This window comes from Passer montanus, unplaced genomic scaffold, assembly GCF_014805655.1.
Source record: "Passer montanus isolate IOZ18808 unplaced genomic scaffold, ASM1480565v1 scaffold69, whole genome shotgun sequence".
In the NCBI taxonomy this organism is placed as follows: Eukaryota; Metazoa; Chordata; class Aves; order Passeriformes; family Passeridae; genus Passer; species Passer montanus.
This window is the reverse complement of record NW_024372036.1, coordinates 6,483,772-6,627,950: the sequence shown is the minus strand read 5'-3', so window position 1 is coordinate 6,627,950 and position 144,179 is coordinate 6,483,772. Positions and strand designations below refer to the sequence as shown.

Sequence of the window (144,179 nt, the reverse complement as noted above, 5' to 3'; positions counted from 1 at the left end):
TGCTAAAAATGCCAGGAGGGAGGGGGTTGTATATGAATAAACTGCTGTAAACAGTTTTACAACAGGAGGCTTTAGTAACTATTCATCAGTGAGTAATCTAACCTGGAAGAAATTAATCCCAGTTCAAGCCTGAATTATGGGCACACAAATTATCAGACACTTGTGTCTTCACTGAGTTCCCCAAAGAGGTGGATGGGTGCTTCCAAACTTCTCTTGAGTGTAACTTAAACCAGATAGGGGTTTGTGAGACAGTCTCAGTCAAGTGTCCTAATTTTCAGGGAAAATCCCAAAGTAAAAAAGCTTTATCAAGACAAATGAAGGAAGGGAAACTTATAAATCCAGGAATTGTGTGGCTGAAGCAGTGTAATTCTATAATAACAGGCAATTTAGGTATGATTTAGCAGCATATAGGCTTCATGCTGAATCTTGGCACAAGGATGAACTCTCTTCTAGCAATCTAGCTGAAGGATAATTTTAAAGCAAAAGCCTCATCCTTGGCACCATAATTTATTGTATCATGTTATCTTGATACAATAAATCACATCCAGTGGACACATCCATTAAATATGACATCATTCCTCAGTGTTTCCTCTGTTGATATTACTGAAAATGAACATAAAACCAAGGCTGTGTCTTTCAGGTGTCTGGTTGTGGGCAGTCACCTGCTGACAGAGCTGGGTCACCCCCACACCTCCACACTGAGGATTGTGAGGGAGAAAAATCAGCAAAAGAATTATCACAGCACTCCTTTGTATTTCACAGGGCAAACTGCAGCATTATGAAGACCTGTAGTGTTGCCCTGTGTTGCAGGGTTTGGGCACTGAGGTGTTCCCACCTGGAGCCTGTTCCTGGGTGTGAAGGGGGATGCTGGAATACTTCTGTGGATGTGGAGTTACACTGATACCATGGGCATGAGCTAGCAGGCTGGGAGGCACTTCCTTTATTTCTGGTTGTAGAATGGGGGTGCAAACGTGTGTGAGGAGTAACACAGCTGCAGCAGGTCCTGTTAGGAAGAACGAAGTGAGCTAAGGAGCTCTGGAAGTCCTTTCCCAAACTGTGATCAGGAGCTGCTCATTAGAAATGGGATTTGACAGCCCAGCGCTGAAAGAGAGTGAAAAGCAGGAAAGTGGTTTTGAGCAGGGATGCGGCAGGAAAGGAGACACGAGGGCAGGTGCATAGGGAGGGAAGGTCCGGGATGGATGAGCAGGATTGCAGCTCCTTCCCCCGGGAGCGGCGCGGCCGGCGCTGCCAGCGGGTGGCACCGCGGGGCTGCTGAAACCCCGACCCGGGTGATTCGGGCACAGGAGAGACTGCCGTCCCTCTTCTCACAGCTTTCGAGGTGTTTTCTTGAGCGGGAAATCGCTGCTGGAGTCCCTCTCTCCAGGCAGAGGAGAGTAACCCTGGGCTGTCAGCAGCACGTGTAAACGAAGTGGATCTGCAGCCCTGGGAAGAGAAGTCTCTCAGACAGATGATGGTTGTGTTCCAGAGCCGCATTAACAGATGATAAAGCTGGTACCCTGCCCAAAGGATGCCTGGGCTCCCTCTCCCTCAGTCCTATGCAAAGGCAGCTTGATTTTATCTCTGTCTTTATGCATGGGAGGCTATGCTGTTGCATCTCTGACTGCTTGCTGAGATGAAATTTCTGTCTGTACTTAGGACATGCTGCTGGTGGTGTCTCTTCCTTCCAATAACACAGCAGTGTGCAGCCATTCTGGTACGTTTTGTGGTGGTGCTGCTTGGCTTCAAGCCATGACTGGTGTGGCAAGCAGCATCTGGAGCAGACATGGATTTTTTTTAATACAGCACATGGGTCTCTCATGATGACTTCAAAGGGCAGAGTGGGGAAGTACTGGAGCATGGAATTGCGTTGAGAGTTAGTGTAAAGCAAGGACCTAGAAGGATCTGCCAGTCATTGGAGTCTCATTGACATGTTTTTCCCTGGCTCATGTCTATCCCCTTTTCTGCTCTTTCAGCTTGGAATCCCTTATTTTGTAAACAAAACAGAAAAAGCAGAAGTTGCAGGCTATGTCATTCCCTGGAGTGAAGGCAAGCACACAGAGTGACAGCCTCAGGCTGCATGTGAAGAGTCTTTTCAGAGAAGACAGTTTGACAAGTCCCTTGTTTGCTTCTTCCTCTTTGGTGTAGGATCAAGAGAAGGTTGGTAAACAGTGATTGCACAGCATTCAAAATAAAGACTTCAGGCTACAAAATAGAAAAGGTTAATCAAGGTCTCTGCTTGGCTTTCCCCCTGCTGCACGAGAAAGAGGAGCTGGATCTCTCACTCTTCTTCACATCATTCTCTCTTTGGGCGTTTTTACTTGCACAATTTTTCATTGTCCCTTGTGTGAAACCCCTAGGCTGATTGCCAACACCTGCCATTAAATTTGTGCAGCAATACACAGACCATTATTGTGCAGAGCAAGAGAGGAGCTAAATTAATTACTAAGCAATGAGGTAAAAAATTACTGCGAGGAAAGCAAGAACCCTGAGACATGAATACTTTTACAATATTGTCATGCTGAAAAAGGATCGGTGTTGACTGAACTTTTGAGCACAAAGAAGGATGAAAAATACTTTGTGTAATCAAGTAGCTTAAAACAAATTTTCAAACAGAATGAGATAGCATTGAATTCTTTCCATACTTCAGTTTTACATTCCTACATAATTAATACACAGCTGACAACATGGTTTTTTTTCTTGTACAGGATGCATTTTCCAAATAATTACAAAGTATAAAACATATACATATTACAGTTTTTGTAATAGGAAAAATGTTTCATTGATTTAGGAGGTGAAACAATCAGAATTAAATCAGGGGTGATGAGTGGGTGGTTTTGGTACCATTTCTACTCAAATTTGTCCCTTGCAGCAAGAAGCAAAGTTTGATGTGCTTGTCACTTTCAGGGGTAACAGAAAACTCACAGGCATCAGGGAGCAGCAGAACTCACCGGCTGTGGAAGGGCCCAGCACCTCTGCCCTTTCTTTTGAGTTCAGGCATTGAAATCAGCCACTGCATTTAATAATTGCTAGACTGAAGGCAGCTGAAATATACTCTGTTTCATGGTCTGTGTTCAGGCTGTCAGAAGGACCTCAGACTTTGCAACTCTTGTGACTGATCCAAGATCAGCCCCTTCTGGGTTTGTAGCCTGCCAGAAACCTCCTGAACCAATAAATCCATCTTTCAGGGGCTATGGTGCCTGAGGAGCTTCCAGGCAAGGTAAAGCTGCTGAAGCTCAGAGCATCCTGGAAACCTGCACTGGCTCACCCCAGAGAAGGCACAAGTAACTCACCCTGAGCTAGGCAGAAGAAAAAGGCAGTGAGAACACTGCCATTCCTGGTCAGGGAGAGAAGGCTTGTCTTCCACAAGAATGGACATCCACTAATCAGAACTGCCTCCCTCCTTTCCTTCCCTAGCCACCCCAGCTGTTTAACTTCCAGAGGCTACCTCCATAAACAAAAATATCGGCACCAGACCCTCTGATGACATCCAGCATCCCTGGAAGTGTTACCCCAGCCCTGAAAGCATCCAAGGTCAGGTTGGTTGGAGCCCTGAGCAGCATGAGTTAGTGGATGGCCTCCCTGCCCATGGCAGGGGTTTGGAAATAGATGATCTTCCAAGTTAATTCTAACCCAACCATCTTATAATTCTATAATTATGTGATTCATTTGGGATGGCCATCAAAGTGGATTCTGCAAGACTCAAAACCACGAAAAAAAGCCTATCCAGTGACATTTGTCCTCAGTTTTGGCCAAAAGAGAAAGGAATTTTGGAAGGAATTTAGCGAGGTTTGAATGTACCAGACAAAGAGGAATGTTAGATTACACTTTGAAGTTTCCATGGACACTGAATTACTGGGAGAGAAATAGTAATAGTAATTATTTATCAACAAAGATCAGCATGAACTGCCTCTCAATCCTGAGGTGATTAAAAAGAGAGAGGTCTGGGCAGAGGTAACTCTTCTGTGCTTTCCATGTTACACTTCAGCATTAAAAGTTATATAAAGTGGCAATACATTTCTTAGCAGAAGACCTGACCGGTTGTATAATTTATTCTATCCTTTGTACCACAATGAAAAAGTCTATTTCAATAGTTTATATGTGTTTGAGTTATGAAATGTAGAGATGATAGAAATGTATTTGAAAGAGAACTGGGGTTATGATTAAATGGTTAACTTATTTCCCAAATGAATGAGAAAGGAAACAGGGTGCTGCAACCTTTTGCTCTCACTTCCTCATGAGAGAAGACGTAGAGGCTGTCCCAGAGAGAGCGGGGCTGCTGTGCACACACATCTCAGGCAGCCATGGGGAACTGGGTGGAGAATGAAGGACTGTCCATCTTCGTCGTTGTAAGTACAACTTTTGTTGTGATTCGTGTCCAGTGAAAAGTTCTGCAGAAAGCTGTGCTGAGCAGTTCTCACTGTGCCAGTGAAAGATGCACCTGATTATGCTGAAACTGGGGCAGCAAATGCAGGGAAATACTTCAAGGGAATAATTTTTAAGGAGCTCTCTGGTATTTCAGTTGCTGTAGGTTTCATTGTTAGCTGAGAAATGATTGTGTATTAACTTTGCTTTGTTAGAAATACTTTAGTTAAGCAAAACAACTTTAAAGGTCACTTAATTACGTGCACTTCAACAGAGAAAGCAATTAAAACAATCACCCTTTCTTGCACTTTTTGGAACAGAAGTGGGTCTAACTGAAAGCACGGTGTCTTGATGGTATAAAATATTTATTAATGTCAGATTCAAGGGAGAAGAGAGCAGAGATTCATGAATCCTTTATTAAGACAACTACCATTTGAATTGAATTTGTTTACAGTTTGCATAGAGGGGCTATGAAAGTAGGTTAAATTAATTCTTATCAAGATTTAAAAGTATGGAAAATCCCAGTTGCATTTACAAGAGCTAAAGAGTAAGCAGAGAAGTCCTCCTTGGAGAAAACTAAGTTTGTATTCTAGTGGGTTTTTTTTACTGTTTTTTGTGACACAAGGGCTAGAGGTATACCTCTATACATATATTATACACATATACATATATGTATTAAAAACATATACAAAACCAAAATGTAAGAGCAGTTCAGATATTGTGGGTACCTTTTGTTAGTAGATGCAAATATTGAGAGGAAGAAAAAGAAAGCATAGAATTTGTATATTTTTGGTGACTGAAATGTGAGCATCTTTATTCCAAGAAGTATTTCTACTGCAATGAGCAGTCAGTATTTGCATATTACCTTGTAATTTAGGAACATAATCCCATAGTTGTGGTACTTCAGTGCTTTGAAAGGGAGTGACTGTGTGTGCTGTCACCTTCAGTGACTTGAGGAAGTTGAAATTGCCAAGAGATGAATTCTGGCTTTTATTTTTGCCTTTTTTTTTCCCCCACCAGAACTGAAATATTAAAATTATTAAGTAAGAGGCCTTTATTTTGCTCAAATAAGGAATTTGGTTTTTGAACCTCAAAGCTATAACAAGGTGAGGATGTTAGGGAAGGAAACTAACAGACATATTTATAAAGAAAGCAGCTGAAAGGACAGAGCACTGGAAACCCTACCCAAGTGTTCTGCTTTAGCTTCTACATCTTTACTGCACACTGAGCAGGCACAGGGTTGTCCAGTGCTTGACAGAAACAGGACAGATGCAATTCCTACTGATCTGTACCTCAACAAAACAGAAACATGCTGCAAGAATGTGCCACTGTCACTTTCAATAAGTGTCCTAAGCATTTAATCCTGAGATGAGCTTGGTGTTTTAATGAGGACTTGGGGATTTCCTATATACTGCCTTACTCTGATGGAAGTCCCTTCATTTCCCAGTATTTATTTACATTTTCAGGATCTGAAATAAACCCAAGTTTTTTACAGTGTTATTTGAGCCAAAGAACTAGCAAAATATATGGGTTAGGAGGGGTGAGGAGCTGTAATATCACCTTTTCTGAGCTTTCTTCCAGTTCTCAGACTTTCTTGTTTTCATGCACCGCTTAGTAAAACCACCTAGACTGAGTGCAGTGATACAGATCTGTTTCAATATGGGATGTGAAATCAGCCAACCAGCTCCAGGAGGGCAAATATCCAGATTCGTTATGACCTTTTTTGCCAGATGGACTTGTAGCTGCCTAAGAGCTGTCTTTCCCTAAAAACCTGCTCCTCAGGATGTGTAAGTGTGAGAAAATTCTGCAGTACAGCTACAAAGAAGCCTGGTTTGGGGTAGCCAACATGCTACCAAAGGGCCTGTTTTGAATATTCCCTGCTGACTGACTTCAGACCCTCTTCTTGAATTCAGCCCTATGTGTAATTTAGCCCATCTAAATTTAGATCTCAAGCTTCTTTGTCACATCTTCCAAGTCTTCCTCTCACATACTTGGAAGAGTCCGATGGTATTTAGAGATTTAACTGGAGTCAGAATTAAACAATTGTAATATGACAGTCCTGATACAACCAACCCCAAACTCCTTGACCTATGAAAACATTTCAGCTGCACATTGCTGTGTTTTGTTCTACTGCCATTCCTGTACCCTATGGTTACAAATCAGAGCCTGTTTAGGCCAGAAAGATTTCTATCATCCTTGCTGAAAACTTTATACCCTGCAGAACATCCCTCTGCACAAACAGGAGCACAGGGAAGTAACTGATTGTTATCTGAACTGTGTAAATTCAGATGGATTATTTCTAACAACAAACTGTAAGCTTCCTGTTTAATTCTCTTTCAGCTTGTGTGGCTGGGCTTAAATGTCTTCCTCTTTTGGTGGTACTATCTTGTGTATGATGTCCCACCAAAATTCTTCTACACCAGAGTGCTCCTTGGCGTAAGTACAAGACATTATTCTTTTGGCACAGATAGAGCACACAGCAGTTTTTGATAGTTTTAGCTGAATCAAAACTAGATCTAGTGGCTGGAGCAGCAGGCTCATGTAGAAGTCACATGCAAGCAGATAACTGAATGCAGGCAGATGTTCAGTGCTTCTGAACAGAAAGCTGGTACACAAAATAGAGAAATCCCATTCTAAAGATGTTTTCAGTTAACATTATGCTCCTGGTAATTAAATTAAGCATTAATTGTGGCTACTTTATTAAGCAAAAGATGAATAAAATATTGCCGTTGAACTGTTGTGCAGTCATTTCTCCTTGCAATTATTTTTCAGAGCATGAATAGTTTATAAAGATATTGGCTCTGAAAAGCAATCATCATTCATATACTCATCAAGAATGTGAGTGGTAATCAGGTAGTGAAGTGATCCTGGATCCTGGGCTATTCCATGTAATCCAACTGCTTAATGCAGCATTGAGTCCTACTACAAACTTTCTTCCAAAGCTACCACAGGTCATGACCAATTGACAGGGAAAATTAATTTGTTCACATATTTTAAAACCCTCATCACAGACATAAAAAATCAGCCTAAGCTTCAGATTACAGAGCACAGCATTTTGCTGAAAGTTTGCTAAGCCATGGTTTAATTCTACAAAGCCTGAAATCCCATCCTGCACACAGCTTCTGGTCTGTGGATCAAATCCTGTGCTTTGCAATCATGATGCAGTTGCCTTTGAAGTCACAGAGACTTGTGCTTGGATAAGCAGAGCTCAGTGTAAACCCAAACAGCTCTGATCTAAAACCTAAAAGGGTCTCAATCCATGCAAGGAGAGCGAATATTATTTTTCTTCCCTTCATTGCATTTTGATTAATATGGTCATTTTTCCTTCATTTCAAACAGTTCAAAAATATTAAATAATTAAGGGTGTAAAGACCAACATTAAGGAAACAGATTCCTAAAAGCTGAGGTAACAAATTTCCCTAGACTCTTTTACTGACAGAGAACTTATACCACTTCTCTTATAAGCTGTCCATAACCCCCACCAACTGAAACCACAGACTCTTTACAGCCTTGGGACACAAAACTCTACTAATGGCTTAGATTTGCACCTGTCTTTGCCTGTTGAATGCCAAATGTGACAGGCAGCTTTTTATACAACCATTTTAATTCAAAACTGAAAACAGGAGGTGTCTGTTTGTCTGCAGGAGTGTGTTCTGCCTGCACATGTGTTTCTGCCTTGACCAGAGCATGATTCCTTTGAATATTCACGGTGTAAATGTGAACTCTAGATCTCACACCCTTTACCAGTTGTGATATAATACATGAATGAAATCTGTGCCTGTCCATGCCCTGGATAATGTCTTATAATGCAATTAATAACAGCATCTCTCTAATTACAGCGTGCTCTGGCTCTTGCAAGGGCCCCTGCAGCCTGCCTGAATTTCAATTGCATGCTGATTCTGCTGCCAGTATGTCGAAACCTGCTCTCCTTCCTCAGAGGATCAAGTGCGGTAAGATGAGGAAAGAATTTCAAAATTCATGAAAGATATTATCTTTCATACCTAAACAGACTTGCAAATATACCAAGAAACCGTGTCCAAGTTCCCCAAATATACTGTATTTTGAGGATGTCCTTTTATGAGAAGCAGATAAGCTTGGGGTTTGGCTATGAGCAAGACTGAGGTCTAATGCCCATGGGGTACCTAGAGCTCTGTTGAGAGTTTAGTTTTGAATTAGTTTCCTTTGAGTCCTCCCCTTTCAGCTGCCTCCTGGGCACGGTTCTGCCCTGGATGCAAAGTCCTTCTTTTGGCTGGCAGAAGCTGTTGGTGCTCACACATATCCACTGTTTGTCACTGATGCTACACCCACTTAGAGAGGGAAATACCAGCCCCTGTCTGTCTTTGCATGCTCAGTGCTTAAGGTAAATGTAGTCTTTTACATTTACCTTTTAGACTTTCAGAATGGGACTTTTTTCAGCTGGCTCATAAATTACATTCTATCCTGTTTGAATTGCATTTCCATCTCACATGAAATAGTTCACACAACTTTTGACTTTTTTGAGTTCCCAAATACAAATGTTATACACAGCACTGAGGAGCTGACACTAAGAAAAGGACAGCTTATCCTAAGTGACAGCTGGAGAGGCTTCCCATGATAGTACTGGCACTATCACACTGCCAAAATCTTGATTTCTGGCTATTACAGCAGAAATAATGCAGACAATGCAGGCCATGGTCCAGTGAAAAAGCAATATTCTCCTCAAGTTCATTTATTGTCCTTCCAAATTTATAATGATTCTTCCTTTCTTTCTGGACACTTTTAACATAAACATGATCAACAAAACCAGTTCCCAGAAGTTGTTTTTCATCTCTAAACCGGTATAAATTTCTTAATGCAAATGAGACAGCCTGCAGGGGCTGAAAAGGCAGAGCAGAAGAGGAAGTGATAAAAGAGATGCAGTGTTTCAACAGTCCTTCTTAAGGGAAGAAAGTGGGATATGAAGCAATGAGAAAATAACCAGAGACAAAATAGGCTATACTTCCATCTAGTACATGCATCCTCACAATGAGTGTGGCTGAATAAATGAGATGTGCCTGCCACATTAAACTCTTTAATTACATTTATGAGCAAGGCCAGTGCTCTAGCCTTTCTAAGGAATAATATTAGGAATAGAAAATTGGAAATACATGTTAGGCATCCAGTCTTTTCCTATACTCCTTCAGATCCTGAGATGCTACAAAATAGACAGCCATACCCTCCATTCATGTAAAAGGAGAAATGATAGTAAATGAAGCTGTAGGGTTAAAGTTTTTATTCCCCAGGCAGATCAGCAAGTATCAGCCAAAATCCAGAGCTGACTCTTCTGGCTGCAGAAGTCAATAATGAACATAAATGTAGAAAGGATTAATGTTGCTGTGGATGAATGCAACTGGAAAATAAGGATGAGCCCATGATCATATAAGGCATTTTTGAGTTTGGATGAAAGCAAGCCGGGCAGAGGTCTTCTGAGCTCTAAGCAGTGAAAAAGCTGGGGATACAGATGGAGACTACTGGAAGGCCAAAACCTGATTCTGGGTGTTGAGAATTGTTTTCCAGCTGGGACTTTGTGCTGCTTGTCCTGAACTGCTCCTCTCCTAGAATGCATAACCCAGCTTTTCTAACCAAGGTCTTGGGACCTTTTCTAACCAAGATCTGTCCCTCTTTGTGCGGGACAGATTCAAAGTACAGAGTCAGTCCTGCCTTAGGCACTGTGGCAGAGGCACTCAGGCTACACCCAGTTAAAAGTGAGTCCCAGGCAGGGAGATACAGTCATGCATAACCCAACTTTTCTAACCAAGGTCTTGGGATCTTTCTAACCAAGATCTGTCCCTCTTTGTAGGGGTCAGATTCAAAGCACAGAGTCAGTCCTGCCTTGGGCACTGTGGCAGAGGCACTCAGGCTACACCCAGTTAAAAGTGAGTCCCAGGCAGGGAGATACAGTTCCATTCCTGCTGGCAGCTCACTCTCCTGCTGACAGCTGGGAATGAGGAAGCAAAGGGCTCTGAGGGTGAGCAAGGAGGGCAGGGAGGGGCATAGAATAGGACTCTTAGACAGCTGGTGTTTGTTTAGCTCCAGTTGCTTTTTTGCAGTAAAGCTACAGCTCAGGAAAGATGTAATTTTAGATCTTAAGCAAAAACACACACAACCCACTGAGCCACTGGCAGTGCTGTGGTGGCCTTAGCACAGGGGGACAGCTGCTTATGATTGTTGTGCTGTTGTCTCTAATTAGCTATGCTCTGCAGGTAATTACTGTGAGGGTCTATAAGAAAAATCATTTAAATGTCAAATAACTTATTGGAAGAATAGTGACCTTCCCAACAGCAATGTCATTGGGGTCAAGAAGAAGAAAGAATTGTTCAAACACAGCGTTCAAAGGGAGTGTACAGAAAAGTCTTGCCTTCTCCATCCTACAGCTGCTTATGCTTGTTGTGCTGTTGTCTCTAATTAGCTATGCTCTGCAGGTAATTACTGTGAGGGTCTATAAGAAAAATCATTTAAATGTCAAATAACTTATTGGAAAAGAACTGACCTTCCCAACAGCAATGTCATTGGGGTCAAGAAGAAGAAAGAATTGTTCAAACACAGCGTTCAAAGGGAGTGTACAGAAAAGTCTTGCCCTCTCCATCCTGCCACCCAGAAATCACATGTTGAGAAGTTATTTGTAATAAATTTACAACTTTTTAATAGCAAAGATAGCTGTGTTGTGTTTTGCATGCCCATTGCTGTATTAACTGTTGTTAATGAGCCACATGACTGAGGGCAGCTGGAGCCCTCTGTCATTGCTTGGCTTTCACTTCTTGGATCAAGTGGTTTTTGCAGGGGAGTCAAGCACTGCCTCACTATGCTACAGTTTATTCTACAATTTTTTTTAATTGTTTCTCAATATAGGTGATACAAAAAGGCCACATTTCTCCTGATTGTTATTATTGTCTGAAGTGATTCTGGCAGCCCCAGTGTTTGTCTCTTGTGAGGAAATACTTGTGGTAGTTTGCATAGTGTTTTGTTCCCTTATCCGGTCAGCAAACACAATGCAAACATACAGCACATGACAGTCATGCCTTCTACTGTGTGGAGACAGCAAATGTCAGCTTTACAGAGACTTAAGGTTTTAGGAGAACTCCCAGTGACTGCAGCAGAGTTCATGTGGGGTCTGTTAGGAATCCATCATCATTAGTAATGAAAATGTTACTTTGTTTTTCTTGAGAATTAATTTCTTTGGTTTGTATCTGCAGACATTTTTGCTGGGGTTTTTTGGGTAACTCCAAAATCAAGTTGTAAGTGAATGCCTGGGAAGTAAACTCAATATTTTGGGGAAGGAATGCCTTCATATCCCTGCCATAGGTGATATAATTTGGGGTGGGAGCTCCCTGAGAGAGTTACACCCAAACTTTTCAGCTTGTTTCTAGATTGTGAACCACAATAGGATCCTGGTGCTACCAAAGCATTCACTCTGCCATGGCAGACTGTAATCCTTCATTTTGTTTATAATGTAAATTTAAAACAGATAAGATGTATACCATTGTTACACTGGATGTTATTTTTTTTTCGCCTTATCAAATACTTCGTTTCAGGGGAATGTGTTAAAACATAATCTGGAATTCCTGTTTTCTGAAAGATGGAGGAAATATTTTTGTCATAAGATGTATTCCATTGTTACACTGGATGTTATTTTTTTTATCCTTATCAAATACTTTGTTTCAGGGGGATGTGTTAAAACATAATCTGGAATTCCTGTTTTCTGAAAGATGGGGGAAATATTTTTGTCTATATTCTGGAATTCTAATTTTTTCCTAGCAATGTCACCAATGTGCTCAGGGCTTCTGGTTTTGTCTCTGCCTTTAAAAAGTGTGCACAGACAACACAAATAGTCTTCAAACACCTTTTTCTTTCTACCCAAAGTGCTGCTCTACCCGTATCAGGCGACAGCTGGACAGAAACCTCACCTTTCACAAAATGGTGGCCTGGATGATCGCCCTTCACACTGGTTGGTGCTCTAATGTTTCTTTGTTCATCGCTTTCTTGTGTCTTTTATGTGGAATCCAGGTGGCATTCACACATATGGGCAGAGACCTGATTTCATTAAAGGAGTCAGTGTGTGCCAAGGCTTAAATCAGTTTCCAGATATGTGCCAAATGTCAGAGAGCAAAAGATAAGAAAGAATACCTTTATTTTGAACTGTCAGTACTATTTATGATACTTTAATAAAGGGTGTTTAGCAATGTCCTGAGAACTGGATACGCTGGATTTAATTCTTGTTTAGACTTACTTCTTATTTGTCATGTCTGAAATACATAATAAAAATTATTTTTTAAATAGTATATAAAAAGCTTGTACCTGTTTTGAAGATAAATAAATACCTGCTTATAGGAGGTGGTTCAAATTTTGAAAAGCATTGTACAGTTTTACCCTACAAAAACATAAAAAGGAATTCATGTGAACATCTCAGCCGGTTTAGGTTTTTGGATGCATTCAACGCAGCAAGAATATTACTAATGATTATCAGCAAAACTGCAGAACAAAGCAGCACTAACAAATGTGACCCCAAATAAATCCAGATTCAGTTCTTGACTCTTTTACAGAAGTCGTGGATGAAGATGATCCTGACAAATAGCTTAAGCCATTCCATGTTTCAGTATCCCATATGTTGGGGTACTACTACTTGAATTGCTGAAAACCTTTGTTAAACAAAAATATACTGAAATTTTCCCTTTGCTTCTTTCCCTTCCTCACCCAAAAGCTGTAAAATACAGGTGGTAAAATTTTAACAGAAAAATGCATCAGTGATCTGCAATTGTGGTGAAGATGGCAAGAGCAGCAGAGCTCTTAAGCAGCAGTTGACAAATGTGACAAAGTTTTAGATGTTACCTCAATACGCCAAGTACTTGTGGTCAATAGTGATTATTCCTTTCCTGTCACTCCTAGCAATTCACACCATTGCACACTTATTCAACGTGGAGTGGAGTGTGCAAGCCCGTGTTGAAGAGAAAGGCACCCTGGCAGCTGTGCTTTCTGGCCTTGGAGACAAACCAAAGGAAAGCTATGTCAACTTCTTCAGACAAACCATTGCTGTAAGTGACATCAGACTCCCAAGGGTCATCATTACATTTGTGTAGGTGATCATATAAAACCATTTGAGCAGAGTGCCTGTTTCTGGTGTCCACAGACTGGCTTTGGGCCATCTTGAAGAAAAACCTTGTAGAATTCATTTTTCTATATTTGCCAGTAATATCATTGCTAAGCCCTGGTAGTACTTTAAACTTTTCCATCTGAGGATTTCAAAGTAATTCTAAAATATTATGTAAAAACATACCCTGTAAAGCAGTGTTCTGACTTAGACATGGTTTTCAGAAAGGTACACAAAAGTAAAGGCAAAAGTTTTTAAGTTGGGTGGTTTAAGCTCTGGTCAGTGGGGAAAAAGAAAAGAAAGTACTTCCCTACTTCTCAGAAGAGCACTGAGCATCCAAACTCTACATGAGTTATGAGTCCCACAGCTGTGCAACACCAGAGGAAAGGAGAGTTTTCATTTAGCTCTTGAAATATTGATGTAGGATTCCAGCTCTGAAGACCAGAGCTGTGCAAATGTACTCACCTTCCCCAAAGCAGTCCTGCTGAGCCATTGCAGAGTAAGAAACAATGTTTGGTGTGTTAATTCATGGGAAAAGCATTCTCTCTACTTCCAATTACCTTAGTAAAGGTAAATGTGCAGTGCAACAAAAATGAGCTGGGATTTTGGTATCAGATGACTTAAGGACTGATAAAAAAGTTAAGGGTTTGGTGAGAGATGGTTCAACTGGCTCTGCTTTGGTGCAGCACTTTCCTTAGATCAAGGTGTGCAATTGTTTCACAGAATCCCATTGGGGGCCTCTATGTGGCTTTCACGTACTTGGCTGGCATCACTGGGGTTGTCATCACACTGGCCCTCATCCTCATCATCACCTCATCCACCAAAACCATCCGGAGGTCATATTTTGAAGTATTTTGGTACACCCACCATCTCTTTGTCATCTTCTTTATTGGCCTTGTCATCCACGGTGCTGGGTGAGTATTTGCACTTATCACAAAATATCTGATAACTACTGAATTGCTATTTAAAGCCCCCTTCAAACATGACTATGGGGACTTCTGTCACTGAGCAGCAGTTGTTTTTGATGGCAGTGATGGGCCAGTAGAGGCTCTGAGAGTCAAGAAGCTCTCAGTGGTGCTTGCAACAAGCTGTCCTCACACAGGTTTCATGTGACTTTGGCATACTTAAGCTCTCTATCACTCAGCTTCTTCTGATATCTTAATTGCAAAGCTCTTTTCCAAGGTTTCTGTTTCTAATTGTTAATTTACCTTTCTCTTCTACAAGGAATTGCATCACACACATGCATGTAAGGAGATCTCAGTATAAAAATTACATAGAGTGTAGAATTTCAGTGGATAATGACAACGATAGTAATATTTATGTTTCAGGCTTGGATGAGCATGTAATATCAGCAGCATTGAAGAAAAGATTTTTAGCTGTTTCAACTTAGAAATAGGCATTTTTAAAGTTTTCTAACTTTCAAATGCCAAACATCTTTTTCTGCTCTTACTTCATTCCATATTTTCTTCTGAAAGAACTTGAAAGCCTAATGAAACAGCTTTAGCACTACACAAACACAATTTTAGCACTTAGGAAAATGAACTTTAGATCCATTTTATAAAACAAAATAACTGGTGAATAAAGAAAAAAGACTCATGTATCTAAGCTACACTCAAATAGTTCATAATTACACTACATTTCCCATTTTAAAGGAAGTCCTACATGCAATAGAAAGTGTGCTTTAAAAATGCCCAGCAAAAATGACTATTCAAAACCACTTCCTTACAGTCCATTAGTGCCATTAAAAAGACAGAAATCAAAGTAAAACAGGAAGAACAAAAATAGAAGGCAGATGGGAATCACCTCCAGCATATTTGTTCATTCCAACTTTCACAACAAGGAAACGGTTTGAGCAAAACTTCGGGAAGGAAAAAAACAAGTGCTTCATGTTTTCTGCAGCAAACATTGTATAGTTACTGACACAATGTCCAAACTTGCTAGTAACTATCACACAATGCCATCAGAAAGCAAGCATCGCCCTTTCCAGAGGTCAATGCAGAGTACATATTTTATAAAAGTTAAATTTTTATTTACTTCATTGTTCACTGTACTCCCACCATCTTAATTGTACTAGAATGAAAAGGCAAGGGTTTGGGCAGCAGTGGTTGTCAGTGAAGTTCAGTTATCCTTTCGAAGCAGATATAAATAGGAATATTCTCATCTGTAGAGGAAAAGATGCTTTCCAGCTGTGAACTCAGTGACCTCACTTATTTGGCCTTCAAGGTAATAATGACATTTTGAGTTCAGAAAAAATACAGTGAGAAATATGAGATGGGCTTGTTGCACTCATGGAAGGCATCTCAAGTGTGCAAAGATGGATGTCATGGAATGAGTATGAACTGACAATCTCAAAGCAACATGTTAGGAAGAAGCATGAATGCCATTTTATCTCAGGGGACAGAAGGCTGTCACACATATTCTCATTAATCTGTACAAATGCACATCTTTGCATATACAGAAAGCTGAGTCAAAGGTCATTGATAGCATCAAAGGGGCAGGTGCAAGAAAGATGGAGACTATTTACAGTGACAGATGAGGGGGAATGGCTTGAAACTGAGAGTAGGTTTAGATCAGATATTAGAAAGAAATTCTTTACTGTGAGGGTGCTGAGGCACTGGCGCAGGTTGTCCAGAGAAGCTGTGGCTGCCCCATCCCTGGAATTGTTCAAGGCCAGGCTGGACTGGACTCTGAGCAACCTGGTCCAGTGAAAGTTGTCCCTGCCCATGGCAGGGGAATTGGAGCTGGATGATCTTTAAGGTCCCTTCCAACCCAAGCCATTGTGTGATTTAATTCTCCGACTCTACAATAATTCTTGTCTGTTACAAGCTGTTACAGCACTTTTGAAGCACTGATGTTTCTGTGCATGAGCTCAGTGTCACAGACAAATGTCCCAAATTTCCCAACACAGTAAATGTAAAGGGGAGAGGGTACAGAGGTGCAGTTCACTCTTTTGGAGTTAAAGGAAAACATTTAGCCAAAAAAGAAGTAATTACAAGGCTATACTGCTGCAAGCTGAATTACAGCACTAGAAAGAACATCTACATTGTCTGATAAGGGGAAATAAGGTGGTTTTTTTTCTCTTGTACGGGGTACTGACATTGTTAAACCTTGAAAGAGCATAGAACAATGCAAAAACTTCCAGGCCCCCTTTCCCTTAAGCAATGGGGTGGGCAGTGGGGGAAATGGGTTCCTCCTGTTCCTGTAACTCATCCCAGAGGTGGCTCAGCTGAACCCCTTGTCATTAGTGGGGAAGTGAAGTGTAACTGCTGATGTTCTTGCAAATTGCAACTCGTGATGCTGCTGGGACACTGTCACTGCTTCCCTTTATTTTTCAGACAGGATGTTAATCAAACATTTAATGAAGAAGAGGTTTATTAGTAATATTTATGAGCAATATCTCTCAACCCTGTGCAGAGGTTTTGTAACAATCCTCTGAAAAATCTGTCACACAAAGTTAGGCATGCATATGGCTTAGGTACCATGGGTTTTTTTGAAATATCAGAAATGTTGTCTAGTTCACAGACATAGAACTAGAAAAGCAGAAAGAGAAGTCCTAGGGAGAAGATATCAAAGAATCACACTGGCATAAAACTGACCAGCCTGATCAGAAGCAGACTGTTTCTAGGGAACATTCAACAGATCTTAATCTGAATTTTTTTACTAAGATCCTGAGGTTGGCAGAACTCCAGACAGAGGCAGGAAATAGTGAGAAAGAGTAGGTTTTTGCGCCTTGAAACTGAAATTACCTCTCTGCACCACTTCTGCTACTGGAAATACAGCTGTACTGGGTTAGTATATATACTTTATACTAAAAAAACAACAAGCAAATAAACAAAAAACCAACCAAGCAAGAATATTGAGGCCAGATAATTGGCTGATGCAAGCTGCTATAGCTGCAATAGCTGCTTGTCTCAAAGGCATCTATATTCATTCATTGCACCTGAACAGCTGCTCCACAGCATTAGAGGGAGAGGAAGGGCCAAAGGAAGAATGTGTGTTGGAAAGGGATCTCCAAATTTCTAAAATAAACAGCAGAAATAATCTTTGTAGTGGTCAGTAGCAAATTGATTACCTATCCATTCCAGCTTTTGGGTTTTGGGTTGTGTTTTTTTGTTGGTTTTTTTGTGTGTGTTTTTGTTGTTGTTGTTTGGTTGTGGTTTGTTTTTTTTTTTTTGGTAAGGTGTTTTTTTGTTGTTGTTGTTGGGTTTTTGTTTTTTGGGGCTTTTTTGTTGTTTTGTTTTGTTTTTTGTTTTTTATTGAGGAAAAAATGTAGGATAACTCAGAAAAGAATGTAGCTCTCTAATTGTGATCACATCCTGGAAGTGGTAATGGGCATAACTGTCAGTTCCTCACCTAATCTTGAAATAAGGATTTTATCCCACAAACTTCCCCCCCCTCCATTTTTATTTCTTTAATGGTAACTTTATGGTTAGATTAGAGCAGTAAATCTGTACCAAAGCTGTTGCAGTGCAGAAATTGACAACTCCACATAAATATAGTAGTACATAAATAGAACAATAAGGAACAGATACTTTCATTTTCATTTCATTGCCTTCACCATCTTTACTTTTTTCCCAGTCGTATTGTGCGGGGACAGACAGCTGAAAGCCTGGCTGAACACAACCCAGAGATTTGCTACAAGAACTTCACTCACTGGGGCAAGACTGAGGCTTGTCCAATCCCTCAGTTTTCAGGGAATCCTCCTATGGTAAGAACAGCTCCCTTCTGTGTAAATCCAATTGGAAATGCTTACAGTTTTCTTTTTTTCTTAAATTGCATAGAAGACCAACCATATAACCCTCAGCACTCTTCAGTGGCAACTTTCTTTGCATGAAGCAAGAGATTTGGGCACGGTGGATTGTAAACAGAAATGGACTCCAGACAAACTACACACTTCCAGTATGCTGTAAAATAAGCACAGTTGACAGACAAAAGAGAAATTGGTATCTGAGAACTTTTTATCCAAAAAGTAAACTGCAAAGTAATGGCTGCTGGCGATATCTAGAAAGTGCTATAATACTTACAATAAATAGTTTTAACATTATTAATGGACTAATGATTGTTAGCAGGAAAATAACACCCCCGGAAATGTGATTTTGAAACTTCAGCTTTTATTGACTAACCAGGCTGTTTTTTCTTTCACATTTCAGAATGATCTGTTAACAGACACCACATCTTTTCCTGTAGTAATACAGACCTGAGTCAAAAATACCTTAATACCACATTTCACTTTGTTACATTCTTTTTTAAACAGAGACAAAATTACTTGCAGGAAAATACCTTGCTGTAACTCTAGTAGAAACTAAAAAGCCAGCTGCAACAGTCAACAGAGAAAGAAATTCCCCCTCTGACCAGAATTTTGAAGCTGTCATATATCTTAAGGATTCCCTAATCTGGTTAATAAAGAACACAGATTACTTGAACTTCACCTCTGCTTATAGAATTTCCAGGATTTGATTTGATCTAAGTTGCCATCTCATCTAGTGGACGGTGTCCCTGTCCACAGCAGGGGTGGGGATGGAGCTAGATGATCTCTAAGATCTCTTCCAACCCAAACCTTTCTATGATTCTGTGATTTTCGTCATCTGACTTGTTTTCTTCTGCTCACAGACATGGAAGTGGGTGGTAGGTCCCATGTTTCTGTACCTGTGTGAGCGGCTGGTGCGGTTTTGGAGGTCTCAGCAGAAGGTTGTTATCACAAAGGTAAGTGCTGATGCTGCACTTAACACCAGGCAAAGCATCACCCTCTTCTCCAAATGGTGCAGAAAAGGCAGAGGCTCCTACATACCCAAGTTATCAGTGGGAGGAATGTTCTGACCGCTGTCATGATGCCAACATCCAACATTCAAATGTAACCTCTAAAAGTGAGCAAGAGGAGGAAGTTAGCTAAGGCACAGGAATGAATCTTAGGAAATAAATGAAGTTTCTTTGTATTGGATGAAAAAAATTCACAGTACAGAAATTCCATAGACTTGAGACTAATTTGAGGCAGAACAAATGACCCCTGAAAACAAGTTAAGAGCATGTTTATTTATGTATCCATTTCTTTGTATTGGGTGAAAGAAAAATCACAGTATAGAAATTCCACAGACTTGAGGCTAATTTAAGACACAGAACAAATGACCCCTGAAAACAAGTTAAGAGCATGTTTATTTATGTATCCAAATCTAATGTTGAACTTCCATTCCCATGGTTTGTTGCAGAGATATTAACACTGATCCTGAAATTCTGATAGCTGAATTAGCACAGAACTAAGCTCAAACTTATGAAAACTATCCTGGCCTTTCCCAGTGTAATCTCCTCACATGGCACAGTGCTGCATCCTGAGGACACACCCTGTTCAAATCATAGCAGGGTTTGGGGATGACATTAGGTGTTTTTACCATGCTCTATAATGATGCTGACACGTTGGAAGGCTCTTAAATATTTTGATAATTTTACCAAAATATCCTGTGGGCCATTTGTACACTATATTTCTATAGTGTCTCTTTTGTGTCCTGGTGGCAGAAAATTTCCTTCACAATCCTGAACACCACAGTTAATACCTAAATTAACACACAGAGAGACTTGATTTGCCCTCTTGCAAATCTCTTTTGAAAAATGAAAATAACTTTGGCAGACAACTTTTGGATTAAAAATTAGAGTGACAGAATTACTGGTTTTAGTTCTAGAAAATTGTTTCTAAAGAATAGCCAAGGTCCTACCCAACTAAAACAAGAAAATATCCATTTCCTGAGGTACTACCTATCCAATATCTGTAGGACAGCCCTGTGTTTTTTCCCCTATATATACAGTCAGACCCATTAACTCTGTGCCCTGTGCTACTGGGAAAGGACCATCTGGAATTAACAATGTGCACACACAGAACTGGTGATGTGTTACAAGATGTGCCAGCCTGGCCTGTGCCCTTTGGAGTGACTGCAAGTGTGGTGTGAGAAAATACTTCAACCAAAACATCAGCATCCTCTGCAGGCTTTCATCTGCTGTCAGGTGCTGTTGCTCACTCTCAGCTCTGCTGGGAAGAAAGTTTCACCTGCTTTCCTTACTCTCACAGCAGAGAATAATGCCAGTGATGGTGGATGTAAATATGTCAGTAAGATACATCAGTGAAGACAGACATTTTATTTTCCTTATTTTTCCCATTGCCCTTCTCACTGTAGGTGGTCATTCATCCCTTCAAGACAATTGAGCTCCAGATGATGAAAAAAGGCTTCAAGATGGAGGTTGGACAATACATTTTTGTCAAATGTCCAGCAGTATCTAAACTGGAATGGCATCCATTTACACTGACTTCTGCTCCAGAAGAGGATTACTTCAGCATTCACGTCCGTATTGTGGGAGACTGGACAGAGGGCTTGTTCAATGCCTGTGGCTGTGATAAACAAGAATTCCAGGAGGCATGGAAGTTGCCCAAGTATGTACAAAGAATCTCCGTGGTAAAGTCAAAAAACACCTATGGCAGTTTAAATATTGCTCAAGCAATTTGATGGCACCAGTGATACAAACATTAAATGGTGACACAGATCTGGGTCTTTGGTGCCTCTTTACAGGTTTTTCTATCAACTCCACGTCTCCTTTTGCTGACTAATATTCAGTCCAAATATGCATTGTAGCAGACAAATATGTTTTAACTGTCATTTTAAATGGTGTTAAGAAATATTCACTGCTGATTTAATAAGCATACTTTCAACTCCAGGATAGCTGTGGATGGCCCCTTTGGAACAGCGAGTGAGGATGTGTTCAGTTATGAAACTGTGATGCTGGTTGGAGCTGGAATAGGGGTCACCCCCTTTGCATCTGTCCTCAAGTCTGTCTGGTACAAATACTGCCATGATGCCACCAACCTAAAGCTCAAGAAGGTATTGTGTCCTCTTTCCCAGACCCCTGTAACTGGTCAAGGGCCAAGTGCCCAAATCAAAGCAGGCACAGCAAAGGTGATCTGGCTCCAGGCATGCATGAGTCCTAAAAGAAGGAAGAGTCCTGTTGCCTCTCAAGATAGCAGGAGGAAAACAGGAGGATCTAAAATATAATGAAAGGACAAATAGCCAACAAGCCAAATCACACATGCTAGTCCTGACTGTGGCCCTGGGGATTTCCAGTTGCTGTGGAAATGGTGTTCATCTACTTGAGAAACACAAAGTTCAAGGCACTAATACAGGCTGGGCAAATATTACATTCCTTCCCCCAGCACAAAGAGAAAGGCTTTTCATAAGTAGAAGAGCAATGGAAGCATCCTCCTCTCCCCTCCTGCCCCTGGAAATTCCCTGTGTTTCTAGAGGGGTCACACTTTGCAGTTATGGTCATATTCAGAGAACAGAACTGGTTTTTTTGCCTACTTTACCTTGCCTGCCAGCACACAGAAAGAGAGTTCGCCGCTAAATCATTTATTTATGTCCTAACAAACTGTTTTACAAGGAGGTAAGTAGGGAAACATTGCAAACTAAAAATGTGGAAGAAAAACAAGAAGATATTTCCTTGTTCTTGCAGTCAGTCATTCAGCTTTATAACCCTCTCAGCATCAAAATTCCTGAATAGCTTTAATACCATCCTAACCATCTACTGAAGTGTTCAGAGCATTTTTTACCAGAACTCTATAATCCTAATTCTGTCAGCAGACATAAACCTGGAAAACATAAGGGCCTGTATCCCCTGACAGCTCATTCTTGTCTCTTCCAGATTTATTTTTACTGGCTTTGCAGGGACACTCATGCCTTTGAATGGTTTGCTGACCTCTTGCAATCTCTGGAGGCTCAAATGCAGGAGAGGAACAATGCAGAGTTTCTGAGCTATAACATCTACCTTACAGGCTGGGATGAAACTCAGGTAACCACACACTGGGGGATATCACTGCCATAAAACTGAGGTTAATGCTAGAAAATTTGTTCTCATAACTATGCAAGTGGTCTTTTATTTTGGGCATCCATCTGGCTTCCAGAGGTTTTGAATGCAGGCAGGTGTTATCCATCAGAATTTACATGGCATCAGCTGTTCATGTGCACTGATTTCCTTTCTGGTTTCCTCTGGCTGTGCTCTGTGGCAAGCAGGCTTTGTTCACAGGAGGAACCTCAGCTGACCATGTATGAGTCTCTAAAACAGCTGAAGCTGCCTAAAGAATGTAATTAAGAGCTTTAGGAAGCAGGGAAGCCTATGCACAATGCTTGAACCACAGCAGCATATTTGTTTCAGGACTCATGAGCTCTGTGGTCCTGTGCTGGTAGGTTGCTGTGGGAATGCAAAGGAGCAGAGGCTTGAGAATGTGGGATTGAGTCAGGAAAGGCTCTCACTCTGTTACTTTTAGTGATGTTTTATATTACATTCATCTCACCATTGCAAAATGCCCCATGTGCCCAAAGCTCAGCTAGATAGACAGGGAGGGGGAGCAGCAAGGAATTTATCACATATGCAAGCAACATCAAGAAAAGAAAAAGGAAAGAAGAAAAGTCCCACATTTTTTCCCTTGGAGATAAAGTTACCTGGAGCTTTTTTTGTCTCATGTAGAAGGGCTACAGAACTCTGTAAGGCCTGAACTTATGCCTTTAACCATATCTTCTCTTCCTTGCTTTTCTTGACTTAGCTGGTCTAGATGGAAGTTACACAAGCAAGATCATGTGGATCAAACATTCCAGAGAACAAACTGGCAGGATTTCATTATGGTCAAGGGAGTCATGCTATTTTATTTGAAGGGAAAGGATTTTGTAATTAACTCTATGTTAGAGTTCTTAGACTAAATCTGTTAATTGAAAAAACCCTGCAATTAATTTCTGTGTTCAGTGTTTCCTAGCTTTAACTCTTGAGATCACCCAGTCTGGTGAGAAGGAAGGGGTAGACACTGATAGCCAGGATTTTATCAGTTTTAGCTTTCCTTGCAAAACACCATAAATTCCATCATCTCGTTAGGGAAATAATTCAGTCAGTATTGACATTATTATTTTTTAACCAGAACACAATGCTGCTGTATTTATCTGTCCCTTGTCTTTCATTTCCCACAGGCCACTCACTTTGTAGTGCATCATGAAGAAGAGAAAGATGTGATTACAGGACTGAAACAGAAAACCTTGTATGGAAGACCTAACTGGGAAAATGAGTTCAAAACTATTGCAGGGAAGCATCCTGGGTAAACCTTTTCAAATTTATAGTGTCTGTGGACTTCCTCTATTTAATGGCCATACACACCATACAGCACAATCTTGTTCCTTTGGCTGATAAAGTTTGAGGAGTATTTTTTTCCCCCCTACCTATCTCCAGGTATTTTCTTTTTTCAGCCGTGGACATGATCTATGATCTTGAACAAATTATTTTGACCTACAATTTTTTAAAAAATCATTCCTTTTCCACAAGATATTTCTTGGACTGTCTAATTACTAGCAGAAGATTTAGGAAAAAATGAACCTATTCTTCTAGCTGAAATAAATAGGAATATTAGGTGATGTCTAAAGACCTCCAAAACCACTTTCTACCTCTAGAAACCAAACCTGAATATGGATAATCTTTAGCTAGCCACCCAAAATTTGCAGGGAAAAACCAGAAAACTCCTCTCAAGAATTTGTGCCATAAGCTCTTTGAATCTCTATTTCTTTGATTCAGTGAGGTCAATAAACCTGTCTTCACTGACTAAGGCTGAGCTGAGATTTAGCCCAGCATTTGTTTTACAAGCAGACAGGATAGACATCCAGTTCTACTTTAATTCCTGTAACTGGGAAAAAACCTTGCATCTATAGAACATAAAAATGATTTACATGGAGAATACCCAGCTGCTCCATACCTAGTTCCTGACCATATTTTCATTTTCTTAACAGCTCCCGAATAGGTGTTTTTCTCTGTGGCCCTGAGGGCTTGGCTGACACACTCAACAAGCAGAGCATCAGCAACTCAGAAGCTGATCCACGAGGAGTACACTTCATTTTTAACAAAGAAAATTTCTAACTCTGAAGCAAGTGGGAGTCATTAAAAGCAAGGTCTAAAGACTGAATCTGTTTTTCTGTGTGGAGTCTGGGAAGGACAGCCCAGCTTCTGAATTTGAGCTACACTAATGCAGGTCCCTTTGCTTCTTGGGAATGATTTTGGCTCTGTGGTAGAATAAAGAGTCAAGTTTTACCTTAGGGAAGTTTTCATTGCCCTCCATGTGCTGTCTCTTTAGTAGAAATCTGTTTTCTTTGTCAGTGTGAGGGGATTTCCCCTCAATTAACTGCCTTTATCCTCTTATTATTTGCCATGACTGCTGAAGAGTGGAAGCTGTCATTTGCTTTTGAGAGCCAATTCATACCCATAAAGCTTAGTGCTATTAAACAATAAAGCATTCTAGCATAATGCTTGCTCTTAGTAGGCAGCTTGTCCTGGCTGCAGCAGTCCCTGGAACAAGGGGAGCTGGAAAAGGGTGGCTGGCAAAGTTATTCCTTGCAAGAGGAAAACTCCTTTGTACACCAACACCTTCCAGGCCTCCAACATAAGCCTTAAACATCCTCTGCGAGAGAGAACACGTGCAGCTGAAAAGAGGCTGCTTCTCCTCAGGAAAGTGAAGAACTGAAAAGGAAACACCTGGGCTTCTGAGAAGCAGCCCAGCTGCAGAGGGGAGACAAGGACAGATTCAAGTCCCACACCTGGTGTGTGAGTCACTGCTGCTTTGGACACCCTCACTTTCACATCTTCAGGCTCATGTGCATACAAGAAGTTCTGTGTTTCCAAGACTGCCATTTCTGGTGTTCAGGGCTGAGAAAAGCTGTTGCTGAATGGTTGAATGGGTGCTTTCTGAAGCACTCTTAGATGCAAACAGTGCCTTTGGCCCCATTGCTCAGCTGTTCCTCTTTGAGGTGAAACAGGCTTTGAGAAAGCAATGGTCACTTCACTCTCAGTTATGGAATGGCTGTGGGTGAAGTTTCTGATGTGTACAAGACTCCAATACACAGCACAGTGCCTCTGTGTGCACATTACAGGTAGCAGGTTCTTAAAAACAAACAAAAAAAGGGAACCAAAACTTGTAATACTGGCAAGAGAGGAAAAAAAGGTACTAAAGCCAGCAGCATAGGAAAAAAATATGAAAAAGCAAGTGCAAAAACCCTTGAAAAAGCCACAGTTTAGTATACCATGTCTTCCATTCATCCCAGTTGTCTGCTTTGTGACTTTTAAACTCCACAGCCAAGCCCTGCAGTAGCTCCTGCACAGCCCAAGACCTTTCTGGCAGGTTCTTGCAGCCACAGAAGAAAGCTGTGGTCTCCTTCTGCAATTTCAGTCAGCTTTGTGCAGCCATCTGGTTGCATATAGCATATTTTACACCTCAGCTTGCTAGACAGGGTGTGTGTTCTCCCTTTACAGCATTTTAAAATGCTATTCAGGCTCTGAATGCTACTTAAGGAAGACAGCCTACCAGTTCCTATTTATTAATATCAGTTAACAACAAATGTTGGCAAAGATCAACTCTTGGTGGGGAATTTTCGAGTTCTTTCCCTTAGAAGAGCTATATTCAAATCCACATAATTCTGTCTGAAGCACATCTATTAAATCATAACAGAGCACAAGTATATCCAAAGAAACTTCTTCTGTGGAGTAAATATTGCTACTAAAATATAATAAGGGTCTCATCCTGTGCAAAGAGCACTGAAATATTTGCCCTTGATTTTAATGGAAATGTGATCAGGCTTTTATAATCTTATATAGTGGGCAAAGAGGAATTGCAAGGGGTCACATGGAGACAGCATATTTATCATAAGAAGAGTCTTGGAGAGGTGCATTTTAATTCACCATTAATTTTCTATACATTGACAGGTTTGTTCTTAAAATATCAGGAATCTTTCCTTATTCAGTCAGTTGCAGTGACATTCCCTGACCAGCTGCACACTTGTACCAGGGCTTGTCACCTTGAACTCAGAAATAGTAATACTGTGTTTATTAATAAATCATTGTCTTCCTAAAACATATGAAAGAATAAGTCAGAGTTGCTCAGTTTTTTTCAAAAGTTAGTTGTATTAAATCCTGCTAAAATAGCAAGCCATGCACAATCAGTTATGGCCTGAATATGAATATTTTCTTAAATCTAGGATACAAGACTGAAATGGATAGCAATGAAATACAAACATAAGAAACAAAATAGTTTGAGTCCTAAGGGCAGTGGGCTACAGGAGGGCTTCAAGGACATTCACTTCTGTGTCCAAATGTCACTGCTTGCAATCTGACCATTGCTATTGGCTGGGCCTCTGGCTGAAAAATTCCTCCTTCTGTGTATTATGAAGTGTACTGAAGTCTGATCTCTGCTTCAGTACCAAAAATTTACCTGTTTAAATGACAAATGTTCTGTTGAGGGCAAGAAAAGCCAGCTGTTGGATTATTAAAATAACTGTTTCAACTAATGGAAGCAATTAGGAGTTAAATTCAAAGGTCACTTATGGCCTCAGCCCAGAATGTTTCCTTCCCTTCTTATGCAATATTTTGTCTACCTTTCCCTAGGTAGTCATCTGAAATAAGCAGTTGGTTAATTCCTCAATATCCTCACACTCCAATCCACTGTAGTTACCCTTACATTTAAAGGCTGTGACCCTCTGGAGTGCTGGCAGCTCTTGCTCCCACTGCCCTCAGCTTTTCTTTGGAAACTGGAAGGGGGCTTTGGAGAGGACCTGGAACTGGGCCATGCTCAGATATGTATTCAAGCAAGAACTTGATATGAGTGAGTCTCATCTCTCATTCCCCCAGTTGCTTCTCTGCTCCCTACTTGCCAAATGTAAATATGGGCAAATGAAATCCAAGTTTTCCTAAGTTTCAGGCTACAAAATAAAGTGCTACTGTGCCTGATCACCATAATGGTAGGAAACCAATCCATCTGCAAAATAGGTCTTCCTCTTCAAAGTCTTGTAAGACTTTCCCTGCTGGGTAGGGATTTTCTGCCTTTCAGTTCTCAGATGGTGGGTTAAACCAAATTAGAAATGGAAAAAAAAACCAAACCAAAAGCCGGTGAAAAAACTGCCTGTGAAATACAAGGTATTTTTGAACAAACAAAAAAATGTTCAAGTCTTGTTATGGCACTTTTTCTAAGGATACTGCTCTATTTTGGAGTGCTCCTAGCAAGCTGATGTTAACTGCTTATATTATTTTAATGTTTCAATGAGTTTCTTGTAGAATGCAGAGCCAAGTGTCTGAACACATAATTATGTATGCTCAAAGGAATTTAGGAGCACACATTAAGATGCTACAGTTGTAAACATTGGCAGGATCATGATCCCCATGCCTGACTGTGTAAAACAGCATCAGTTGCACAAGCACAAGCCAGAGCAGTTGCTTGTCATGAACCAGACATTCAGTTTTGCATTTGGTACAGACCTTAACAACCTACTGGTCTCATTTACATTCACCACACACAAACCAGCCCAGACTAACAGCAAAATTAATCACAGTGGAGTGGAAAATTGTTGAAAGACTCGCTGAAAGATGACAAATGCTTTCCAGTCCCGTTCTGCACCCCTGCAGGGCCCCATTCCCCTCTTTCCTCTGGTATTCTTCTGCCTGGCAAACTGGTGACTTTCTGCCCAGAGATCTACCACTGATTTCTCTCTGTCCATTTCTTCTACCAATTGCTGCTGCCCCAGCTTCACTTCTCATTCCTTCCTTCTACCAATCTCTGAAAATCTCCTCTCGCAACCACTGATTTCTCTCTGTCCTTTTCTACCAATTGCTGCTGCCCCAGCTTCTCATTCCTTCCTTCTCCCAATCTCTGAAAATCTCCTCTCAATCTCCATCTCCCATGATGGTTTTGCCAGTGTTTTAAGGGCTTGTGCCCAATGCAAGCTCAAGGAGAGACACAAGGGCTTCGCCCCAAGCTCCAACCACTGCAGTGCTCATCTCACAAACATGGTTCTGCTGCAACCTCCCCTCTCACTACAAACAGACCAGGGCAGTAGCCACCTCTGGACTGACAAATCAGACTGTTTAGGACCTCTCCATTAGTATTTTCTCCTTCTGCTTAATGATTTTAATGTTGAATTCTAAAATGAAAGAAATTTATGGGCTGCTCTGTTCTAGATTTTTCGGCATGTATGAGTCAATTTTTGTATATTTATCTTGTAAAAAAGGCTTGCATTTGACCTATATTTAATTTTCATTGTTCAGAAATGAGGGACATGGCCAAAAAAACCACCTCACTACCCCCTAAAATGCTGAGCTACCTTGCAAATATTTATCATAGCTAGAGGAAGGGATAGAGGAAGGGAAGACCAGTGAAGGGAGAATCAGACCATCTGTCTCCCTTGGAAGAAATGTTTTCTTATTCTGGAAGCAATCTATAAAGCAAGGTGTCCTGCAAGTAACTCTTTGGTTGATTTTGTTTTATACTTGTAGATCAACTGGGTTTAGGGTCAGAAAATATGCAAATACCATTCAGCCTAAGTTTTGAGCCTTCAGAACAAACAAATGGCAGAGACGTGTTTGGCCAATTCATCTTTGAAGCGTAGATACTTCCTGTGTTGGTTTTGTCTTTTTATACTGCTGAGCAAAAATCTGGAATCTGCACCGTGACTCTCTAAGATTCTCTCTGAGTGATGGAGAACACTCATAAAATTCAGGTGGAATTTTCCTGGATGCAGAAATGGCATAGGAAAGAGCTGGAACAAGGCAATTGCTGTAATCTCCTTGCAGTTAACAGGCCAAAATGCAGCTGTCAGTACCAGTGTAAATAGCAGGGCATTTTGGCACAGAAATTGCCCAATTTCATATCACAAACTCTTTTCCTCTATAGAACAAAGGGCCTTCTACCCTGCAATGCCATGGACATAAGTGAATATCCCTGCAGGACAACCCAAGGCTGTACTAGTTCCCATGGACAGTTAATGAAGGCAATTGCTGCTGAGGTTTTATCACCCTTTCTGCTTTTTTCTCATACTTCCCTTTCATCTGAGGCAACTACTGCCAGCTCAAGCCTCTTTTCAGGTGGTGAATTCACTCAAGCGCTCTGAAATCTTACCCTTGCTCAGACAGCAGAAAGGAAATAATCAGCAAAGACTGCAAACCAACTGTGAGAAACAGTTTCTAAAGTAAATTCCCCTGAGGAGACAGAAAAAGAACTGTGTAGGTTGTGAGCAGCCATCTTCTGACTCAAAATTATGAAAGCTCTCTCAACAGCTGTTAGCAATTCATGCAGTACTCTCACTGTAATAGGGCTGCAAATGGTTAAGTTAATAAGTGGATCACTGTCCATCACTCATGTTCATCTCACATGAATAAATTAAGGACTTGATAGCAAAAAAACCTATGGCTACGAGCCAAAAGAAATTATGGCAAAATCAGCTTGTACAGGGCAGCAACATGAGCTGCAGTGAAATTCTGCTTACAGAGGACTAACTGATGCTCACCGTCCCAGTATTAGCTTGTATTCACTTTACAGGCAACCTCTGAGGGTTATAGTCTCTGCTACAGTTGTTGATTCACCTGGAAAGGAGCCATTTCCCTGCCCTTTCACATCCTCTGAGACAGGCAGCTGAGTCTGTGCTGCAAACTTAGCCAGGGAATCTTGCATCAAGTTAGTAATTGTTGTTGGCAATTTAATGAATGTCCCCTTGCCTGTATTTGCATGAATCTGTTGGATGATCAGCTGGTACCACTGTAAAGCCATCACATTGAATGAACTCACTATCTGGGGACTGCAGGTTTGTTGTGTAGCCTCACACCACTGCCTGGGGCATTCCAGCAGCTTTTCCCCAAGCAAACACTCTGAATCCCCCAAGCTCTCCTCCTGGGTAACCACAGTGCTGTGAGTGTTGGCATGAGCATTGCAGTACAAAGCCAATGTATCAGTGTATTTACAGCATTTCCCACTGTTCCTTGTTTATAGCCTGAGACAATATCCTATTAAAGCCCTTTATGCTGCTGCCCTCTGTAAGTGCTTTATGCTCTGAAAGCTCCCGTGAGGGTGGGGTGGTTAAGTGTGAGTGAGCAGGGTACAGGTAGCAGTGACAGATTAGAGAGATCCTTGTAGAAATATCTGGGGAAAGATCTTGAAGTGAGATGATCACAGAATGGTTTGGGTTGGAAGGGGACCTCAAAGATCGTCTCATTCCCACCCTCCTGTCATGGTCAGGGAGAACTTTCACTGGACCAGGCTGCTCAGAGTCCAGTCCAGCCTTGCCTTGAACACTTCCAGGGACTGGTCAGCCACAGCTTCTCTGACAACTTGTCCCAGTATCTTACCATACCCACTGTAAAGAGTTTCTCCTTTATATCTAATCCAAACCTGCTGTCTGTTGGTTTGAACCCATTCCCCTTGTCCTGTCACTCCAGGCTCTTGTTAAGAGTCTTGCTCTATCTTTCTGGTCAGTTCCCTACAGGTACTGGAAGGCCACAATTAGGTCACCCCAAAGCCTTCTCCTCTCCAGGCTGAACAATCCCAGTTCTCTCAGCCTCTCCTCACAGCAGAGGTTCTCTATCCCCCTGGATCATCTCGGTGGCCTCCTCTGGGCTCTCTCCAAGGTTGATGTGTGTGTCCTGGTGGCCAAGAAGGCCAAAGGCATCCTGGCCTGGATCAGGAATGGTGTGGCCAGCAGGAGCAGGTGGGGTTGGTCTCTTTCTCCAGGCAGCAGCTGACAGAACCAGAGGACACAGTCGTGAGCTGCACCAAGGGAAATATAGGTTGGATATCAGGAAAAAGTTTTTTACTGAAAGAGTAATGAAATACTGGAATTGTCTGCCCAGGAGGTGGTGGGGTCACCATCCCTGGGTGTGTTTAAATAAAGACTGGATGTGACACTCAGTGCCATGGTTTAGTTGAGGTGTTGGGGCTGGGTTGTATTCTATCTTGAAGGTCTCTTCCGACCTCGTGATTCTGTGAATTCTGTGTTGTCCTTCCTGTGCTGGAACGCCCTGTGCTGGACTCAGCACTGCAGGTGGGGTCTCAGCACTGCAGAGCAGAGGGGCTGAATCCCCTCCTTCACCTACTGCCCCCGGTGCTGTTGATGCAGCCCAGGAAATGGCTGACATGATGACAGACACTGTATGAGTCTGAGCTTCTGAGACTGGGTGGAAAAATCAGCATCCCCCAAGTGTTCACACTGCATGAAAAATCTGCATTTCTCAGATGAGTCAGAGGGTGATAAATACAGGCAACTGACTACTAGGAAAATTTACCAGACACTCTTGCATTTATGTAAGCACCAGAAACCAGCGCCAAACCCAAGAAAATTATGAAAGCCCTCATGTCACTTTCAAGTCATTTGCAAAGCCTAAGCTGTAACCCATTAGGATGCCACTTCCCCTTCAGAAGTAACAGATGTTCCCTCCTTATTTAGGCAATGCCACAGCTCTTTAATTTCTTTCAAGCTACTGGCTCTTCCCTTACCAAAGGATGAAAACACTGTTCATTGCCAGATAATGGGGACAGCTTTTGCATTTTGTAATTGCATAAACAGTGGTATCAGCAGAAAAAAAATACTGGCAAGGCAAGCTGGCAAAGAGCTGCCTTACATGCCAAGTAGGTATTTACTCCTGTTGAGGAAAGTGTCTGTGGGAAAGGCTGCCCAGGACTTTGCATACCTTGTAAATGTCACACGTGCTGCAAGGGAACCTCTCACCTCGTTGTCTTGTTCTCCACCCAACTCAAGAATGCTCACATTTTTTAAAAGTAAATAGAAACAATTTCTTGCTAATGCAATTACCAAACTTTCTTCTCTTCCATCCATACCTGAAAAATTATTTTATAATGCTGTTGACTCACCCATTTTCATCTTAAATTTTCTTCTGTCTGACTTCTACCTTGGTGTGACTCAGTGCTGTGAGTAAAGTTTCTAAGCAGGAAAGTCCCTACCCCTCAGTTGTTTTGCTCACAGCAGCCAGCACCAACCTGCTCAGCAATGACTTTCCTCAGAGACTTCATCTCTGTCTTCATCCTGAGACAACTGCTGGGCACAAATTTCATTCTAGGACCGCTGGGTTTGGAGTGCCTGATATTCTTTGTGTTCCTAGGACTTCTTGTGTCCATCTTGTCCATTTCAGTTTTCACTCCACATTCAAACTGAATGTAGTTGGGATTTTCTTTAATGTTTGAATAACTTCCAGCATAGCTGGGCATTGCTCCAAACTTAGTGCTTCTGGAGGATACAGTAATAATATATTGTGAGAATAATACTACCACTGCTGCTGCTACTACTGCTCTGGAGAACCAGAAACACACATTCCAGTGCCTACGGTCTGAGCAATGCTCAAGACTGATTTCCAAGTTAGGCTTATTTGTTCAATCTGTTTTCCTAAAGAAGTGAGACAGAAGCTGAGGGAACAAATGGGTTACTGAAAAAGGGAGGGATAGAGACTAGGTTTTGTAAATTCAGGTGCATGTCAGGGTTGGCTTTATGAGTTGGAGTGTGGAAAAGAAGAAGTAAATTGGAAGCTCAATTCTTTCTTCAGTTTCTGTTTCAGCTGTTGGTGTTTTTCTTGCCACTTCACTCTGCCTCTCTGCTTTGGTTTTCTCAGTTTCAAGTTTGCTTATAAAAGAGAAAGTATTTAGAAGATAGTCCAGCCCCTTGACCAGCTGCAGTGGGTGACTGAAGGAGGCTGGCAATATGTAACACCAACTTTATATTTAATTCACTGACATCTCTTCAGTATCAATAGATACCATTATTCTTGTGATCTAACACGTGAATGTCAGTCCTGCATCTCTTCTCAAGGGAAGGCATTTTAAATAGTTACAATGCTGATATTAAAAGTATGTAACATCTGTAGTTAAGCATGAGTACAAAAACTTCCTTTGACTGGGCCCAACAGGTAATGCCAAACCAGCCCAAGTCAGAAGATGGGTGTGTGACTGTCACAGCCAGCTCACAGCTGTGCCCTGACTCTGGAATTCCCAATGGGGAAAGAAGAGGAGCATCTGTGGGGTATCTGCCAGCCAGCAAAGACAGGCAGCTGGCAGCCTGGTGCTTCCTGGAGGCTGTGACAGTTTCACAGAAAATAAGGGTTTCAGGAGGAATGGCACAACCATAACTGCCCCTGGCTGTTGTGTAACACATTTCTGTTATGTGCCATAACTACGACTTCTAAGCCTGCAGGCAGGGCATTTCCTCCTTGGCTGGCCCCACACCAGCCACCCCAGCCCAGTGCTCTCCTGCTGCAGCTGTCCCTGGAACCAGCAGCAGCAGAGCTGCCTGTTCAGAGAGGTCTGGGCTTGCTTCATGTGGAGCAACCCTTGGAGAACAAGCAGAAAAGCATGCATTTTCCAGTTGCTATTCAAAAGAAGCCTAAACTTCACACAGACACACATACACCCCAAAGGCAGCTGTGTAAGTTGCTTATGATACCAAAGCAATGCTACAAAGAGATGAGCTTGGAAGATCTCAGCTCTGATCCCTAAGCCTCAGCTAATCCAGATATAAACTTTAAATTAAGTCTTCTCAATTCCTTCCTTTCTAAAGCCAGCTTTTGCAAAGTTTTTCCTTACAAAAAAATCATTTCAACTACTACTCAGAGGACCTGCAATGAGTGCCATGAAATAGGGAACTATAATTTGCTCACATCACCAGACCACCCAGCTATTATTGCACCTACTGCTTAAGATTAATTTCCTGAAACATTTAACTCAGACATGAACATTTTACAGCTATTACAGCATTCATCTGTGAGGTTCTTACATAGCCATGAATATATTTCAGCCTAGCAAATGACCTCACTTGAAACCCTGCAGTAGATTCGTGTGAGATTTGGCCAGACAACTTTCAACAGCTGCTGTAGAAGCTCACACAGGGAAAAAAAGAAAGCCCCCATAGTTATTGACAGAGGTTGGATAAAGTCATGAGTCCTTGGAGCAGAGTGCTGTGAGCACCAGCAAAGGCAGCCACAAACTTGCTGTTACCTCACCCTCTCCCTTCTGCTGGCTAATATCTAAAAGCTGAATTGCATTATCTCTGTTTGGATATTTGTTTGTATGAGCACTGTTGGAGTCCTTGTCTTGACACCAAGACATTAGTAAAGTGGAAATAAGCAACAAGAGATTAAATTTTAAATTAAAAAAAAAATTTAGTCAGTCAGTCTCTGTCTGACTCAAAATTGTTAGAAATATGGATAAATAAAAATGGATTAACATATTTAGAAATATATATATGTGTGTGTGTATGAAAGTTCCATAGAACAGTCATACTACTTTGTCAAATAAGGACTTAATTTTATTCATCCCCTTCCCCCAACCTCTAATTTTACCCAGCTGGTTGTGAATAATCACTGAATAAGGTATGCCTCAACAATTGCAGTAAACTCTACAAAATCATAGAACAGGGAACGTTTGATTTCTTCCTAAGGTGATTACATGTGTGGATATTTTGCAGTTTGGATGATAATGTTTCATACTCTAGGAGGTGCTGTTCAGAAATAGTTTTAATTACATCCCATATAGGTTTATGAGGAGGAGAACCTGCTGACTGGAAAGCAGTTTGAAGGTGTTGCAGCTGAGCCAGTTCAGTCCATCTCAGCGCCTTTCCCTCTGCATGGGACATTTTGATGGCTTTAATTCTGAACTCTGTCACCTCTGTGCTGTGAAGCCTCACAAACATAGATTACAAACTCTGTTAGTAACTTACATATTGGTAAAACTGTAAAACTGTACCTATAGTAAAACTGTAACATTTCAAAATGTTAGTGTCACTACAAAACTTGCCTTTCCATCTCTTTTGCTTCAAGTACCTGTGCTCTGTGACCCCAGTAGCTCCTTTGCATGAGGGTAAATGCAAACAAACCATAATGACCAGGGAGGTGTTTCTGTGACTCTTATTCCCCTTTTCAATTCATTTTAGATCAGACATTGGATGGTGGTTTCAGGGGTGTTTGCAGCTGTCATTCTAGCACAACCCTCTTTCTTTTTAGAAAACTTTTATGTAACAAATACAGCTGCTGCCACATATGCTTCCTGTGTCTGAAAACAGATGCTTGGTAGAACATGGGAGCTAAAACTTATCTCCAGTTACTCAATGGTGATTTAGATTCAATGAAATAGAAAAATCACCCTCTGGAGGCATGTGGTGTTTGGCTGCAGCTTTCTTCGAGGAGGGGGGAAGAGAGAAACCATTCAATACACGACCAATGCCCGCAGACCCCTTACCTGGCAGGGACCCAGCAGGGAGAGCAGCTCACAGGCAGCACAACATAAATGTGACTGCATGGCTTTGGAGCTGTGGTACAGCTGGGTTTATTGCTGCATTTACAGGGTATCACCTCTGAGCTGATACTCCCTGAGAGACAAACTGGTGCTGGCTTTGAGCTAGGAAGGTCCTGCAGCACACAGACAGAACTTCCTGACTCAGGATATTCTGATGGGGGTGTAGACTGGCTTTGTGCTTTTATCAACACCATGACTGTGCTAAAAAAATCCCTCTCCAAATTAAATGGGAATAAAATGACCTGGTCAGACTGCACAGGAGGCAGCAAGGCACATCCCAATAATCAGGTAAGAATTGCTCATTACAGGAACTGCTCTCTGTATTACAGCAAACCCTGTGTGTCTCTGTATGGCAGCCACTGCACTGATGCATGCAGGCTATCAGGAGCTAACAGCTTCTTTCATGGTGTATTTGAAATATCAGTGTGCTGACATTCACATCCAGCTCCACATGGCTTAGCTGCAAGCTGGGATTTCAGTGGATTCTGTGAGTGCTTTGGATTGCAGGAATCTGAGCTGAACACACCAGACTTTATACTGGTGGCACAGATCGAGTGTAATGGGATCACAGCCATCAGAAAGGTAACGAGTGACTGGCAGACACCCAGCTGGCAATAAGGAAAGTAACAAATCTGCTCCCTTACTTCCATGTTCACACTCCTCTGTTTACATGAACTAGACCTGTGTGGGAAGAACAGCAGGTATCTTTCATCATGAAATCATACATGGGGACACACAGTGCCCTATACATGGGCTGTACCTTAATACAAACCCTTCTGTCCTGTTAATAAAATCACCATTGTTAATCATAACTCAAACCCCTGATTGCCACAACAAAGAAAATATGTCTTGCTAGAAAATACCAGTGAAATGCTGTGGGCTTTCAGAGTCTGCAATTCATAGATCTATCCTTGAAATGAACTACTTGGAAAAGCAGATAATAATGTTCAGCATTTGTTAGGAAAGTTAAAAGTAGCTGTGTACCTAAAGAGGATGGGGAAAAGAAAGATGGAAAACAAGCTAAGTTTACTGGGACATGATGCAGAATGAAAATACTTTGCCCAGTTTCATAATAATCTTTCTGTAGTAAAAAAGCTTTAACTTGTACCATCAAGATTTGCAATAGGGGAAAGGTGTGAGAAATAGAGGTGTAAGAAATTAGGCCAAGCCTGGAATAGGATTTCTACCAGATCTTGTCTCTGAAATGATCTTCAATGTATTTCCCAAGCTCCCACAAGTGAAGGGAAGTAAGAGGAATTTTTTTCCCAGTTACTTTTTATAGTCATCAAGAACACAAAACAAAAATACAACTAAGGCAAAACTTTATTTTTTTTTGGTAGAAAGAAAAATTAAACAGTCATATAATTAAGCAGTATTTCCTAGGGTTCTTCTGCAGGAGGACCTTCACCAAGCCTCATTAAACTGATAGTCTTACTCAGTGCACCTGGTTTTCAAGTAAAGCAAAAATACCAAAAGATGTTACAAGTAGCTATGTGGAATATTTCTTCTGCTCATTGCACCTCAATACTCATGACAGGGGCACAACAGCCACCACTGTTTTTACTTACCCACTTCTTTAACCATACTGATCATACCACACCTTTCTCCCGTTGCTGCCTCACATTTTTTTACATTGCACAATCCCAAATATGAGTGAAACTAATGTATTTTTGTTAGTTCCATAATTTGCCTCTTGGATGCTGGAACCAAATTCAGAAATTTCTATCCTAACCTAAATAATGCTTAATTATTAATCTACATTTGAAGGTCAGTACAACATACACACACATTTTCACACAACACTTGCCTTTGGCAAATGCACCATTACAGCATTAATTTTGCTTGCACTTCGGTAAAAGCAGAATTTTATTTGTCTGCAAAGCAAGATACTTTGAACATTATTGTAAACTACACATACACAGGGCTCCTTCTGTAGTGTCACACCAGCTACACATATACACAATTTAAGCAGTAAAATAATCTTTAGCTTGCTCTTTGCACAGGACTCTTGCTTCATACCCTAATAGTCAGTTATCTGAAAAACAACCCAAAATCAAACAAAACTGCATAATAGTGCTTTAATATTCATTTAATTTCTTAAAATTCAAAACAGCCCTACTGTTAGGCTGTTACCAGTCTCTTTCAAAGACATACAGTATAAACAAAAAATTCTATCCTTAAGCAGCATCTGAGAAAACAACTTAATGCAGCTACCACTTAGTGGCAGCAATCGTTTAGGCATTTTTGGTATTGATACATCTCTTTATCATATAATGTGTGCATTAATCAACAAAAATGTAGGCCCCAATCCAGCAAATACTTGCAGGTGTGCAAACGCTTTTCTTCCATGTGGAATATTTCAAGTTAAGACTCATCAGATGAGCAAAGTTAAGAACTTGCATAAATCTTTAAAGGAGGGGAATTCTTAGTGCTGAAAACATAACTGTTTTATTTCACAGGACTAAGATCCAATTATAGACTTAGAGAACATAGGAGAACTCTTATAAAGAACAGATATGTTACTTTAATGAATACTTTCAAAGCTAACAAGAGCCTCTAGAAATGTGTGTGCCTTCCCACTGATCACTTCAATCCTCTCTGGAGTATGGGTGCAGCCATATTGCCCTGGCTCCTGGCTGCTGCATGAGGAATCAATAAAGTGCTTGTCACTACAATTCTGTAATCATGGAATAAAATCAATTTTAAGTACCTTCAGAATGTTTTCAGATTTATAAATGATGAATTAAGGGCTGGTGTCAGATCCCCAGCATGTTTTCCTGAATTACTAATAAATGTTATGCTCTTCATTTGATGACAAATTAGAATTCTGCTAGGACTGGGTATATTTCACCCCTCTCCCAGCAAAGTCCTCCTCTGCCTCCAGGGGGGAAGCTTACCTGGATTTAGTGTCCATGTAAACGCTCATGTTTGACCAAAAAGTGATGCTCATGCAATTTCACAAGCACCTGCATTCCAAGGGAGAGTTTGCTTTGTTTAACCAAGCATGGAGAACCAGTATTGTTTACAGTAAATCCACTCTGAATTGTGTTCATAATTTGTTCCCAAAGGCACCATAGTCCTGAGAAGTCTTGCTTGCCCTTTGACATTTCCTTTGATGTGTTTTGTTCCTCTGGAATAAAATATCTTTGATATTATTTGACATAAATTATACTGATCTTTGTGGCAACTTCTCATTAACATACTTCTAAATATTTAAATTACTAAATTTTTCTCTTTAGATATATATATATATATATATATATTAAATTTCTTTGCTAGCTTTCAGATAACTAATCTATGAGAACTGGCTTAGACTGTATGTTCTCTGTAGAGAACTTCTGTATGCTGCCCATACAGAAACAAATAATAGTTTGAAATATTTAGCCATGGGTTAGGACGATTTATTTTTTAAAGGCTTCGGTGTTGCTTCTATTTCTCTTCCAGTCAGCTACAGGATAATAGCAACAGCAAACACATTGACAATGCAGTTCATGGTTCTGTTTTCCCATCTCACTGTGCAGGTTCCTGGAAGAGATTATTACAAAATTAAAATAGATTTCCATTGTCTTTACTACAGTCACTTCAATAAAGTATAAATGATGCCAGATTAGTACGAATATTTAAGCTGTAATTTAAGGGAAATAGTAGCATGTCAGCTTGACTATAAAAAACCTAAAATGCTCAAAACATTTTTATTAACTAATATATTGTTTGCTACCTAATGTGAGACTTGTAAGCTTAAGAAAATTAATAGGAAAACACTATTCCAGTATCTTTCTTTAAAAGCTGGACTTGCAAAAATCCTTGAAATTCCTATACTGAAACTGGCATGACAATTAGACAAGAAATCAGAAAAGGAACTGGATCAAATATATTCCAGTGTATTTACTTTCTGCTGTTCTTCGTCTTCTGTTGTATCAATGCCTTATAAGCAAAAGAAATATGAAGATTAAACTGTGTTTACTTAACTTTATATTATGATTTCTTTTTCAGATTGGTTGACTTTTTGAGGCCCTCTCTGTTTTTTAAACTCAAACCTTAGCACAGTTCTCTAAAAGACCTTTCTGAATCTGACAGACAACAAATTATTTTAATATTGTTTCCCTATGATATTTTTAACCTGTGAAAAAATCTATTTAGAACTATTTTTGAAACAATACAATGCATCCAAAGCCTGGCTGACAGTTACACAGAAACACATTTGGTAAGTATAACTATTTCTATTTTTTAGTAAGTTCTTTTCTCCTTTAAAGTAGCTGTCCCCTCACAGCAGGCAGATATGTTTAGGGCTACCCATGCGTATTTACTGTGAACCATGTTTTCTGCCTCTTCAGCAGAGAAAATTAAATGTTTTGACTCTTGTTTCAGAATGAAAGGCTTTTCTATTCCTGCTCCTCAAAATTTACAAAGCAACTGCTCTTAATGCCAGCACTGACTGATAACATTTTTGCTGGGATTGTAAACAAGCATCTCATTGTCAAAATTACTGCTTCCACAGCCATTCCCAAAAATGTTCAACCCAACTAATACAACTGAGCAAGAAGTAACATCTCTCTTGTTACAAATTTTCTGTTTGGATGGGGATACTTACCATCAGTTGTGGTATCCCAGAAGCATGAGCTTGCTGTGTGAAGACCAGCTCCACTCCTCTGCATCACTGCACAGGTGACTGCAAGATACAGCCATAAAACCAGGGAATTAAAGCAGAAGAGGTGAATCATTCAGCATTTACAAACTCGAGCCTGTATTACATTTCCAAAGGGCTGGCACGTGGCATTCAGCTAAGACAAAACCTTTTTTGACAACCCCTTTGGTGCCAGTATTTTCCTCAAGAACTTGTTATTCATTTTATTATTATTTTTATTTATATGAAGACAACAGCTTCAACAAAGCATTGGCTAAGAGGATTGTGGTTTTTGTCCTTTAAACTAGTGAGATAGGCTTGTGCCCCGCAGAATGGGAGTGCAGGTGCTGTTCTCACAGGTAAAGTAGAAGTCACACTTGATGATCCATTTGGCCCCAGTATTTTCCTCAAGAACTTGTTATTAATTTCGTTATTATTTTTACTCATATGAAGACAACAGCTTCAACAAAGCACTGGCTAAGAGGATTGTGGTTTTTGTCAAACTACTGAGATGGGCTTGTGCCCTCAGAATGGGAGTGCAGGTGCTGTTCTCACAGGTAAAGTAGAAGTCACACTTGATGAGAGTCGAGTTGTTTCCCAAAAATACTTGTGGATCCCTCTCTGAAACCACACTCCAGTAATGAGCAGCTTTTCTAGACTGACCTGCAATGTTCAAAAAACTACTGACAACTTGGGGCCAAGACTTTCAAAACAGACCAGAGTGCAAACACTTGCTATTACATCAACACTCCACAAAAGGACCAAAATGGGTTAAACTTCTTAATTTACCTTTTTCCTTCCACATGTATACACATAAATATAATGGGACATGACCTTACATACACGACTAAAAGTCTTCCAGATGCTTCTATTTAGAGGAGGCTTACTCTGATTGTAAATTTTATTAAAGATAGCAATTTTTTCCTGAACTGATACTAAAAGGTTGATATAATTGTCTTGGGGCTGGGAAAGACCATGTAACATGTAATCTGTGTTAAGTGTTGCCAGCATGCTCAGCCAGGTAAAACTGCCACAGCTTTACCACGGGTATTTCTAAAAATCTCTGTAACAGAAGAGTTCAGGTGCCTGCTCTGTTTGTTTATAGCATTTCCCTGAACCTTCCAGCAATTATTTATTGTGACTGCCCGTGCTACAAGTACAGCTGCTTGTACTTACCAATGTACTTATAGGTTTTCCCAAGTTTCACCAGATGGGTCAGTGACTGTTCCACTATAGCAGCAGTCCATTGGTTGACTTTGTTGTGATTATAATCTGCCTTGCCTAACACATTTTCTATGCACTAGAACAGAGGGGGAAAATAGTTACAGTAAACACACTTCAAAATGTAGAATATAAAATGTTTTTCATAATCTGAGGGACATTTTTCTGAGAGTTAGGTTACTTTGAATCACTCAAGCTCATTAGGTATCAGCTGCTGAATGGGAAATAAAATGACCCTTCTTGGAAATTTATTTTTAGTACATACTTACCACATATTACAGGTATAAAAATGACTAAACATTTCTTGCAGGAAAGCCTTAGCCATATGCTTTGGGTACCAAGTGAATGAATTTATTTGCCAGTGAAGATCCTAACACATCCCACTGTTCCTAGTGACTGCCAGCTCCAGTTTGGCTTTCAGAAGCTGCTGCAATGGGGATGGCACTACTCAAATCAATAATAGCAGCTTGGGCTGGCCAACCTTTCAGAGCATATAGCCAAAATTCCAAAACCTTCAGAGACAGAGTGACAACAGTGAAATGCACATCTCCACTTAAAAGATGAGGAAGATACTCAAGGGTCATATCCTGCTGCACAAGAAACAGTTGAACTCCTGGAAAATTGATTGTTCTCCCACAGCTACAGATTGGCCAACACTTGCTTAAACTTAAAATGATTGAACAGAAATCCTTCTGTCAAACTGTAACTCTTAAACTGAATTCTCTGCTCCTGAGAAATTCAGAATTATGTGCTGATGGATACTTCTTAAAGCTGAGGAATTCACTTAAGAAACCTGGAACACACCTGGAAAAGGTAAGGGAAATAAAACTGTGTTCTTCTGTCATTCAGTAAGAGGTGTCCCTTGCACTAATCCCCCACTAACAGGCTGTGTAAGAGACCTGTGTCCCAGATTTTGAAAAGCCCAGTTAATTCTGACCACACTGCACAAAGCTGGCCAGAGGAGTCAGTGGAAACAGTCACAAAGCACAACAAAAGACAGAAGAGGGACAAGACCCCTCAGGGATTCTGGTCCTTCCAGAGATGTACCCAGTGCTGGAGCTCCTTGGCCCTGGTTAAGCTTCCAGTCAGAGGTGGAAACACTTGGCTTTACTCCCAGTGTCTGGAGACTGTGCCACACCATATTTGGCTTTACAAGGCAGGGACAGTTACATAAAGGGCTGAACTGTTGTTTATCTAACATCCAAGAGCCTGCTGTTGTGTACTGGAGCAGCTTCAAAAAGTGCAGGTGGGAAAGGACCTGCAGAGTCCCTCTAGAAACCCCTGTCTCAAAACACTATTTCCCTACAAACCCTGAAAGTATCTGTGAGCCACAGGCTTCTTATTAATAATTTTATAGTTACTAGGTATTTAATTTAGACTATCAGACTATTCACTTTCATCCTATTCTTTCTCTGCAAAAATGTATTTTAAAAGCTAGAACAAGGAGCTCATAGAGTGCAACCTCCCACACATGCCAAGACTAACTTCCAAGACTGATAACGTCATTCAAGGCCTTGTCCAGTCAAGTTTTAAAAATCTCTAAGGATGGAAACTCCACAAGCTGTCCCTGCAATCTCTCCAGTGATTACCTTCTCTCTAGCTGGATAAAGGGAAAAAACCAATTGGAGTGAATTTCCCCTGCAGCTTGTGACCCTCACCCTGACTCTTTCCACTGTAATGCAAATCTGGCTCCCCTCTCATCTACCTTCTCTTTAGGTAGTTGAAGACAGCAACTGGGTGAAGCTTAAAGCAGCTCCAAGTTAAACTCTGTCTTTATATAAATACTAATTCTATACAATTTTATATTTATCTGAGGCAGTCAATGAAAATAACTGCTTTCACTACTGTGCAAGGTATTGTAAAGAATTTCTTCAAAACACAGCTGTTAGCAAAAACCTACCTCCTTAACTATGTTGTGGGCCTCATCAGCATTGAAGATCATCTGCAACAGAAATTAATCATTATTATTATTTGTGTCTGAAAAGTAGACAAATTATAGTTTTACTCTGCAGCACACATAATGATTAGGCCTTGTGTCTGGTTATTTGCATTGTAGTCTATTAGTATAATTTTTAAATATTTTTTTCCTTAGCTCTATACATTTGTAATTTAGCATTGCTTTTCTATGACGTTTGAGTGGGGCCAAAAAACTCAGACCTCATGAACTTTGAAACAGATTCACTTGACGTTTTCTGTAAATATTAAATTCCACCATGTCTATGCTTGTGACAGGAACATTCTCCAGGAAAAATTAAATGACAAATGTTTTCCTCTGGGTCTTAATCTGTGTTTTTACAGGAGTCACAAACTTGCTTACCCACAGGTTACATCTTGCTTCCCAAGGGCAACACACAGTTTTGCAAACCTAATATGTGAAAAGACTGGTTTGCACAGTCCTTACCTTACCCAAACACCTTTCTCAAGCGCAGAAAAAGCTTGCAGGTTTTAATTCCTCCTATTTCCCACTCCTTCCTGCTCATGGGCACTTGGCTTGGCTCACAAAGGAATCGTGGCACGTTCCCTTGTGCCACCCGCCTCTGCACACCCATGAGCTCCGAACACTCGGGCAGGGGCAGAAACCTCAAGGCCATTAATGTTTAAGTAGCTGGAAGTTTTGGTTGATTTTTAAATGAAAACTGGTGGCCAGAGCCCTGAAGCAGCGTCAGGGGAGGGATCGGCTCCTCCGCCCGAACAGGCAGGACGAGCCCGCGGCGCTGCCCGGGCCCGGCACTTCCTGGGATTTTCCCCTGGAAATGGGTTTTTTCCCTGGAAAAATGGCCGCGGTCTGCCAGCCCCAGCGGCTCCTTCCCGGAGGGAACATCCACCCCGCGGCCCCGGCAGCGCCGCTCGGCCCCGGCCCCTCAGGCACGGCGGGGTCGGGCGGGCGGAGGGCCCCGGGCCCAGCGCCGGGCGAGGCGGCGGCCCTACCTCATCGTTGTGGGGGTGAAAGTCCTCCATGGCCCCGGCGCGGGCGGCAGCCGCTCCGGCGCGGGCGGCGGCGGCGAGTCCTGCGCGGCTCCGCCTCCACCGGGCGGGCAGGGCCGGGCCGGGCGGGGCTCCGGGAGCGTCCCTGCCGAGCCAGGAAGGGAAGGAGCGGAAAGGTCCCCAGCACAGCAAGGACAGGGACGTGTTGGAGCCAGTCCAGAGGCGGCCGCCAAGTTGATCAGAGGGATGAAGGAAAGGATGAGAGAGTTGGGATTGCTCGGGCTGGCGAAGTCTTGGGGTGACCCAACTGCGGCATTCCTGAAGGTAGCCCAAAGGAAAGATGGGGCAAGACTATTTACAGAGCATGTAGTGACAGGACAAGGAGGAATGATTTCAAACTGAGAGTGTAGGTTTAGATTAGATATTAGGAAATAATTCTTCCCCGTTGGGCTGGCGAGGCCCTGGCCCAGGCTGCCCAGAGAAGCTGTGGCTGCCCTTCCCTGGCAGTGCTCAGGGCCGGGCTGGATGGGGCTCTGAAAAACCTGGGCTGGGGAAAGGTGTCCCTGCCATGGCAGGGGGCGGGAACAAGTTGGTGTTTAATGTCCCTTCCACCCCAAACCATTTTATGATTCCGTGCCTCGTTGACGAGTGCTCCTCTGCAGACACAAGGGACAGCGGGCAGCCGCTCCTGCGGCATTGTCTCGGCATTGAGGGACAGCCCGGCACAGGCACCGCCACTGCCCACGGTGTGAGCACAGCCCCTCCGAAGAGCGGAGAGTCTTCTTCTGTTCTGCTGCTGCTGTTGGGAAGTCCTTTCCTGGACAAAGAAAGCTCCCCCAGGAGCGGCTTCTCCAGGGGACCCCTCTGCCTTCCTGTGTTTCCCTTTTCCCTCATCTTGGAATGAAATTGTGACAATTATCTGGTACAAAGTTACTACTAGTTACCAATAAGTTGCCACCAAAGTTATAAAACAGGCCAATTTAAGTTCTGGTTCCTTAAATTTTACTTCATTATAGAGAATTGATGCTGAGTTTTATTTCACTCAATACACACACACACATATACTATATATATATATATATACACAAATACATCATATCTTTGCTGTCTCTGAAGTTGCCTGGGAAACAGGAAAGGCATTTCATACAAAACTGCAGAATTTTCAAAGGGTGGGGTTTTTGTTGTTGTTTCAGTGTGGGTTTTATAAATTATTACTATTATTTTTATTGGGGGGGATCTGGGAATCTTGTGTAGGTTTCTCTCCTGTGATTTCTCCTGCATTTTCTCCTGATTCCTCCTGTGCTTCCAAACCAGATTTAGCATGACAGAGAAGACCAAGACTTCTAGTTCCAGCATCAGTGAAATATGTTTGAACGTATAGACACCTACTTTACAAAAGGATTTCTTGTTCAGTCTTAATTGTACATTCATTCATTGGTAAGTTTGTGTTTGAAAAACATGAAAGTACAGAAGGAAGTAAAATAAAGTGTTTTATATTGCCCTGCTCCCAACACAGACTTCATGTTTAGTATTTGCTAATGGCCATGGAGGGAGAAAATTGAAGGTGACAACTAAACCTCTTCAAAAGCAGATCTTTATGAGCAACTGCAGAGGGATGTGGTCATAGGAAAACATGAAAGAAAATCTCCTGCAGTATAAAGGTTTCCTTTTTTATTTTTTGTGACCTCTGTGGTACTTTTGTGAGCTAAGCTAGGGATGAAATTGCATGCTGGTTTTTAGTGAAATAAGAGCTAGTGGAAGCATTTATTGCATATGCATTGGCATCCTGTAGATAAAGCTAACAGTTCTTAAATAACTTATCTTTGCATCCTGTGGATTTTTTTATCCTTTTTGTATCCTTCAGAGATCTCACATCTGTACCTTTAGATGCAGTATAGTATCAAACAAAAACAGTTCCTAGGCTGTTTTTCTGTTCTGCTTAGAAATATTCAAATAATTTTTTTAAATATTAGCAATAATTATGTCACTGAATCACATTAAAAAAAGGTTTCCTGAATGACTGATGAACGTGTGTGTGTGTGTATGTGAGTGTTTGTAGGTTCTAATGCAAAAAAAAAAAAATACTTATCTTTGCTCTCCAGCTACCCTTTGTAGATAGGAGGATAGCAGGAGGTCCAAGGAAATGCTGAGTCCATCAGGCTCTGCTTAACATCCAGAGAGCCACTAGAAAAATAACAAAATGACAAAACAATATTAACCCAGGAAGGGTTTACAAATAAACACCCAGCATCACTCATGGGCATCCAACACAAATGTATCAAGAGTATATGTCAAATAATCTGACTTTATCCTTCGGTAGGACAGCTGGTTTAATGGATGAAGAGGAAATGCAGAATAGGTGTGTTATTTTATTTGTAAATTTGTCTTTTTATGCACTCCCATATAAGAATGAGTAATCTGGGGAAGAACTAACCAATCATTCCTAATAAAGGTTTATAAAAGTGGGAGGAATAAGTGAAAGAAGATGGGTGGGTTTTTGCTCTAAGGGCTAATTAGGATTAGTCACAATAACTTGAATAATGGAATAAAAAGAGTGCTTATAAAATCTTGTTATTGACAGCGTGTTGAAAGGAGTTGCAAGCATGCTGAATGACAGGATCAAAACGAACAATACTGAATAGGTTGGAGAAAACAACAACAAGAGGTTTCATAAAAACTGGGACATCAAATGCACAACTACAAAATGGGGCCTAATTGTCTAGGCAGCAGTGCTGCAGAGAAAAATATGTAATTAAAACAAATAGGAACCCAAGTAGGATGTTATAAACAACTAAATAAATTGAAGGGTGCCATGAAGGGCACAGAAAGCAGTCATTTGTTCTGCTTGGTGTTTATCAGGCATTGACTGTAACTCTCAGCCCAGTGTGATGGTGGGACAGGCAGAAGAATAATTCTTCCTGAAGGCAGCACCAAAAGGAAGCTTAGAGAATGTGATTTGTGGAGAAACTGCATTTATTTTATCACCCTTGCCCAGACTTCTTTATAGATGTCTCTGACTGCATAGTGATTTACTGGAAAAGGTGATTAAGGAGCCAATGTGTGATGAAAGGTAGGACCAGAAATAATGCCTTTAATTAGAACTCAGGGAGATTTATGTTAAATATTAGGGAGGGAAAAATCAAAGTATAATAATAATAAAGCACTGAAGAAAACCTGTTTTGAAATCACCTTCTCTGGATCGATAACATATTGTTAACATCTGCCAAGCATCCAGGTGGCCTTTAGGGAGGAGGAAGTATTAAATAATGCTTAACCTAATTTTAGACACAGATTTATTCAACTTTCACAACTATTGAAGGGTTATTTTCCTTTCTTTCCTAATAAATTCATTAAGAAACTAGTAATTAAATTAATTTTAATCTAAATTCAATAACCTCAATCACCATCTTTTTTCCCTTTTTTTTTTTTTTTATCCTGAGTATTATTAATGCTTAATAATTTCACAAGAGAAATACAAAATTTTAACAAAGAGCCAGCACTCTTCAGGAGAAGTTACCTGATAACATTGCTTAATTCTTTATTACACTACTGCAAATTGCAAACTGGAAAATGCAAATGGGCTGGCAGTATAATCAGTGCTGAGAACTGTGAGAGGAAATGTGAAAAGTGCTGAAAGTGGTGGCTCAGAAATACAGCTCTAAATGTGAAAGAACTGCAGGCTTTCGTCTTTCAAATGCAGATTGGGAACTTTTAACAAGAAAGAGAACAAACAGTGAGGTTGAAATTACTTGTTGATTAAAAAGCAACTATTTGAAGAGGATTTGGTGCTCTGGAGAGGTGGCAGTCTGTGCGGGCTGTGCAGATCCTACGCTGCCTGAGCACAGCCAGGAACAAATGTGAATACTAAAGCAGCTAAAACCGTCTGCCTCCTGTCTCCATTTATCCTTTACATTGTAGCAAACATTTCAACCTCCACGTTGAACGGTGGAATACAAAAGCAGTAAATTCTGTTTAATTTTTCTGATTTATTTCCTGAGCTACACGTGGCTGGATGCTGGAGGAAGAAAATCACAGTGTGCTGCTCTTGTTCTTCCTACACACTCACTGCTCAGTACCACAGGGATTGGAAGGGGGGATCAGTTGGACTCTTGGGATGATTTTTATGGCACCTCTTCTGCTGGCCAGGTCAGGGATGCTTGACCCCAGCAGAAGTTTTACTTATTTGTTTTTCTGAGTTTTGGGCTTGTTTGTTTTTCAGAGACTTGTTTTAATGTTAGTGCAGTGACTTGCTAGAAGTTCTTTGAAGAGCTGATAGGCCACCAAACAATTGTTTAAAAAAATCTTGGTTCTAACACAGCAGGTCAGAAGCATTACAGCTACACAACATGAGAACTCAAGCAGAAACCAGTGAGCTGGAGGGGGAAAAGAGCACAGCCTCCTTCACTTCCTAAGCTTTGAAACTTGCTTTAGTGGGAAGTGGATGGAGCAGTGTCTTGTCTTTCTGTCCAGGAAACTGTACAAACATACTGGGATGTACAATATGTACAAACATTGGAATAAAAACTGTTCAACATTTAAAATTTCTATTTCATGGGAAATGTTGACATTTCACACCTTAGAGTTTCAGCAGAAATTTGAATGTAATGCCATTTGTGGGAGCTGCTTGTCTGCTCACTGAAGGCAAGAGGTTTGTTGCGGCTTTCATGACAGAACAAAACAAGCCACATGATCAGAACAGCTTGCACTCATTCACACTGCATGCACACACTGGAGCTAGAGCCACCTGGCAGCAACAAGCAAATACAGCAATGAAAAAGTGTTTCATGAAGGTGGGACAAGACACTAACAAGATGTAGAAAGAAATTGTCAAAAGAACTGATTGCTGCTGTTCATGGCAGTGATTGACCAGCACAATGAACTATCTCAGGAGAAGCTGTTGCTTGTCCTTAAGGATGTTTTCAAGATTTTTATGTTCATATAAACTTCCAGCATCTTCAAAACTAAAGCTAAGGAGAAAAAAAAAGGGGGGAAAGGATATGAAGAAGAGCTGTCCTGGGAACCAAGGCTTCATTATTTACCTCAGCACCAAACAGAAGAAAAGTTAGTGATGCATCTAGTTATATATTTGCAGTTTTAAAATATAAATATTAGTCTTAAAGAAAGAGGTAGAGGGTTGTAGGCTTGTTGCTGATACCAGTGGTTGTCCTTGAGAACAGTTTCTCCGTTCTTTTAGGAAATAGGCAAACTCTTGCCTACAGAAACAACAGGTTCATGGATTAACACAGGGATGTGATTTCCCACTTTGTTCCCTTCTGTGCTGGCACAGAGGTCCCAAACACTGGCACAAACCTCCTGTGCTGAGTTTACATGAGAACGTGCTGACAGTGGATAGGGGGCTGCTCTGTGAGAAGACACCAGGAGCTGCCTCCACATCAGGCACAGCTGGTTCCAGCTTCCTTGAAAATGGATCCAGCTCTGCTCAAGCCTGGGTCCACCAGCCAAGCTGCTGCCCCAGCCCAGCACACCTGCAGGTCACAGCTCCCTCTGCACATCCCAGCTGAAAGCAGCATTTTCTCCAAGCTGCTGGCTCTTGCATCACTTTATTCAGTGATACTCAGCAATTAGAGACACAAAAAGGCAGCAGGATGGCCTTTGATTATCAACTTTCTTAGAGCAGGAGAGGAAGATGCATTGTTTATCATTTGCTTCACTTCAGTGATTTTCCTCATTATGGGATAAATACAGAGCAGGAACAGCAGGAACAGCTCAGGAGCAGAATGCTGGAGGAAAAGCCTAGCATATATGACAGGACTAGGCATTCCCCATCCTATTGCTTGGGTTTTTTTCTCGAAGTCACATCTTTGTTCCAGTAAGATACAGAAATGAGAATATATCTAACCAAAGCAAGGCACACTGCATTTAGGACATATTATTAGTTTTTACATCTGTGATAAAATATTACAGTGTATTAACATTTTTTGACCAATTTTAGCTGTAACTTGGGATTCAGAAACTCAAGATGATTATATGTGTGGCTGGAAAAGATTTTATTTCCCAAGTAGAATAAATGAGTGCTATGAAATACATTTTACTATTCCAAAGCCATTAGCAAAGGAATGTTCAAAGCAATTTAGTGGGAATTTCTAGTGATCAAAAATTAAAAATAGATGCCATAAAGCAAATAAATTCCATGAGTTTATACAATTTTATTTTTTTTAAACCAGAAATCGGCTGATTTCAACTGAGAATGGCTCTAGATCTCTTTGTTAAAAATGTATTGAATTACTTCCTCCTACAAATCAAAATTCACCACAGATGGTTCAGGAAAATGTGTGATCTCTATATTGAAATCTCGATTTATTTCATTTACTTAAATACAAGGGTAACCTCCCAAGTCAGAGAACCAGAAATAAGTCTTACTGAGGATATTCATATGACTACGAAGGCTCAGAAATTTGAATGACTTCTGAGACAACTGTTTTGTTTGTCAAGATTTCTCTAAATAGTCATGCGTGGTAAAGAAAATTACCTTCAGTGACCTGATTGTGCAAACATCAAAACTTACTAAGACTGCCTATTCACATATTTGTAACTCTTCATTTGCTTGTGGTAAATAATATTAGATAATATGTTAAAATACATGGAATATGGTGGTGTTTTAAATGTTATTCAAGGAGTCATCATAATGCTGTTGTAAAATAAAAATTTTTGGGAGATTGTGCCCAAATACTCTCACAAAATGTGTGTTTGAAGACGACAGATTTCATGATGTGTAAACATTTAAGTGAAAATAAGAAGTGTTTGAAAAAGGTTTTATTTAAAAACATCCAGCCTGTGAATTTTGTTATAGTGTGCTCTGCATATAAGCATCTTAATCTCACTCTTAGTCTCAATCTTTTCAAATTTAGAAATGCTTCAGTATCAGCATGGAAAGCTGGCACACTGCTTTCTGGAATGCAAGACCTTAATTGCATGAAAGTTAAATAAAACATGTGGCTCTTTACCATGACCAATGCACTTATCTTTTACACCATTATTTACTTTACTGAGGTGAAAATAACCATTAGAGGATAGGGGTGCACTCCTGACATTTTCTTGTTATACATTATACAAAATGCCATACCATTAGATGTTGAATTAAGAACTGGCAAGAATGTTACATGGATAAACTCACATTTTGGTGATGTTATTTTTCTCTTGTGGTTTGGGAAAAACCCCAAGCACATGCTGTTTTTAAAGTGGAGTAATCGCCACAAGAAGCTGAGCTGATGTGAAGGGGGCTTAGTGCCAGCAGACAGGGTCCAGCCCCTATTCCCTGCCTTGTGCTGCTTGGGAGGGGAGGAGGTAGACAAATTAGGGAGTGAATTTAAGCCTTGGCAAAAGGGATCAATTGGAGGAAGATACTTTTAAGATCTGGTTTTATTTATCATTACCGTACTCTGATTTGTTTGGAAATAAATTAATTTCCCCAACTGGAGGCTGTTTTGCCTGTGACAGTAACTGGTGAAGGATCTATCCCTGTCCTCATCTCAACCCATGAGCGTTTTGTTGTATTTTCTCTCCCTGTCCAGCTGAGGAGGGGAGTGACAGAGACTTTCATGGGTAACTAGCATCTCCTACAAGTGTTCAAGGCAATATTTGGGCTGTGTTTACAAGTCACTTAAGCCACATTGAAGAAGCACTTGATTCAAGATGATAGAATCACAGAATTATGGAATGGTTTCGGTTGGGAAGGGATCTTGAAGACCATCCAGCTCCAACCCCCTGTCAGGGACAGAGAGACCTTCAACTAGATCAGGTTTCTCAGAGCCCCTTTTAGTTTACAGCATTTCTCTTAGCAATAATCACCTCATAAGAGTACTACTGTGAAAAGTACATTTAACAAAACATCATGCAAATGAAATAAAAGCAAATTAGAGCCTTTTTCTATGTCATTGAGCTTTCTAAATGGTGAAGAATTAATTTATAAAATAAATGGAAGTACTTTTGCTGTGCAGATGTAAGTTTGTCACCCTAGTTATTTTTCCAAATCCTGTTTTAAATGCAGAATGCAGCTTCTCTGTTCCTAAGCAGCCTTTCTTGTCAAGGACAAGTTGAACCAATTTGTTTGAGCTAAAATGTCCTTTCAGTTTCTGACTAGAATGAGAAACATTGATGAATAAAGCCTGCCTTAAATGTTTATTGCTGCTGTTAACAAGTACCTTTGCTTGCAGCAGGATAATTCCATAGAAAGACAAATTTGGGGATCAAAGAGTTGGTACACCATCAATTCAATAAAACCCTGCAGTTTTAAAGACTCGTTTTCTGGTTGGCTTATTGCAGTGAGTCAGGATGATGCAAAGACATTGATGAAATATCTTGGCTTTAGAGTAGTTCCATGGCAGCAAATAGAGGAAAATGGAGTTTTGCCTGAATCCCCAGAAATGTTTGGAATCCATATATTATTGACAGGCTCCAAGGGTCTGTGTCTGCATTTTCAGCAAACTGTAGGGTTTTAGGGAGGTTTTCTTAGAAGAAATGCCATAACTTTTCACAGATCCAGCAAAAATGTTGAGGTTACCTGTTAAAACATAATTAGGGAGCTAGGAGAAGACTGTTTCTCTTCATTATCTATTGTGTGGAATTTTAGGGGTGTTCTGGGGTTTATTTCTCTGCATCTTTTAAAAAGTTGTATATCTTGTCAACTGACAATTAGTTAGAAGACAACTAACTTTTAAGTGTCTTGAACTATATTCTTTATGAACTTTACAAATTTTATATATAGGAAACCAACTGGTTTCATTAAATATTTCTAAAGTTTGTAGAGGCCATTCAAATTATTTGCAATAAAATATTTAAAAAAAAACCCAATTATTTTACTGATTAATTTGCTAATTAGTAAAATTGTAGCTAGCAATTTTGAAGTAAAATGGTAATTCTAAAACAGTACTTTGATACATTTAGGATGAAATTATATGTTTGGGTCCCAGTCTATGCTTTGCAGGTGCATCATAAATGTTCAAGTTCTTTCAGTGGTTTTTTTCAGTGTTGCCTGGAGAAATATTTTTCAACATGGAACAAGGTACTTGGATATTAACTGAACCTTCTTTTTGCAGCACTTCATTCTACAGCTCAGCTCTGACTCACTTTACACAGCTCTTTCTTGTGCAAAAAATGGCATAGCTGACACAAAAGTAATTGTCTAAATAAATCGTACACACAGTAATGGGGTTTGTAGGAGCTTTCCCTCAGCTTGCATGAGTCCATTCTAGGCAGTAATTCAAACACTGGCTTCGTACAGCACAGTGAGGCACTAATTAGTGCCTTCTCTTATCCTTTTTCTTTTACATGTACTAAAGAAAAGCAGGAGAAAGTAAATAGATTCCTCATTTTATGATGTGAGAAAGGGAAGTACAAATCTGTTGCTGCATTTGATATTTCTCTGAGTCTGCTTTTAACTTCTTTAAAAGGAACAGGAGATGCTGTGATTACTCTGAAAAGCTTTTTGTAAATACCTGTTTTTCTAAATCCTTTCAGTGGCTGAAACAGGAATGGCCTTGTCTCAGAAGAGCTAATGTCACCAGTTCTCCCTTTTTCATTTCTAAGTCTATGACATGTAATTTTTCTGTTGGTGTAGCAACTAACATTAAGAAAAACCTTGGCAAAGATTTGCCCTCTTGTACAAGAGGCTTCATTCTTCTTGTATAACATTTCCTGCATCTTGGTTTCAACAATGTCATTTAGTATGGAGATGAAGAGAGGGCTGAGGTGACAGCGAATACCTGGAATGAAGCTTGGAAAATGCCACTTTTCTCTCAGAGGGAAGCTTGGCTTTGTCATAAGAAAACCTCTTTATGTCATATAAGTAAAAACAGTGGGTCAAGTCAGCTCAGGGACAAGAGCCTCTGACTTGCAGCCCGGTGCCTTTGTTACAAAGACAAAATCCAAGCCCTAAGAAAAGCAGGTGGGTCTGGATCACAATTCCACTCGGTTGTGCTGATCATATGAAGATTCATGATGTGCAATGAAAAGAAGATTGTTGGGGCTAAGTCAAATTCCAACAAACCCTGCATGTCACACACTCACCAAGAAGGAACTGTGAAGGAACAGTCTCAAATGAAATTAAATGTATTTTTTAAGCAAAATTAACTCAGCAGGCATAATAACATTGATTAAATTAATTGGCTTTTGTCAAGAAGGAACTCTGAGTGAACTGATGAATGGTTTGAAGAAGCATGGTGCTATTTCTCCTGAAACAGTCACTGTATTTCTTTTTGAAATATTATCTTGCCTTTATATTAATTAGTGACTCAAACCAGGCATTTCTTCCAAACATAAAATTGAGGGTTTTCCCCTTTTAGCTGGAAGTGCAAAGAAGCACATCAGTATCACAGGCTACATTAAAATTTTAACAGAGAGCCTTTTTTACAGAAATGCCAAAAAGCCCTTAATTTAAAATGCAGAACATACAAGACCTCAAACCACAGAACAGAAAAAAAATACAGAAAGAGGACACTTTCATTGAAATATCTTCCTTAATTTTTGACTGCTAGAAGGTACTTCTGAGGTCTCTATTTTTCATGAATACCTCCAGGAAGTGATAGCACAAAACCTTGAGCACAGAGTTGGCAAATTGCACACTCCTCTCTCTATGATGACTGCAATTACACTTTTGGAAAATAGCCCAGGGAGTGCTCAACTGGACAATGAGAACTTGCATATCTCAGCTTCCTCCACAAAGACTTTTTTTTTTTTAAATTTTGTTTCCAGATTCTGCTCCTAGCACATGTATTATCCAGGAGAAAAATAAATAGCTGTTCCAGAGTAGCTCTCATTGTTAACAGCTATGGGTGTTCATAAAAAATCTCTATTTTATGTAGTGATCTCTTACTCAAAACCTTTAAGTTTAGAAAATTGCATCAATAGCCTATTTTTCTGATAATTATTGGTATGTTAGATTAAGGTGAAGAGAAATAAAGCTTGCAGAGCACTCAATGCTACCTGACATGGAAGCAAACTAGGTTTTGTTCATATATGTTATTGAACTGAACTCTATGTAATTTGCGCAAGTTCTTCCCATTTGGAGGAATTTGTGGCTGTGTGAACCAGGCTATCAATAAATTGTGAAGTTCCTTGATTTCTGGTGCATGGAATTAGTAGTTCTGTATCCAGAGAAAAAAAACTGACTGCAAAGCTTCTGTCCCAGAGGACAAGGGAGTTGTCACAGTACTCTGGAAAAGGGCCATGAGAACTGCAATTCATCCTTAATGAAGCTGCAGTCTGGCACCATAGCTGGCTAATTCTTTACAGCAGTGCAAGTGTTATTTATGGAGATGGAGTCACCAAAGAAATAGCAACAAGAACACTTTTTCTTTGTTCTAAATAGGCCACAGATTTCTGTAATCCTGGTTTACCCATCCCTTGGTTCATGTGGGCTGTTATGGATCACAAAGGGTGATTAATAAATATGAGCTGGTATGGGCAGTGCTACCTGAATTGTATGGGGCCTCCTGTTTCTATGAGTGGCTGCCTTCTGTCCCAAGAGAAACACAAAAGGTCTGTGATGCTCCTCAGAAATTCTCCTTGTACTTGGATATCTGGTTGGTGATGCTGTACCTGACCTCTGGATGTGCAAACAGCTGTCAGCCCTTCCTTTCCCCTGCCCCCCCCAAACAACATTTATAAGATGAAACTGTAAAAAAATCCCACATAAATCTGGAGTTGTTGTTTTAATACTTTTGATTAAATCGTGCATTACAGAATATATTCACTTGGGTACATTTTAGATAATGATTCACACTGTTATAGAGAGCAATGTGTTATTCTAGTAATTGCAGGCAGAGGATGTACCTGAGCATTTAATTTAGAGCAAGTCCCTTCAATAGCATTGCCTGAACAAGCGAAAAAACCAATGTTGTGAGTATAACATGTAGCAAACTCAAATTATCTTCCGAAGGTGGTGCATTTATATACTACCTAATTAAATATTGTACCTCCCAATAATAATTTTTCTGCAACACATGCATTATTTGGAATAACCCAGCAATTTTAAAAAAAACAGTTTGAGAGTAATGAGTAACATTACATTGCTGTTGTACATAAACTGCAAATTTAATGCTAAATGTTTTATGTGAAAGCAGAGCAGGAGATTCTGGTTGTATGAATCAGAATTTTTTGAAAGTGATACAGTTTCACAGCTATGAAAAAGAAAGGCTCAACTATTTTCATGTGGCTTACCTCTGTTTATTCCACCAGTTTCAGAACAGTATTTTAACATGTAAGGAAGTGCATGGAAGCGCTAAATTAGTTTTCTTATCTTTCTTAGGTGCCTGCTATATGAGCTCTTCAGGTACCTGAGGGTGAATGAATCATTCAATTCATCTGGATGAATCGAGATGCAGTTTTCACTGTGTTGCTTTTGAATTTTGGAATATTTTGTAATACATGTAGCTGTTTGATAAATCCAGCCCACTTGAACTGTTGGAAGAGATGCTCATAAAGCTTAATAAGTGTTGCCTATGGATGTAAGGAGGACAGCTATTCCTTTTATTATACTCTTAAATACAGCTTTACCTTTTGGACACTTCTCTCACATGGTGCAGATACACCTGTTGTTTAATAAAGGTTGAAAACCCATAAAACCGTAAAGAAATACCGGGTTGTTGTTTTTTTTTTCAATTTCCAAACCCTTTCTGAGAAATCACAGAATCTCCCCCTGAGCTGCCAGTTCCGCACTACTAAACCCCCGCTGAAAACGAGGAGATGATGCCAACGGGATCTGCACCCTTCCCAACCCTGTCGGAAAGACGGGGTGCGGTGACCTGGGTCTGCACTGTCCCCCTGCAAGGGACGGCGGCGGCACCCCGGGGCGGGGGGCCAAGGGGGAGCGAGCAGGGAGAGGAGAAGGAGGGGACGTGGAGCGGGAGGAGAGGGAAGAAGGAGGAGAAGGGAGGAGAGGTGCGCTGCGGAGGCGCTCCCGCCCGGCTGCTCCGCCCCGCTCCCGGCAGCTCGGGACGGCAGCCCCGGCTCCCGCATCCCAGCCCGGCTCCCGCATCCCGGATCCCGCCCGCATCCCGGCCCTGCTCCCAGCCGGCGAGAGGCGCTGCGGGAGCGCGGCCGCGGGGCCGGATCGGCAGCGGGAGAGGTGCGGGGGGACGCGGCGGGCACGGCTGGGCTGGGGCCAGCCCCGGAGCCCCGGAGGAGCGGGGACAGGGCGGCTGCGGGGGGCTCTCCGCGCTCGGTGCGGGCTGTGCGCTCCGTGCCCGGCCAGGAGCCGAGTCCGTGCGGGGGAATTCACCTCCCAGCCCCGCCGGGCTGGCAGCAGCAGCCCTCGGCGGCGGCAGCGATGGTGCTGCTTGTACGTGACTTTCCTCTCCTGCCGAGGCTCCTGGTGAGTCCTTCATTCTTATTAGCAACTGGTTTGAGGGCGATGTTTTTGTTTAGTTCTCTTTTCCCCATTTTCTCTACTCCGAGAGCAGAACCCGAGGCGGGAGCCTGCGGCTCGGTGCCCGTGGGGATTCTCCAGCCCGGAGCGGGGCTGCGCTGGCCCGGCTCCTCCGGCGGAGACCGGGTGCTTTGGTGTTAGTAACCTGATAGGGGATGCCTGCATACTTCCTGCATATTTGGTTGCGGTTTTATTTTTTAACAATGCTTTCTACCACGGATCTTCTCCGTCAGTGATGCCGTCTGGGGTTGCTGTGCCGTGGGAGGGATGATAAAGAACGGGATGATAAAGAATGTTCTCTTCGCCGCTGAGCAGGTGAGAGGCTCTGTGGCGCCCAGGTGAAGATCGGCTCTTGCCGTGTGCTGCCTGTATTCTTCTTCCTTTAGAAAGTATAGTTACTTACTCTTAAATACAGTAATGTGTAACTTCAATTATATTTTATGGCTATAGAAAGAAAATAATAAATGACGGAGACTGAGAACCAATTACACAGTAGTTTTGGATACTTGATAGCTACTGAATGCAGCTATCCACCACTTATTTCAGTATTCCAAGTGGGGAGTCATAGCATAGGAACAGTAAGGGATTCTGCCCAAGACTTTCCAAAAATCACCACCCCAGAGGTGGTGATTTTTGGAAAGTCTTGGCAGGAAACATTTAATGTGAGAGCCAGGAAATAGCCCTTTCAATGAATTTGAGACAATAGAGGAGCAGGTGGGACAATTACTCCTGAAGTGCCCAAGTGTTACTGTTTTGCTGTGTGCACTTCAGCTGGAAGATTTGCCCAAAGTGCAGCCCATTAAGCCTTTTAAAGGCCCTTGCAGTAGAAATGCTTGGAGCATATGTTGTTTTTGGTGGACCGAAAAGGAAGAAGAGGTGATTGAATTCTTGCCTAAAAATGTTGAGGTGAGGAATGAATGACCTCTTTACTCAATAAAAAAAGGATTTAAGGACAGCCAGTGGTGGAAATTTGAACATCTTGGGCCTAGACAGGGAGTGATTGAGGTGAGGAATGGATGGCCTCTTTACTCAAGAAAAAAGGATTTAAGAACAGCCAGTGGTGGAAATTTGAACATCTTGGGCCTAGACAGGGAGTGAAGTTTTTTAAAATAAAAGCATACATTAGGCTAATAAGTTCTTAGAGGTTTTCATCACTAAAAAAAAAAAAACTAAACCAAGGATGTTTTTTTCTAAAGACAAGTTTATTTATAGCAGGACATAGTATGGAGAAATATTATGGCCTATATGTAGGGAAGGCCAGAACAAGTTACTGTAATGAACCCTTATTGTCTTGTTTAGGTATATAATCAGGAAAACTCCATCATTTCTGAGAGCACACTCTCCATGCATTCTCTTTCCTTTGCTTCTCAACTTCCTTGATGTAAAAGGGCTCAATAATAATGAGAGCAGCCCTGAGGATAACTTGTATGTTGGTGGATGAGAAGCTCAGCATGACCTGGCCACGTACCCTTGTATCCCACAAAGCCAGAGGTGTCCTGGGCTCCATCAACAGCGCCGAGGGCAGCAGGTCCAGGGGATTTTGCCCCTCTGCTCTGAGACCCCACCTGCAGTGCTGCATCCAACCCTTCCAGCATGGGAAGGACATGGACCTGCTGGAGTGAGGGCAGAGGAGACCACAAAGACAATCAGGGGCTGGAGCACCTCTGATATGAGGATAAGCTGTGACGGTTGGGATTGTTCAGCCTGGAGAAGGCTCTGGGGGGACCTTGTAGCATCTTTCAGTACCTAAAGAGGGCTGCAAGAAAGCTGGAGGGGGCTTTTGACAAGGACATATAATGATAGGACAAGGGGTAATGTCCTTAAGCTGAAAGAGGGTTGATTTAGATTGAATATTAGGAAGAAATTCTTCACCATAATCTTGGTGATGTACTGGAGCAGATTTCCAGAGAAACTGTGAATGACCCATTCCTGGAAGTGTTGAAGGCCATGTTGGGTGGGGCTTTGACCTGATCCAGTGGAAACTGTCTGCCCGTGGCAGGTGGGATGGAACTGGATGAACTTTTAGGTCCCTTTAAACCCAAGCCATTCTGTGTTTCTGTGACGTCAATGGTTAGACTTTCACTATGTGTTTTTCTGTGTATCTTTAATATAAATTATTCCCCAAGTGCAATTAGATCCATGGGTCTCGTTGTTTCTGTTTTCCATCTAAGCAATTATGGAAGACGAGAATTGCTATTCATAGGTCTGAATAAGCTTTGAATAATAAGCTTTGAGGAATGTGGTTTGTAAGGCTCAGGTGTGGGTACAAATCCCAGACACTATCAAAGTGTTTAAACATTGGAAGTTATTTAACAAGTTAACATTTCTGAGCAGCCTTCAGCACTATGTTTATCCTTAAGAAATACTTAGTAGCATGTTTGGCTTTTTTATTGTTTATGGTAGTTGAAATCTTAAGTTCTTTAGGGATGAAGAAATGCTTATTTAACTAAAATTCTATGTGAATTTTGGATTGTAGCTGTATTTTTTACAGTGGAAAGACAGTAGGCATGAAGGATCTTACTAAACAATTTTCAGTGTGATGGTGTAGTCACCCAGTCATTTGCCTGTCTGCAAAACATGTTTGTATTACATAATGTTTTAAGTCTCCTTATCAAGAGGGATAAATTTCATATCTCGTGATTAACTTCCATCTCTTAGTGAGACATTTGTGGGGTGGAGGGAGGAAGGGAATCTGTTTGCTAGAACGATGGCTGAAGACATCTGCAGGGCAGGATTGTGCTGTGAGTGAGCTCTGCTTCCCAGTGTTTTATTGCCCTTTGCCTTGCCTGCATTTACTCTGCCTTCTAATCAAACTTTGTTCATAGCAGGGATGAGCACACTCGTGGGGCTCTTCACCCAGAGCCTGGAAACGTAGGAAAGCAGAATAGGCAAGCACAGTATGAAGAATAGATCTTGAAGACCAGCATGGATTTGGTTCTAAGGGTGGTAGGTAGGGGGTAATTTTTGGTAGACACAAGAAGCTCTTATGTGTGTATTTCTTTGAATTTCACAGGAACTTTTCTCAACTCTTGATATTGAGGGAATGCATAAATATATATACACAATATATAACAATGAAGCTTTCTGCATTCTTTCTGTTCCAAATACCCTGGGACTGCTTTTAAAGAAAAAAAAAATCTCCTTTAAGCTTGTCTGTTATTCTGTTCTAGGTGTGACTGAGTGACCCTTTTTTTTGGGCTTTCCACATGCTGGAGCACAGCTTCAGGACAGAATCAATTGCTTGAGAACTGAATTTGTCTGGCTTTTTTTTTAATCTTTCTCTTCCTGCACTGAAATTTCTATATTCAATTACTCTAATCTGGACCTTTTTATTTCCTTCATAACTTTTCCCTGGGTATGCCTTTTGTATTGCTTAGAAACAGAAATGGAATCAGAAATGAAACAAAATTCCATTGTGGTTTGAACTATATTCCACAAACGAGTATTAACAGGAAGCTCCTTAAATAAGCATTTTATTTATTTTGAAGGGAGTTGCTCTGCACCTTCACTTAAATGTGCCTCTGGAATACTTGCATTATCTGGGGCATCCCTCATTGTTGACATATCACTTTTTTTGTGTGTGTGTGTGTGAGAGAGATTATTTTACACCACAGCCTGTGCTTTTTAAGAGTGGTTGCTTTCTGTATGGGGCTGACTTTTGAACTGCATGCAGCTGGACATAATTGTGTCTCTGACCTGGGGCTCCAGTGGTTTTTGGATCACTCTGCCACCTTTCCTCTGCCACCCTTCACCTGTACAAGCTGTGCCTGGCAAGCTCTGTAAGTAGCAGTGCATCCACAGGTGGGAGACAAACATGTTCACAGGATGAGGGTCTCCAAGATTTTATATAATTTATATAAAATATATCCCAAGGTGGAGACAATGTAGGAGTTGGGTACAGCACCAATGTGTTTCCAGGGCTTGAACAGGAGTGGAGCTTGGAGGAGATGTTTGGTTTTGGGGTTTTTCAATGTGTATGATAAAATAGTTGCAAGTGTTACCTGTTTGATGTGGAAGCAAATGTCCATGACCACGGGAACATTGTTTCCAAGGGTTCTGCTGTTGAATATCTGGGAAAAAAGCGATGTTTGAAAGCAAACCATTTGTCACTTGGAGATGATATTTTTCATTTGCGGTTACTGCATGACATAGCTGATAGCTTTTTGAGCAGTTTTATGTGCTTTGAATCTGAACTTGCCCCCCTACTTCTGCAACCATTGCAGAGCTTGAGAGAAACCCAGTCTCAGGAACAGTTCTACTTATTATTGGTTCTAAAACCTCATTCATTTTCCTGAATCTTTGCACAAAATCCCTGGGGCTGGTGAGTCAGAGAAGAGAAAAATGGAGGAAATGAGGATCCAAATTCCCATTCTCACAATATTAAGAAAATAAGTAGGGTAATAATGCCAAGATTAACAGGTGCTTATACACACATGCAAATTTGGAAGGCCCCAGTTAAATAAATATTCAATTAAATAAAGATATGCTCTAGGAATTAGCATCCATTAGCTGTAGGCATTAGTGCAGCAATGGCACAACTGCATCATGGAGTGTGTTAACATCAACAGCCAAGAACATGAGATTTTTGTGGGGAACGGAGAGTCTTATTCCTGTCTAAAGTAATCCAGAAGACTGAAATATGAGGAAAGTGAGTGTTCTTGAAGCCTGTAGGTTTGAAACATATTTGAGTTTTGACCTGAATATTAATATTAAAAAAAAAAAAAAAAGCAACACAGCTGCCTGTATGGAAATGTTGCATTGCAGAAGCCACTTTTCCTAACAGTTTTCTAAACTAGCTGTTTTTTTCTGTAACATTTTTCACAGTTGCCAACTCTAAACCAGCTTCCTCAACTCTAGTCATGCTCTGGAGTATAAGTGCAAGTATATTTGTCTCTCAAGGAGCATTTCTATTCCTTTATTCTACAGATGCATTTTAAACCTCTTAAATATTTTAAAATTCAGATGCTACAGTAGTGAAAATGTCTATTAGCTGTTGGCATCTTTACCCAGGTTAGAGCACTCTATTGTTGCTACCAATGTGAAGTTTTAGATGGGAAAAAAACAATGAGTTTGTAATGGAAATGTAGTTCTTAACTCTGTCTAGCTTTGAAACCCCCACTGTCAGAACAATATGGATGAGTAGGAAGCAGCTAGGAGGAGAACAGCAATTAATGTACTGAAGGATAACGATTTATTAGGTAAGACTGAAAATGAATAAGGGAGAAGGTTGTACCTCCTTGGTATTTAGTCTCTGCTGGGGAATTATGGCAGCAAAGAAAGGTGGAGAAGTTTGAGAAACCTGTGCAAACACAAGCGTCACCTGGCTGGTGAGGGGTAAGTGAGAAGTGCCCTGGAGGAGGGCTGGGAATTCTGTGTGCCATGCTGTGTTTGGAAACCCTGTGCTGCCTCTAGGCAGTGCTTGTTTGGCTTTGGCTTTCCTAGATGAAGACGCAGAACTTGAATGGAGTTTTTTCATGGAAATTTAACCATGCATTCTCTCCTTATCCAGGCTGTCAGCATTGGGCACTAGAAATAATATTCCTTTGGATTTCCTCTTTTTCCTGAATGTATTTCAGCAGGGGTTTGTTTGGTTAAGATTGTGAAAATATAATGAAGTTATTCAAATGGTGTCATCTATGATAAAATACTAGTCCCTCTTGATGAAGTTTTTTTCTTACAAACCTTTCTTGAGACAACCTCCAGTTTTGCAGGAATTTGCTGTTTGCCATGAAATCACTTTAAACCATGACCTTGCCAGTGACATTTCACTTTTATTGTGGAAGACAGCAGAAACACATCAACATGATTTGTGGTCGGCTAGTTTTTGCACATTCTCAATTAAGAGTCTAAATAATTAATGTTAGAGTCCTTCAATTCAAATTCCAATTTGAATTGAAATATGAACTCCTGATTAATTTTGTGAAAACATTTTCATATTAGTTTGTCACACCATGTTTCCAAATATGAAAATACTGTGTTTGGGAGTACAAGCAGTTAAGAATTCAGTGTCAGGCTTGGTGAAGACTTGGACCATTGATACCTGTAAAAGTGTTCTCTCTGAACAATGCTGTGTGTTTTCTGTCCCATTCCTGTGCCTGCTGAAGGTTCTGGATCATGAAGGTTCTGGATTTCAGTCATTGAGCCTCTGCACTCATTCACATCCTGGTTCCTGATGGGATTGATCTGAGCCAGTTCTGTTACTAAAACCAGAATAATTTCATTAAATTAATTTTAAACATACTGTAGATTGATTCAGAGGCTCACTGTGTCTGTAGTAGGCCACCTTAAAAGGCATAGCAATATCACAAATAATGCTTTTTTTCTTCTGCTCTTTCTCTGTTTAATTGAAAACGTAATGTTTAAACAGCAATAAAAAACTTTATAAAAAATTAAAATAAAAAGTTTTTATTTTATTAAAAATAAAAACTTTAGATCTGTACAATATCATATTTGATTGGATACCAAAAGCAGCCATCAGACAGCATGTCATGGATGATTGCAGGTTTGTTTGGGGTGTGTCAGTGTGTATCACTGGCACATGAACAGCTGATCTCCACTATGAAAAGCCCATGAGTTCAGTAAAATGTGGGCACTCTAACTGCACAAGGGAGTCATGGTGGAATAGTTTATTGCACATGCTGTGTGTAGCACATGTGTTTTTGATTGCCCAAGGCTCAAAAAGCTAAAAGCATTCCAAGTCTTTTTTGATACCCTTGCCTTCTGATTTGATACAATTCTATTGATTCTCCTTGGCAGCAGACCACACCTCATGTATAAACTTGCATTTTTTGCAAACTGACTTTATTTTTAGCGTTCTAAAAAAAAGCCCCTCTGGAAATTCTGGCTTTTATTAATGGGGAGGGAATGAGACCAGGTTGAAGGTTTTCACTGTGACATTCAAGGAACAGAGGAATGACATGAGGGAAAGAATAATATATCATCATGTGGCAGCCTCACACAGCCAGGAATGCAAGATTTTTGTTTCAGGTTGTTTTTTGTTGTTGTTGCTGTTGTTTAATCAGTAATTCTAATAAAAAATAACCAGTAACAAGAATAAGCAGGAGGCCAGTGACAATTAACAACCTGTGTTTGTGGTTTAGAAAGTGTCTTTGCTCCCAGTGGGTTTCTGTGGAGTTTTGAAGAACCTTGTATAACTGATCAGTTTGTTGTTCATTTTAAAAGCATAGACAGAAACTTGTTGTTTTGAAAGAGTACCTAAAATAGCAGTAGAAAATATCTCTAATATTGAAATGTATTCCCTGTGGTTTGATGTATTTTGTTTACCAGTGCCTATGGATAGTGCAAAAAGAAAATAGGCCAAATGCACAGCAATCTAAAAATGAGATTCTTTCCATTGGTCAGTCACAAGCCAAGCAAATGTTTTTCGATTAGCCAAATGTAATTACTTTTTGTGCTATAAAATGTCTACATCCTTAAATTAAGAGACTGTGACTATATTATTTGACTATTAATACATAACCACTTTTCTGTTGCTATTTAAGATATTCCATTGCATTGGTCCACCCAGCTTATTACTTCTGCATTTCCAGATAATACCTGATGGAATCTGAGGATGTTGATTTGATAAATACACAGTATGGTGCAGAATAATTTTGGCTTTCCATCTGTGGGTTTTGTGCACTGCAGTATATAATCCTCAGCACCAGAGGCTGACTTCTCCCATTGTGTTTTGGAGCCCTGGCATAAAATGAAACATAAATAGAAAGCCAGTATAGTCATGATGGTGCCGTAATGAAGTGCTGTGTGGTACTTGAGATGTTTTGGATTACTTAGAAATAAATACAAATTCTACAAATTGTGCTTTTTGGATGAAAACATGCCCAGTGATCCTACCAGAGGAAGAGTAAGCTTTAATGTGCTCAGGGCCTCTGCTGGTTTTGCTGCAGTGCCATGGCTACCTGAGACCTTTTGGTTTTCCTCCAACAGCTGTAACACAACATTGCATTAAAACTGTTTGGTTTGAGGGAATCTAAAAATGCAGCTGAAGCAAACTGAACAATATAATGACAATTCAATTTCTTCAGCAGAGCTGTATCAGTTTATATTACAGGCTGGATTCTGTATTTAAAGCAGCTCAAACTGGGCTCTTTGTTCTCATGGACAGTTCTGTCTGGCACAATGGATGGGGAAAGTCCTTTTAGTGTCCTTCCAGACATGAATTTAAGTGGTTCATTCCCTCACACATGGACACTCAGCTATATGTGGGAACCCCTGCAGATCTGGAAATCTGCTGGAGGCTGGTAATTCTCAATCTTTCATGAAAACCCAAAACTAAGATGTGCATGCTCATGGGGACAGATTTTAATGTAAATCTTGACAATCAATCTAGGCTTTCCAAGGTTTGTGGCAGTTCTGCATTGGAAAAACATCTAAACTGAATTGGCTTGAGTAAGTTTTAGTCTAGAGTGAGTGTGAACAGAATGATTGTTGCAGTGACAATGGCTGAAACACAAAGGAAATAATAGCTTTGAGCTCCAGCAAAACCAGAGAGTTTTTCACAGGTCTAATTATTTCACCCTCAGAGTCCCTTTTTCAGCCCCTGGTACAATTGCTCTTCAATCTTTTATTCCTGTGGAGCACTAAAGACAGAATGACTACTTTGCCAAAATACTGCTACACCTACCCCACATTAAATAACTTTAATTATTTATGTGTCTAGAGACCTCAAGTAGGGTGAGAGAAGCTGTGACAAAATGGAAAAAAAAAGAAAAAAAAAAAAAACAAAAAGGGAGAGAAGTCATCCAAGTGGAAAACAGCAAAATAGTGTTTAAGGCTCACAACCATTAGCTGTGATATATTTCAGTGATGTTTCATGACCTGTGCTAGTGCAGTTTTTCTTGCTCTCTGAGACCAAAACATAAGAGCATTTACAGTATGCCAGAAAGTACAAACAGAATGGAGCAAATACTAAGGAATACTTTATTTTTCCTTCCCACAACTGTCCATAAATCAAAACTTAAATGAAACTGGTGCCCGTGTGCTTCCTTAGTCAAATTTGTGTCGGGACTGTTGCAATTCATAGACCTGATAGTCTAAAAATCAAAGCCAGCTTTCTAAATTCTTTAAAACATCCCAAACTGAGTTGCTTCTATTCTGATGCCCCAGGGTATTAGTCTTAGCTTTCAATGTCCTGTTCTCCCAATCTACAGTTTGATTAACTTTTGCACCATTTATAGTATTGGTTTAGAAGACAAAGTCATCAAAGGGATTGTTCTGGTGTGTAGTGTTTCTTTTTCTAACTAAGCAAATAGTCTCAGTTGTCCCAGAAGTTTGAATTTCTTTAGGGATGACAAACGGATGGTTGCAGAGGGATATAGATGGTTCTAGAAGGACAAAGATGATTATAGAAGCCTTGAAAAAACCTCCCTTCTGTTAAGAGTGAGAACAGGTGGAATTGACTCTTTTGGATGCACTGCAAGTGGCATAACCAACAATTCTTATAGATCAGGTTGCCCAATACCTCTTGCACATAGTATATTTTTCATTTTGTATTTATTTTGTGCTCATGGATGATTTTTGTTTATTTTTTGGGTCTTTTTTTCCTTCACATTCTTCCAAAACTTCCTGAATTTGACTATTGGGAAGTTTGTCTTGTACTTGTACTTTTTACTTGGTAGCTTTTGCAAGACTTATTGAACTTGTATGAGCTATGCCTTCCTCCACAAGCTTAAAATATGGTTTTAACCAGACAAATTTTAACAGCATCTGCAAAAAAATGTTCCCTGACAGAAAATGTTTCTTATCCTTTGAAGTCTGAAGTCCCTGTCTTGTGTATGAATTTGTGAAAATGGAAATGGTGTAGTCCTGTGACAAAGCAAAGCAATGTGGTGGGTTTATTTCCATGCTCTTTTCAGAATGTTCATCTAGAATATATCCCTAAGCATCAGGGTGAATATTGCAAAAAACCTAATTTTTGATAGGTAACATGACAGAGTTACTAGGAAATTGATCTTTTATAATGGAAAAAAAGCCTGGTTTTCCTTGGCATAACCTCTTGGACCAGGAGATGGAGTTCTCCCTGTGCTGGCTGCAAGCAGAAGCAGAGGGAAGTTGAGAGATTTGCTGTGGTATACATGTATTTCTTCTTTGTACCAGCCTGCTGTTCCTCTTGGAGGATTATCCCTTTCCATATTTTTGCATGGGTTTAGGAGTTCTCTTGAGCAGAGGTGAACTGATAATTTGCATGACAAAATATCACAGAACAAAAGCATTCAAGACACTTCCCAAGAATTTGGGGGTTTTATAGTAACATACATGAAAATTACTTGTATAAATGGAACTTTTATTTTAGAAATCCCTGTAATACATTGTTACTGAGACACAATCCACTGAAGAGTTGGAGAGAGCCAAGTAATTCTGAATTTGCCTTTAAATGAATTGTAGTGAGCTTTGTCTGCTACTACAGCAGAAGTGAATACATGAAAAGCTGATGAAAATTTCAGAGCTCAATACAAGAAAGATGTCAGAGTAGGTAAATTGGTGAATGTATTTTGAGACTAGTTTCATGGGATATTATATATATGAGCATGTATAAAGTGAAATATCATGTATTCCCCAGAATTCTGCTGAATCTGACAGTCTAAATCCTCCTTAGCCAATTCTGTGGCAGCAGGAAAGTGAGAAGTCTGAGTAATCTGTGTCAAAGTGGTCAGCTAATCTTCCTTCTGCAGGCTGGAGGGAATGTTCCAGGATCTAAAAGCATTCATACACTTCATATTCAATCATCTTCCCTTTGTCTCCTCAGCAGGTCATGAGTAATCTTCAGTTTGTAACAGCAATAAGGCCTGCACTTAGTATATCTAGGGGCAATGAATTCATTTATTAAATCAGTTTTAGTCCACACCTAGAGACCTGGAAATCTAATCGTGCCCCTCCTTTTGCCTTTGTGGGTAGCACATCCCTGTTCCCAAACATTTGGACTGTGTATAAGTAATTAAGCTTTTTATTTTGTTTTTATTTATTTAAACAGAATATTTTTGAGTGTCCTGGCTTACTCACTGCACAAACAATTGATGAGAACACCCCACATGTGAGATCATCTCAGTGATTAGACAGAGACAACCTCTCCTTTATCTGCCAAGAATCCCAGGGAGATTCTAGTCTGGAAAATCAGATTTTGCTTACGTGTGGGCAAGGTATCCTTGGCCCACACCATCTCCAAACCTCTTGTTTCTCTTGTATCCCTCTCTGTGTGATGGGAACACCTCTGCCCTGAGCTGTGGGATGGGTGCTTCTCATGCACTTTGTGTTATTTGGAAGGGTGGGATCTGCACAGGGAAACTGCACCTAGGAATTGAGCTCCCTGGTGGGCTGTGAACCAGGGGAAATGTTCAGGTGTGATGCTGCAAAGCAGATTTTATCTTCCTCTTATCTCATCTGACAGATGTGTAATGAGCTGACCAGATGTGTTTGTTGACGACTGGGGAAAAGCTTTTGGGTTGCTGTGAGGCAAACTGAACCATAAAGGAGCTTAAGGTGGGAGTGGACTGAATCTTCTGGAAGATATTTGAGAGCTCTGCATCTCTCTGATGGTAAAATTGCTCTTGAGAAAGGAAGAATGGAATGTAGAGAAATTAAGTAATTTCTATAGTGTGTCTGTTTATTAGTTTGCCAGATCTATTGATAACATTACCAGAACACACCAAAGTTGATAATGTCTTGGTTGGAAAATCCAATGATCCAAAGGGTAATCCTTTCTGTAGAAGAGCACAGTTCAACCTGCAACCCCTTTCCCTCCCTGTGCACCAAAACAAAGTGCTCAAGCTGTAATTTAATTCAAGGAAAGCTTAGAATTTTGTTGTTGCTGTTAATGGAGTGGTGTTCCCTGCCTGAGCACCACAGGTTTCCCTGTGGTAGGAGACCTTCCTGAGCATGTTGTGTGCAAACAGCCCAGCATCCTGTGGTCTCTCTGTGAGTGCTGCAGTTCGTGCTGTGTTTGACCTATGGGCTGGCACAGCTGCACTGCAGAGCTGTGCCATCAAACTGGCTGCTAAACAATGCTGAGCTCAACCAGAATGTTCTTCCATCTGCCATCCTGAATTGTTTGGTAATGTACTTGGCTTCTCTTTTTAGGAGGCTATGCAGTAATGCTGCAGGTAGTTTATTTTATAAGAGATGAAAGAGTGGAGGCAGAGGCTGAGAATCTGAATATGTTCGTTAAAACATGGCTTGGATTTTCTAGGACACACTAAGAAAAGTAACTGCCCTTTCTAAAGGTGATCTGTTATTTCAGAAATGTCTTGCAGTTTTCTCAGGAACAGACTAAAGTACTGAAGATAATGCTGTCTTCAGATATTATTTTCAACAAGTATTTAACACTGAATTACCTCTACAGAGAGATTTCAGGCTGATAAAGGGATCAGGTTAGCCTCTCTTGTTTTGGGTTTGGTCTGTAGGTTTTTGGAGTAAATTTGAAGCAGCTGAGAAACTTCAATGATCTCTTTCCAAGTACAATCCCCTCACACTGGAGGAGGATATTTTATTCTTTCAATGTGCTTTTACTAGCCTGAGGTGTGTACTTTACAAGGCTGTGCTTCTCATTCAATAAATCATGTGTGCCAAAGACAGAGCTACATTAGTTATGTTTAGCTTATTGTATTTTCAGTTTGTAATGTAGGCCTTTCCTGCATTTTACTGCTTGCTCTTGTTCATTATGCAGCCCTAATAACATTCTTTCTGACTTCAACATTTTTGCTTCATTTTTGTATCTTTTAAAAATCTTATGAGAAAAAGCTTATAGAAATATATATCCCATGGTGTCCTCTAAGAAGATGCTGTCTCACAGCTGGAAAGGACATTTAGCTTCCATGACAGACTTTCTCAGTGTCTCTTACTAATCTGTGTGGGAATTATTATGCTTAGAATAGTGCTGATGCTTGTGAACAAATGTTGTAGAGAAGAGTTTCAGATTTCTAGTCGATTTTAGACACTCTGATGAATAGGGATATGGAAATATAATCTTATTATTTGTAACTGGTTTTCCAGTTTATCTGTTTTCCTGTTCACATTCACTTTTTGTTAAACAGTCATTGCTCTACAGTTCTGCACTGGTGTGCATATGTTAAAAAATACGTAAAAGATAAATATGGGGGAGTTCCCCTTTAAAAAAATATGTTTGTGGCTTTTTGGAGGGGGAAGTATTTGCAAGGGAACAAGTGACGGATCTCTGTTCCCTATAACAAGGTGAAGAATTTTGTACTTCAGGGCAAGACACGCAAACTACCATGTATCCATGAGTTTCTTGAAAATAATGTGGGATTATGGATACATTATATACTTGAAAAATCAGGCTGTCTGTAAATGGAGTGTCCAGATATTTTGATTACCAAAGTGTTTCCCTTCCTATCCTGCTATCAACTTACAGGATTTTGGTTTTCTAAATAAAAATTAATTTATCAAAATTGTTACATAAAGATCGGTGTTTGTACACATGAATACAAGTAAGATACAAAAGCTGAAGTCTTCTATTAATTCTATATTCAGGAATGAAAAAAATGCACCACTAATGAGACATGGGCTTTATGCTGAATGGTGGAACTTGGAAGAAATTTTGGGCAGCTGCCTTGCCATTATCTTTCGTGATTGTTGAATGGAACAGAAATCCTGCAGAAAACAAGATTTGTGGTTGTGTGTTTTAATCTTTTCATACTGCCAAGTGAGCTGAATAAAAATTGACACATTTTTAAGATGTTGAACAGTTGAAAGCCTGAGGTAGTACCAAAAGCTGTGCCTAAGACCTTGTGACTTACAGGTTTGGTTTTGTTTCCTGAAGAATTCCAGGAATATCATTCACTATAGAGCAACAATTTCTTAGGGGCATTGTGCATACACACACACACACACAAGCTCAATTGCTAAAAGTTGGAATATTACTGATTTTCACGAGTGGTAAAGGTAAGAGTTGCTATAGACTATTCACTTAGAATGATCAGAAAGTGTTTTTGTTAAGATGCCTTTTTTGTTTGTAGTTATTTACTCTGGTTTCTGGAAGCATTCCTTTAGGGGCTTTAAGTTAAAGAGGAAAAGTGTGTTTGAACTTGCTGGTTTGCAGTAATCATAGAGGAAAAACTAAAGATGTAGAGAGAGTCAAAACCATGGACCTTTTTAAAACTGGGGAGGCTTATTCTTCAGTCATAAAATAACAGAAAAAGAAAGGTTTGAGGGGACCCAAATGGTTGTCTGTCCCCAAAATGCTGCTTGTAGGAACACAGGGCAGTATCCACTGGGGAGTGGTGCTCCAAAACCAACAGACTGGAAAGATCACTTGATCTATTATGGAATAAATCACCAAAAACACAATCAGTCTTTTTCTCTCCCATAGTCATGTCTATTTATCATGTAAGGAGGCTTTTTTGGTTAGATTATCTTGGAATACAAAGTAATCTGCCCCTGACAAGGTGCATTTTGGAATCCTTTTGAGAGGAATCCCTGCCAGGCTGAGAGCATGGGCTGTGTGCAACAGCAAGCTGGTACACTGACTGGGAAAATAACAAAACCTACCCCAAATCTCTGCTCTGAATGAGTCAGTGATTGAATAGATAAATCTTATTAACCTTTCAATAGTCCCGTGTGTCCTTATCACTCCTATGCACTCCTTGAGGGCATCTATTAAACTATAGCTGCTGCACATGGTATGTAAGGAGAATGCTCAGCTCTGGAACATGGGTATCTAGCACTGGATCACTGGAAAAAATGTAGCCCTATTCACACTGAAAATTATTAACCAGGATTCCATAAATATATCCTTAGCACTTAAAACCTGTTCTGGTAGATGAGGAAGTTGGCTTTACAGTGAAGTTGTGGTGGGATGAGTGCTGTAGGGTAGCAAGAGGCAGCACCAATGGCAAGAGACAGCACTATCAGCAGCTCCTGACTGTGTCCCAGCCATCCTGGAGGTGTTTATTCCAGGTGAGGACATGGGGCCACCATCCCTTCTGGGCTGGCAGACTTTGGTTGCCTTCTCTGTGCACACTGACCATCAGAGAACTTGTTCTGTTCTGCAAGATTTTTCATAGATTTTCTGTTGGGAGTGTGCATCCGCTGTGTTTGCTGTCTCAAATCTTGACCACTGGGTAGTTTAACCCTCACATAATGACGAATTTGGTATCATTTCAAGTGTCATAAGCTCTCTTTATTGCAAGTGTAATTAAAAGGCTGAAACACTTATTATGCAGATAGCTGCAGTAAATCTTGGCCAAAAGGAGGCAGAAAGATGCTGCAGAAAGGTCAAGTTGTGATTAATACCCTGTGAATGCAGCTCTGTGCAGTCTTTCTCCTAGTGTAATTTCTTTTTTCCCATTTCACCTAAAAGCTGGTGACCCAGTAGTAGTTGCCTGTGCCCAGCACATGTTCTTCTGGAAATGTGGACAAAGAGCCCTAGGACGGACAGACAATCTGGAAGTTCACTTCCAGGTTCTTGAACTCTTTTTCTTCTGGTACCACTGGAACTACACATCTATCTGAAAAGAGAGAGATGTGTATGGTATGTATGGTATGTATGGTATGGAAATGAAGAGAACCTGTAGTGAAGAGACATGATTAAAGGTGTGTCTGTGCTGGAGTAGGAGCTGCTTCTTGAGAGCTTCTCCCAGTAGTAGTTGCCTGTGCCCAGCACCTGTTCTGGAAATTTGGACAAGTAGTCCTAGGACGGACAGACAGTCTGGAAGTTCACTTCCAGGTTCTTGAACTCTTTTTCTTCTGGTACCACTGGAACTACACATCTAGCTGAAAAGAGAGAGATGTGTATGGTATGTATGGTATGGAAATGAAGAGAACCTGTAGTGAAGAGACATGATTAAAGGTGTGTCTGTGCTGGAGTAGGAGCTGCTTCTTGAGAGCTTCTCTATCTTCCTGCTGTTTCTACAGCACCCACTACTATTATATTATGGAATTGCCTTGGCAGATCATCTCCAGAAGGGTAAATGAGAAAGTTTTTGATAAGGAGTAGAAGTTATCATAGTTTTGTGTGTATTAGATGCCATTTGTTTGAAAAATTCAGATTTCTGACAAAGACTGGTTGAGGCCTTAGGTCTCATAAGGTATTTCTTCTATGGACATTTGGCCTCTCCTGTCATGTTCTCTAAAGTGATCTTTAGCAGTTGCACCCAGTTCCCTCTGGTTTGGAGCACTTCCCACACAGTCATCCCTTGTGCAGCTCTGAACTTCATTCCTCCAGCCCTGTCCCTGGCTGCTGCTCAGTGACCACTGCTGGAGACTGTGCTGCCAAAGAGCTGTGATTGCTTTTTGTGTAAATTAGGCAGAAGCCAGACAGTCTGTTCAGCTGCACGGCTTTGCCTCAGGAGACATCCATCAGAGGCACTGGATGGGCCGCACTGCACGGGCAGAGCTTTAAAATGGCAAGGAAAGCCATCCCAGATGTTCCTCTGGCGAATAACAGTGTTTTCAGAGGAATCTGCCGCTTCTCTTTGTCATACAGTGAGTGAAAAAGGATGCTGCTCTGTGCCTGCTGCTGGCAGACAGTCTACACAGGCTGTTGCTGAAAGGGCTCCATGGGTTCCTTGGGGTCCTGAGGAGATCCAGCAGCAGAGCCCAGCTCCTTTCTCACTGATCCAACTCTGCTCCTCAGCCATAAACCACACATGGCTGCTCCCCACAAACCATCTCCTGCCTTTGGGCTGATCAGGATAGACATTTAGACATTTTGTTGTAAATCTCACCTTGGGAAGCAGAAGGAAACTCCACATATGTCTGGCTGGAAGGGATCCTCAGGACTCTGACAGCTGATGCACAACCCAGACTTCAGTCACACAGCAGTGTCACCTGTGAGAATACATTTTCTAACCTGGTTTTTGTGGGGCTTTTTCCTACCTGCCACAAGAATTTTGGAAAATTATATTCTTATATATGCAGACCCTCTAACCATGTTCATTTTGAGGCAGATACTCTGGAGGAACACACTGATGCTTTATTTGCTTCTTGTAGAGAAAAACATTGCAGCATTGTATTAAATGGAAAACAAAACAAGGATCCAAGCTCATCCCATTCTCTGATTAAGCAGTTTATACTCTCTGGTAGGTGTCTGGACAAGTGTCCTTGTGAACAGCCCTTTTTATGCGGAAAGTGAGAAGTAGGACACGTTTGCTCACATGTTTTGCATGCCTGTGTTTGGGGCAGTTGTGCTTCATCCCAGTCACAGTCAGTGGAGAGAAATGGGTGCTACCAGACAAGGGCTCCTCTGACCTTTGTAAAATGTTCCTGTGAAGATGAGGTGAGCCATGCCCTGGAAATGTCTAGTTCTCTCTGTTTCTTATAGAGAGAGACTGGAATGATTAGGTCAGAAGAAATTAGAGAAATCATAGACTAGAGTAATGGTTTGAATTAGAAGGGACTTTTAAAGATTGCCTAGTCCAAAATCCACAAACCATTTTGATCTCCACCCCTACCCTGCACAGGTGAATCTCCTAAGGACTTTTCACACCTCTACAGAGAGAAGTCATATAATGAGATACCTTTGGTAAGTGTGGAGATCAAACTGAGTTCTTTTCATTAAAATACAAGTCCTGTTGCTCTGTTAAACCAAATAGAAAGTCACTGCCAAGAACAGTGTAAAATGAGTGTTACTACACCACACGGTTGTGGCAGAAAGGCAAATGAGCACTTGGCGTCAAACAGGCTGAAATAATGGAGAACTGAGTGTTTCATCTCCTACAGACACACTGCACATGCACCTTTCCTCATTCCAAGCACTCACACACCAGGTCTGTGTTACCTTCTCCCCAAGCCCAGACGGGTTTGGAAAGGTTTGGTGGATGCCTTTCCAAAAGGCTCCTCTTGTAGATTCTACTTTCCTCTTCTCTGACTCTGCAGCAGTTCCTCAGCAATCTTCCTGCAGTCCTCTTGCAGAGCTCAGAGAGAATTTTGGTTTGCTCATTAAGAAAGCAAAATCAGTAACAGATTTTTTTTCAAGTAGACTAAACGTCAAATGAATCATGAGTTTTTCTGCAAAATGAAATGTTTGCTGAAGGGAAGGCACTTCCTTTGGAGTACTCTTAGTTCAGCAATTTAATGAAAGCATTTGAATTTGAAGATACAAACAGATTTCTATTGTGTATTTGAAGAACCATCATCCATTTCTGTGCAACATTGCTGCTGTTTTTTTGTGAGAAAATTCTGATGGGGGGGAAAAATCAAATAAACCTGTTGATATTTCAGTCACTTGTTGCAGTTAAAATAAGCAAATATTTTTATGAGGGAGTCTTGTTAAGAAATGAAAACAGTTTACTTGTTCTACCAAGCATTTTCTAATTCATGTCAGATGAATCTTCCTGTAACAGGGCTGCAGTACAGACCAGTGCCCCAGGGATCTCACAACACCTGATGGTGTCCCAGTGGAGACAGGGAATGTAAGGATGATGAATAAAGTTTGTGACCAGATCTGTAATGGACATGAGAGGGGTTTTTGGGTGTCCTGTGTGAGCTGCTCCATTCCTGTGATCCCAGTGTCAAACACAATCATGTCATAGCACAATAGTATCAATTTAACTTCTCCTGAACTGTGTTGATATTGTAAAGAAACACTGGTAGTTAGAAAAAAGAATTGGGAATCTTCCTGGCATTGTACTTTCTTTCAATTTCTACAAGAATTCAATGCAAACAAGTTTTTTCCTGCTCCCAAAACACCATGTCTATTTTAATGTGGGGAAAGGGCACTACAGATTTTTAGATTTAAACAATTGATAAATTTTCTTGTCTTAGTTAAATTTCATAATGGAAAGTCTTGGTTAAATTAATAATTTATGTATTAAGCAAAATGTGTAAGGTCAAGATTAGAACTTGTTTTACAACTGTGTATAAATCCATCCTGTTCTAGTCTTCAGTTTACTTCTTCTCTTTCCATTTCATCACAGAAAGTATAAGGATGCAGGGATTAACTGACATGTATTAAGGTAAAGTTCAGTGCTGAATGAATTGCTGCCTTCTCACACACTGTGACTAAGTAATAAGACTGAGATGACTCAAGCCCTAACTCATATTTTCATGGCTGATCTCACATTGCACAGATGCTATTTGCTTAACAACAGCAGAAGCATTTTTCCTTCGTCCATTCTTTGATTCAGATCTGTTTGGTTTCTTTGATTTGGCAAACTGACACACTGAATTTTCTTTCCCTTCTTGCCCTGGGAAGTGTCTTCTTTTCTGGCTGAATACTCAGCCAGGAAGGTAAACTATATTTACCCAATGATGAGTAAAACAAAAGAAAAAGGTTGCCGCCCTATTGTGTCATTCTTCCCACTCCTTGCCTACTGGTTGTAAATAAATTATTTTAAACATTACAGATTCCCCTGAATCTTCTCTTAATATAGAAAAGATTCTTAGATGTTTGTTTATTCCAAAGCATCTCTGAAGGAGTTAAATTCTTTCATTGTTTTGTAGGATCTCTAGGGAGCATGAGCTTATGTTCACAAATGAAGTTCCTGGTGCTCTCTCTTCCTGTGGCTTGCTCTGCCCTTGATCCCCTGCCTGAATGGCTGCTGTGTTTTACCCAGTTTGAAAAATCAGCCAAGCTTGTTGGGGTGGCAGGTAGCAGTGTCTCCAGTGAGCTTTCTCTGGGCAGTGCTGCTCCCTGGTCCTGGGGGTTGTAACCTGGCTGTGCAGTTGCATGAGCCTAAATTTCTACAGCAGGGAAACAGAAAATATAATTTATTATTTGAAAAATGCTTTTTTTGGTGTGTTAATTTATGTTTTTTATCAGGGCTGAAAAACAATCAGAGGGAGACCTGTAGAAGGAGCAATGTTTAATGAATGGTCAGGTTGTCAGTGCTGAGCTTAGTCCTAGCTCTTTTATTTGTACAGTCAGGCAGGTTAATTTACTGCTTTCTTACACAGCAAGGTCTGCTCCATAGACTTAATGAGCTTTAACATTATTGCTTTAGTCTTTAAACACTCATGATTTTGGTTTTGAAATATTATTACAGTAATTGTAGAAATTAGATATAGCTCGCAGGCATTGCCTGTGCTGGCAGAGATCTGCAGTCCTGTAGGGAGGGACACAACAGCTCTGCCAAGACTTTTCCAGACAGCTGGAATTGTGCCCAGCCTAAAAAATGGACTGCTTCTGAATCCATTGCGTTTGTTTGATTAACAAATCTGAGTTTTTCTAATTACTCTGAAGTCAAACACTCTCATACTGCACAGTAGACATAAGGAATCATATTTTCAGCTTCTCTCAGCCTGTGTTCATTCCCGTGCACTGATACAAACCTGTGCTTTCAATGACTCTTCAAACAGTGTTGCTGTCACTCAGACATGATCCTTTCTTTATTGCAATACATGATTCCCAGTTCATAAGTCTTCCAGCTCTTACCTCTAAAGGTCCTTGAAGATTGCTCTTAACCAAAGAATCTGCTGACTATTTACATTGTAATACTGACCAGAGCTCTCACTCAGTCTAATCCATGTACAACTAACAAAGATCATGTTCAACAAGTGTGGCTGGGTTTTCCTTTCTTGCCATTTGACTTTGGTGTCTTGACTGGCTCTATCTCACCTTACAAATGTGTTGATTTTGTGCACTAAGCATTTCCTGGTCCTTCAGTACCTGTTGGCACTTGGTTTGCTCACTGGGCGTGTGCCCTCTGCAAATACATTGCTGGGAAGTGAAGCTGGTTTTTCTTGCTCCTGTTCATGGCATTCTGCAAGCAGCATGCTTAAGTAAGAGCAGGAGAAACCAAGCTGGACACTACAGTTTAAGCATGGTAAGATTTACATTTGTTCATTTTTATGTCTTCCTGCCATTTTATTAGAATTAATGTTGGCAGCCCTTCCCCTCCTTCCTCCATCATTGGCTTACATATGCTTTGGGCCCCAGAAAAGAGAAAAATAGCTGTGGATGTGGACCATGCTTTGGTGGCTGCCTACTGATGCCACCTTAGTTTTGAATTTTACTTCAGACCCCCATGTGAATGAACTCAGCGTACATAGGATTTGTGTGTTTTAAGCAGCACATGTATGATGTGTGCCTCTTTTCATTTGAGTGCTGAAGCTGTGTGCACTGGATTTAGATTCACTATGCTGTGATCTACAGTGCCAGCACTGAGCTGGGAGGTGGAACCTGTGGCTTCCTGAAGCATAGGGAAGAGTCAGTAATGCCATTAATCCTGTTCCTGTGGAGTTTCCAGCCAGGCTGTGGTACCTCCTGCAGCTTTGGTTCAAGCAGTGATTTGTGCCTTGTCAGGAGATGATCCATCTCAGCTTCCTAAGTGGCAAAAGTCAATTACAGCCACCACATCATGTTGCATTCAGCTACTCTTGTTAGGAATTTCCTCACCAGTACGAAGATACAGTTTGTGCCTATCCTAAATACACCCATGCTAGTAAATACATGCAGTACAAACAATATTTCTCTGCTGGCAAAGAATTTCCTGCCAGCAGTAGGTGGAGGGTCTGTCACTCAAGCAATGTGAGGCAGTGCTGTAGTTCCTGCCCCACTGCAGTCAGGGCATGTGGAAAATGTTGCCTCTGTTGCTGAGTCACTAAATTGCTCCAGGTCCTGGCTTCCAGCTAAAGTGAACATAATGGTTCAGCAGTGGGAGCAATTTCTTGCACCAGGCAATTTGATGACGGAGCCATTGAAGAAAAGAGGATAATTCCTCTCCCTTCATCTTGAATCCTTTCAGCTCTGTCCTTAGAGAGCAGGATGCATCTCCTCCTTCCCAGGAAGATGGGGGAGAGGTGGAGCAGAGGTGTTTTGGAGTGCAGATGACAGCTGTCTTGCTGGGCTTGGGGGGATGCCTGTAGCAGGAACATTCATGGTCACTGTGCCTGTGGTAACTGCAAACCTGATTGAAGTGGATTCACCATATTTTATTATTCACCATAATTCCTGTGGCTCTGAACTGATGTCCCTCAGGGAAGTTCAGTTTTGGGGGTGTTGCAATTGTCACAAGCAATTGTGTGGCTAGAGTTAGCAAAAATAAGTGGTGTGTTCTTCCACACTGTAAAGCATTTTTTCTGCCTTTTTTGTGTTGTTGTTTATTTTTTAGGCAGTCCTTAATTCTTTTGTCTTGGGAGGGTGAGCAAATGCTCTCTGGATAGGTATAGCACCTGTGTGCAGTGGATGCAGCTATATGCAGGATAACTGTACCTTTTTATCAATTTTTTGTCTAATTTTGCTGTCTTATGCTAATTAGTGCACGTTATTTCTAATGTATCTTCCCTCAACAATAGCTTCAAAGAGTAAAACTCCATTCTAGAGAAACATTTCTATGTGGGTAAGAGAAGTGGCAAAAGCATTGGGGAAAGTCTCACTGGGCATCTCTTCTACCCTCCCCATGAGGCAAGGGATAACAACCACCTGCTTGAGAAGCTCCCTTCCCTACAGCCATGGAATTATGTCACAGTGGAGCAGGAATGAAAGAAGTGTCTCCTTCCTCTGCACTTCTGATATCAGATCTTTGCTTTACTCTGACTTAAGAAATTAATGTTCTCTCTACATATTGAATGTGGATTAGAACAAAGCCCATCCTTTAAGGGGAGGCTTGCATTTTTACCAGTGTCTTAATTCACATTTTAGTGCTCCTCAAATGCTCTGTTTGGGAAATCTTCACTCTAGGATGAAAACAACTTCATTTCCTCATCAGCCCCAGGGATGCTTAATAAAACATCACAAGTCTGTTAAAAGGAGCACTGTCACCTCTTAAAGGCTGGCTGGCTGGTTTTGTTTTTGAGCCCTAGGTTGATTCATGATTCAGCTTTTGTCAGCTAATTTATTCTAGGCCATTTAGAAGGAGAGCAAAAGTAGCACAGGAAAGAAGAAGAGCAAATTTTCCTATTAAGTCTTAATTTGAAATACAGGCCTGGTCTCTAATAATGTGTTGTGTAAAGCAGGGAAGTCTTAAGTGGTAGATTATTAAAACCAGTATCTCTTTATTCAGTAGTATTCTTTCCAATAGAGCAAATGTTCCTGCAGGTTGTGATGTCATTGCTCTCCTGTTTAAACACTACGTGTGCCACAGAGGTGCCCAGCACTCACCACAGAGGGCAGGGGGCCAGACCAGGTGGTCTCCTGTGTGGTGGGGGTGGTTTTGGCACATCTTGTACCAGTACAAGTCAGAACAAGCAGCAGTCTTTAGAACTCCAACCCAGAGTTTGTCTAATTAGGCAGGAGTGATGGAAAATGCAGGACCAAGGATTTTTCACTAAATCTGCTTCCTTAGGGGTAAAGGTATCTGCAGTATCTTCTGTCCTAAAACTTAGCCAGTCTTAAAAGTTAGGCATGGGTAATAACGTCTAAGAATTATAAAAGAATTAGGAGAACCTGTTTTATGCAAAGTCAACTGCTGCCACTATTTCAGCTAGCCTGGGGTACAGAATATTACCTAGGCAGAGATCATGAGTGTAAGATGTTTAGAAGGAATCCTGTCTGAACAAAGAGGGGTTTGTCTTGAGGTATTTGCTGAAGTTTCATCAGGAAGGGTGTATCTGGTTAGGAAATCATATTTTTGAGTGGCAATTTCATAGTGCAGAAGAAAATGTGGAAGGTGAGGTGAGTCTGAATCTTACTGTCAATCATCTGGTAGGTGCACATGTGTTGGATAGGGGGCAGGCAGGAAAACTGGGATGCTCCAGCACCAGGTCTGTTACTGCAGCCTGAACACAAAACCTGCATTGCTGATGTGCTCAGTATGCTGGAGCTGTTCCCCCACCAAAGCAATAAGATAATTGTAGGATGCTGCTTCTTAACACTCTCATTGGTGGGGTTTCACGTCTTGCTAATACTGAGTATGAGACCATTAAACAGGCAGCCATCCTGGTTCTGTAGGAGGATTCTGTTGCTAATTGACAATGTATTTTAATCTACATAAAACTGGTTGAACACATAAGCAGGTAAAATTGTATTTCCTGATAGCTGCCAAATCCCTCTGTTAGGTGATAAGGACAGTTAAAATCTGCAAGGTTTTGTCATAGATGTGGCTGAAGGATAAATTGCAAGGAATGTTCAGTAAAAAACAGAAAGAAAGCCACACAAACCATTGTGAATAGAATTCAACTTCAGTAGATTATAGCCATTCTATAAGAATAGAATCTACCGTAAACATATTCCTGTTAATGTGGGTAACATGAATGTAATTTATGTCTATCTCTCCATCTGATAAATTTCATAATGCTCTGCATTATTCTTTCCATTGCAAACTCTGATGTAGTTTCTGTTGTCTTTGAAATAAGACTGTAATGATTTCTAGTCCAGATTCACAGAGTTCACCATAATTCTGTTGCCAGGGTGAGATACCAGAATTTTGTTGAATAGACCACTGTGTTTTAGGATTTCTTCCCTGTAATAAACTAAATTGAATGATCTTTCAGCTGATTTACATCTGGCCAGGAGTGTGTAGCACTCTCTGAAATTTTGTCTGACTTTTCTGACAGTTTGTGGTCTCATCACTCTTACCAGTGCTTAGTTCTGCCCTGGGCTCCGTGTATTTGACCCTCCAGGTGACAAATGAAACAACTGGATTTCCAATAATGGCTTTAGAAATTTTGGATGTTATGTGTGCCTCACTGCACTGAGAGAAAAAAATCTCTCAGGACATTCAAGGATCAGCAACACACTTAGCAAAGGGAATATTTGAGGCTTTTGTCTGGTCTGATAGGAGTACTAATCTCTTTAGAGTTAAAAGAAAAGCTGAGAAGAAATTACCAGATGTCAAGTTAACCTTATCAAGCAGTTTTTATCTTCCCTAAATTCCCAGTGCCAGAATATCTCACAAAGTACAGTGTTCTTGGCAGCCTGCTTGCCATCCCACTACACTGGAATTCTGCAAGACCCCTGCTTACCTGTAGCACATCATCAACCCAATAATGGGTTAATGAGAGATAGTTAATGAGAGATAGTTTTCAAGACTTTTGTTGTCCTGAATTTCTGATTGTTTCACTCAGTCTTTCCCCTTTACCTCTTGGCTTTCTATTTCCAATAAAACCTGGTCCTTTTTTCCCAGTTAAAAATAAGGAATGCCTGGGAAAATAATACTCCATGTCACCCATGCTGCCCCTGCAAGGAAAATCAGCAAACAGAATTTCAGAGCTCTTTGACCAGACAAACAATGACTCTGTGAGATTTGTGTTGATGCCCCATGCTCCCCAGTCTGCTGGTGTTATGATCTGGCTGGGTTAAAAGTGCTTTCACTAGGCATTTTTGTAAGCAGTTCTAGGAAGAACCTGACCTTCTTGATAATAACAAAGAAGAGTTCACATGTTGGATTTCTTCCTTTTACTTACAAGTAACTTGATCTTATGGTATGAATAGAAACACCTTTTCAAGAATTGAAGAACAAATTTAATGGTCCAGTATTGGGGGTTTTGGTGTGTGTATGTGTGTTGTTTTTTCCTATTAAAATAGATGCAGAGAATCAAAGAATATTTTTCCATATGTGTTTTTATTACTCTAGTTGTTGTATATCTAAGACAGCAATCTAACCAAAAGTATTTATGTTTTGCTTGTTTCTCAATTTTCAGTAATAAGGTCAAAACTGGCACTTCTGATTTGTATTTCTGCTTTGCAATGACTTGTGTGCTTCAGTTTGTGTATCACCTTCCTGTCCTCTTTTCTTCCTGAATGAAAGTGACCTCATAGTTGGATCTGTATTGCAGAAACAATGATATTTTTTACTCTTTTCTTAGGAAAACCCCCCTAACTTTTATGCCAGTTGTGTTTAAGTAGCCCCTGAGACAACCTCATAAGTCTGTAGGTCATTCTTCAGTGGCTTCCAAACCATTGATAGATTTAATTTTTGTCAAATCAGACTGATGGTAATTTCAAAATCACCCACACAATTTGTTTTGACTTTCAGGTAGTTTGATATAAACATACCCAGTGATTTTGTGGCTCCAAACTACAATTATTCAGGAAGCTGATTCTGCAGCTGCAGTGGATGAAATCTGAAGGCTTGGAGTGAGCATCAGCCAGGACCCAAGGGCCTTCAATAAACAGGAACATGACTGCCTTTCCCAAGCAAGAAACAAAGGAGGAACCTTTATTTCTTGTGTAGCTGGAAGGAAAAGCAATACAATCTTGACACCCAGTTAATTTAAAGAAGCATTTTTCAAAATACCTCTTGACTGCGTGGATCTTGTAACTCTGCCACAAAGGTGCCTTTGGACTTGTGCAAATAAATCATTGCAGTATTGATTGGGCAAAGTGGTCATTGCTAAAGTGGCTGTGGAAGGACCATGACAAAGCACTTGGAGATCATCAATTTGTCATTTCTGTTGGAACACGAAAGGGAAACAATATTGGGAGTATTGAAGAGAGATGAGTACTTGAAAAAAGTTGAAGATAAAAGAATCAGGTAACCCTTTTTGTTATTGCTTTTGCATATGTGCTTGGTAGATGTTTTTGTGGTACCTAGTGAAGGTTTTCTATGTGCCTCATACAAGGATAAGTGCTACAAGATGACATTTAATTGTAAGTTCAAGTAAAATCTGTTAAAAAGAAAATTACTTGCTAGTATGGTTCTCAGTAAACAAAAATCATGCCCATTGCTTCAAGACAAAAGTATAAGAAAGATAAGTGCAAAAATACACAACAGTGTTTTTTAAATTTCAGATTTGTGTAAATTTAGTCTGGTTTGGCTGAATTTCCCCCTGTAAATGGGAAGTTTTAGTAAGGCTCTTGAATTCTTTTCCTCAGAGAGGAGCTGCACACAGAGCCTGTCTTCAGAGCAGACTGAGGGACAGAAGTTTGGAAGATGTCAGAGGGAAAGTTGGCATCTGCCTCTGTTCAGGATTACTACAGCATGGGACAAATGCATGATGGTGTCCTTCTTTCTGTCGTGGTGCTTACCACAACAGAATAAGGAGGAGGGACACTTCATTTTTCAAATTACTTAGATTTACTAATAAATAAAATTTAAAATCTCAGGGGTTTATCTCAAAAGACACTGTTGGGAGAAGTAGAGTCTCAGGGTATTAATATAACCCATGTGTTCTTTTTCTATTCAGAAAAGTAAAAACCAAATTTCCGAGAGCAATGTGAGGAGGCAGGCTGAGTCAGCAGTTTTAAAAAGCTCACTTTGAGTTAGTTCAGCTAAGCATCAGTTCAGGAAAAGTCCCTATGCTTTTCAAGTATGGTTTGGCTGCTTCATTTCACTTGCCCCCACAGCCCTTTTGAAGTTTCATACAGTGTTGGTTCTGAGAAAGAGGCTTAGTGTGGATGGATGGAGCATTGGTGCTGGTGAGGCTGCTGAATATAATAAATGACAGAGGGAAAATTTCCAGCCTTTGCTGGTTTCTGTCCATGAGTCCCAAGGCCAGGCTGCATTGTTCTTCCCTTTGATTTTCTAAAAATATTTTAGGCATTGTGCAAAGACATTTTAAACATTGCAAAGGTGTATGTTCAGCACCTGCTGAAGCTTCTACTGTTTAAAATAATTATTTGAAAATTAATGAAAATTAATGGAAATTTAATTAATTTCCATTATTTGGAAATCTATGCAGAGTTAGCCACAGGTTTTGAAGGCTTTTCTCTTTCATCTGAATCCAGTCTAAGTGCAATGCCCCTGTTGGTGTGCCATCCATTACCTGGGGGAGCACAGTGGCTCATCTGAAAGGAGGGACTGAAAAATTGTGTTTCTTTAAGGTAGTGTGGGAAAATTAAAAATTTTATCTCCTTAATTGTTTGTGAGATGAAAAAGAAAACAGATGGAGAACTGTTTGTTCCAGAGCATTCTGCTCTGTTTAGTAATAAAATTAAAATTTCAAATAAATTCTTTTGGTTTCCTGAGGTGGTGGCCTTGGAAATGTGTGATGTGCCAATAATCATCTGTCAAAGGCATCAGTATAAAGTATATCAGATCACTGGATTCATAAAGCCCCTGAAAGCTTTTTTCTACTATTGTCATTTCCCAATCTCAAATGGAAACTTGAAACTCCTGAGGTTTTGTGGGGGTTTTTGTTTTGTTTCATTTGATTAGTTTGGGGTTTATTTTGTTGATGGTTTTTTTGTTTTTGTTTTTGTTTTGTTTTGTTTTTTTAATATGATGTCTTAACCCTCCCAAAATTTTCTGCTTTTTATGGCATTGCTGGAATTCATTCTGCCAAATCTTCTGAGTCTGGGAACTTGCAGCACCCCTGGAGGGAGCAGTTCAGCACAGTTCAGTGAAGTCACAGGTGGCTTTGGTTTATCAGTATTTTGGTAAAAACGCCCCCTAATAAAATACTCAAAATCAAGCTAATCTGAAATAAAATGCTAATTAGAATAACTAATGATGCAATGTGGTGCTCATGCATACTTCTAGCACCTGTGTATGAACCAAAGGGCTTGGCATTTATTGTCACTAGACCATGCTTTTCCTGATAACAGTGGAATGTGGTCTATAAAAGATTTCCAGAATGTAAAAACTATAAGGAATTTGATAGCTAACTGCTTCCTATGAGACTTTTTAATTTTTCTTTCTCGGTACAACTTGGCAAGGATCTGTAATCATGGCTTATAAGCACACTTCAGGGGAACATTTGTTGTCTTTAAAATTCCATTTGGTACAATCTGTTATACACTTTATTGAGGTACTTTGCAGAAGAACAAGTCCCTTTTCATTTATTTTCAAGGCATTTTCCACTCTGGGAAGAAGCTTACTTGTACATTGTACTGAAGAATTCTAATTATCCTGTTCCACTCTTTCTGAATCTATCTTGACAATTGTTTTTTTCTCTTCCTATTAGTTTTCAAAAGACCTTGTAAATTAAAAAGACTTTTCTATTCATTGTGAAAGCAATGATAAATGCAAGAGGATGGTCTAATAATGAAATGGTTAAGGGTTGGTTTTACTATGGCTGCTCATACTCGTTTTCTGGAGTGCAGGTTGCTGTTCTTGTATTTTTGTTTGATTGACAATTATTTCACCCACATGAGAGAGAAACACAGAAGTCATCAAGTTCTTTTTCTGAGGTCTATTTTTGATAGTACAAATAATCAACCTCCTTAATAAAGATTATGATTTATGTTCTGAACTCTAAGTGTGCATCTTGCATGACGGGATGTTTTCTTTGAATGTTGATTTGAAGCTGTTATAGCTGTTATATATAGCTGTTACTTGTACAAATAACCTGCAGTGTTCTAAACATTGCTTTATGATGTTTTTGATGTCAGTTGAATTACCATCAGGTTTTTTTTCAGTTGTTAAGATTATTTGAGTAAAATCATTAATTCTTACCTTAACTATTTTCTTAGGCTTTGAAATACAAAGTTCCTTTCCATTCTTTATGGAGCATAGCTATGAATACCATGCTTTTACAGGAGATAGAGTAATAATTGCTGTGCTGAGAAAATTGCAGTTTTGTCCAAGAAAAAAGCTTTAATGAGTTGTTGTTTGAACCCCTCCCTCAGCATTTAGGTTGCCAGAGGATTTGTAAGAATTGCACCAGCCCCAGATCTGTATTGACAAAGAAAATTAGCATTTCTGTCTTTTCATCTGACTAAAATGACATCTTCTTATCAGTCCAAAGAGATCCATGGAAACAATTTATGGTATTAACTTCATTATAATATAGGAGAAATTTTTAACATGGATACCACCATGTGGTAGCTCCAGGCAAGTACCTTAGAAAAGCAGAAGTTGGAGGACTGGAATGGGAAGTGACTTGCCTGCTGAGTATACATTTGGATTTGTTTACAAGCACAAAATGGTTGCAGGATAACATATGTAATATGATTCATGGTCTGGGCTTCTGTAAAACTGCTTATAAATATTTGAAGGAGAGAGCCCTTGTTAAAGCACATTGGCCATCTGTGCCTGGAGGTTGCAAAGTTCCTGTCTGGCAGCCCAGTCATTTGTGAGGTGTGTTTAACACAGTCTAACACATTGCTATTTTTTGAATCAGAGGATTTTCCATCGAGGGTAGCTCCTACAGCCAGTACTCTAAGGGTAGAGGTGCCTGTTTTGCTGTCCTGTGTTCTTTGAGAACCACAGTCCTGCAGTGGTGAAAGCATTTCTCATGGTGATTAATTTTCATATGCTGGGAGAATCTGGTTTATTAAGGACTAGCAAGAAACCAACAGGGGATCTGTTTTGCTTTGATTTTTTTTTTTCAATCTTAGTAACCATTTCTATTTGAGAGGATAAGTAAGTGAGTTACCCAGAAAAAGTTTCATCTATGGAAGTTTGCCGTCATTATGATAGCCAGTATAATTTCAGTTCCCATGCTTCCTTTCTTTCTTTTCACTGGGCTCTGTTCTGCCATTCCTTATGCCAGATCTCTTTTTTTTTGCAAATTCATTCTTTGCTTGTCTCCTTGTGTTGTCATCAATGTGTCTCCATACTTGGGTATTCTTAACACAGTTTTTATCACTTTGATCTGCTACATAAACAAAATGTTAAAACCTGTGCTTATTAAGTAAGTACAAAAAATACTTCAGGTACTCATATTTTACAATCCAAGGAGACCTCAATGGAAGTTGGTAATAGCCCATTTCTTTTTGTGAATTCCCAAAAATATTTACTGTTATTTCCTGCATACTGTGCCAGATTGTGAAGGGAATCTTGGCTGAATTTGGAGAAGGTACTGAGAATCAATTTGGAAAGAAAATTGCCTTTCTTCCTCATGCTCAAGTATCTTGATGCCAGGTCCTGCACAGAAAAATTCTCTACTATCTAAGTTAGCAGCTGCACAGGTTCAGAACAAGGATGTTTCTATTTGTCTGTGCAAATTAATTCAATTTTTTTCCTGCCAAACTCTTTAATTATAATTGACTGAGGGAGGGAGAGGGTTGCCCTTCTTTATTTTTAATTCAGTTTTTTATGACCCATTGAACTCTGGTAATTTAGAATGGCAAAATAAATGTAGGTAGGCTTGGATTATACTGCTCTACATCTTCAGAGGAAAAAGGGTTTTGAAATGGGGAGAAAGAAGATCCAGGAGAAATCTGAAAATCAAACTCTGAAATTATGTATGCTATTACATTTAACAGTTTGGTTTTGGGTTTTCTTTAAAGGAGATGAGATAGGGTAGAAAAAAATTCAAAATAAAGTTTTCTAAAATCCTACTGTATTGTATTTGCGGGGTGCCCCAATGAAGGAAGGAATGATGAATTTGACTCCATGTTCTCAGAAGGCTAATTCATTATTTTATGATTCTATACTATATTAAAGAATACTAAACTATACTACACTATAGAATACAAAAAAGATACTTACAGAATGCTAAGAGAATAATAATGAAAACTAGTGACTCTTTCCAGAGTCCTGACACAGCTTAGTACACACTGGGCAATGAGACAAAACAATTCACACCAGAAACCAATGAAACAATCTCCAAACACATTCCAAAAGAGCAAAACACAGAAGAAGCAAATGAGATAATAATTGTTGTCTTTTTTTGTCTTTTTTCTCTGAGGCTTCTCAGCTTCTTAGGAGAAAAATCCTGAGTGAGTGAAGGGATTTTTCAGAAAATATGAATGTGACACTACTGAAATAGAAAAAAACCCTAACCCAAACCAGTCAGTTTGGTATTAAAGGAAAACTTACCTAGCATGAAGCAAGCAGATAATGTTTACAGAGTTAAATGAAATTATGGCATTCAATTAAGTGAATGGCTTGGGCAAAGAATGTCTTGCCTCTTGCACCAGTAGAGCTATTTTACTTTTGAGGGATAAATATTCTCTAGGGTAAAGCTTACTTTTAATAAGAAATGGATCTGTTAAGGCTTCTCATTGCTTCCTCTTCACAGTGTTATAGGGGTTTGAGAATATTTAATCTCTTGAGGCTGCATTTGTGAAAGAATCTTTGCTTCATTGCTTTCAGCATCCGTAGGGAAGGACCTGACTTCTTCAGGGATCCCTGTGCCTCTGGCAACTGTGCCAAGAGCTGTGAATTCTGGAGTCAGTTTCTTTGGCTGTTTTTTTGCTTTGTTCTGTTTCCTGCTGTATTTTACATTGTCCCTTTAGGCCCCCTTTGGAATGGGTCAGATTGAGACATTCAGTGTTACCTGGAATCCTGGTTATAGCAGAGCTCTTCTCCAACGTGCTTAACATATTTTCTCAGACAGTAGAGAGATCTTAATATAAATTTATAGTTTAGAAAAATGACTACATATTCTGTTAAACTTGGCAGAATCAAATTTATTTTTAATAGCTATCTTTCATCAAACAGCCATTGTAATAAAAGGTTTAGAAACTTCAATGAATGATAGGATTCTATTTCTCAGAAGCCTATTAAATTGACTTTTGCTGAGTTTTATTATCCCTTTCATATTACTAGGAGAAGATGGATAAAGATTAATTCTTGTTTAATGTTTGTGATTAAAACTATCTAACTCCTTTAAATATATTCCTTTAAAACTATGGGGAGTGCAAATGTTAGACTGGCACAAGGAAATTGGCTGTTTATAATCCAGCTGCTTCCTGCCCTGGGAAATAAATGTAGTGGGAAGTCAGTGCAGCTACAGGCTGCACTTGTTATCCCTTTTCAGTGCAGTGAAAGCAGTGCAGCTCAGCTGGGCTTGTTTAGGGACTGCAATGATGATGGATTTTTTCAAATTACTCACCCACCTCCTCTTGCTCTTCCTGGCCCTTGAGACAATTAATTTTTTTTTCTTAAGATATGAATGTATTTGTTGCAGTCAATCAGAAGTTCAGCTCAACAAATAACAGAGGGAATCTCAAATAAATGTTCATATGCAGTGTATCTGTCCATGCACTCTTTGCTTCTTTTTAAAATTTGTCTTTCTTGTTTGTTTAATTGAGTGGAGTAACTGTGGGTTGATTTCTTTTCTCTCAGCTCCCTGGAAGTCATCAAAGGCAATTTGTATTCAAAAATAAGAAAACAAGCACTTCTCAGAATTTCCACTGTTAGCAGATCAGTTATCACCTGATAAGAATTTTAGATTGTGTTTCACACAAACTCTAGGAAAAACTGTTGCAATCACCACTACTGAACAGTAGGAATAATGTCTTTTTAATGTCAAAGAACATTGATAAGTTTTTCAACACGTTGATCTCTAAGCAAACTATTAAAAAAAATGCTCTGTTTATTGTTTTGGGCCTATAGACATTTCCCAACTTTAAATTGGAACTATTTAAAACAGTTTTTGTGCCTAAAGATACTTCTAATAAGCACAAAAGGACCTGAAAGTTTCAGTGGGGAGGGAGAAGGCTGGAGTGGAACGAGTTCAGTGGAGGCTCTGTTTCATCCTTAGACACCTGGATGCAGTGCACAAGACACAGTGATTGTTGTCAAAAAGACGGCAGCTCCCAATAACTGCATGTTAAGTTCCTGTAATGCAATGGGTCAGGATTATTTATTGTTTTTTTCAGTCAAAAGAAGCCACTGAAAAGAAATCTGTTATGAAAAAATAAGCTTTTCCTTGTGCACAATATTCTAACCCTTTTGAGATTTAGGATTGACAATTTTTTGTCTTCTGAGTTACTCTGACACTTTGGTACGGATCAAGTGCTTGGTTTCCATGTAGATAGTGAATTGCTAAAAAAAAAAATGGAACTAAATTATTTGTACCTCTTTACTTCTTTGGTATGTGATTGACCAAATCTTTGTAAAACTGAATAGGAAGTAAAAATGCGGTTGTCTCTTAAAGACTCTCTGTTGAACATTCCTCAGCAGTTCTGCTGTATGAGGATTGACAATTTTTTGTCTTCTGACACTTGGGTACGGATCAAGTGCTTGGTTTGCATGCAGATAGTGAATTGCTAAAAAAAAAAAATGGAACTAAATTATTTGTATCTCTTTAGTTCTTTGGTATGTGATTGACCAAATCATTGCAAACCTGAATAAGAAGTAAAAATGCAGTTGGCTCTTAAAGACTCTCTGTTGAACATTCCTCAGCAGTTCTGTATAAAAAGTCACAGTTTTGACAGGAGACCACAGAAAATATGAGGTGGAGAGAGAATGACCAATGATCAGGTAAAGAAGTGGTGGTCCAGTTTGGCAATCAGATTAGGTGAGATGAAGAGGAGAACATTGAGAAAAGACAAAGCATGTGGAAAAGGCCAATGTGCACAACGTCTTCTTGGCCTTAGTCCTTACAGGTCAGACAGATCTTCTGGAATTCCAGCTCCTGAGGTCATTGCAAAAGTCCAGGGCAAGGTGAGTTTGAATCTGGACAGTGCTGCAATGAGGAGAACATTGAGAAAATGGAGCCTAAGGAAAGCAAGGAAAGGTGCGGGTCTGCTGCTGGGTGGAATAGAGGACCCAGTGACACAGCACGTGGAAAAGGCCAATGCACCTTCTTGGCTTCAGTCCTTACAGGTCAGACCGATCTTCTGGAATTCCAGTCATTGCAAAAGTCCAGGGCAAGGTGAGTTTGAATCTGGACAGTGCTGCAATAACTCTGACTGTGTGAAAGCACAATCAGTCTTAACAAATTTCCCTAAGGTCAGCTGGTCCTCGAAGTGGCCATGTGGCACAGCACTTTATCTCTGACAACTCCACATTGCTGGGGGTGTGACAGTAAATCATTAAACATTTGTGAATGTTGTTTGATGTTTAGTGGAATGTGAGTGACCATAAACTCAGTGGGGCTTAGAGGTCTTCCCAAGCACCTAAAGGTGTGTTTGTTATACAGGCAGATAGATGTGGTGTCTCTTTTGAAAATGGTGTGGTCAAGAGCATGCTGGTGGTGGGTTGCCTTTAGTTCTCAGTCCAGAAGAAGTAGTTGAGTTCTCTCTTGATGTTTGGAAGGTAGATCCAAGGATGGGACTGGCAAGAATAGGGATCATGGGATCATCTCCATTCTGTGTGCACAGTGGCAACACCCGGCACCACGGGCAGTTTTCACAGCACAGCACAACACTTTGCATTTGGAGCTGACTCACAGAAGGAAATGGGCAAGTGCCTGGAACCAAAAGCATCTCTACAAGAAGTGGGGAGATGTAAGATGCAATCAATAAACTGCAAGAACAGTTAGCAAAGTACCAAGATAGGAGGTGAAGGCTGGACAGACTTTTGAAGGCTCAGGCATGAGAGAAAGGCTGCTTGTTCTGGATGTGGGAGAAGGGTCTGAAGCTGGATGAAGCACTAATTTCTGGATAGAGGCCAGCAGAGGAAAACCCTTGACTGGGATTTGCAGTTGCTGCCTGGAGGGATTGGACATGTCCTTTTCTAGAGCTGTCAGAGGCTGAGCATCCACAGGTCAGCTGGCTGCAGAGCAGCTGCTGCTCATGGGATCCCAGTGGGAAGCAAAAGGCTGGCCAAAAAAAAAATGGAACTAAATTATTTGTATCTCTTTAGTTCTTTGGTATGTGATTGACCAAATCATTGCAAACCTGAATAAGAAGTAAAAATGCAGTTGGCTCTTAAAGACTCTCTGTTGAACATTCCTCAGCAGTTCTGTATAAAAAGTCACAGTTTTGACAGGAGACCACAGAAAATATGAGGTGGAGAGAGAATGACCAATGATCAGGTAAAGAAGTGGTGGTCCAGTTTGGCAATCAGATTAGGTGAGATGAAGAGGAGAACATTGAGAAAATGGAGCCTAAGGAAAGCAAGGAAAGGTGCGGGTCTGCTGCTGGGTGGAATAGAGGACCCAGTGACACAGCACGTGGAAAAGGCCAATGCACCTTCTTGGCTTCAGTCCTTACAGGTCAGACCGATCTTCTGGAATTCCAGTCATTGCAAAAGTCCAGGGCAAGGTGAGTTTGAAAGTGCTGCAATACCTCTCACTGTGTGAAAGCACAATCAATCTTAACAAATTTCCCTAAGGTCAGCTGGTCCTCGAAGTGGCCATGTGGCACAGCACTTTATCTCTGACAACTCCACATTGCTGGGGGTGTGACAGTAAATCATGAAACATTCGTGAATGTTGTTTGATGTTTAGTGGAATGTGAGTGACCATAAACTCAGTGGGGCTTAGAGGTCTTCCCAAGCACCTAAAGGTGTGTTTGTTATACAGGCAGATAGATGTGGTGTCTCTTTTGAAAATGGTGTGGTCAAGAGCATGCTGGTGGTGGGTTGCCTTTAGTTCTCAGTCCAGAAGAAGTAGTTGAGTTCTCTCTTGATGTTTGGAAGGTAGATCCAAGGATGGGACTGGCAAGAATAGGGATCATGGGATCATCTCCATTCTGTGTGCACAGTGGCAACACCCGGCACCACGGGCAGTTTTCACAGCACAGCACAACACTTTGCATTTGGAGCTGACTCACAGAAGGAAATGGGCAAGTGCCTGGAACCAAAAGCATCTCTACAAGAAGTGGGGAGATGTAAGATGCAATCAATAAACTGCAAGAACAGTTAGCAAAGTACCAAGATAGGAGGTGAAAGCTGGACAGACTTTTGAAGGCTCAGGCATGAGAGAAAGGCTGCTTGTTCTGGATGTGGGAGAAGGGTCTGAAGCTGGATGAAGCACTAATTTCTGGATAGAGGCCAGCAGAGGAAAACCCTTGACTGGGATTTGCAGTTGCTGCCTGGAGGGATTGGATATGTCCTTTTCTAGAGCTGTCAGAGGCTGAGCATCCACAGGTCAGCTGGCTGCAGAGCAGCTGCTGCTCATGGGATCCCAGTGGGAAGCAAAAGGCTGGCCAATCTTTTAGCAAGGCAATGTATCCACAAATAACCTAATTCTGTCAGAGCTGACTCCCTGGTGGCCCAAGCAATGTTCCTGGCCTCCCTTACTGGGCTGCAACCTGCAATCTCTCATTGGTTTTATCTTCCATGTGGTTTTCTTCTGGCACATTTTTTCTGATCTTTAGTGGTGAAGGTGGCAGCAGGTTTTTAAATCCCCCCCTTAAGCATCTATGTGTGTACAGAGACAGTGATTTCAGTGTGCTGCAGTACTTCTTGACTGAGGGACTTTGGGGGCTCCTGGCTGCTGATGGGCATGAAAGAAACCATAGGGAAGGGTGTGGTAATGGGGACACAGCAACACCCAGGCATGGAAAATGGAAAGAATTTAGCAGCCACTGAGCTTAGTTACATCCCACAGCTGTTTTCTTCTTAAGGACCCAACTCATTGGCCATTGAAATGGCAGACTTCAAAACTTAGTCTTAAACACAAATATTTTTGTTCTGTAGAGTCAGTGGTCGAACTGGTAAGATCTGCAAGTCACGCTATTTAAAGTGGCATTCTCCTTTTCTACTTTGATTGTGGCATCACAGCATAACACCACTACCTGTTTAGATCTTTTGGTTTGGGCTCTTTTAAGGCATTGAATAATAGAAACAAATTTGCATATGTAATCCTACCTAACTCTGCACTGGCATATTATTAAATGTAGAAATTGCACACTGATTGTAGAAAATATTTTCTTCTTTTCCTTCTGTGCATGCACTGGATAGTCTCAGTTCTGAGTTGCTGTCAACCTGGGCTCAGCATGACTTGAATTATTGATGAAGGACAAGCAATGATGGTTTATCAGTTGTCCAGAACTGCTCAGCTATTTGCATTTAGTCAAAATGATCTACCAGATTTTCCTCTTGACTGCATGTCTGACAGCTGGGGAATAGAGATATTCTGTGTCATGTGTGTGTCAAGAAATACAGCAAATGCAACCAAAAACATTGCACTTACTCATGTTTTGTATTTTTAACATAAAATCTTAATCTGTTAATAAGTTCTTACAGATCATTGAGTTGAATCTCCAAATTAAAGATTTTATTTTTTTACTTCTAGGAAACTGAAAAACGAGCTTCTGGAAGTGCGAAGGAAAGGCGGAAACTGCCACTCTCAGCAGGACAGCAGCAGGGTCTGTGTTCGCTGCCAGAAGAGCCTGGGCTTCATTTTTGACAGGGGAGACCTGTGCCAGACCTGCCAGCTGCGGGTCTGCAGCTCCTGTCGTGTGCTGGGAGCCGAGGGGCACTGGAAGTGCTCGGTGTGTGCCAAGATTGCGTAAGTTGGGCAGTTCCTGCAACCACGTGTGGAGCTCACAGCCCTGGCAGGGATTTTGTGCCACCCCTTACAGAGAATACACAAGGGGAGAGGATTATCTGGGGCTTCTATTTGATGCACTACCTCTTTTCCCAATTCCAAGCCAGTTTCAACAAGCTTGTTTTCCAAAGACTTGGAATAATAATTCACTTATTAGTTTGGTAATATGGGATTTTTTTGCTTGATTTGGTAAGATAACCATGAAGAAAAGATTAGTTTCATAATATGGGATTTTTTTTGCTTGATTTTGTAAGATAACCATGAAGGAAAGATTAGTTTCGTAATATGGGATTTTTGTGCTTGATTTGGTAAGATAACCATGAAGGAAAGATTAGTTTGGTAATATGGCATTCAGGATTTTTTTTTTTTTTGCTTGGTTTGGTAAGATAACCATAAAGGAAAGGAGAAATGTATTGGGCAACAAAACTCAATTATGTATCCTAGTGTAAGGACTGGATGATGTAAGAAAGAGACGGAATAAAAAAAGAAATGCATGGAATTTTTTAAACAGACCTTCAAGCTAACAGGATCAGAAAGGGTAAATTGTGTCAGAAAGTGAGCCCAAATCACTAGTTCTGTCAAGAATTTGGCTACCTAGACAGTTAGTGAAAAATTAACACAACAGGGCACAGAATTTAGTGTTTTTGAGTTCAAACTTTAGCTTTAGAAGGTTGCATCCATTTTTAAGTAGGAGCCTTAACCTCCTCTGCAACCAGTGGGGCACATCCAGAGGACAGTGTCTCACCTCTTGAGACGAAAATTGTTTAATTTGTGAAATGATTTTAAATCGGTAGGGGCCTGGCTGAGCTCCCTGTACTTTGCCTCAGGCAGTTCCTGAGATAATGTCAGTGCTGTGCCTTTCAGAAGTGATGGGGTTCGAGTGAGGTGACAGCATGCAGAACAGCAAACACAATGCTGCTCTTTAAAAATGAAGAAAATAAAAAGGGATTTGTTGACTCTGCCACATTACCTCTAGTTTCTCTAAAAATACTGAAACAAACCATAGCTGTGTTGTTTGAAAGCTGAGACAAGGTGACAGGATGAAGAGTAAGAGCTGGCTCAAGAACAAATAATGTCAAAACCAATTTAATTTCCACCTTTGACAGGTGACAGAGGAGGATTGGTTGCTGTCTTATAACTTGGCTGAAGTTAACCTTTTGATACTGTCTCTTGTTCCTTTCTAATAGGCTGACAAATTAGGGTATCTGTGCCCTGGAATAAATTCTGCCAGTGTGATTGCAGACCTGCCTGGAAAATTGTGAAGCTCTGTTCTCAGAGTGGTTATGGACATTTCACTGTCAAAAAAGCTCAAGAAAACAAAGCCCAAAAAACCCCAAACAAACAAATAAAAAATCCCAAAAAAGTACCAAGCACACAAGCAAAAAAAAAACCTTTTTGAAAAACCCAGTGATATTGAGCAGATTATTTCCTGGCTTATTACTGTTAACTATTTTAGTTAAGGACCTTGATGCAGCAGATAAATTTGCCAGTTGCACCTGTAGGAGACACAAAACTGAGAGGTGCTCCAGGCATGCTCAAGGACAAGACTGGGTTTCAAAGTAATGCTTAGAATTTAGAGAAGTGGTTTGAAGGTAAAGCAAGTGATGGCTCCCTATGGGCATGTGGAAGTGCTACATTTGGGAAAAAATGCAGCTGCAGAAACATAAAATGAGAATAAAAACAGCTTCTGCAGCTGTTCCTTAGGAAAGGATCTGGGTATTGTACTGGATAAAAGCTGAACATAAATCAACAGAATTTTCCACTGCAGAAAAATTGAGCATCACACGATGATGTACAAGCCAAATTATAGCCTATAAAATACATGATCAAATTCTCTTTTATGTAGAGTACCTGCCCATTTCTGTGTATCAGAATTCACAATGGCCACCTGGAGAAAGTTCAGCAGAAAATAATGAAACTTAGCACACAGGATGTCCAGAGCAATAGAAGGAGTCACAAGTGTTCAGCCTAGGCAAGAGAAAATACCTGAGTTTTAAATCTACAGAATGTGGCTTACAGGCTGTTCTAAGATCCCTCTTTGGGTAGGAAGAGTAATGTGATACTTGAAGTGAAAGGATGCAATTTAGATGATGTGAACATTGACATAACTTGGAAGGGTTGCAGAATGTTTTTTTACAAAGGTTGGATGAACCTCTCTAGGGGTGGATGACATCACCAAAGACGGTTCTGCTCTGGGGCTGAGAGATGAGTGAGGCAATTTCTCAAAGCCTCTGTGACCTCTGCTTCTCCTGATTGTGCTGCAGTTCTGAGTGCCAAGCAGTGGTCCTAGCAACCACCTTGACAATTAATTCTGGTAGCAGCCTGCCTTTAGGTTATTACACACCATGGTGTAATTTGCTTGCAAAGCGCTGAACTTTTCAAGTGCTAACATTCTGTCCAGGTTGAGTATCTTGATTAAATTGAAAGCTCTCTCCCCCCTTTAGTTTTGTTCATATGTAGTGTTTCTGCAAGACTTCCTGACAGTTAATGATATGTAAAATGTCTTTTACATTGCTGGGAGTACACAGAGAGATAATCTTCTGTGTGGGCAGGGTGGAGATGGAAGTTTGGGAAACGCATTTCAGTTACATCATTGTGCATAGTTCTCATTTAAATTATTTCAGTTCTGCTTTTCTACCAAGTGAGAAATGCAGGGGGGGAATCAGGAATTTTAGGTTTTTTTAAATTACATTTGATGGAAGAGCTGATTAAGTTAATAGTGCCTTTGACAAGATGAAAAGGCAGAAGGCAAGGAAGAGAAAATAATACAGTGTTAAGAGAGATTTATGCTTTATGAGTAGCAAACAGAAGGCAGGAAGAGGAGAAAAATCTTTTAGCTCTGTAGCATTGACCTGCATGCAGTGTTTGTGTCTGTCAAATTTGACTGTTTTACCATGCTTTCCAAAGAGTGTCAGAAAACTTTTATATTTGTCCCTCTCCTTCGTCCCTTTTGTAGCAGCCTTCATTATGTTGATATCTCAATAGACTCTAGCTCCTCCTGAGCCGTTCCATTAGCAGAGCCAGCTTAAATTGTTTTTGTGATGTGATGTCTGCTGCCACACAGACTGTGAGACCCTCAAAAGTCAGGGAGAAGTGTCTGTGAACCCTTCGCAATTTTGGTGCTGTACTAGTTCATGCCTGTGCTCCCCAAATTGTGCTCAAGAGTGTCTTTTAAGTGCTATTTAAAGGTGATAGTTATAGAAGCAGCCTGTACAAGACCTCTTCATGATTTACATGTGCAGAAATATGCCCAGAAGTTTTTCAGTATTGTTGGAAAACCTAATGAGTACATTTGGTGTCAGAGAAGAAGGTCTGGTACTGGGTGGGGAGTGTGGTCATTCAAAGAGAAACCTACTGCACAAATCACTGCAGAAATACCTTGAATTACACAGATAATCCAGAGTGGTTGCAGAAACAACCTGTGTCAATAAAAAGAAGGTAGGTAATATCAGCCAGCTTCTGCCTGTTTTTTCATCTAATACATTTTGACATTTCTTTCCTTATGAGTTTTTTGAGTCCTGCCTGTCCAGTCCTACACTGGAGTTTGGGATGCTTTCAGTACAGTGAAAGGGCTTTTTGTCATGTGGTCTGGGACAAAATGTTGTTATTGCTTTAAAAATTATGGTGGATTTATGTCCAGCTACCAAAAAAAGGAAAAAAAAAGAGTGGCAAACTGCAAGTATGCTCACTTTGATTTAAAGAACGGTAATTTCAAGATGCCAATTTTATGAGTATGTGGTAAAACATATTATCTGAAGAAATTAAAAAAACCCAAGCACAACATAGTAATGTAATGGTGGCTGTAGGGGTGAGATACCAGTTCATTTAATAATACAGTCTCTGTTCATCTGTCAATCAGAACAACATCTGGCAACAAGAGAATCTGACTTCTGTAAAATAACACTTAGAGCATTTCATCTGCCATTTCTCCAGAGACAGACCTGCCTGAAAAGCAGCTTATGGAGACAGGGAAGCTTGTTACAATAAATTCAGAATTACATTCTGAAAAGCTTTCAAAAAAAGAGATTTAGTGAATTTGAGGAAAGACATTTGAATGTGAATAGTGACAGAGGTTCATCAGTATTTTTAAGTATAACAAATAGGTTTATATGTAAGTTGTCTTACAGTTTAGCGTTACTGTCAAAGTATATCTCCCTTGAAGGTCCACAAAGAGAAAATTGCTTAGTTGGATTTTGTTCCTCATGGGTGTTATTACCAGGGAAAATATAAAGTCTCAAGACAAAGCATTTACAGGTCAAGGAGGATTAGAGCTAAGTCTTCAGCCAAACTCACTTCTCCAGCTAAGGTCAGAGAACAGGACAGTCCTTATCCATGTGATTTTGTTTGATAGTTGTGTTGTTGCACTATTCAATGGGATAAATCCAGCCTGTATGTAGTGAAGAGCTTGAAAGAGGAAGATTTCTGCTCCATTTGCTCCATGCAAGGAACTGAGGTCATCAGGACCTTTCAAACGTGGGTGTTAAAAGAGAAACTTTCCATTAAAGTCTCTTTTTTCTCCCTGCATTTTCTTAAATTGTGGTCATTTTGTGTTTTAAATTTGGCAGACAAAATGACCAATAGATTGAGGGAAATAAAGTTTTTCCAGCTGTCTTCTGAAAGGCTGATTTCACACCTTGATGCTGTCTGTACTTCCCATTGCAAATGTGTCTAGGTATCTGAGAGCACTGCCTTTATACATCAAATGTCTACTTAGCCCAAGTTATTACAGCAGAACAAAGCAGTAATGGAAAATTTATCTTAATCTCTGAAATAATTATGCTGTCTTAACATGTCATGAAAATTCATTGGAATCTCTTAGTAACATTTATTCCCATTAGGAGCCTAAAAATAGAGGCATTTCCAATGTTTTAGTATGCAAATTCATTTCAAATTTCTTATAATTTTATTTTAGTAACTTCTAGGCAAGTTTGCCTTCTTTCCCAGGGTCAAAAATTCTCTTTAATAGCCTCACAGCATAATATAACTTACAGTGGAATTAATTTATGGTGCAGAAAATACTGTGTGGAATTTAATACAAAGATGAGGGTATGTGAGGGTATATGATAAGGGTTTTGCTATGTTCAAGCACGGGCTGCATTTTTTCCAGCCTTTGGCTTTGCCTTTTTTCCCACATTTTCTTCCTGAGGAGGAAGTAAAATAACTTGAGAAACAGGGGATGGAAAGGAAGATAGGCTGTATCTCTGGCATCTGCTGTGGATGTGAGTTAGACAAGATGATCAAATGGAGATGAAACTCTTTTACCAGTGTGGGGCTTTGCCCTAAAGAAATAATTGAAAGTAACAACTGGGACTTTCCACCTGAAATGGATTTTTTTTATTATTAACTGGGACATTTAACCATGAAGTGTCTCATAAAAATGAGAGTGGAAAATCTGGGTTTTTGAGGGGCAGGCCATAGGTTGTGTTCTGTTTCTAAACTGAGCAGAGTGTCATTAATTTGTTTGGTGGGAGATCACAGAGGGGGAAGAAGCATGGAACCGTAATCTGCTCCCTCTCCCATGATGATGGGAGTAGGTGGATCAGTAACTAACATAAAAGGACTTTAGCAGATACCTGAAGTATTTGGTACTCAACTGCCTAAATGTTAATTTTCCTAACTGTTCTGAGCATAGGAAAGAGCAATCACAAAAGGACTTTAGCAGATACATGAAGTATTACAGTATTTAGCAGAATATCTGAAGTATTTGGTACTCAACTGCCTGAATGTTAATTTTCCTAACTGTTCTGAGCATAGGAAAGAGCAATCATGTAAAAATTGCTGTTATTACAATTTATAACACTGTTTTCCTTTTTTCTAAAGCTACTGACTTCAGCATCTGTTGAACACCTTGAAAGGCCAGTCTAAATCCAGTTTTGGTAGAAATTACACATGTTGTTTACATCATGGGCGACATCTAACTGAGAAAGTGAGGGAAACACATTCACATAGCATGATCTGCAGTCTGCATGGACCTTGGGCCCATTTTGCAAAAAACAAAGCCAAACCTGCAAACACTGATTCAATTTGCTACTGAGCAAAGCCCTGGTTTATTTTCACCTGAAAGAGTTCCTTAGACAGAAAGGGTTAATTTTAATCCTGTATCTGAAATAGTGCATCTTTATCTCAGCAGGAGAGAGACTCCCCTTGTCATAATTGCATGAAAATAACATTATTATTATTATAAGACTGTTTAGCTCTTGCTCTTCAATTTTTTGATTCAGAATGTCAAATGCAATTATTAAATTCAAACTTCAAGTCAGAGACTTAGGCAATCATTTGATCTGAAGTAATTTCTATTTATGCGTAGAGCATAAATTATTTTAATAGGTACTCCTGACATGTATGAGTGATAAAGATAACATGAACACGAGTCTTTGTGTGAATTGTTCAGCATACATGGAAAATACATCCACTAGTAGTGCACTAGAAATTCAAATCTGCAAAGCTTGGGGATTTTCCCTTTATTTCATTAGAAAGTGATATTTTTATATAAATGATCTGTTGAGTAAGGACATTTTTGCAAAAATAGGTCTGCCAGCTGAATTCAGGATCTGAAGACAGACAGTAATGCTGATGGAAATAAAGATGAAGGTCTGAAGTGAGGGCTGAGGCCTCTTGTTTCATGCAGCACTGACAATGGCTGGATGTCAGTGCTTGCTGCTTTTCCCCTTTCACTGAGGATAGACAGGGCTGGCCAGAGGGGTGAAGCACCTTACTAAACCAAGGCAATTGTCCCTCCCTTTGCCATGTTTTGTGCCTCAGGTGAGAGAGTTGTCCGTGTTTTGCCTCAGACCTCATTCATCTGGTGAAGCCGGAGCAGAATGGGTGTGAGCCTCTTCAGAATATCCCTGGCAAGGAGTTGGCACCTCATTGAAAATGTGGATTTTAATAACATCAGTCTAATGAGGAAGGTGGGCAGTTCAGTTTGGGGTCATTACCTGAATGGGCACATCTTGGGATCTCCTCTGGTCAAGATGACCCCGAGATGTATTAAAAGTCTCTTTTCCCCAACCCAGCTGTCGAAGAAGGAGTCAGAAGTCTTCAGCTGTCGTTCTCAAGGTTGTTTATTATTTCTTATCTAAAACATTTTCTGTCTGCCTTGCCCAGGTCTGTTCTGCAGGTCAGTCTGAGGCACACTGCCCTCCCATGAGGCTGGCGTTGTCTTTTATACTACAAACTACATATTTGATATTTACAGTTATGTTCCAATACCTATCACCTGTGTTTGACTGTCTACTTCTACTCTAAACCAATCCAAAAGTGCCAACATCACCAAGAAGATGGAGGCTAGGAAGAAGAAGGACAAAGCAAGGCCCAAGTCCCTCCAACTTGCCTCCTAGACCCCCATAATAAAATTCTTCAATATTCCACTTTTCACCCGATGACAACTACTATTATGCTACTTGAACTTTTCTGACTTGTAATTCTTCATACAAAGTTGGTAATTTGGTTGCGATCAAATTCCCAAGTGTCTTTGGCTTCCTGCCAGGGTCTCTGAGCCCCTGCCAGGATTTTGAGCCATCCAGGGCACCCAGAGAGATGTCCTGGGTTCCGACAGACGCAGTTCAGCTCTGCCACTGCAGTGACTGTCACACTCTTTGCCTGCTCAGCCCTGAAAGAGGGATTTGCACCCTCCTCTTTCCTTGGGGCCCAATTTGTGTTTGCCAGCAATGTCCAGGAACATCCTTGGCTGAGCAAGAGAGCACAAGCTGTGTAATTTGGGGGTGTTTGATAGTGGCAGGTTGCAGGTAACAGAGAACATTAAGAGAAGTAGATTGCTCAGTTATCCTTTGCCAGAAGATAAAGGATCAGTTGTTGTTGCCCAAATAAATTGATCTGTCCTTTCCCTGCAAAGCTTTTGATTTGAGGAAGTTGAGTATTGGGTCAGTAGTTACACAGGAATGGCAAAGGAAGGGAAAGTCCTTCTCTACAGTTCTCCTTCCTCACTGCCAGCCTGGTGCCAGCCTTTCCCATCTTGGAGGCTGCTTTCCTACCTGAGAGAGAAGCAGCAGAGGTTGTTCAGATGGTGTGGGATGGAGTGGGAACACAGAGAGAGAGTCTGATGGTGAGCTCTAAGGTCCCATACCACCATGGAATGGAGGAGAGAAGGGCCCTCTCCCAGGGATGCCTCCACCAGCAACAGCACTGCTGATCCTTCCCTGCACAGCCCAAAGTCCTCCATCTGCTTCCACAGCTCTCCCAACCATCCTTCCCTTGTCTGCAGCTCCTTCGGTCTCTCCAGCCCACAGGACTCTCCCTGAGCTCTTGGTCCTGCTATTGCAGGGTCAAATCTCACATCAGATCACAAAACTAGTGGACAGTAAAGTGAGCAGACACTCTGGTCTCAGCCACCCTTCCACCCAGGCTGAAAGCCCCTGGGTGCCTGTGATGGAGGAGGCACCATGTCAGAACCCAGGACATCCCTCTGGGTGCCCTGGACAGCTTGGACCCTGGCAGGGGCTCAGAGACCTTGGCATGAAGACAAGGACACTTGGGTTTTCAATTTTAACCCATGGAAAAAAATTACCAACCTTGTATGAAGAATTGTAAGTCACAAAAGTTTAAGTAGAATGATAATGAATTAATCACAGGGTGAAAAGTGGAATTTTGGGGATTTTTAAAATAAGGGTTTAGAAGGCAAGATGGAGGATTTTGGGCATTGCTTCGTCCTTCCTCCTTCTTCTTCCTAGCCTCCATCTTCTGTGTGATGTTGGCACTTTGGGATTGGCTTAGATTGGAAGTAGACAGTCTAACATAGGTGATAGGTATTGGAAAATAACAGTAAATAAAGTACATGTCGTTCATAGTATAAAATGTTGACACCAGCCCAAGGGTGGGCAGCGTGCTGCAAATCGACCTGCCAGACAGAGCTCTGTGGGTGAGGAAAAGAATGGAAGAGAAAAGAGAAAATAAACAACCTTGGAAACCAGAGCCAAGGAACTCCAAATCCTTCTTTGAGTGCCAGGCTGGAAAAAGAGATTTTTTAACAACCTTGGGGTCATCTCAACCTCAGAGACCCCGTCAGCACCAGAGGTTTTCTCTGCCTCGTCACTCTTCACATCTGGCCAGAAAATGTAGGGGATGGCCTTGCAGGGGCTGTGTGGCAAAGAGCTGCCCCTCCATCAACCACAGCAACCCAGGTGGGTGTCACTGCCAGGGCTGTGTGGAAACAATTGCAGGGTTTGGCTGTAAAAGCCTGGAGCTTTTTGTGCAGCAGCTCCAGCCCTGCTGGAACCCTGGGTGAGGGTCACAGCTCCTTTAGGATGTCAGAGCCCAGAGAAAGGTGAAGATGCTTCTCTGGATAAGGATGTGGGCAGCGTTCTGTCTGACCTTGATCAAGTTAAGTATTTCTGGTAAAATATCAGGGATGGGTGAAATCTCCAGCCAAGGGGTGGAGTTTTATGGTCAAACTTGGCAGTAACTGAGGAAAAAAACCGAATTTACTACATAGATCATAGTGCAGTGTGATATGTCTTTCACATTGCAATGGAATTTCATGGTGTAGTAAAAAGTCTGGAAGGTTTATGGTTTGATACAAAACATTAAACATGCTATAAGTCTTGGAATAAAATAACGAAATATCAGGGATGGGTGAAATCTCCATCCAAGGGGAAAGCAGCACTTGTGGAGTTTTATGGCCAAACTTGGTAGTAAGTGAGGAAAAAAACAAATTTACTATATAGATCATACTGCAATGTGATATGTCATTCACATTGCAATGGAACTTCATGGTGTAGTAAAAAGTCTGGAAGGGTTATGGTTTGATACAAAACATTAAACATGCTATAAGTCTTGGAATAAAATAACTGCACAGAGAAGTGCATGCTGTTAGAGAATTGTGAAAATACACATTATGAGAAAAAAAACACATTTTTTACACCAGCCAGGCTAGGCATAGTTTCTAATGAAGTGAATCCTTTTCAGTGTTTGGAACCAACAGAAGTAATTTAAAAATTCCCAGCTGAAGCATAAAGATTTTATTTAATACCTTTCACAATGACTGAGCGATCGTGATGATGAATTATGGAGGGCTTTTTCACTAGGAGTCTGCAACAACAAGATAAGGCAATAATCTATTTCTATGCCTGTGGACATGTATTTGGGATTTAGATTTTTCTAATTTTTTTTTTTTAAGCGAGTCATGAAAGATGTATGATTCATTAACAGGTTTGGACAAACTGATAATATTAGGTCTTTTCACCAGTGTCAGGATGTTATTCTGTAATTTTTAGTACTTTCTCAAGAAAGACAGCATTCAGGCATGACTCAGAAATAACTTAATAGTGAAAATATTGATCAGTGCTCTAAACCCATCTGTAGTAATTTTCATGCCCAAGACACTGGATGATTTCTTTTCCAGTAAAGGTTTGAAGGTTTTCTTATTGAACAGTAAGCAGGAACATGTCTGGAGCTAAATCAATTTTTAATATTTGGGGGTTATTAGTTTGTTTATTAGAGTATTCATGATTAGTAGCTTTTTGCCATCAATTGTGTGTAGTGAGGCAGTAGAAATGTTGATGCTGTGCCATAGTGAAACTAATTCAGGAAAAGGCTAACAACCAGCATAAAAATACACCCAGGAAAAAAACCTCAGCAATGCCAGTACAGGTTTTCTTAATTGCTAGTATAGGTAAAAGAATTAGAAACCAGCAAAAGCAGAGTTATCCAAAACAGCAGCAAAGACAAGTTTTCATTGGTCTGAACTGCTGGCACACAGCTAATTCATGGCAGCACTGCAACGTGAAGAAACTGCATGTAGTGTCAGCACATAAAACTAGAAATGAAAAGTACATATGGGCTTGAGCAACCTCTCTATAACCACACAGGGTCCATGAACTGCTGACTCATCTGGCAGGAGCTTTGGTGGGAGATTTTCTCCCTCAATCCAGTGTTGCTCTTTCTATGTCTCTTGTAATTTTGGAGATATTGGAAACTCTGACACGAAGTAGTTCACAAAAGACAAAGATGACAGGATGTTCTGTGTATTCTACAGAAATCTTGTAAATGCAGCTGAAACACTTTTTTGCCAAGTAAATTTCCATCTACTAAAAGTTCCTTTCCATTCACAAAGTAAGGTGATATTTTTCTGCTAAGTGTCCTGTTATTCCAAGCTCTACAATCAATCTCTCTACACTTTATTTTGAACTGTGCAAATGTTGTCCAGAATTTGTGAGGGTGGCAACTGATTAATGAACTGCAGTAGCTTTGGTTGGCCAAGTTTGTTAATGTGTATGTGTCTCTGGCTTTTTTCATTTTCCTCTCACAGAGAGCTACGGATAGTGACAGGAGAATGGTTTTTTGAAGAGAGAGCAAAGCGCTTCAAACAATCAAATCTTGGAACTGATGTTGTCAGACAGTCAATCCTTCACAAATTCCCAGGTAGGGACCTCAAGAGGGAGATTTGCTTGGGGTTTATATCTTCAAAACCTTGTTTCTTGAGTGTTTGACTTGTATTTTATTCCTTACTGAAGTATAATCACTGTTTTAATCTTAATTTTTTATTTGTGACTATACAGTGATTTATGAATTACTAATATTCAGGAGAGATAAGGCCTATATGAAAGGAGTATCTCTGTGGAGATAGGGAGCTGCTGAAAAACTCACTGTCCAAACAGGTGGAAACTCACTGTCCAAAATGAGAAAGTTCATTCTCAGTTCCTTCCAGGAAGTTTGGCTGTATGGAGAGATCTCAGCCTGTTCATTTTTTTTGCCTTTGGCTCTCTTATTTGTGATAGTGGTGCAAAAATCACTCAAATTTTCAACTCCGAAGAAGAAAGGTAAATTTGAGCTCCTGTGCTGTCTGTTGGATCATGGGCTATATCCAGGCTATCCAGTATTCAGAGTTTCCTTTAACCCAGGTATCTCAAACAAGCTGCACGTGTACTTTTAGCCACAGTAAATTGTCTGTCTGTCTGTCTTGGCCAAGCACAGTGTGTGTGAGCTGCTCTGGTACCTTGCAGGGTACCACAGGACCACTGGTGTAAGAAATTGGAGTTTTTCCTGAATGCTGATGGTTTGTACTCAGTTAACTCCTTCACTCTGCACACAGAGGCTGTTAGGTAGTCTGTTTCAGATGCAGCATTTATGCCCAGTTTTATCTCCTAGCTTGTAAGGAGAGGGACTTGTTTACTGCCACTGGAAAAATACATGGTGCAAACTTACACCTCAGAAAATACAGACCTTGCCAATATCACTGTGCTTCAGAAACTGTAAAACTGGCAAGGGTGGAAGTTATTAATATTATGTCAGTGGTCAGATTGGGTATTTCATTATTTAATACTTGATAGATATATTGAAAAATCTATTTAAGCCATTTTTCCCATACCTTGCTCCTAGCTGAACAAACATTTTAATTATTAAAACATTCTTTCATTCAACACAGAAGATACTGTACATTTCAAAATTAAATTTCAGGTCCTTTGGTTATGAAATATTGTCACTGATAGATCTGGAAGTGTATTTCAAGACAAGAGCTGATAATGAGGAACATCTCAAGCTAAAGCTCTATTTTATTACAAAGATCCCCCAAGGCTTTTTCATTATCTGTTTTTGTAGGTTGTTTGACGTGCTGTGTTATTTGTGCAGAATCTCACCTTTTATTTTCTTTCTCCTTTCACTGCAGATACAGTTTCCAATACAGATGATAAAAGAATATTCAAAGATCAACCCCAAGAGAATGAAGAAAAGCCAGATATACCAGTCTGCTCCACAAATGGGCACAAATCTCTCTTTAGCAGGCCTAGAAAGATTGGGTAAATCCTTTGGTTTTGTCATTGTTGGTTTTTGTTTTGGTTTCTGGGTTTTGGTTGGGTTTGTTTGTTTGTTTGTTTGTTTGAAAACTGATAAATCTAGAATCAGCTGTATGTGATTGGATAGATTTTCTTTTGAGTTTTTTCATTCTTCCACATCACCCTCAAACTTCCCAGGATTAGAAACTGCCTCATTTAAAGGCATACTTACTATAATTGGATTGCTGTTTCCTGGGAAATGCAGCAGTAATTGTCCTTCAGCTATAAAGGCAGCAGAAAAAAAGTCAATTTTACTTTTGGATTTTTATTGTTTCTACTCAGAAGTAACAGAGTGTCCTTAAAGGCAGAGAAGCAAATGCAAAAAAAAAAAAAAAAAAAAAGTATTTGTAGGACCTGTTTTTTTTTTATGTAAACTGGTCAGTTTGGTTCCCAAGTTTTCCTTGGAGCTTCCAGCAGTTCAAGTACAGCCTAAGAGTGTGTGTGTGACAGTGAATAAACAGAGCTGCTGCTGCTCATCCTGCAGGGTTTAACCCCAGTTTGGCTCTGCCCTTTGAGGGGCATTTGCTCTCAGGGGACACAGGCAGAGGCATTGACTGTGTGGCTGCACAAGTGGTGTCTGGACCTAGCTGGAGGCCTATGGGTGAATGGGAAGAAAACCTGAATGGAAGTTCATATCATGGCTGGAGCCTCAATGGTGTTTGGAAAACTTTGTTTTTGTTAGAAGGAAGAACACATTTTATCAGGGATCCTAAAGATAGGGCAGGTGGATGCTTTCCACATTTTTTTTACCTCTAAAGAGAGATGAGCATGGAATTATCTGCTCCAGTGACTCCAGAAATTAACACCAGTGATTTATCTCTCTTTACTATAGGGAAAAAGAGCATCAGAATGCCTCTGGCCTCCCAAACTATGGTGAAGAAAGAACCATTCTAAGGAATCCTCTATAATAGACCTAGATTTTGCTCTGAGTCATGCTAAGTGGTAGCTATACTGAGAGAGCATTAAAGTTTACTTTTCTAATCCTTCTTCCATTTAAATCCTTTAAGCAAACCAATTAGTCATATTCCCTTGCAATAAACAATAGTTTTTATAATTGTTATTTATTTTAGTGGTGATGTTTCTGTTTGTGTGCAGAAATGTTTTTGGTGGTGACATTCCCCGTAACAGAAATTTAATCCTACAGGAATCTGGCTTGCTTTTCCTAGTATATTTGGTGGCCTCTTTTAGAAATATTTCATTATTGTTCCTCTTCCTTGCTTGCTTCTTCCTCCCTCAGGTTCCACATTCCTTTATCTCATGAGTGGATTTGTTTTAGCAAGGCTCTTTTGGGGCCAGCTGTTACTGACAGTGTAATGGGATAACTTATCAGTCTATTGTGGTTTGTAAGGTCATGAGGAATACCATTACTGTGCAAAATTTCATTTCATTCATTTCTGTCCCATTAGGCCATGTTTTGCAGGATAAGGAGGTGATATTATGTTTTTTTAGGAATGGCATGTTTGGGGCACTTGATACATGTAATTCTAGAAATATCTAAAGAGAAAATACATATAAGGTAATTTTGTAGAGGAAAATACACATACTTAGTCAAAAATACTTTCCTAACTATAAAATCCACCCCCCAAAAAAGAGATAGATTTTCAGAAAAGGCAATTCTGGTCCTAAGCTTGAATAGAAGGAATGTTTTAGTGTTTTGCTGTCTTAAAATACAGTTTGTAAATATAATGATTTTTCCCCCCAGGAACCAGTTTCACAGCCAGATTTGGTGCTCTGTTGACCTTTATATCCAGAGTTGTGCATAGGTTAGGTGAAATTACTAGACTGTGCACATCACAACTTTGAAAATCTTTTATTCCCTGTTTTCAACAGGAGGGTTATCAGGGCAGTTACCAAAGGAGAAATCACATATGGAAAAGATGAAGGTGAAAGGAGCACAGGCTCAGAGGCTGGAATGGGCTTTTCAGGTCTGCGTGGAGGCAAATCAGCTCCGTGCTCCGAGAGGTGAGCAGAGTCTGGGACAGCTCCTGCTGGCAGGAGCCCGGGGCCCTGGGCTGCTCTGTCTCTTTGGATGCTGCCTGAGAAACAGAGCTTGTGTTCATAAAACAAACAAAAAAAACACCCAACAAACCAAAAAATTACCTCCGCTCTTCTCATCTTACTCTCCTCATGTTCAGCTGGTGACCGATGTCAGTATCTTGTTTTTGTTTTCTGGCTTTTAATGGATGAGTTGTGTTCATGTTACATAACTAAGGTTCTTTGGTTTTCCTTACTAATGAAATGTTAATTGATTGTAATTTATGTTTTCTTCTTCAAAACCTGTTTGCCCTTCTCTTTCCATGACTATTGTCCCAGTTTTTTTATTATTCTTCTGGGCTTAAGAGATCTCTGTTGGTGCCTTTGATGGCATTGTAAAATTCCAAGAGCAACATTCCTGTCATGTTCTACCTTCAGAATGAAGCCAAAAAGCAGCTCACTCTTCCCTTGTTCAGTTGGATACCCTATTCTGAATGTACACCCATTTCTTTGCTCAGGTGTATACACCTAGAAATTTTACAATTTGGATTAACAAAATAATAGCAATTTGCTGTAAGTTTTAATAGCAATTTCCTGTCTCTAAACTAGTGTTTCCAAAGAGATATGAAGGAACAGGTAAAAGGAACATCATGGAGTTTAGTATGCCGATAGACAAAACTTCTTGTTCAAGTAAGAACTTCTCTTTGTTACCTACAATACAAATCCCAATTCATAGATGTTCTGCAATATGTCTTAAGCTGATGGTGACAATCTTCTTGATTTCTTGTTGATAATTTGATTTTTTTTCTCCCACTGGGTGCTGCAGCCCTACCAGTATAGATGTTCTGCAATATGCCTTAAACTGATGGTGACAACCTTCTTGATTTCTTGTTGCTAATTTGATTTCTTTTTTTTTTCCACTGGGTGCTGCAGCCCTACCAGCCAATCCAGCTTTCAAGCCAGTTTTCATTAATCCTTTCAGTTCAGTATTTTTTTTCACTAAGCTTATTAGGTCTTCTATATCACACCAGACTCATACCTGACTTCTATGAGACCAGAAGCAGAATTTTTGTTCATTTTCTGCATTTTCATTGAATAGAGATGAGTGAAGGATCTAAGAGACAAAACCTCAGGAATCTGCTGTCCATGCTCATTAATACTGAGGTTATACAATATTAGTAGATTTCTCTGAGAGTTTACCAGGATAAGGACAAAGGGATGCTTGTGACAGGACTGTGCAGCTCTTCTTTCGTGCCAAACTATAAGTTATAATGCAGTTAACCATAAATGAAGCAAAATAATTTTGTTTGGGTGGTGGAATTCAGTACTGGATAAACTCTCTGTACAGATTTAGGAGTGAAGTAGTCTATAAAAAGTTTTTATGTTTGATTGCCTTGCTTCACTTTCACATAAATAATCTTTTTCTAGCTGTTTCCCAGAGCTAGAGTGCAAGACTCATTAAATTAAGGGGTATTGAGTCATTATGACAACTTCTTCTCTACTTGTCATCTCATTCTCACCTAGTGAAATTGGTGTCCTGTGCCAAAGCCCAGAGTAATATTGTCAAAATTGGTAGTATTTCACCTACCAGCAGGGAAACCAAGAGAGAATCCTTCTTTTTTTAAAAAATATTTCTGTTTAAGAGAAGATGTATTGAGTTGGGAACAGGGAAACCCAGGCCATGAATTCACCTCTTCTACTGGTTTATTTCTACTCCAGCAAAAATGTTTAATGCTGAATGCTGTAAATGTTTTTGCTGCTGAATGAACTGAGAGGCTGCCTCAGGTCAGGATACTTCTGGCAGGATACTTCTAGGAGAAATAGTGTGGGAATTTCAGGCTTGTTTACATGGGCACTTCACCCCACTGTCACTGCACTCAGGTGTTTTCTACCATGAGGAGAAGCCTGGCATAGTCACAACATTATTTTTCTACTGTCTACTTAACAAAAATAAAATGTGTCAAATCTCTCTCTAATAGCAGACTGATATAAGAACTAAGGACACATTTTAAAATATTTTTTGTTGTTTAAAAACATTTTAAAAGTGCAAAAGACTACCCTTTCTTATCCTCAGTGTTCACATTTGCCAGTATTTTCTAGCAGAATATGTTCCATGGAAAAACTTTCAACTGTTGTGTTTGTGATGTTAGACAGAAACTGGGGTCTGGTGTGCTGTGCTGGTCACAGATGATTTTTTGTCTCTTTTATGAAACCTCCAAGAAGACCTGTCCAACCTTCCTAAATTTCTACATTGGTTGAAAGAATCAGCTGGTTTGGGTCTAGAGTCATGACTGAACACCAAAAAAACACATCACCAAAAACCCACATAGAAACAGGACAGTGAATAAGTGGGTGTCTTTCTGGAGATGGATGGATGGATGGATGGATGGATGGATGGATGGATGGATGGATGGATGGATGGAGAGAGACGGATACACAAGGATTTTAGATTTTCTGGAGATAGTGCTGGCATTAAATTGGCTGCAGAAGCATCCAGAGGTGTCAGGTTACTGCAGTTTCCCTTGACACTGGTGGAACAGCCTGGTAGGAGTGGCTGCATGAGTTGTTTCTCCTCCTTCTGGATGTGAATGCAGTGTGGATTGAACAGGGACAAACGCAGCTCCTGCAGCCTGGACAAGAGCTGCCCATTTGGGCAGTTCTGCTAGAAGCACTGACAATACTTGAAAGACTTGTATGTGTAAAGCAATTTTAATTCATCTTTGCCTGTGTTTTTTCTTTCCAGGTGATCCCCCAGCCCATCAGGGCTCTGTTACTCTCATAAAGTTAGCACAGCGCTTTTCTTGCAGCGGTGTGCTAAATTTGCTAAATGAGCTGCCTGGTTTTGCTCAGAGCAATAACCCTTCCCTCCTCTGTCTCCACTGCAGAGGCAGCACACTTTCCCTGGGCAGCAGCGATGCAGGGACTGCTGCAGGACATGCAAGAGGCAGAGGCAGCACTGCCAAGGCTTCCCTGGCACGCTCTCCCAAGCGCAGCATGACCGCGGATTACAGCGGGGTAAGGGCAGCGCTGGGCTGGATCTGCCCTGGGAGGTTGGTTTGCAGCCCAGCAAGGATGTGTAGCATTCACATGCTCTTTGAACAGAGAAAGACATAATTCTCTCTCCCAGGAATTTTCCTGGGGGAGGCAGTGAGAAATCTCAGAAAGAAAGATAAAACAATTCTTATCTGTATTTGCTGCGCCTGTTGTTTGGCACACGTGAAATGTGTTATGGAGATTGTTTACCAGAAGGGATTTGTTAATTGTACTCTGGTGGTGGTTGTTTGGACTGATTGACCAATTATGTCAAAGCTGTGTTGTGACTGTCTAAAAGGGTCATGGGTTTTTCTTTAGCACATTAGTAGTATAGTTTTAGTATAGTATAGTATGTAAAATCATATAGTATAGCTTAATAAAGCAATTGTTCAGCCTTCTGAAATCATGGAGTCATTGCACATTATTCCTCTGGCTGGGGATCAATCCTGCATTGATAAGGATGAGCCTGACAAAGAAAGTCTGATTTCAGCCTCAGTTCTGCTGTGGAGATCCCTGCCAAAGCAGAGCTCCTCGTGCTCTTATCAGTGATATAGTATGTAGAATAATATAGTTCTTTATAGAACAATAAAGAAATTGTTCAGCCTTCTGAAATCATGGAGTCATTGCACATTATTCCTCTGGCTGGGGATCAATCCTGCATTGATAAGGATGAGCCTGACAAAGAAAGTCTGATTTCAGCCTCAGTTCTGCTGTGGAGATCCCTGCCAGAGCAGAGCTCCTCGTGCTCTTATCAGTGATGTGGTTTTTGGTTTGGCAGGCGTTTCTCTTTTGCCTAAAAATTGCTGTGGATGTACAACATTAGATAATGAGTTACAGATTCTGAACTGGGAGGACGAGGGATGGGAATCAGCATTTTTTGGCACTTTGGAGCCTTGAATAAGTGCTGTAAAATAAGGATGTGACTTTCAAGCATGTGCAATCTAGCATTCTGCCAGTGACTACAAAGGGGAATTTTGCAAGTCCAGCACTCACAGAAAATCAGGCCAAACAGATTTTAGTTTCTTTCTGGATTTAGACACTGGGTTCTGCATAAATGATTCCATAACAAAAAATGTGTTATAAACACGTTATCAGAACATCAGAACACCTCTTACACACTGTTAGACCTCTTTGGGGGGTATTTACCACTAAAGTTTGGAAAAAAGGTAGAAGAGTGCTTAGATCAGACCCCTATTGAATGCATCAATTTTATTTCTAACTTCCAGATACTTGGTCTAATATGTTTTCTTTCCTAATAAAAAAATAAGTTAGTGTATATGAAGAGCAGTTTTGGGAGCTGTAAATAAATGAATAATTTTTTTATTTATGTTCTTGTCAGCACATAGACTGACTTGTTTTCAAGTACATTAAGTTTGTTTGAAAAATCCATTTAATTTAGATGGAGTTAGGTTATTAGCTTTTTTTTTACAGGTAGGCAAGAGGTCATAATGATATCAAGGATATTGGCTTTATTTAGGGGTTATACTGGCATAATTTAATTAGCTCAAGTGCATTTGGTTTTGCTCTGGCTGAAATCATTGTGCTAGTACAAAACCCATAGGTCCTTCCTTCCTTCCTTCCTTCCTTCCTTCCTTCCTTCCTTCCTTCCTTCCTTCCTTGTCTAATACATTTGAGTGTTACTTTACCCTGATTTTTCAGCTGCAAACTCAGAATGTAAGCAAGAATTGCATCTTTGTCCTAATTTTATGCATCATCAGTGCTAAGCAAAGCAGATTAAACTGGAATCTAAATATAATCAGTAATATACTGGATGTTAAAGGAGCTTTGGGGTTCTGGAATCTAATAGAAATTATGCTTTCATAAACTAGCAGAACTTATAATTTGTATTTATGGCTTGTGCATTTTTCCTCTTGGGCAGGACATAGGCCTGGAAAATGGCATGATTATTCCAGCAAGTGAAAGTGTACCTGAAGATTTAGTAAAGAAGCACTGCAGGAAACCATCTGGAACACCTTCCATTGCAGTTTCTCGGATATCTTTGTCATCAGGCAAGTATTAAGTCTTTTTCTTCTCTCTGGCAGCCTATATTATCAGAGGATTATGCCTATTCTTGTGACTCCTCTCCTTTTCTTCTTAAAACATGTTGAAAGAACAAATGTTAATTTTATAAACTTGTTCATTTTGAAAACACTTCCCTTTTAGTAATCAAGTACCCCTTCACAAGTTTTACATTAAAAATGGGACTCCTTACCCCCAAAACATTGGCATAATGTTATTGTTAAGTAAATCACATTCTCTTAGAGTTGTTACAAGATTTCTTTCACAACTGCATGTTGCTTAATCATGCTCTTGTGTGCCCCCCTGTATGAAATATTATCTGTATATAATATTACTCTGCTGCTGCCATTACATTTCATACCCACTTTGCCCAGAAGCAAATTTGGGAAACAGTGCGTGGTCAGAGAACAAGCCCCTCACAGACTTCTTGCCTATTCATTTTTATATGTGGTGCTCTGAACAAGTCAATCTATCTGTAATTTATCTCATTTCTTTGGAGGCTGGTAGATAGAAAGGGCTCACACAGGAAGGTGCTCTCAGATCCACAGTAGTGGATGGAAATCCTCTTTTTCCTCCCTCAAATGGGAGGCAGGAGCATCCTGCACTCTTCTGCTTCTCCCAAGCACTCAGTCAGCTTCCTGAAGGGCTGATGGAGTGGGATTGGGTTTACAGGCTTCTCTCTGAGACACAGCAGGACTCACTTTATTGTAGCTGGATTCAGCCCAAAGCAGAAACCCAGAGGTGTATCCCACAGAGCTAATCCAAGGAGGCAATGTTCTTTACCTCAGACATTTCAGCTTTAAAGTGTCAGAGTTTCCTTAAGAATATTGCTCAGTGCAACTCCAGGCAGAGATGTTACAGATGACTAATTATTTAGGAAGTAAAAATTCTCCTGTTTCTGCTACTTTACAAAATAGACATTTTCCATTTCCATTTTCCAAACACGACTAAAACTACAGGATACTTGGGAACCTCAGACTGCATTTGTCTCTTTGACAAAACTCAAAGGACATTAAGCTCAGGCGAGTGACCTTTCCTGCCACATCAGCTGCAGAGCTGGTAGAAGATGAACAGTCAAAAACCTTTCAGATTCCTACCTGCAGGATCTAAAAGTACTCTCTTCCCCCTCTTCTCTTTATAAATACATTGAAGCAGTCACACCAAAGACTTGTATGGGGAGGACTAAGAGGTCTTGGAGAAAGATTTTTCTATGTCTTATGCTATAGAGTGGATGAGAGACCTCTAGGACAGAGAGAAACTCCTGGAGCTCTTGAGGTTATTTTTTTCCCCCTAATTTCTGCACCAGGAACACTGCTAATGACAGAAATACTTTCTATATCCATCTGTATCCCAGATGCTTGATTCTGATGCAGATGCTGGGGAGATTTTAGTGGTAGTGGTGGGAGATGTGACAATCACTGTGAACACTTGGACAGTGAGTTTTGCAATATTTCAGGCTAACAGGCCTGCTAGAGAAAGTAAAAATCTTGATGATCCATGGTATCATCCACAGAAGACATTCAGAAGAGATAAATAAATAGTACAAGGGTAAAATTATGGCCCAGAAGGCTGAGCAGCATCAGAAAGCATATTTCTTTCTTCATTTATCATAGTGATGTTCACTTACCACAGATTTTACAGATAATTAAAATACTGTTTTAATTTTTTTGTTAAAAAAACATTGGGTTTGGAACAATACTTGTATGGAAGATGAAATGGAATATTTCTGTACAAACTATAGCAAGCATTTAAATTGTTTTTGTTTCCCAGACCGTAGCAGATCTGAGATAGATTTGAGTGAATCTTTCTCTGAAGGAAATGAGGATACCCTGAGCGTAAGAAGCAAATCTGTGCCTAGTGCCTTAGATCAGGAACTGGTGAGTTATAAATATGGAAATGTTCATCTGGTGGAAATTCTGTTTGTTTGGACCAATGAAATCAAGACTGTGTGTGTATCTATACAAAATATGGGTAAAGCAGGATATTCTTTTGGGGATATTTAATGAGTTTTTTAATAGTGTCATCCTCTGAGTATGTTTGCTGTGGAGTGATTTCAATGAATAGTCATGGTTCCAATTTGTTGTTAATTTGCTGGGTGTTTGAGTTCACAGATGAAAGAAACCTAGCCTGAAAATAAATTCCAGGCAATAAAATTCTGTTAATTCATATTTGCATAAGTTTTAATTTTGATGCTGAGAAAGTTCATAGTTTAAAGGCTTTAATCTCTGTCTGGTTTGGTTTTCCATTTATCTGTATTTTTAGCAGGAAGACCCAACTTTCTCTTCTGTAAAAGTTGCTTGCTTCATCTTCCTGTTGACTCTTCCATACATCTCCATGCCTTTTTTGTGCATTCTATGGACTGCTTTTCCTGAAGTGATTCACAGCTTCCATCTCCTCTTATGCACATATCCAAGAGAGGCAATCTGTAGATGTGCATCAATGCTATAAAAGAACATCCAAGCTTATTAATTATGCATGGGAGGGGGGAAGTTATTTAAATAATTCCTCATCTAATCACAGTTTATTCTAAAGTTTCCAAATGTGTGCTGGTAGCTGATGCATTTTGCCTGTCGTAATCCTGCCCTTCCATCTGCTCTTTCCAGAAGAGCATTGGCCATGGCAGATGTCTCCTCTTCCTGTGGTGTTGAAATTTGAGTCTGGTAGAAAACCATGTGATGGGATTTCCATCTTTTCTTGGATTGGTAGCAGCCAGAGAATGTGCCTGCAGCGTTGCTTTAGGTTAATCTTTGAGGAATTAACAAAAGGCCTTCCTGTGTGTCAGGTGTTGGTGGAAGAAAAACTTCAAAAACAAGTGGTTTATTTTAAAATTGCAATGAAGAAAAAGGATGTGTTCTTTATTAAGAAGCTAGAAAATAATGCAGAAGAAAGGCACAAAATAAAAATGCAGACTTTATATTCTTTATATCTGTTCTGTGCTCTAATTGGCATTACAACTTAGATATTTCTCTGAGGCAGCTGCCAGGGATGACAAATCTAGAGAGGTTTTCCATTCCTCAGTCTTTGAATTTTCTCTTCTTAATCAGAGATTTTGTTTTGTATTTCTTTCTTGCTGATTCTGAGTGAAATTTCAGGTTGGATCTCTGCAACTCTCTAGCCTCTTGGCTAGCACAGGAGACCTCTCTTCTGGCATAACCTTGATTTAGCTGCTCTGGAGTCTGGTGCTAATTCCCCTTTAAAATTCATTCATAACAGGAGTTACAGTTCTCTGATTTTACCCATATCCTCACTTTCTCTGCCTTATGAAATGAATTGATTGCATTCATCAGATTCTGTGTTACCACATTCATTCAGAGTAGTTTGTCTCACAGGAGTCCTTCAGAGTCTTGTCCCATATTCATTATGGATGCAGTGGTTTGAGATAAAAGCTGTATTCCTGCTGGAATTTAGTTTATTTGATATAAGAGCCAAAGAGAAAGGTATCTGATGATGGTAACAACAGCTCCTGCAGCCTGAGAAAAGCTGGAGTTACACCTCCTTCTCTTCCAGCTGAGGTCCTTCAGTCTCTTCTTCTTGGGTCGTGGGAGCTGACAGCAGAGCTGGGGGGGATGCCACGTGTCAATGGGATATGCAGATTGCTGGAATTCATCAGCTGAAAGGATGGGAAAAGCTTTTATCTCCTTTGCCCCCACCTTGAGCACAGAAACCCCTTACAGAGAAATCAACTGGAAAACTGAATGGATATTTTGCTTCTCTATCTTGGTATTGCTTTTGATAATGAAAAGGGACAAGCCCCAAAACCCACATGGGGTGGTGCAGATTTATCAAGGAGCATGGGCAACCAGCTAAATCCAGTGTTGTGCTCGAATGTGAGCACATTTTCTAGAGAGGTGTGTGTTGAATTCCTGACCAAGTAGTGCTCATTACACGCTCAGCTGCTTTTTTAGGAGAAATTGGATGATGTGCATTTTATAGACCCCACTGGAGACCATGAGATTAATATCCTACTGGTTCCAACTTTAATAAGCTAATAACAGCAACCAATTACATAGTTGCAATTCTGTAACAACTCCTGAGAAATCTAATCGTTGTGGTGCAAAATAAGACAGTAAATTATATATTAACCTTTCTTTTTAAGTTTTAGATTTCTGCTTGCAGGTTAGAATTGATATTCAGCAGTTGTTAGGACTCCATGAAGCAATATTAGAATTTGAGTCTAGACATGAAACACCCCAATCTGAAAATATTGCCTTACTTTTTTCATCCCTCTATAATTATTTATCAGTAAAAATGTAGAATTGTTTACTTTCAAGTTCACTGGAATGCATACAACAGTGTAAAGGAAAGAGTTTTCCATGTATAGAATTTCTTCTTCCTGCTCCATTGGCACGTAAGAAAATTGTATTCTTGTTCCAAATTTAAAACTAGACTACATCACCTGACATCTGACCTTAATGAAGGGAATAGAAATTACAGGTGGAGTGGTTTGTTGGGTTTTTTGTTTTATTTCAGGTGTTTGGGAGATTTTACTTTTGAATGATTCAGCTGTCTGTCTCCCTGAAATAGTTTGCTCTTTGTACCTAGGTCTCCAAGGGTTTTTCCTTTCATTTAGTATAAAGTATCTATTACTTTTTCTTTTCTGTGGGGTACTAACAGTGCCTTCAACAGGTGAGAAAGATAAGAGACCAGCAGAGCAAGCTCATGGTAAGAACGTGAAACTAAATATTTTCTTCAGTATGTAAATTTTGGGGATAGCTTGTTCTGATTTCCCTCTGCTCAGTATTACATATGCAGTAACAATTGGAAAGCAGTAATAGAAAATCACATTTAGGTGGTTTAACATCAGTTCAGCCACTGGAACAAAGGAGAAAAGATGTAACAGCCAGTTTTATGTAAAGTATGGCAAATGTGCTGCAAGCTTTTTTTATGCAAACTGTGAATTCAACTCTCCAGCAGCATTTCTGCATGTTCTGCTTTTTGAGACTCCTGAATTTGAATAAAGTATTTCTCTGTTTAGTTTCAAAGACTGAGAGCAACTAAGCAATAGAGAATTAAGTGGGTCAAAAGGTGAGGTTTTATAGCTGCAAAGCAGATATAAGGAACTTGAAAATCTGACTTCCATTAAAATTAAAAACAAAGCCTTTCAAAATAGTCCTGCCAGGGGCTTAGGCTTAGGGAAACACTGAAATTTCCAAGCTATGCCTAATAGGATTATAATTATCTGCTGGCATTTTTTCCTGTTATTTTAAGTAAAAGTTAAGGGTCCCATTAGGATCATCAATCACATCTAAAGACTTGGTTTAGATTTTACTTCATTGCTGTGTTTAAATGATGAAATTTTTTTTCTGTATATAGGTTAAAGATGCTAAACTTCAGTCTTGTTTATTAAAACTCAAGCACCTATATGAAGATGTGCAATTGCAAAACAGTTTAGTGCAATTGCTGATTTTCCACCTTTTTATTATTAATACAATACAGAAATTTAATTACTTTTTAAATGCTTATCGACTAGCTTGATATAAGAAATGAAATGTATGTGTGAAGATTTTCAGTTCTTTAGAAATTGAATCCTGAAACCACAGCTGTCTCTTCCCCTTGTGCTCTGTGTCTGTGCAAATATGTGGGAAATGTGAACCAAAATTCCTTTACAGAACAGAATCTGAGTGCATCCAGCTTCATCTTCCTAAAGTGGAAAACTTGTGAACCAAAATTAAGTGACAGAGGCTGACCAAATACAGTGCAGACCACAACAACTAAAATGCCTGTTTGTCATTTAGGGCTATCTGGATGAAACAGAAGAAGATATTGATGACATAGTGGCCTCTTGTTATCCAAGAAAGCATGAACATATGACGAGTGGATTATCAACAGTAAGATCTTGGGTAGAAAACATGCATTGTCCTTCCACAAAAGACCATATTTCCTCCAGAAAGGAATTTGTTTCATGTCACTTATCACATTCATCTTTCATTCTACACTTGAGAAACATCTTTTAATATTCAGATAGACTTTCTATTATATTATTAATGCTGCTCAGAGCTAAAATGCTGTTTGCTGCAGGGCATGGAAAGAGAAAACTATTTTGCATACTCATTAGCAGACTTCCTTGTATGCTGGGGTTATTATCAAGCTTCCGTGTGGAGAAGGCAAGCCAAGGGTGTTTGCTGTGTGTGGCTGCTCAGCTTTGCAGAGGAGCACTCGATCTTAATTAAATTGAAACAAAGAGAAGGCTGTGGAGGGGGGGTTCCTTCTCAAAATGCTCTCTGATCTTTTAGGTTCTTGGGACACAAACATTTGTCTGTGTTTGCACACATCCCACTTCCATGGAATCATTGTCCATCCCCCAGCTGAGTTTCTCTCATTCTTCATGGCATGATTCCTATGCCACCCACATCTGGAAAGTATTTCCCTTTAGTGCAGGGGAGAGGTTCTTGGGGATTAGGTTGGTGAAAATGAAGGGGTGGCTGCACCTGATGGCAGCAACAAAATTGTTACAACGAGGTTCTGCTGTTTATTATGCAGTCTGTTAATCACTGGGAAGGAAAATAGATAATAAAAGCAACCTTTAACATGTCTAGTTTATTACTATCTGCTGTGTACCTCATTTTTGGGATTTGTGGGCAGCCAATAATATCTTCAGAGAGTCCCCTCTGGCCACTCTTATTTATGGCTCTTGTCTAAGAATAGCTCTGAACTGCACAAAGCTGCAACAAACTCCATGTAGAGTGTGTGAGCGCTGAAGAGGATGAAGAAAGATGAGTCTGAATACTAAAAGGGGGGAAATTATTGTCTTTGACAAAAACCACAGAACTGTCCTTTCTGGATTGCACCCCCATTAGTCTCTGTGCAAGCAAGGCCAAGGGAATGCCCAGTGAAGCTCCTGCTCCCAAAGAACTGGAGTTGGCTGAACCTAAGCTGACAGAGCATTTTGATGTTTTAGATCTGGCTGTGTCAGACCATTTTTTCCTCTACTTTTTGTTGCTCACAGAAGCAGACACGCCATGTCAGACCTGAGCACTGCAGCCTGTGCACACTGGGCTAATTACACCCACTTAGCCCAGGCTGGCAGTGACTCACAACCTCCAGTGCTTGCTGGTCCCAGGCATTTTATAGACAGAATGATTTTCATTTCCTCTGAATACTGATGGGAGGGTTGCAGGGGCTGAAGTGTTTTCTTCAATTAAGGAACTGCATTTAGAGATCCTTCCCTCTGTGCATCCTGTCCGTATGTTGGGTTTTGTCCTTTGCTGTAGATTTCCCTCTGACCTTTCTCTTAAGCAAAGTGCAGCTTTTCCAGGGCTGTAGGTTTGAGATAATCTCACATCTCAATGCTCCCATTTCTTCTTATTCACCATGACATGGTTTTTAATGTCACTGCATGCAATGTTAATGGCAAAGTTGTGAATGGCCAGCTGCTTCTCCCTGCAAGAGAAGGGCAATTTTACAGGTTCATTTCTTTATTCCCCTTAAGTGTGTTGCTAACATTTTCCCATCATATTTTTACCTTCACTTTGATTATTTTAAGCCTTTGAGTCTTCTTGCTCAGTATATTTTTTATCTTGTGCTATCTGTCAAATGACTGTTAACTATTAAATCACATTAAAATAATGTTATTAATGAACAGTAGACTCATAACTGACTAGTTTTTCTTCCTTTCCTTTCCTTTCCTTTCCTTTCCTTTCCTTTCCTTTCCTTTCCTTTCCTTTCCTTTCCTTTCCTTTCCTTTCCTTTCCTTTCCTTTCCTTTCCTTTCCTTTCTTACAATGACCATTTGAGGAAAAGAAAAAAATATCACAAAGGATAAAAGACACTTCAAATCTACCTGCAACATGAATGAGCAAAAATAGAAATGGAAAGTGACATTGAAGAGAAACTGTATCTCAGTGATAGTCTTTTATTTTGTGTTTTCCCAATGGTATTCCATGAACTGTGAATTTAGTTTTCTCTTCATCTTTCATCCTCCGCATATTTATGTGGTGCTGTCAAGTACCCACCCCATCAGTGAGACTAAAATGTTCCAGTGCTGTTCTGCAGCAATAAGATATGAGGCAAATCAAATATAATTCTTAGTGAGGTATCAAAATAAGATTCTGTCCTTCATATGTTGTTTGCTACTTACTAAACAGGAATATGAGTATTTTTCCTTGAGATTTTACATTTAGTGTATGCAATGTCCAGTATAAATTCTACAGAACAGAGTCTGGGAGTGGGGGGCAAAAAGTGAAGTTTATTAAATTTTACCAAATTTGTATAATTTTCTTCATGGTTGGCAAACAATTCAGAAATTCTGTTGACACAAATTCAAGGGTCAGGTGCCACCTATTTGTTTCAGACCTTCTATCATGGCTTTTTTTTACCCCAGCCATTTATCCCTTGCTGCCTGCTTACATAAAGATTGAGGAAAAAAGTATTTAGATTAGAGAGAGAGAAGTGTTTGGAGGAGAAAACCACTCATCCACCTCCTTGTATTGGTTTAACCTTGGGGTTTTTTTTCTGAAGTGGGCATACAAATTGTTGCAGGGATAATTTAGGCATTTTTAGCACATACTGGAGTGATTAAGTTCCCTAACAGTATAAAAGGATATTTTCATGTATTTTAGAGGTGGAAATGTATAAATAGTAAAGGCTGGAGTTTAGCTCAAGGCATGTTAGAAATTGGACGAAATATGTCAATTGGTTGGTATGTGTTGATAATTCTCCAGTAATTTTAACCAGTCCAGTTAATGGAAATTCAGACAACTATAAAAAGGATTAAAAGGACAAGCATTTTTCTTTCTTGTTTTTTTTTTTTCTTCATTAAGGATAAATCCAGCCAGCATAAATACATCAAAACCATTTTTTTTCCTACATGGGATATAAAATTAAAATTATGGGTAATTATTGCTTATGTAAATAACACTTTTCCCTGCCTGTTGTTGTTTACCACATTGACACAGAGCTGTTTATCCCTTGAGCCTCCTGTGCTGCAGGGGCCTTGGGCAGGGTGCTTGGAGAGCTGGCTTTTGTCACAAACCAATTCCTTCTGTGTGGCCCTTTCCCTGGACTGTGCCCTTCCCTGCAGCTGCCAGGGAAAGAGATGGATCAAGACACAGTTGGTGAGATCCTGCTCTGGCAAGCAGAGGAGGGAAAATGTGTCCCCAGTAATGAATTACCATATTTTTTCCCCAGAGAGTGACATTTTTCAACATTTTAGTGCAATTGTCATCTGTCCTTACAAACTCCTCAGAGAAGCTGCCCCTCCTTACAAAGGCACTGATGCTGCAAACAGAGGAATGTTAAGATTTTGGCTGGCTTCAGGGAGGAGTGACACGGACATGTAAATGAGAACAAATCCAGTGTAATCCAGTATGAATCCAAACCTGATGAGCTACTGCTCTAAAACATAACTTGTTTATTTTGATACAGAGATGAACTCATTTCTATGTAATGACTTTGAGCCATGCATCCTTCAATACTTCAAGTATGGAGAACACAGCATTTTAGCACTTCTCTGATTTGGTGATACCTTTTTCTTGCTTTCTCACTATGGTTTTGCAATACAAACTTCCTTTAACTTTCTATGTAGATAAAGATTTCTCACTGCGCTTACTCTTTCTTATTGCAGCAGTCTAATGCTCTTTTCTCTTGACCTTTTGCACTGTCTTCTTTAAAGAACTCCCCAGAAGGTTCTGACAGAAAATGGACATATTTAAATGTTCCTGAAGCAGATGGTGACACTGTGAGTTCTCCTGAATCCTCTGCTCTAGCTTACTTTGAAGGTTTCTCACTCCTTTCTCCCTTTTTGCTGAAGGTTGTACCTGGGTGCTTTGCAAGGTTCCTGTGTGTCAGAATTTATGTGGTTATATATGTGTTTTGGAGAAATTTTATTCAATGACTCAAAAAGAAAGGCATGCCAGATTTCTCAAATGCTTTTGGTTCTGGCAGTGTGCATATTTCTCCAGTTTTCTTTAAAAAATATTCAGGTTTTTTCCTAAGTGTAAACTTTTGGAAGAGGGAATCCTCATAGCAGTACTCTGCATTTTATGAGTGTGAAGGAAGAGGGATTGAGGGATGATATATTATACTGCAGCAGAAAAAATTGTGGTATTATTGATAAAATTTTTTGACTTTACAAAATATGCAGAAATGGGGTGGGGGTTGAAATTTGCTCCTTCTTTTAGAATTGTTAATGAGAGACAGGTGCCACTTTAAATAAATATGGTTTTATACTATTTCCATTATAGGAAGCATCCCTGTAAGTTTTCCTAAGGGCTCTGTCAGCAGTTGTCTTATGAGACTCAGTAAAAATGAGGTGAACAGCTGAGCCAGAGAAGTGAATTTTAAATTTATTTTTTTTCTGCTTGGAACTTACAGGAGCTTAAAATTTATGTAGCCTGTCTGATCTTCAATTCATGCATTAATTAAAAGATGGTAATTTAGATTCAGTCATGTTTATAAATAGGTTTGAGTCTTGCATGGAAAAACATCTGTCTAGACTTTTAAACTACTAGTAACTACAGTTCTTATTCCCTTCACATCAAATCATGGCAATTCTATTCTATGATATATCTGTTTCCATAGCAAGTCCTAAAAAGTGTGACAATATTGCAAGGCGGTAGATTAATGAAAAAAAAAAAAAAGAGAGGGAAAAAAAAGAAAAAATAATAATATATTGGGAAACAGTAGAGTGTTTCAGCCTCTGAGCCCTTTTTCTGTTCCCCTGCAGACCAGCATCAACAGCATGGTGAGTGTTTACAGTGAAACTGGTGACTATGGCAACGTGAAGGTCAGCGGGGAAATCCTCCTCAACATCAACTACATCTACAAAACAGGGGCCCTCAACATCCTGGTGAGGAGCTGCAGAAACCTGGCCATTGCAGACGAGAGGAAGCAAAGGACCGACCCGTAAGCACTGAGAATTTAATTTCCTTCAGCTCTGCTGGGGTGTCCCCAGCACATCCCACCCTGGCTCTAGCCAGAGCTTGGGACTCAAGCCTGGGAATCCACAGGACCCAGCTGGTACAAGCAGCATTTTGGTGATGGCTGGATTTGGGCTCCCTTGTGGGAAGGGCATTTCCTGTGTGCCTCTAAAGGCAACATGTACCTGTTCTGGGGAAACAGTAAGATTATTTAAATTGCCAAACTGTTTGATACTAAAAGGGGGAAAAATATGAAGGAATGGGCAGGCAGCATCGAGTTCTTTTACTTCTGTAATCAAAACTGAGGTATAGGAGAGGAGTGATGTTCTCGAGGCAGGGGTTAATGGAAATAACTTTGTTTTCATGGGCCCATATACTCACTTGGCAAGCACCATATTTTTACAGAATTCACAGAATCACAAGGTTGGAAGAGACCTTCAAGATCATCAAGTCCAACCCTGCCCAAACACCTCAACTAAACCATGGCACCAAGTGCCACATCCAGTCCTTATTTAAACACATCCAGTCTTTATTTAAACACATCCAGGGATGGTGACTCCACCACCTTCCTGGGCAGACAATTCCAGTACTTTATCACTCTTTCTGTAAAAAACTTTTTCCTAATATCCAACCTATATTTCCTTTGGCACAGCTTAAGACTGTGTCCTGTGGTTCTGTCAGTGCAGCCTGGAGAAAGAACCCAACCCCAGCTGAGCACAGCCACCTCTCAGGGAGTGGTAGAGAGTGATAAGGTCACCCCTGAGTCTCCTTTTCTCCAGGCTAAACAACCTCAGCTGTTTTCTGAGCTTCTCATAATAGTTTTCAGTATAATATGTAAACTTTCTCAGCAGAAAGTAACAGTTAGTGTCTATAATAATGATTAATCTATGGTATATAAATTGCAAAGTTTTTAATTCTCTTGTGGTGTAGTGTATATCTTGTCATATGTGACCTGTTGGTAATCATATATGGCAAAAGGGAAATTGTTAGGAAAACTTGTTGCATTTCTGAGGATAAATTAATTAATTTAGTGCTGCCTTTTGTTGTTCTGATCTTATCTGACTTACACCACCATATTTCTAGGTAAGGGCCATGCCTCTCCATGTTTTGCATATTCTCTGTTACATGTTTACACTCTTTATACTGCAACAATGAACTTCCTCATATGTGTTGCTGATGCAGCAATGTCAGGCCTTTGCTCAAACTGGTCGTTCTACATTCCTTGCTAACCCTTTGCTCCCTGCTCTGCAGATATGTCAAAGCCTACCTGCTGCCTGATAAGTCCCGCCAAAGTAAGCGCAAGACCAAAATTAAAAGTAACAGCACCAACCCAGAATTTAATGAGACACTGAAGGTGAGAAGAGTCTCTCTCTCTCAGGCTCTGATGAATGTTTCACTTGTGTTCACAGGTATTTTCTATATGTGTTCCAGTACAGGGATTAGAACTTGGAAGAAATGCCTCGAAAGGGAAAGTGTTTAAGCAAAAATATCTAGCAAACATATAAGTTCAGTTTGTGGCTTTGAGCATTAAGAAAGTGGTTCTGTTTGGCTCTCTCCTTTATGGTTAAAACTTCCATCAATTTCCATAGATCTCTTTCAAAACTGTTGATGTTCCCATCTAGCCTGGCCTTAGAGTTTTAAAAGCACCTTAAAGATTTTATATGCCTGATGCTGAAACAAAGCTAGATTAGAACTTCCTGTCTAACTGGTTTAGAAGAGAAAATAACATTTTGCAGTAAGATCGGAATTCTTCTGAGAGGTTTAACTTATTTCTAAAGCAGAACTAACTTTGATAAGAAAATGTTAGAATCTGCTTCACTATTTGTCTTCTTAAAAACCAGTGGTGAAGTTCATTTTCTGTTGCAATGGGCTTGATGTGCTTGAGGACACAATGCCCACAGCTCTCTCCTTCCTCACCCTTTACCTATCCCCACCAGAGAGGCTGAACTCTGCTGAGCTACTCACAAGCTGCTTATTCACCTCCCTGGCTCTGAGGGGCAGGTGGGAATAGGGGGACTGCTGCCCCTTCTCTGCCTCTCTGGACCTTGACCTCAAGGCTCCGGATGATTCCCTTTCCCACCAACTGAAAAGAATAATCCAGCGGGCTGCCATGAAACCAGAAACTCCTTTTAGTTTCTCCTGAATTTATTTATTTATTTTTGAAAAATTTCACTTACATTTTAAGTTTCCTATAATAGAAGTTCCCTGGCTGGTGTACTTGGCTTAGCCTGGCTACAAAACCATTTTGCAGGCGCACATACTCAGTCTGGCCATGCTGTTTGCCAAGGGAGAGACTTTTTATAGCCTCATTTTTAAATGGTATAGAGTAAAATTAAGGCTTGCCTGAACTGGGAAAAATAAAGTATTAGACTTTATTTATCAAGTAATATAGCACTAAACATAAGTGCTGGGTGAAGATAGGACAGAAGTTTCTCAAAAATACGGATTGTAACAAAAGGGGGTTACCTGAAATATGTGTAGGTAAGGAAGAGTTGTTCATCCCAACTGAAAATCCTGTTTAAAAAAAGAAGAGAAAAATAATTAAATCTGTCTTGTATCTTCCCTCTTTGACTTTTACTTCATTGTTGCAGAATATGAGGTTTCTCACAGTGGAACTGTTGGCATCTAGGGTTAGGCACTGTAGATATATCTGTACATAATTAGCCAACTGACTTGACTGGTTCAGCTTTTGTCCATGCACAGATATTGTTCCTGGTGCAAAAATAAGACATCTGGGCTTCTTCAGCTAACACTGGGAGAAGGGTGAATGTCAAGGAAATAATGGGCTTTTTGCTAAAAGTAGAGTGTGCAGAGCCAGAATTCCAGATGTTTATAATTTTCTGCATATTTGCTAGAGTACAATGCTAGTCTTTTAATATATTTGTTATATTAATATCTAGATGTGAGTTTTTTAATAGTTTTGGTATATTACTAGCTAGACATGAGATTTTAATATCTTTCAATCCCAACAATGGGTACTGATAGGCTCAGTGCATGCCTTGCAGATGCTGCTGTATGTGTTTTCAGAACAATTTTTTGTAAGCTACAAAGAAAAAATTGGAAATTAAAGGTTGCCTTCTGGAAAGCAGTGTTAAGCAGAGCCTTTAAGGATGAAAGAGCCAGTGGGGCTTCTTCTTTTTTTCAACCTAGATGTTGATCTCCTTCTTTTACATAAACTTGTAGGGAATTAACTTGTAGGATGATATTTTTAAGCATCATAATTTACTTTATAGTCATAAATACTCAGTAAATAAAACCCAAAAAAGCCACAATAGTGGTAGAATTTATGTATACTTAAATTATCACTGGATGTATACAGAAAAGAATGATTTCACATTAATATTATGAGCTTTCTGGCTAGGTCAATCTTGCTTGCAAGGAAAACAAATCTCTCTTTCATGCTCCATTTGTTAACTGCTGTGGGCTTGATGCAATTGAGCTAGAGCCATAAAAGGCTCTGTGGAAAATATTATTTCTGCTTATTCTGAGAGTTTCTTTTTCTCTTTTTCTGTTGGTAGTATGTCATCAGTCACTCACAGCTGGAAACCAGGACCCTACAGGTTTCTGTCTGGCACTATGACAGATTTGGACACAACAGCTTCCTTGGGGAAGTGGAAATTCCATTTGATTCCTGGAACTTTGAAAATCAGGGCGATGAATGGTTTGTGCTCCAGCCCAAGGTAAGGGTTTCCAGGACTGGTGAAAGTGCTGTGAAGCAAATTTAGCAAGAGTTAGTTATTGTTTCCTTTGGAGCTTTTTTATAAAGCAGGACTTTATAAGTGTCTAATATGACAATAAAAAAATTTACTTATTCTTAATTCAGTTAAAGCTGTCTGGTTTTAAAGTCTCCATGAAATTTTCACATATTATTGACTACTTAAAAACAATAACAAAAAAAGCTTTTAAAGAAACCGTAAATTCATCCTGTAATAAATTCCAATAAAAAATGACTTAGTAAAATCATTGATCTTTTAAAATGGCACATAAAACAAAGAACTTCTCTACCATTGCCCTTACCCAACCCTTAAGAGGTTATTAAAGAAACAAGATTTATTTTTTTCAGTTCAAAGTGCTTTCCACCTTTCAGATGTGACAAAACAACTTCTTAATCTCTCTAATTCACCTTCTCTGCAAAGGCACAAGAAAAGGCTTCTGAAAGAGCAGGTTGAGTGGTCTGTGACACAGAGCATGCCCTGTACTCAGGGGAGGGTAGGGTGACTTCTGTGCCCTGGGCTCTCCTGTATTGGCAAAAGTGTTCATTTTTTTATTTTTGGAAGACATTCAAAGAGCTGTTGTAAACTGAAGGACTAAAGGCTTCTTTCTTGCTTGCTCCTGCAGCAGCCATAATCCCCAGGAATTCCAGGGGTTTAGACTGACATTTAAGAAAGTGTATCTTTCTAATTGCAAAAAAATATAACGTGTGAGCTAATATTGTCAAGGTTGACTAGATTATTTGGTTTTTCTGTGTTCATTACATTAAGGAAATCATATTATCTTTTGGGTATCAGGAGAGAGTGTTTATTTTTTTCCTTTCTGTCAGGTGGGAGATGGGTCTGTTTGCTCTGTAATTAATTTCTAGGTAATTTCTTTTAATCCTAATGGGAAAATAACCAAGAGACTCATGAAGCTCTCCTGCTCAGGAAAATAAGTAATGAGGCACTAAGCATTTCAGCCAGTCCAGCTGGAAGGTGATACCTGATTATTTCCAAACCCATTAAAAAGTTTCTTAAATTACTTCTTTTACTGTCAAAGAAAGCAAACACAGAATTGGTATTGTCTGCCTCCTAAGTTGTTACCAATAATGTTTCTAAACTTAGAACACTGCTAAAGTTTTTGGTCAGCAAGGATTATATTTTTAAAAAAGTATATCCATTACTACTACTAAAAGAAGCACTGGTTAATATCCATGCAAAAAAATACACACTATTGTCCTATATGGACTCCTGATAGAGACAGGAATGAAGGAATGGCAACCAAACATTTTCTGGGATTTATTACAGTGCTTTGTTTGTTTTATCATGAATCATTTAGCTGCTTTAGTGAAAGGTTGGAGACTTGAAGATGTGTTTCTTCTACAAGCATTGAGAGATCTGTTTTCCAGAGGAGTGTGATTGAGTCAGAAACAGTAGAGAAAATAATTCTGTGGCTAAAGAGAGACAGGGTCATGTGGGTTTGGAGGAGAGGCTGACAATTTTTTTTCTGACATTAGGACTTACACCATTGCTTGTCCACTAGAACAACTAAATAAAAAATAACCTTTGAAGCCTTTATGGGAAACGTGATCCTAAACTTGCTTAGTTTAGACCAAAAGTGAGCTGCCTGACTGGCAAAGTGTAGATGTGTAAATTATTCCACAGCCTACTACAGGTTTTCTTTAGTCCTTTGTTGTAGCAGCTGGCATTGGACACCAGTGTCAGACAGAACTGTTTTTCTCAGTGTGTGGAGCAACACAGCAGTGCCTGTGTTGATCTAAAAATGCTTCAAAGTCTCAAAAGAGCCCTGTTGCTGTGACTGAAATGGCTTTGTTCTCTGCCCCATCCTTGGGTGCAGACTTGGCCCAGTGAGTGGTCAGTGCCTCAGCCCGCAGTCTGTGAGGTGAAGGCAATGCTGGCTCTCTGCACACACCTTATGAATTCCTGGTGGGGTTTTTTCCCTGTTTTCTCAGGGCAATAGAACTCTGACCTTTTTGGGGTGTCAGGAAACAAGCTGAATACATTTCACAGAAGGTCAGACATTCACAGGACAGACATTCCTCCATAAACAGCTCTTTAAAGGCTTCTGTGGTGCCTCGTGTGCCTCCAGCAGTGCTGGAGGATCCTCTCTCTTTATCCATGACCTTCATCCCTCTGAAGAAATCAGGAATTTTTGTTCATTTATACCCAAACCTAAGCACTGAACCATGTACAGAAATCACATCACAGAGTCACAGAATGGTTTGGGTTTGAAGGGGCCTTAAGGATCATCCCATTCCAATCTGCCATGGACAGGGACAGCTCTCATGGACCAGGCTGCTGAGAGCATCTGAGTAGTGCCAGCTCCACCAGTGAAGTTAGAGCATCCAATGTTTTAGATGCATCCAATGTTTTTAAAATGTAGTTTCCAACTTCTTACAATGTTAATGGAAGGTCAGTACCTTGCCAGTGTAGGTCTGATATTTTTAAAAGGATGGACTGAAGAACAACGATAGCACTCTTCTGGGTAAGATTTTAACATTTATTTAAAAGTATGTAGAAATACAGAAATAATAGCTGTGTAGAAAAGAGAAAGGACACTGAGAATAACAGTTTTAAGAGGTTTTTCTGTTTAAAGCTGCACTCTGCTCTCCCTCACCTTTGTTCCCTACACATCTAGTCAAAGACTGACTCAGGAGTGACTTCTCTAAAATCCATGAAACTAATTGCATTTTAAGTCCTGACTGGTGGAAATAAGGGCTGACTATCAGGTTAAATCAGTTACAGTTTATAAACTAAGAAGTAAGTTTGAGGGGTTTTTTTGCTGTTTTTTTACTTATGCTAGATAACTCTCTACTCTGTGTGTTCACTGAACATTGTCTAATGCCACATGGGTTTATTTTTCTGAGAGCTTGCATTCCCTAGATCAGAAAGTTTTCTAAATTGTGATTGCCTCCAATTTGGAATGTTTTATTATCTGAAAGTGGGCTGGTACATCTGGATGTGTTTAGGAAGTGTTTAAAACACTATATGGCTGTATTGCTATATTTCAACAGAATTAAAATCAAAAGAAAAAGTTGAATTATTAACCTTGGCTGGGTTTCTGGTTGGTTTGTTTTCTCTTCAGGTGGAGGCTGTGACAGATTTTGGGCTTCAATACAAAGGAGAACTGACAGTGGTTTTGCGTTATATTCCCCCAGACAGAAACCTAATGCTTCCTCTGGGGCAGTTTCAAGGTAAAACAAACATTAATAAGGAGGATTTTTAAAATCATGTGATGATGATGTATTAAAAATCCTCACTTAGGGTGAAGTAATGGTACTGGTGAAGATTGAAATCATACTTTAATATGGTCATTCTTGGAATCACAGAATGCTAAGGGGTTGGAATGGACCTGAAAGACCATCTAGTCCCAAGCCCCTGTCATGAGCAGGGACACCTTCCACAAACCAGGTTGCTCAAGGCCTTATCCAACCTGGCTTCAATGGTTATATATGGAAATTCTGAACCATGTGTATGTTTCTTTTGCTTTATCCTTTTCTCTTACACTGAATTTAAAAAGAGAGAAAGGAAGAGGAATATGCAGTCAATGGTTGATGTATGGCTCTGACTTCATTTAAAAAAAAATCCAGACATTAGGTAACATGATCAAGGGCAGTCACAGAGAAATAAATTGTCTGCATTATAGTCTGAGAGTTCTTTTTTGAGCTAGTTATATACAGTGCTGAGCTGATCAAGTAATAGTCTTCACTTAGTTCTTCATGCTTAATTCACCTTAATCTGCCTCCTCATTTTCACCCATTTTTCTCACTGCTTTTCCTCTGCTCAGTCTTATGGTATTACTGCTGCAATTTAGTCCTGTAAAATCTTACTTGAGTTCTTTAGAACAAGCCATTATTTTCATCAGCAATGAACAAGGGAGAAGAGTTACTCTCTCTTTGCATTGTATTAGCATGAGGAACAGTAAATCTTTGAAGTGAGAGTGATCACTGGGTAGCACCTGAGTGCACATGGATATACCAGATGCAGGTATTTCACTGTCTCAGTGACAGCATTGCTTGTCAGCATTTGCATTGGATGGATTAGATTTCTTCATTTTCCTTTCTTTGTTTTTTTTATGACAGATGATATTCCCTCTACTAGTAGTGAGGTTTACTCAAGGTTTGCTCTCCTAAAAGCTCATTGTTATCAACTCAGTCCAGATAGACTCTGCATTTTTTAAAATTAGTACATTTTAACATCACTCCTGATGATTACTTTTAAAAATCTAGCCAAGGCAATTTACATTTTTTAATCAGTCTTACTATATATACTGATACATTACATCTATTAGATATTATATCTATTAGAGCAGGGTCAGTGCCTCAGCCTGGAGTCTGTGAGTATATAATATACACTGCAATATAATTTCTGATTGTAATTTTGCAACTTTGTTCTATGTTTAGGAAAGAGAGGCTTCAAAAAAGGAAAGAAAGCAGATTCTCATCTGCCATCTGGAGGCATATTAGAAGTCCTCATCAAAGAAGCAAAGAATTTAACAGCAGTGAAATCAGGAGGCACATCTGATACTTTTGTTAAAGGGTTTGTGGAGTTTTTTCCTCTCCATTTTTTAATGATTGCACTGGATCTAATTTAAGATTTGTGTCACATGCCTGTAAGCATGTGGGTACACAAAAAATGTACATAGTATGACAACATATATGTGGTTTTTTAGATATGCAGCATTTTGTGTTGGACACTCAAAATCCAAACTACACAGAATGATTGTGTTTGAAAAAAATCAACCAAATCCTGCATCTCTCATGATAATAGATTTCTCATAAATGTAGGATACGCATTATAAATGTTACATTTAGGAACTAATAGATATCTTAAAACATTTTTCTTTGCCATTATTTGCTCTGAATGCTAGTTTTCAGGCTTGCTGATTTCTAGATATGCTGCAATTCATAGTAATGGGTTGTGTTGTTACTAAACAGGGTCCACAGTTTAACATCCTGTCTTTAGCTTAGAATTTATCTTGATCTTATGCTGTGCTCAAAACTATCACTCAGCACATACATTTCAAGTAGAAAAAGTAATCTTAATTTCTTTCTGGACAATCTCTTGTTGCACTTTGAGACTGGACATGATGACTCCAGAGAGGTCCTTTCTGGCCAATGTTTTTATGACTCTCTCTATATTTAGCTTCACTGAAAGAAAAAAATTGTGTTTGAGTCTTGGGCCAAGAAGACTGAATTCCAATTTCTGCTTATGGTAACTGACACTGTAGGTATGAGAACAAATTGAGTACAAATGCAAAATAAGCACTTGAGGTAGATGCTTAACATAATACCAGTGGGGAGATGGGGTCCTGACCCCATTTGAGCCTCTACATGATTGTTATATATTATGAATACTATGTGAAAATCCATTTCCATATTCATTTTCCTTTTCTTTATCTCCCAGATACCTGCTCCCAGATGACAGCAAAGCCACAAAACACAAAACTCCCATAGTAAAAAGGAGTGTGAACCCCCAGTGGAATCACACCTTTGCCTTCAGTGGCTTGAATTCAGGGGACATACGGAATGTCTGCCTGGAGCTGACTGTGTGGGACAAGGAGTCACTTTCCAGTAATATTTTTTTGGGAGGTGTCCGTTTGAACACTGGAAATGGTAAGGCTCCATCTGACTCAGGCTGCTTTTCTTATTCTGCTCTCCTCTTTCCTTTACCCCATGTGATTCATGTGTATGAAGGACAGAATTGTTACAGAATGTTTTGAAAATACACGGGAAGTTGTGGAACTTGAAAAAGGAGAAACGGCAATATGTAGATGATTTAGTTCTTTCTTCCACTGAATGAGACACAAAAATTTTGTGCCCATTTGTATTTCTGCACAGTCTAAAAGAACTGTGAGTATCTTGGGAAGCATTCTTTAGCATCCCAGTAAGAAGGAGTGAACTACTTCTGTGCAGCCTTTCTGCTGGCCAGAGTGTGAGCTGGAAGAGGTGTGAATCCATTCCGCCTGTGCTGGCTGGGAAAAAGTTGTTTGTGGTGCAGTGTGGGGAGGTTTATGAGCCTCTGCCCATGTGCCTGAAGGTGTTCAGTGACAAACTGGTGCTCTCCAGGAGCTGCCTGTTTTCACTACAACTCCCTGTACACGTGGAAATGTAGAGTGCTTATCATTTCTCTTGTACACTGTTGTAGTAAATGAGGGATGATGTTATTCCTAAAATGGCAAATTCCCATGTTTTTACAATTGACAGGTGTGAGCAATGGCAAGGAGGTTGACTGGATGGACTCCCAAGGGGAAGAGCAGCACCTCTGGCAGAAGATGATTGACAGTCCGGGCGCTGCGGTGGAAGGGGTGTTAATGCTGAGATCCAGCATGGGGAAACGCAGACTCTGAAAGACTTGAACTGCTGGGGGGTGCCACAGCTGCTCCTGGCCTCAGGGGTGTCCAGGCTCTTGTCACTTGCCCCATTTGAACGTGAGAAGGGTTGTGCCCTTTGCCTTGGATCTTGAGGCTCTGAGTTGTGATTTTAATGCATTCCGCACTTTCATGCACACATTCTTTACCCAGGCTTCTTGTGTGAGTTTTTCTCCTGAAGCCAGTGAGAAGTGGACCTTGCACAGAGATCAGACTGGCTTTCTCTGTCCTCTGTGGTGGCTGGTGTGCAGCTGATGAGCATTCTGCCTGAGGGCTGCTCAGAGTGAGCAAACTCTCACCGATCATTTGGTGAGCCAGGTTTATCAATCTCCTTCTGGCTCAGGGATGGCCCAGAAGGCAGCAACAGCACAGAACAAGCAGATTCAGAGTCAGTCTGTGCTTCGGTGTTTGTAAGTTAAGAAGCCATAATGTTATGAAGGAAAACAAACAGTGTTTCTTCACCGTGTTGCTTGTTGGGCTGTGCAGTGGTGCAGCACGACAGGCTTGGGACCAAAACCCAAACAAGCAGAGCCAATGCAGAGTGTTGCACTGCCCTAGAAACAGTGAGCTGGTGGGCAGTGCTGGGGTCCTGGCATCCTCTGGGAATTTTAATGCACATGTAGAAAAGGCAGACTTGGTTCAACGAGGTCAAAGAGCCTCTAATGAAAATAAATCACAACAAATCCTCAAACAGTTTCCAGAACTGCATGATGCTACCGTGTTTTTCATTCGGTTGACAGCTCTAGCCAAGACCTTCTGATGTCATTGAACAGAGGGAACATGTCCACATGCCAGTCCCCATCTGATGTGTTGCTGAGATGAGGCACATGCCAGGTTTGGACAGAGTTAGCTAAAACTTGATTCAACAGATTGTATAGAACAGAATGGTATTAAAGCACATGCCAAATGATTTGCATAACTGTAAAATCTCCTTTGAATGGGCTGGGGTGCCATCCAGACCCATGCACATTATTTATAATCCAAGTAGGACATTTTTTCTTCTGAACATCCTCCAGTGTATTTAATGATGAGTGGTCTTGGCCAATACAATCATTAATCTTCTTAACCGTGACAATTGTTCAACAGTAATTTTATGATTCCTCAAGGTGTAAGACAAAGGAAGACCAGGAAACTGAGTGAAAAGCATTTCTTCTGAATTTTCCACAATTAGAACACAGCTTTCTATTTGCACTGGTAAATTAATCTATATCTATTCCTACATTTTTCCCTTCAAAGATTATTGCAAGAAATCTAGATTGAATATCAGAATATAATCTGACAGCTAAGCAACTGCACCTGGATATTTTGACATCTATAATTGTCCTAGTGTACAATTAAGTACATGTATTTAGAGCTGAACTCAAAACCTTAAAATATAACATTAATTGTTCTCTTTTTACAATATTTTATGCTGGTTTTTGTTGGCATGGCTGGAAACTGCAGGGAAGTTTGCAGCCAGTCTTTTAAAATCATAATATTATTGGATTAACAAAAAGTATTTATTCACGTTGAAAACAGTAGTTTTAATACAATTATTTGTTTCATCATGCATAAGTTATTTCAAAATTCTGATATGACTTTTAAAGGTCACTGGTGGTACTCCTTGTCCAGTTGGAGACTCACCATTTTCAGAAATTACCAAGTGATCTTTGAAAATTCTCCTATAGAATCTTGGATTAGGAACCAAACGTCAGTGGTTACTCAGGAAAACTGACTTAATTTTCCTTTATCTTTTCTTCATTTTTGTCTGAAGTTCAGCTCAAATTGGGCAGTGAGGCAAATCTAGTTTGATTTTAGCTGACTTTTAATTTTTCCAACCTAAATTATTCTGTCATTCTACAATTCTGTGCCACAGGTGCTGTGAGCTGATAAATTAGAGCACAAATATCAAGCACACAAAATTTTATGACCTTGTTCTTATCACCATAGTCTGTATTTAATATTATTTTTTTATCAGCATCTTCCAAAGTGACCAAGCCTAACTTTTGACACCTTAACTACCTCTCTCTTTAACAGAATTATTTTGAGTCGCCTTGGTTGTTTGTACTACAAACCTAAATTTATTTTGGGAATAATAATATTACATTGATATGTAGGCACAAAGTTGTTTTTTTTTTTTTTCTTTTGCTAGGAGTTGTTTCAAACAGATAAATATGTTGGATGTAAAGAAAATGGTTTTTCGAGATAAAATTCCAGCTCAAGGTGGAGAGGAACATTGGTCTGTTGAATTGTTTGCTTTGATTAATTTTGATGGTGAAAACAGCAAAAACAATAACAAAAAAAAATCTTCCAAGTTGACCTTGGAATGGGCTTTGTTTCATTTGCCAAACTGAAAAACTTTTTTTTTTTTAATTTTATTTTATTTACTTTTGCATGGAGCACAAGCATTTGCCTGATTTTTGAATGGTACTTCCTAACCTCCTAATCATGAACATTTTAGCTAAATCACATCTTGCTTTGAAACAAAAAAAATAAATAAATTGTATTTTACTGCTTCAACTTCTGCCCATTTTGGTCATAAGGCAGAATTTATGATGAATGTTCATCTGGGAAGTGTCACCCAGCTCATACATGGGCTTTAAGCTCTGCCTTTTCCTTCCAAAGGGCCAAAATGTCACTCTGAGCCCCCTCCTGAAATTACAGGCTGGGCTCTGAACAGGCTGCAGCTCAGCCTATGGAGAGAACAGTTTCACCTGGAAAGAAATTCCAGCCAAGGTGGTGGGGATTGCCATTGGTGGGGTTTGGGGTAGAAGAGTGAAATGTCCTCCTGGGTTAGCAGGGACAATTCTGCAGCATGGTGCCACTGTAAAAGGTGTCACACTCACCAGAGCCTCAGAGAGATGATGAGCATCAGATAAACACCGGAGCAACTTGGAAAGTTTTGCTGTTCTCTGATGTTATCAGCCCATTTGTAGGAATCATCTGATTTATGGAAAATGTCACATTTAATTATGTCTCTCATCTCTTTGTTCTCTTCTTCTGTAAAGATGGTTTATGGTTTGGAAAAAGCACGAGATGATTAACTGCAGATGTGATTCCTTGTTTCCCGGATATTTGAATTAATTGCTCATAATTGTGCGTCATCATGCACTGTGCATTACCAGGCAGAACAAAAAAGACAGAAAGCCAGGAATTAGACCAAAGCCTTCCTTTTCTATCTGTGGTTATGGTATTGAAGGTGCATGAATGGTTTATTCAAAGCTAATTTTTGGGAGAAAATGGCCACAATTTTAACACTGATTCATAAAGTCCTGCCCTAAGTAAACAGACACAGCAGAGCTGATGTTTCTGAAGTCTTTTTCTACGCAGACCTGAACAACTGAAACTGCATCAGTGGAGAAGTAACCTACTCTATGGTGGGTGCAGAAAACATGTTACAAAACACATTTTATTCTGCTATGTATTTTTCTAGCAAGGTTTATGATTAAATATTGAGGGTTCAACCCACTGAAGAAGAATAAAAGTGCAACTTTTGCTGTAAAAGGTCAAGTTGGGCCAGTAAACATATCTATAGACCGTGCCAATAACTATCAAAAAGAGCATGCCAAGCCCTGCCAGCAGATTTTGGTATCCAGCCCTCCTCTCTGGTGATTTTCTCTATCAGCTGAATGGGGACTTCAGGCTCCTTGCATGTTGAGATTCCCAAACCAGGATGAAATAGGTTTGAAATGTCCTTCCTATCTCCTCTACCTCCACCATGTTACACTTGAGTGAGATGAGAGGAAAGCTGCAAAGACTGGGGGCTACTGTTTCCATCTTCCTGTGCTAATCCAAGTGTCACTGCCCTCCTTGGACACCTTTCAGATGTCACATTTTCATCCTTCTTTTCCAGCTGTAGTGGTTTAAGAGAGAAAGCATTGGAATGGAGAGCATATTTTGATCATGGTACATTAGACTGGAAGCTTTCTCCTCTGTCCCTCTCCAATGCAGATTGTGCTGAGGCAGCATGAATGAACCATTTTTATATATTATTTTTTGATTTTTCTTTTCCTGACTGGTAAATTCCTGCTAAATGAAATTACTCTAAGTTGTATTCTGCAAAATATCAACTCAACTACAACAGCAGAGCAGCCTTTGAGCATCCACTGGTCTTAATTGTAAGGAGAAGTAACAGCAGGGCTGCATTTTAGTCTGGTGTAATTTTGACTTGATGGCTCTGCACATTGCCCAGCTTCAGGAATGTAAAGTTTACAGTTTGTTTTGTAGCATCAATGAAGAAAAAAGCTGCTTAGGTTTCTTACACCTTTGGAAAAGAGATCAGAGCCCTGTTTCCACAGCTGTCTGGTTTGTGGGCTCACACAAGATAATAAGAGTTGTACCTGAATCTCTGCAAGGGTTTCTCTTCCCTTTACCCCTCCCTGCAGTTCAGCAGCCCTGACCAGAAGGTTCTCCCTGGACTCTGATCCCCAGGATATGGGAGGAGGCAGCATGCACAAGTGATGAGAGAGCCCCACTTATTTTCTTCTGTATGAGGTTAAGGCTGAAATTTTCCTTTGCTAACATACAGTATTGATTTTCAGCACTTTGCCACAATGACATAAACAAAGTATCTTCTGAGAGCTGACCCATGCACTTTATAAACCTTTTTTTTCAACTAATTAGTTATTATTTTTTTCTACCCCCAGAAATGTTAGCATTTGAGAACCCTAGAGAAATGATGGTGAATTCCAGAACAGGATGCAGACTATTATTTGCAGTGATGCCCTTTACCATAGCTCAGCAGGAGATGCTGACAAGCATGCTAACAGAACCTTACCACTGTGCACATGAACTTCCTCCCTGATGATTTCATGTTTTCAAATGCTGTTTAATAAGTGATAATACAGTGCTAATTATACTGTGTATATTGACACTGGAAACTGAATCTCAGCTTGCATTTTAGGTGACTTTTTAGGTTGCTTTTGAAACTCACCCTGGCTGCATCTTGACCTTTTATTTATATTATTTATTTCAACAACCCTACTTTGTGGCAATAACATTTACATGGCTGTGTGCTACTGCTCCTGACAGTTCTCTGTATATTTTTGAGAATAGTTGTAATTGTTGAGGTTTGCCTAAAGCCAAGCATAGTCATTTGTTGCAGCAATTAGAGAATGTCACATATCCCTTGTGCTGCCTTTGTTCTGCTAAAAATCTGTTGCTCGCAATTTGTTTAATTATTCTGGTGGACATGAACAGTAGTAGCAGTAAATGACATTGCAGTATGTTAAGCTTTGCCCAAATTGAGACAAAGCAATGTTTTCTGCTGAGAACATTTTTGTACTGTGCATTGTACATTGTTTTGTGAACAGAGATGGCTGGTAAGACATTTGCAGCTGTTGTCAAGATTTCTGTTATGTCTTCTAAATTAAAATACTGAAATGCTGCTGTGTCTTTGTCTCTCCTAAAATGAATTACAGGAAACTATGTCTCCCAGAAGTATCCCATATTATCTCAGTGAGGTAAAGACATCACTTATATATGATGACTAATGCAAGAGGCCTGGCATGTTTTCAGAGGTGAAGCTCCATTTATGGTGTTTGTCTCTCCTTTTGCTGTCTTAAAAGCACTTAAAGGGTAGAAATAAGGCTATTTTTTATTTCATAAGCATTAAATCTGATTGCCTTTAAATATTCAATTCTAAGGAAAAGGAAAATACAGCATTCTCTTCTCCCCTGCTATAAAATTATTTTACATCTATAGTAACTCCACCTGTTCACCAGGTCCTCCCCTCCATCTCTGAATCTCCTGTCTCTTCCCTAATTCAAGGTCCTGCTCACCTGAACATCCAGGTATGTTCAAAATGCATCTTTCCTGTAATTTCTGCTCCTGATTTCTTTCTTAAATGTTATTGTAAGAAAAATCAACAAGCATTCAACCCCTCAATTTACACTTGCAGCAGTCATGTTCCCTTCAACTTACCTCTGAGCTGAGGGCTCTCTTACATCTTCTTGTGGTTCTCCAATTCCTTGGGCTTTTGTGTCCTGCTGTGCCTTCCCAGGCACAGAAAGAAAAGAGGCAAACCCTGGGCCCAGGGCTTGTGCTGCCTCTGCTCTCTGAAAGCCTGACTCAGTTCCTGTGCCCAGGTTAAGGGGAGATCAGCTCAGCAGGGCTCAGTGGTCTCTTGGTGTGCTCTGAGCTCCTGCCTTTCTCTGCTCTCTGTACCATTGCTCAGGACTGTACTCAAGGACTTGCCTGAGGGTCCTGAAGGCACCTCTGTCACTCCTGTACAACTGAATTGTAGTTCCTCCTCCCCTTCTCTTGAAGGTGACACATGACAAATTCACCTTGTAAATCTGAAGTATGAGCCATGCCAATTATTGAAATTCAGGTTTTGATTACTTTCTGGCTGCATGGGTGGCAATAAGAGGCATGTTGGTGACTAGAATTCACTAGCACATTCTGCATGGACACTGGCATTCCCTTTTGTTCCCTCTGTGTTCCACAGAGCGTGCAGCAGTGGGGTCACTGGTTGAAAGAGGCCAGAGAAAAACCACATGTGCTCTCCTCAGCTGCCCACGTCCTCAGTGGCTCTTCTAGACCAGGCAGCTTTGCTGATCTCTGCCTTCCAGCACCTGCAGGTGGTTTCCCACTCTTCCCTTCACCAAGCTGCCATAAAAATATCCTGCAGCCACAAATGGGGAGAGAAATGAGCAGCAGCTACACAGCCAAGAGGAGCTGTGCCACCTCCTGACAGTGTGAAGCACTTTTTGCTTCCAATGGATGCACAGCAGGAGCAGAGACTGTGGTGAGTGGCTGGAAGTGATCAAGTACTGAGATTGCACAGCCTGAGCTCTATTATTCCCCCACCTCAACTTAAAAAGTGGGTTGTGATCATTAGAGTATTTAAATACACTCCAGGTTACTCTTTAGACTCTGCATTTTCATTAATTATGTGATGCAGTCTGACTCATGCTCTTATGTAAGTACTGAGCTGTAATGAAGTCCCATGTTGTGGTCGTTTAGTGCAGAGCTGTGAAGGATCATTGGTGTTTTCATTAAAACACAACACTTTCTGTCCCAGAGGGCTTTGAACTTCAAGAATAGGGATGCGCAATTTCAAATTTGTCTCTCTTCTGCAGCTGTAGAGGAGGTGTGTGACAGCAGGGGCTGTTCTCATCTAATTAGGTGGATTATTGGGTAGAATCTGGGGAAAATCAGGCCATTTACAAAATTGGTTTTTGCTGAGAAACTGCTGCCTCCCACGATTTATCTCAATAGTTTTGTTTGTAAAAGATGCTGCATGTCAGGAACAGTAATTCTTTTCTCATCTGAAATAACTGAAGTCTTCTGGTTCATACTCAGAACCTTCAGATTGATGTAGGAACCTCCAGCCCATGACTGTATCCACACACTGTGATGTGTCACATCTGCAATGAACAGCCTGGAGGTGGGATGGAAAGGGTAAGGCTCATGGCATGTCTAATATTCATGTTTTCAATCAGAATTGCATTTTGACAGCAGTAGTAGGATTAGAGCTATGGCAAGAAGAGTTGGTAGTATGAAAGAGGCTCCAGCCAGTGTAACTTTGAGGGAGGAGAATTTTTTGTGAAGCCTTTAACACAAAAGGTGCACTGGTGTAGATACTGAACCTTGCTTGTGCAGTGCTGTTTTTCTGGGACCAGAAGTGTACAGGATGAGTTACTGGAATATATTGGAATATATAAATGCTGGGAACTACTAAATCCATTGTTCAAACACTCCCAAAAGGCCATTCTGCCAAGTCCCTGCATACCATACATGCAGGCTGATTTCCAAAACAGAGATGGCACATGGTATTTTTCACTGTTCCCCACAAAAACGTAGAGCAGAAAATGCCAGAATCCTTGTATTACTAATCAAGAACAGTTTTTCTTAATCATGGGATTTTAATAGA

The 144,179-nt window shown here is 40.2% G+C and overlaps 3 protein-coding genes across 5 annotated transcripts; 2 read left to right on the top strand and 1 right to left on the bottom strand.

The window, feature by feature from the left end:
* Positions 1-2,965: 2,965 nt before the first annotated feature.
* LOC120511868 (cytochrome b-245 heavy chain) lies at positions 2,966-24,564 on the top strand. The gene is made up of 13 exons (XM_039729452.1): positions 2,966-4,346; positions 6,703-6,798; positions 8,202-8,312; positions 12,241-12,325; positions 13,264-13,409; positions 14,189-14,379; positions 18,044-18,173; positions 19,076-19,168; positions 20,626-20,879; positions 21,162-21,324; positions 22,142-22,288; positions 23,455-23,579; positions 24,262-24,564. The coding sequence occupies exons 1-13, from the start codon at positions 4,302-4,304 to the stop codon at positions 24,386-24,388; spliced, it is 1,713 nt and encodes a 570-aa protein (XP_039585386.1). The 5' UTR covers positions 2,966-4,301; the 3' UTR covers positions 24,389-24,564.
* A 12,314-nt stretch (positions 24,565-36,878) lies between these two features.
* DYNLT3 (dynein light chain Tctex-type 3) lies at positions 36,879-44,459 on the bottom strand. Its single transcript, XM_039729430.1, has 5 exons — positions 44,347-44,459; positions 43,319-43,360; positions 41,374-41,497; positions 40,165-40,242; positions 36,879-39,098 (listed from the first exon to the last, which is right to left on the bottom strand). Exons 1-5 carry the CDS (start codon positions 44,374-44,376, stop codon positions 39,022-39,024), a joined length of 351 nt encoding a protein of 116 aa, XP_039585364.1. The 5' UTR covers positions 44,377-44,459; the 3' UTR covers positions 36,879-39,021.
* Positions 44,460-57,546: 13,087 nt separating this feature from the next.
* SYTL5 (synaptotagmin like 5) lies at positions 57,547-141,671 on the top strand. Of its 3 annotated transcripts, XM_039729496.1 has the most exons (18): positions 57,547-57,673; positions 83,554-84,051; positions 95,318-95,533; positions 106,839-106,951; positions 108,195-108,324; positions 110,191-110,322; positions 113,220-113,349; positions 115,247-115,376; positions 117,157-117,263; positions 121,122-121,214; positions 124,996-125,061; positions 126,049-126,227; positions 127,493-127,595; positions 129,760-129,921; positions 133,040-133,148; positions 134,358-134,493; positions 135,361-135,569; positions 136,161-141,671. In XM_039729496.1, the coding sequence occupies exons 2-18, from the start codon at positions 83,933-83,935 to the stop codon at positions 136,301-136,303; spliced, it is 2,277 nt and encodes a 758-aa protein (XP_039585430.1). In that variant the 5' UTR covers positions 57,547-57,673; positions 83,554-83,932; the 3' UTR covers positions 136,304-141,671. The 3 variants fall into 3 exon arrangements, with proteins under 3 accessions (XP_039585430.1, XP_039585432.1, XP_039585431.1); XM_039729498.1 differs by lacking the exon at positions 121,122-121,214; XM_039729497.1 differs by lacking the exon at positions 124,996-125,061.
* Positions 141,672-144,179: the final 2,508 nt, after the last annotated feature.

Coding starts and splice junctions, on each gene's coding strand:
- LOC120511868 (XM_039729452.1), top strand. CDS start 4,302: ATGGGGAACTGGGTGGAGAATGAAGGACTGTCCATCTTCGTCGTT. Junction 6,799..8,201: donor ACACCAGAGTGCTCCTTGGC/GTAAGTACAAGA, acceptor CTCTAATTACAG/CGTGCTCTGGCTCTTGCAAG. Junction 23,580..24,261: donor ATTGCAGGGAAGCATCCTGG/GTAAACCTTTTC, acceptor TTTTCTTAACAG/CTCCCGAATAGGTGTTTTTC.
- DYNLT3 (XM_039729430.1), bottom strand. CDS start 44,376: ATGGAGGACTTTCACCCCCACAACGATGAG. Junction 41,498..43,318: donor CCCACAACATAGTTAAGGAG/GTAGGTTTTTGC, acceptor CCTCTGTTCTAG/TGCATAGAAAATGTGTTAGG. Junction 40,243..41,373: donor GAAAACCTATAAGTACATTG/GTAAGTACAAGC, acceptor TGTATCTTGCAG/TCACCTGTGCAGTGATGCAG.
- SYTL5 (XM_039729496.1), top strand. CDS start 83,933: ATGACAAAGCACTTGGAGATCATCAATTTGTCATTTCTGTTGGAACAC. Junction 129,922..133,039: donor GGTTTGTGCTCCAGCCCAAG/GTAAGGGTTTCC, acceptor TTTTCTCTTCAG/GTGGAGGCTGTGACAGATTT. Junction 134,494..135,360: donor TCTGATACTTTTGTTAAAGG/GTTTGTGGAGTT, acceptor TTTATCTCCCAG/ATACCTGCTCCCAGATGACA.